At 52.9% G+C, this 140,227-nt stretch overlaps 4 protein-coding genes across 5 annotated transcripts; 3 read left to right on the plus strand and 1 right to left on the minus strand.

The window, feature by feature from the left end:
- Nucleotides 1–11,107: 11,107 nt before the first annotated feature.
- Nucleotides 11,108–15,078, plus strand: Tmem109 (transmembrane protein 109). Its single transcript, XM_076844666.2, has 3 exons — nt 11,108–11,352; nt 12,447–12,549; nt 13,533–15,078. Exons 1-3 carry the CDS (start codon nt 11,116–11,118, stop codon nt 13,922–13,924), a joined length of 732 nt encoding a protein of 243 aa, XP_076700781.1. The 5' UTR covers nt 11,108–11,115; the 3' UTR covers nt 13,925–15,078.
- A 1,013-nt stretch (nt 15,079–16,091) lies between these two features.
- Tmem132a (transmembrane protein 132A) lies at nt 16,092–27,747 on the plus strand. Of its 2 annotated transcripts, none has more exons than XM_076847303.2 (11): nt 16,092–16,321; nt 18,703–18,917; nt 19,143–19,361; nt 20,103–20,434; nt 21,775–21,924; nt 22,988–23,183; nt 23,273–23,416; nt 24,176–24,378; nt 25,084–25,360; nt 25,739–25,930; nt 26,350–27,746. In XM_076847303.2, exons 1-11 carry the CDS (start codon nt 16,234–16,236, stop codon nt 27,388–27,390), a joined length of 3,057 nt encoding a protein of 1,018 aa, XP_076703418.2. In that variant the 5' UTR covers nt 16,092–16,233; the 3' UTR covers nt 27,391–27,746. The 2 variants fall into 2 exon arrangements, with proteins under 2 accessions (XP_076703418.2, XP_076703417.2); XM_076847302.2 differs by having other exon boundaries at nt 16,160–16,321; nt 22,985–23,183; nt 26,350–27,747.
- Slc15a3 (solute carrier family 15 member 3) lies at nt 27,578–40,121 on the minus strand. Its single transcript, XM_076847304.2, has 8 exons — nt 38,934–40,121; nt 35,680–35,969; nt 33,698–33,845; nt 32,215–32,325; nt 31,349–31,517; nt 29,347–29,505; nt 28,335–28,490; nt 27,578–27,879 (listed from the first exon to the last, which is right to left on the minus strand). The coding sequence occupies exons 1-8, from the start codon at nt 39,489–39,491 to the stop codon at nt 27,725–27,727; spliced, it is 1,746 nt and encodes a 581-aa protein (XP_076703419.2). The 5' UTR covers nt 39,492–40,121; the 3' UTR covers nt 27,578–27,724.
- A 14,568-nt stretch (nt 40,122–54,689) lies between these two features.
- Cd6 (CD6 molecule) lies at nt 54,690–90,846 on the plus strand. The gene is made up of 13 exons (XM_076844667.2): nt 54,690–54,751; nt 79,779–79,847; nt 80,769–81,119; nt 81,574–81,885; nt 82,396–82,698; nt 83,884–83,949; nt 85,667–85,807; nt 86,155–86,253; nt 87,260–87,382; nt 88,752–88,823; nt 89,029–89,283; nt 89,555–89,662; nt 90,039–90,846. Exons 1-13 carry the CDS (start codon nt 54,703–54,705, stop codon nt 90,101–90,103), a joined length of 2,013 nt encoding a protein of 670 aa, XP_076700782.2. The 5' UTR covers nt 54,690–54,702; the 3' UTR covers nt 90,104–90,846.
- Nucleotides 90,847–140,227: the final 49,381 nt, after the last annotated feature.

Below are 140,227 nucleotides of genomic sequence, written 5' to 3' on the forward strand. Positions count from 1 at the left end.
GTCTGTCTCTGAGGGGGTGACATTTTGGTGATATCTAAATGAGGGGAAAGAGTCAGTCTTGAGACCACAATAAGGGGAAGTGCTTCTGATAGAGGAAATGTGCCCAAGGTCTTGTACTACCAGGCTCATGCCAGCCCTTCAGCCTCACCTCACCTCCTCTTCAGCCCCAGTATTGGGACTGAACCCAGCGGTGCTCTACTCCCGAGCTACATTCCCAGCCATATTTATTTCTCCTTTTTATTTCAAGACAGGGTCCCACTAAATTGCCCAAGCTGGCCTTGAACTTGCAAGCCTCCTGCCTCAGGATTCCAAGCTGCTGAGAATACAAGCATTTGCCACCATGCCCGGCTCACTCTGGCTTTTCAATTCCTGGAGCACGCCTGCTCTCGCAGGTACACCTTCATCACCCTCCCCCGCCAACCCCTCTAATGTTAACTTCAGTCCCACCTTAGGTGTCACTTCTCCTGCAGTCCCTGGCTTGAATGGGCTGAGGTTTTAGTCTCAGACTCTTCTTGACTGAGGTTTAATCTCCACAGCACCCTGTCATTCTTCTCCAAGCCACTATGAATAGCTGTTGTTGTTTAATTATTTACTTACAAGTAACTGTTTAGTATCTGGGTTCTCTGCTAGATTGTGAATTTCATGATTCAGAAACCATAGTTGTTCTGTTACTCTTGCTCTCAGAGTCCAGTAGTATCACACAGAACCTGGCACAGAGCAGGAACTTCTAACTCTTGTGGGTTGAGTGACAGGCTGCCTGACAGGCCAGACACCTCAAGTATTTGATGGTGGTGGAAAATAAAATGAATCTGTTCAGACGGGACCTTGAACCTCAGGTGGTTACACTTGAATGGCCTGGCAACAGAATAGCATTTGAGCTAGGGGATGATAAACACATTTCTACATTTCTAGAAGTTTCCTCAGCGTGTTGCAAACTTGGTCCTCAGTGCAACAGTGGTGAGGGGTGGGACCACTGGGAGGTGATAGGGTCATGAGAACACTGTCCTCAGGATCAGTGGGTTAGTGGGTTAATGGGTTATGGAGGGAATTATTTTGTTATAAAAGCTCCCTTTCTCTGGCACATTTGTTCTCTCTTGTCATATGATGCCTTCTGCTATGTTATGAGGTTGCCCTCGCCAGACACCAAAGCCATGTTCTTGGACTTCCCAATCTTCAGAACTGTGAGCTATGTAGACTTCTCCTCTATAAATTACCCTGTATTCAGCAATAGAAGACAAAGGGAGAAATTGGACATGATAGCCCATAACTGTTATCACAGCCTCTGTGGAGGCTGAGGGGGGAGGATTGCAAGTTCAAGGCCAGGCTGGGCAATTTAGTGATACTCTGTCTCAGAATAAAACAAAAAGGGCTGGGAATTTAACTTAAAGGAAGAGTACTTGAGTAGCATTTGCAAAGCCCTAGGTTCAATCAATTATCCAGGACACGGGAGGAAAGGAAGAAAGGAAAGATGGATGGAAGGAAGAAGGAAGATAAAATAGATTAAGATACTCAGCAATTAATTATTGGCACTGTGTGCCAGGAAGACCCTGTACTTGAGCAAAACCAGAGGTGTCCCTACTCTGGGAAACTTATGGCTGTGAAAGTGAATAGGATAAAGGGAGCCCCTTTCAAGGCCTTTCAGTTTCAAAGGCCAGTCAGTCTGCAAATAGAAAGGATTCGGGTATAGGAAAGAGAGGGGGAAAAAAAAGACTTTCTCTATTCCTCTGAAGTCTGATAATTGAATTACGAAATAAACTGATAGTAGACAAAATTGTAGAAGAAAAGCCTTTTTAATTAGAAACATATGCACTGGAGGCCCACAAAATACAAGACTCTGACTCCAAAAGGGTCAATGGCTGAAGCTTTTATAGCATCCTGAGCTAAAGGGATAGGGGCTTAGGGTTGAGGGGGAAGGTGGTCATGAGAGGTGAGAGGGTTGGGGAGGAATCGCATGGTAGAGTGTTGTTCTGGCTGTCTCAGGGCAGTCCTCAGAAGAACAAGTAATAGTCTAAAACAAAGTCTGCCTCCTTCCCTGTGAGTTGATCTTCCATGGTTGATGTGATGCCCAGCAGGGGACTCATGACAACTTAGTTCCTTCTGGAGGGTCTATCTTTAGACAGAAAAGGGAACTTCGGAGAAAGCCCCTTCCTGCTTTTGGTGGTGGCGGCAGGGAGAAGGAGCGAGAGACGGGAGGGCCGGGAGAAGGCCAGTGAGACCTGGGCTCTGAGGCTGCCTTGAGGTCTTGTAATCATCTTTAATTTAGAGCACCCAGCTTGCCAAAGTCCATACTTGGGGGTGTTTTTCTTTCCTTTTGTTAGAAATATCAGAGTGCTGCAAGAAATCAGGCATGGGCTCAAAAGTTACTTGGCAAGGCAAACTTTACCTCTTTAGAAGGGTGTGCTACCAAACAAAGTCTGGCAAGCAAACATACTTAGGTGGGCCCTTCACCTGTTTTGATCCCTAACTCAGCACTACCCCTTGCTCTGATAGGAGGAGCTTGGGGTTACAATCTATGCCATTGGCTAATTTTACAACTGGGGAGGGCAAAGGAAAGGGCTGGAGTTTAAATGGCTATGATTGGATCTTACACCCCGATTATTGCTACATTCTGAAGGATATGGAATAACAACCCCTAGGGAGAAAGAAGGCAAACAATGGGCTCTTGGCTCTGGACTTCCATCCCAGTAACAATGGGTTTCGAACTTTTGCAACTCTTTTCCTGATTTAGACTTTGAACCTATACAACTAGTTCCCTGACTGCCCAAGTCTCTAATGATTAAGTCACACTAAACGATCTGCTATGATTATCTCTTATTCAAACCTATAGAAAACAGACCCCTCTTGCAACCAGTTGCCATTTTCTCCCCTGAAAATGTGCCATTCTCCACTGCTTAATAAAGACAGCTTGATGATCTTTTGAGGTCTGCTCCTTTCTTGGTTATTTTTATTTATTTATTTTTTTAGTACCAGGGATTGAACTCAGGGGCACTTGACCACTGAGCCACATCCGCAGCCCTATTTTTTGTATTTTATTTAGAGACAGGGTCTCACTGAGTTGTTTAGTGCCCTGTTTTTTGCTGAGGCTGGCTTTGAACTCACGATCCTCTTATCTCAGCCTTCTGAACCGCTAGGATTATAGGCGTGCACCACCGTGCCTGGTCCTTTTGGTTATTTTTGCTTACAAATTCTATATTCTGAAAATGGATCTTTGGACTTTCTATTTCCTGCCCCCCCCCCTTCTCTTTCTCTCTCTCTCTCTCTCTGGTAGTACCAGGAATTGAATCTAGGATCTCTTTCATGCTAGGCAAGCATTCTATAACTAAGCTACATCCCCAGCCTGAGATGGCATTTTTCTGAGTCCCAACACGGGTAGCTGACTGTGGAGTCCACAAGGAGCTTTGAGAGGAGGGATACATGTGTGTAGGTATTAGTGGGTCCCTGAGAAAGGAGCTCTATGCTTTCCTCCTCCAGGCCAAGGCTGTGGTGGCTGCTTCAGAAATATGGGGACACACTGGCCAAAAACCCAGAAGAGGCTCTATTGCCCAGGAAGATTCAGTGGGCACCTATATGGATGAGTGACAAAGGATTAGACAGGACAGTGAGATTCTCAAAAGTTGCCAACTTGGGCTGGGGTTGTAGCTCAGTAGTAGAGCATTTGCCTAGAATGTGTGAAGCACTGGGTTCCATCCTCAGCAACACTTAAAAATAAATTAAAAAGGTATTGGGTCCATCTGCAATTAAAAAAGTATTTCAAAAAACGTTGCCAACTAAAATACAGGCATTGAAAAATAAAATACAATACAGAAACTGAGGGTTAGATGAACTTCCCTCTATCTGTTAAAGGCTCAGTGGTAAAGTACACAAAGTATCAAAAATAAATAAATAAAAAGACTTAGCAGCCCAAAAGGCGTGTACACCTCAAGATCAAGGGTGGAGAGAACCCTGAAATGCTGGATATATTTTCTACCACCCGGATGCAACCAGAAATTGGAATCAAAACCAACCTCACAAGCAAATACGAAGTCTAGACTGTTGGGAAGTTGAAGGGTGAGGTTCAGAATTCTAGCAGAGCGTTTGGGGAAGAAAGATTCTTAGCTGAGAGGCAGGAAGTAATCAGGGCTCAGACGAAGATGGATGAGTTTGCGAAACATCTGAAGGAAAGAAATGACTGGTGCCAGGTTAGGAGCCACTGAGTGTGTAGTCTGGGGAGAAAACAGAACTGGGAGGTGATTCAAGGGCTGGGAGGAAGGAAGAGTTAGAGAAACGGGTTTTAACATCAAAGAGGAGCAGGCCGGAGGTGGTTCTAGGAAACATTCTGACAATCTGGGAAATGCTCATTGTGTTAACTTCACTGAAACTGTATCCCTACTTCGGTGTTTTTAAGACCTTAAAGTTCTTTAAAGACAAGCAACGGAGGCCCAGAGAAACGAAGCGACCTGACCAGTATCTCAAAGCAAGCAAGGGGTCACCTGTCTCCATCTCTGGTCATCCCCCTCGAATGCTGCCTCTGTGGTAGAAATGGGTGTGGGGCTTGGGTTCTCTTCTCTAAAATTCTAAGCAAACATTCGGGAGCCATCTGCACATCTGCGGTGTAGATCTGCTCTCTTGGTAGAGCGGATGCGACTCCCCAGCGTTTGTGCCTCTAACCTGTCCTCTGACACCTTCCCTTTGTGCCTTTTTAGCGCGGAAAGTTTCTCAAAAGACCAGGCTCCCGCGTTCGGACTACATTTCCCACAAAGGCCCAGGAGGGGGCATTTGGAGCCCAAGTTAAGGCCGAGCAGCTGCCGAGGTGGATCAGCTTGCACTCCACCTCCAAAACCCACTCCGCAGCCCACGTAGAGTCACTCTTTTTCCCCTTTCCTGCCTGAGACTTCCGTTCCCACATCCAACATCCGATCCCATTCTTCTCTAGGTGGGAAGGCTTGGCGGGCGGGTTGGGGGGGGGAGGGGGGATAAGAACGCTGCAGGTAGGGCGCATGCGCTTAAGGCGCCCTCTCCGGCAGCGAGACGGGCCTCGTCTCCGGACGCCTCCCGCCCTGCGCATGCGCAGACGATAAACCACCGCCCGGGAGTTGAGGCGCGGTTTTGGTGGCGCGTTTTAGCAAAGTCGCACGTGAAGGATAGCGGTGGCTGGAGCCCGGTGAGTGCGAGCCGAGAGATCAGGGTTGAGGGGTAGCACGCAGGACCGGGAAGCGGCGGCCAGGCAGGCGGGATCCGGGCGGAACCGCGAGGCCTGCCAGTCCGAGTGGGGAGGGGTCGGACGTCCTGCGGCGGACGAAGCTTACTGGGGACCCGGATCCTCGTTGCTATGCAACCGGGGGCGTCGTTACTAGGTAACCTCGGAGGCGTGCATTTCCCAGGAGCAGAGTTCGAGCAGTACTCTGAGGTCTGGTGGGGACAGTGCGGCTACCGGACTGGGCAGTGCAGCCAGTGCTGAGCTCGACACCCCGACCCTCACTCCATGGCCCGGCCTCCCGCGGCCTTGGTTCGGGCCCCTAAGTGTGCCCCGAGCTCCTGGGCCACGTCACATCCCTTGCCCCCACGCCACCGTGAAGCACTTGGCAAGGGGACGCGCTGTTTGAAATAGCACATGCTACTGACACCCTGTCTCCCTGAGGCTGGGCCCTGGGGAGTGCGCGGCGCGGCCGGGAAGCTGCCCCTTTGTCGTTGCCCTGCCTCCAAACAGTTGCTGGGTGGCAGCTGTCAGGGATTTAGCGGGGGGGGGGGGGGCTGCCCCCAGGGGGGGGCTGCCCCCAACCTGCCTGGGCGCTGACTTCTTTCTCCTCCTCCGTGCTGTCTTCGCCGCTTTTAGCATCTTTCTTTCAACTCAGCTGTGCTTTTCCGATGACCACTATATTTGGATCAACTGTTGAAATAGCCTCCCTCTCCCTACCTCTTCATGTCTTACCCTCCCCACTTCTTGGCTGGCCCCTGATATTCGCTTAACAAGCCTTTCTTAGTCATCGTTCTGTGCTAAGCACTGGGGATTCCAAGAAAAGTTAGATGTCAAGCCTGACTGGGAGGTGCTTGGAGGCTGGTGGCTACATACTGCGCAATGCTACAACATAGTGGGTGTTATATTGGCAGTTGGTGCCCTGCAACATTGTATAGCTTTGACAAAGTGCTTGCAGAAACGTCTTAACTCCTTGCAACAACTCTTAACCTGGTTTTACCCTGCTTTACATTTGAGGAGACTGAAACCTGATAGGTTAAGTAACAGGCATAAAGGTACTGGCTTCTTGTCTGTGGCAGAATTGAGCCTGGGATAGAAATCTCAGGTCCTTTGTACATTGTTACACTTTGGGGGCTTTGCCTGGAGTAGGTGTTTTTTTCCCCCTCAGCTGCTGATCATTTGTGGCAACTATCTGGTTGTGCATCAGGAATCCCTGGGGAGCTTTAAAAGCAAAAGGCTGGGCTCTTCTTTGGGAGAGTCTGGGTGAGTAGCTTTGGGTGGGGCAGACATCCTCACTTAACTGGCTTCCCAGGCAGTTCTGATGGGCAATGAGAGGTGCGAACAGCTGCACCAGAGGGGCAGCCATGAGCAGTGATGGGCCAGTGGCTGCCGTCAGAGGGCAGTACAGTACACCTTCCTGCCCTGCAGTGACTAAAGCATGAAAGGAATAGGCGAAGAGGAAGGAGCCCGTTGCCAGGGGTTGTGTGAACCGCCCCACCCTACCCCTGTAGCAAGCCACAGCTGAACATGTAGTGCTCTCTCACTGCCATGATAAGTAAAGCAGTTTCCTCAGCCCAGCTGGGTTCTCCTGGCCCTGCCTGAGCCATATTGCAGGTGCCTGTCTTGAACTGTTTTCTCACAATAACTCCTGGCGTAAGGCCACATAAGCCCCACAGGTGGGTCATCTCCTGGTGTGTGATCTCCTTGAGGAATTCTGTATGTCGTCTCACTTTGAGTTTGTTGATACTTGGCAGAACCTCGAGTTCCTTGTGGGCAGGGATGGTGTCTTACCCAGAAGTGTGGAGGCATGGGACAAGTGAAAGGGAAAGGCTGACGTTCTGATTTCTGGAATAAAGTCCCTGTTCTGTTGTGTGATCTTGGATAGTCACTTGACATCTCTAAGCCATACTTATCTGAGTAAAATGACTTAGAAGCTTGTTGTAAAAGATAAATAAGGTAGTAAAGTCACAGCACTTTATAAATTAAAAGTATTGCACAAAATTTGTGTGTGTGTATGTGTGTGTATGTGTGAGAGAGAGAGTGAAATATTATCTATTGCCGAGTGCCTTTGTTTGTCTGAAGTAAGACAAGCTTCCACCTGTCAGAGCAGTCTGGACTGCTCCAGTTCTTGATTACCAAACCTTCTTTCTTTATTAAAAGTATTTGATTGGGCCACATTGAGGAAGCATAATGGTAGTGGGTAGGTTTAATCTGGAAGAATTGAGAAGGAATCCTGTTAGAGAAAACAGTTTTAAGAAATGGAGCATCCAGTCATCTGTACCCATTGTCTCCAAATGGTATACTCCAGAATCCTGCTAGATTTGGCTCCTGGTATACTTCAAAAGGTCGCCCAGCAGGGCAATGCTGGCCTCATTTTGGAGAGTTTATTTCAAGGTCCCCCAGACTGGGGCAGACGGCCACTTGGAAGTTGAGGCCAGCACACAACCGCACCAGGCTGCTATGAGAGGAAGTGCTCATATCACCCTGACCTTCTAGGGAGTAGGAGATGACATCTGACTCCTCTTGGTGGAGGTCCTTGGATATAGGATCCAACCCAAGATAGCAACGTTGCTCTTTAAGTCCCCAACATGGTTGTGACCCAGATAGCTCAGGAACTGGCCCATGCCTTCCTCATCCCGACCACTGGCTGGCAGGAACCATCTGGTTCTTGATTTGTGCCAAAAAAGAGTAGAAGAAGGCTTTCCCAGCCCAAGGCCTTTTGTTATGAACTGCATGTTTTGCAGCCCTGCTTGACCCTACAGGCCTCTGGAGGGAGTTGGGGCAGCTGTTTCTGAGCCAGAAGCTACCCAGAATGTAATATTTTTAGAAGGCTTTTTTTGGAGCCTTCTCCTTCCCACTAAGCAAGAGTGGGAAGGACACCTTTCTCTTCCCTCTCCATCTGATGGCTCCAGATTTTTGGCCAACTCCCTTGGTAACTGCAAATACTTCCAAACCTGGCTGCTGCTGCCCTCCCGGCTCGTCTAAGCCTCTGATCATCAGGTCTGAATCACGGAAACTCCCTGGAGCTACAGGTTCGTTTGTGACCTTGGAGGAGAGCCAGGGGGTTGACTGTGCTGTTTGACATTTCTCAAACACGGTGGCAAAGAGAGGTTGGACCTATAAACATTTTCCTTGGCTGATCCTCACCTGTTTCAATAAGTCAGCACTTGTTGAGTCCTCATTTGTCTATGCATAGCAATATCCTACAGACAGAGCACAAAGCACAGAGTCCTTAATTGAAATTTCACTGAGATAATTGGTGGATGCCAAGTTTATTTTAGCTCATGTCTTTCTAAATCACTTCTGAGATTCAAGTTGGAGATAGTAGATCAGGGTGGTCATGTGAGGGGTCCAGAGTCAGAGGCACTGGGATTCACATCCTGGCTTGACCACTTATCTTCACTGGGGGGATAATAATAATACCTACTGATAGGCAGTTGTGAGATTAAATGAGATAAAGTGGCGCATGGCAAAACCAGCTAAATTCGAGCTGCTTAATAATAATAATATCTCCCCTTAAAGGTTGCTCTTTAAGCCTCTGCCTGTTTGGGGTGCAAGGAGTTGAGATCATTCTGTGTCAGCAGTTGTGATATTTTAGTTATTTTATACCTATATCTATCCTCCACACATACACACACACATATATATTTTGGTTCTCATCTACATTTCCCAGCTCAGAGTTCCTGTAGCATTTATAATTTCCTAAGTAACACGAGCAATAACAGTATCTTTTGTTAAAATAGTTGGCTTTTTGGCCTTGCTTCCTGCAACATCTGCAGAAGATGAAAGTGAAAGACAGTTTTTTGTTATATAACAAACCCTTTTGAACACATCTGAGTTTCTGCTAATGAGACAATTTGGGGCAAATTCCCTAGATAGCCAGAGGTTAGGAGTCTAATTGCTGTGGGAATCAGCCATGTACTCTGAGAATTGGAACTCACAGCCCCCAACCTTTGTGGGGAAGAATGCTAAGGACTGAGTTGATGGTCATTGGTCAATGACATCATTGGCACGGCCGATCATGTCTACGTAATGAAAATTCTATGGAAGCCCATAAAGGACAGGGTTTGGAGAGCTTCCTGCTAGTCACACATGGAGACTGCTGGAGGGTGGTGCACCCTTGGAGAGGACATGGAAGAGCCGTGCTCCTTCTCCCACACCCGGCCCCGTCCATCTTTTCATCTGATGTTCATCAGTATCCTTTGTAATATTCCTATGGTAAACCAGCAAACCTAAGCATCACCTGAATGCTGAGAGTTACTCCTGAGGAGGGGGTTTTGGGAAACCTGATTTACCTGAAGCACAGGTAAAGCAACCTGGGGCTTGTGATTGGTATCTGGAGTTGTTACTGGACCAGGTCTGGCTGCTCACCACTCGAGAAAGCCACTACTTGGGAAACAAGAGCTGGTGGGGAGGAAATCAGGTTTGTTGAAGGGCCAACCCTGAGAACATGCAGGGTCTGCGGTCCTCAATTCCATCTTGGGGAACTCGGGTATGCGAGAGGGCTTTCATTGAAAAGGGAGGAGGTGTGGGGCAATAGGCAGAAAGGCTGTGTGCTGAGTGGTGTCTCCCTGATGTGCCCCCACCTGTGCTGAAACGTCCTCATGGACCCCGACCTCTGGGGCTAGTTCCTGTAGCCAGTCTCATTAGTTTTCCACAAGTTCAGCACCACAGCAGTTTACATTCTGTGTGAGTTGATGCACAGAATTAAAGAGTAAGGAGGGGAGTTACATAATCTGATGTAATCTGAGGATCACCAGATGTTCTGGGTTCTGAAAATCTAAAGAAAGATTATTTAGCAGGCAACATCTAAATCCTGTAGGTGTAGCTTCTCTTTAGAATGGGCAAAGGACAACACACGAAGGAGTGGCCAGTGTTCCAGAGTGAGGAGGCAGTCTTGGGACTGAGCCCTCGGCCTGTGGGATGTGATGCTACTGTCTCCAGATGGACAGCCAGAAATGACTTGATTTAGAGGCCATCCACTTGGTGTCCACTGCCATCCACTTGGTGTCCACTTGCTTGGTGTTTGGGTAAAAATCACCCACATGGGTAATCATAAAATCCTTCTACATTGATTTTGAGTGAGAATATGGTAGGAACCGTTTTGTTTTCCCATATCCTCAGCTTGGCTCTCAGCTGTGTAGATGCAGACAATGACATACCCAGACAATGACATCAGAACCTCTGGGCTTGGGACATCAGTACTTTGTGACATTTCCAGGTGATTCCATTGAGCAGCCTTGGTTGGAATCACTGTAGCTCCCAGTGAATGTGGAGTTTGGAAGCAGAAACCTGAGTTCAAATTCTGGCCTTTCTGCTTCTTAGCCCAGTGATCTTCGACAAGGGCTTAGCTTTGTTCTCAGTCTTAGTCTCACCTTCTCTGTACTAAGAGGGGCCATGAGGATGATGGCCACCTTTCATGAAAGGTCCTGCAGAGCCGGTGGCACATGTGGACTTATTCTTGTTTGAGTCCATACTTGAGCACTTCTCTGTACGTCATCATATGGTGGCAAATCCTACTATCTGCAGTTTTAAAGTTGTTTTTAGTATCAGCTTTTGTAGATATGAGCTTTTGGGGACAAAGCCTTGAAGTCTTACAATTCTTTTATGCCTGTAGCACCTAAGACCCAGAGACAGGCCTTTGGATTTTTAGAACTGGAATAAGCCTTAAAGAAAGCCTTCGGTCGGGCATTGAAAGCTTGCCGACTTATTCGTATACAGGTGGTAAAGAATGCACCGGAGAACCCATGACTCATCAGTTGTGCCCAGCTTAAGTTGCAAATCCCTGTTCTTCCCTTCTCAACGAACAACTCCTTCTGGCTCTAGTTGGGGTGCTTGCAGGGGTGGGGAGGATGTTGGGGCAGATCAGAGCTGGGACAGTGGGTGTGTCTAGCAGGTCTGACCCTCATGTCACCCTGTGCTCTCTCCTGGCAGGCCCCACCATGGCAGGTTCAGGCAGCAGTCCTCTCTGGGGCAGATATCTGTTGAAAGCCATGTCGCTGGTCCTAGTGGTCCTACTCCTTCTCTACTCGGCATCCTCCCAGTCCCACCGAGACTTCGCACCACCAGGTCAGCAGAAGAAGGAGCCCTCAGCTGACCTCTTGACCCAGATAGGCCGATCTCTGCGGGGGACACTGGATTCCTGGGTGGGGCCAGAGACGATGCATGTGGTTTCGGAGGTAAGGAGGGTAGGCCCTGTTATGGCTCTGAAGAGAAAAGACATTCTTCATGGCCACATCATCTTGGTGCCAGATCCTCTCTGTGTCATGATCCCTGGGCAGAGCCCCAAATTCCACACAAACCACCAGACCTTTTGCTTCCTCATTGATTTCTACACTAGGGCCTTTTAGCCCCATCCCTGGTTCCTGCCCTCTCTTTTCCAGAAAAGCTGGGAAATGTGGTTAACTAGAGTCTGACTTTGGTCTAAATGTGACCTAGAGTCTCAGACTGGCAAAATATCCAGATTTGAGTCCATTCCTCACTCGCAGAAGTGCAGGGTGGCTGGTTCGAGGCAGAAGCCAGGCCTGTTTTTTCCTACCCATTCGTGTCCCACAAATGGCATCGCACACTTCTGATAGGTCACACTGAGGGACTGAGACAGTTAAAATAAAATCTGTAATATAGTCTAGCTAAGAGACTCTTTCATTAAAACATCCTTGCCTTTTACACATCTTTTTTTTTTAATCTTTACTTTTTGGTACCAAGGATTGAACCCAGGGGTACTTAACCACTGAGCCACATCCCCAGCCCTTTTTATGTTTTATTTAGAGACAGGATCTCACTGGATTGCTTAGGACCTCATTAAGTTGCTGAGGCTGGCTTTGAACTTAGGATCCTCCTGCCTCAATCTTCCAAGTTGCTGGGGTTACAGGTGTGTACCACCACGCCCAGCCTACAAGTGTTTTTCCATATACCTTCATGACTCCTAGGAGGCTCGGAGAACTCCAGTTTTATAAAGTAACTACTAGAGGGATTCAGTGCTCCCCCAACCATTCACACACATGTCCTCCTCCTCCTACCTCCAAAGCATCCAGCAAATCAGTTGAATTAGGTTGCAGAGGTCCTGGTTTCCAGGTCAGGATGGAAGAATGGTCCCTTGTCCATTCCCATACACTGGGAGGTGGGTGTGGAAAGGCCCCTCTGCAGGCCCATTGCCACTGGCTGAGAAACAGGGCAGAACCCTCCTGCAGGCCTTGCCTGGGCCCTGGCGAGCAGGCTTGGAGGAGAGGAGCCCGTTCATTGTGACTCATCTCTCCTTGTGCTCTTCCCACAGACTCTGACACAGATGGTGTGGGCCTTCTCGTCAGCCATCTCCGTGGCCTTCTTTGCCCTGTCTGGGATCGCTGCGCAGCTGCTGAATGCCTTGGGGATGGACGGTGAGTGGCGGAGAACTGGTTAGTCTGCTAGAGCTTCGCAGGGACCTTCCTGCTGGTGAGAGTTTGTCTCCTCAGGGTCTAGACATTTCCCCAGCTGTTTGACACTTCCCAGCACAAGAGCAGACCAGTGACCACCACCACCACCACATGCCAGGTGTACAGTTAACAGCTCAGTGAGGCAGGCAGAATTGTCCCAAACAAACAAAACTGAGACCTTGGTGTGGTGTCAGCTGCCTGTAACCCAGCAACTCGGGAGGCTGAGGCAGGAGGATCACAAGTTCAAGGCCAGCCTCAGCAACTTAGTGAGACTCTGTCTCAAAATAAAATAAAAATGGGGCCAGGGTGTAGCTCAGTGGTAGAGGGCTTCTGGATTCATTTTCCAGTACCGAAAAATGGATGGATGGATAAATAGATAGAGAATAAATAACTAAATATAAATTTAAAAAAACAGAATAAATGAAATTGAGGCTTAAAAAGGGAAGTGGTCTACTTAGGGTCCCACAGCCAGTAAGAAATAGCTGAGATTCAAACCCATGTCTCTTTGAGCCTGTGAGAATGGATTACTCCTGAGCCAGGTATGAAAGAATATACCTGTGATCCCAGCAATTGGGGAGGCTGAGTCAGGAGGATTGCAAGTTCAAGTCCAGTCTGGGCAACTTAGTGATACCCTGTCTCAAAATAAAAAAAATAAAAAGGGGTAGGAATGTAGCTTAGTGATAGAGTGCTTGCATAACATGTGTGAGGCCCTGGGTTCAACTCCCAGTACTGAAAAAAAAAAAAAAAACCAGAAAAGAGAGAATAGATTATTTATTTGCATGAATAATGCGTCACTCACCGCCTATCCCCAAGGCATTCATGAATAGATTATTCATTTGAGGATGAGGGAGGGGAACTAAGGTCCTCAGAGGCCTGGCCCCCTGTCCTTATCCCTTATTGCCCTTACCACTTCATCAGGTGGCTGATTCTGTGACTCTTCCTTGCAGGTGACCGCCTTACCCAGGTCCTGAAGCTCAGCCCTGGCCAGGTCCAGACCTTCCTGCTGTGGGGAGCAGGAGCCCTGGTCACCTACTGGCTGCTGTCTCTGCTCCTCGGTTTGCTCCTGGCCCTGCTGGGGCGCATCCTGGGGGGCCTGAAGGTGGTGATCTTCCTGGCTGGCTTTGTGGCCCTGGTGAGATCGGTGCCTGACCCCTCCACCCGGGCCCTGCTACTCCTGGCCCTGCTGACTCTCTACGCCTTGCTGAGCCGGCTCACTGGCACCCGGGCTTCGGGGGCCCAACTGGAAGCCAAGGTGCGAGGGCTGGAGCGCCAGGTGGAAGAGCTGCGATGGCGACAGAGGCGAGCAGCCAAGGGGCCCCGGAGTGTGGAAGAAGAGTGACAAGGATGTCCCATGGAGCCACCTTTCCCATACCAAAGAGCTGAGCTGCTTCTGGGTTGCAGGCCCTCTTCGCAGCCCCTGCCCTTTCCTGCCCCGTCTGAACCTTCAGAATCTTTATCCCTGCCCTGGCCAAGCTGAGAGAGGAGGACCATCCCCACTGTCCTCTGTCCACTGAGGCTCTCTATCCAGGCTTGGCTCTGAATCCTCTCTCTGCTCCCAGTCTGTCTCAGGCTGATGGAGGGTTGGAGGCCTCCCTCTGGCTTGGCATCTGCTCTCCGCCTACACTGCTGCTGATGGTCCCCTGTGACTTACCTCGCTCCCCTCTGCTTTTGCCTGGCTTCCCCAAAAAGCTCTGGCTTTTGGACCTACGCCACTCCTCCTTGGCCAAGCACCCAGCTCCCTTCCTTTTCCTCTTCCTCCAGCCCTGTGCTCACTAAACCTTGGTCCCTGGAGGCTCGTTCCTGTCCTCACTGCCCAGCAGTGGGAAGAGGGAGGGGAAGCGGGGTCCTCAGAGGCCTGTGGGGCTGGGGAAATGATGGACCCTAAGTCTGTTACAAGTGCCTTAATCCTAGCCAGCAGGGCCCTCTGCTCACCTGCTGCCATACCAGGTAGGAGTGTGCTGTGACTGCTTTGTGTCCAGAAGAGAGCAGTCCCTCAGAATCTTGATTCCTCCTCAGCCAAGCAAGAGATGACTGCTTCTTCACAGACTTGTGTCCACCCGTGGGGCCCTGTCAGATGCTCTGTAGAGATTTCAGAAGCCCTGAGGAGGCAGGAGGACCCACTTCCTTGTCTGCACAGTGGCAGGAAGTTCTGTACTGTTTTCCCTCCGCTCCTGCCACCAGGAGCAGTTGCTGGTCAGTGTTTGCCCTCCCCCATGCTCTGCAGAGACATGGTGGGCCCGCTGCTGACCCCTCTCCACCAGCGCACTTGCTCTTGGTAGATAGGGGTCACTTCTTCCTTTGAGGCCCTGGTGGAGTAGGTGTCCTCTGCTAGGCCTGGCACATGATGTGAAGAGTCGCGCCCAGTTCTCACTATCGACCTTTGATGTGGAATCACGGCTGCAGTGATATATATTTTTATCAGCGCTTGGTTGGTTTTAAATAAACTGCACGCTATTTTATTATCTTGTTCTGAATAAAATGTATTTACTCAAAGTCTGGATTGCTTTGATGTCTTCTTCTGCTGCCAAACCCCTTTCTGTGGTGCCTGTCAGCTTTCTTGACTTCTCCCTCTACGGGCAGTGAGAAGCTCTTGGAAGGGAGGAAAATTTCAAAACAGAAACAGCAGGTGGGTACCAGGTACCTTTCCCTCCAGGGGTGTGAGGCAGGAGGAGAGCTTGCCCCCTTGCAAAGCCCCCAGGAGCTGGCCAGCAGGGCTGGAACGGTGTGCATGTGGGCTGGGGGGAAGTGCAGCTTCCTCATGGTGTGCTGGGAAGTCTGGAGGACACTCGGGTGACCCCCTTCTTCCTTACCGGACTGAGGAGTTCCTTGAGCAAGGTTCTCACTGGGTCCCTAGGTGAATCTGTTTGGAGGACCCAGCTATGTTTTTTGGTCTGGTTTTGCTTGTTCTCTTTTTATTCTGCCCAGGGGATGCTATTGAGCAGCCAGACCGCCTGGTCTGGACTTATTCCAACACCACCTGGTAGGCAAGGCTGGGCAGGACCCCTCAGGCAGACCTCCCCCTTTGGGACTCTCCCCGGGGTGAGGCAGGGCATGAACCTGAAGCAGCCAGTGCCTGGATTCTTCCCTCGGTGGTGGCCCAGGGCTCTGTCAGGGCGGGCCCAGGTAGTTGTCATCTGGCCCCTTTGGCCCCCTCTCCTTTTCTGCCCCTGCAGCTCTGTTCCCATATGTCTCTGAATTCCGGTTCTGATTGAGACCGGCTGGTGCCTTTACAGGTGAGATGCCTACGGGGTGGGCGGAGGTAGAGGAAGCTCCTCAGGAGCTCCCGAGAGGGGGCCTAAGAGAACACACCTTGTGCCTTCTGGCAGAGGCGATCGGTCTCCTGGGAAGTGGCCTTCTCGACTTCGGACGCGGGGGCGCTCTGGGGTTCGGGATCCGCGGGGCACTAGGACCCGGCGGGGCGGCGGGGGCAGTCCATGTGCTGCGCTGGGCTCCCTCCCTCCGCGCGGCTCCCGCTCCATTGTCTGGGAACTGCAGCCGCGGGCGGGCGGGCGAGCGGGCGGGCTGCAGCCGGGACCCAGCCGGCCAGTGCGGCCGGCGCCGAGCGGGCGCGGGAGATGCCGGGCCGGACCGCGGCCACCTGAGCCGGCCGCCTCGTCCCCGCCTTCGGTGGGCAGGAGGTGCGCCCCGATGGCTGGGCGCACGGCAGCAGCCCCCCGGGGGCCCTACGGTCCCTGGCTCTGCCTCCTGGTGGCCCTCGCCCTGGACGTCGTGAGAGGTCAGCGGGAGGGGAGGGGCGGGGCGGGGCGAGGGGCGGCCGAGCCGAGGCCGGGCGCGGGTGATGCCGGCGAGCAGGGGACCCTCGGGTCCTCGGCGAGCCCCAGAGCGCGGTCGCCGCGCAGCGTGCCCTGGGCTGGAGAGGTCCTGCCCCAGGAACCCGCCCCTGTGGCTTTCTTCACCTTACACCACTCGGCAACTCCTTCCTGACCCGCGACCTGCCTGGTCCTCACCCCACTGGTCCCCGCACCATCTGGGAGCGTCCCCTCCAGCCCCGGAATCTAATCCGGTGCCCCTTCCCGGGAAGCGTCGGGGTCTCAGTACTCACCAGTCTGCAATCCTAGGAGCACCACTTGTGGTTTCCAGTCTCCTGCCTCCACCATGAACCTCCCCGACCCCCGACCCTGAATGGAAATCAGCCCCTTTGCCAGAGACCTAACCCTGCGAAATATGCCGCGCCCGGTCCCTGCCCCAAGGAGCTCTCTGACCTTGGAGTTGCCAGGGATGGCCCCATTCTGGCCTTCCTGAGCCTTCTTGGGGGTACCCACCATTGGGGGAAGGGACAGCAGCTCTCCTGTGCCTGGGCTGGGGGTCGGACTGTTCTTGGCATGGGCTGGGCAGAGAAGCCGTAACTGCGAGGTGAAGGGTACCGTCGGGGAGTGGGGGACAGTGAGCATGCTCTACCCGCCCTCCCCCACCGAGAGCGCCAGTCCGTGGGAGTGCGTCCGCAGAGCATCTTATAATTATGGAGGCAGTGGAGTGGGAGGTGGGCCAGAGTCCGAGAGCCACCCCCAGGGAGCAATAGATAGTCACCTGTTATTCTTAGGGGGCAGGGGTGGGGACTCCAGGGAGCCAGGAGGAGCATCTCTTGCAGGGAAGGGCCAGGAAGAAGGTTCCAATGAAGCTGTCCCCCACCCCCAGTCCAGCTATGGGTCTCAGAGGGAGCTGGCTCTGGGGCTGCTTTCAACCACCTGCTTCCCTCCCTGAGGGACCCAGTGGGAGCCCTAATGACCCCTCGCACAGGGAGAGGAGGAAAGCTTTGTCACATCCATTATTCACCAGCAGTAATCCCACTTCCAAACAGCACTCTGCAATTGACAAAGCACTCTCCTGTCCCCAGGGTCGCTAAATGTTCTTACCCATTCTATAGGTCAGGAAACTGAGGCTCCAGGCCGTAAATGATTGGCCCAAGTCATGGAGGCAGAGTGAGGGCTTAAAGTCAGGGCTGCAGGCTCCCAGGAAGGGGGAATTCCAGAATGATAAGTCAATGCCCACCAGTGATGACAGGAAGATAACTAATTCAGAAGAGGCCATCAGGCCTGCAACAGAGACTGGCGGGAAGGCAGATATCCAAGGAGGGTTTTTTGGCTCTGAAGGAGGGAGGCGCCACTAATAGAGGAGTAGTGAAGCCCTCAGGACAGGCTGCTGCTGTGGAGAGTGCAGAGGTGGCAGAAATGCCACCACCGTAGCCTAGCCTGGGCTCAGTTTCCAGCTGTGAGAACATAGGTGGGGATCTTAGCCTCTCTGCCTCATTTTCTAAATCCACAAAATCAGCTTCAGAGTAATAGAACCTGATTCACAGAGTTATTATGGAAACTGAAAGAGCTCATTCATGTAAATTGCTCAAAAAAAGTACCTGTGTATGGTTAGTGTTCAAAAAAATGTTCATCATCTTTAGCAGTACAGACAAATATGGGCTTAGTGGTCCTTTGTCTTCTGGTGATTGAATATTCCATCTCCCTGGGTTCAAACTTTCCACCCTGCCCCTAGGGCACACAAGTGGCTTCACTGACCTCTGTGGCACTTCCCTGTCCCCAATCCTACTCTTACACTCTCAGACCCAGATGGGACAGAGAAGAAGGCGCAAGCTTGGAAAGATGTGTGGGTTGCCATGGTAACAATGTAGGGCAGGATTGCTGAGTCCAGCCAAGGACCCAGGGACAGAGAAAGTGTGTCTGTTTTTACCAAGCTCACCTGGGCACCAGCGTCTACCACCTGGGCCCCATGTGGGGAGGGTCATACCCCAGAAATGCCCTGGTGGAAGAAGCAGGTAGGTAGGGGCAAGAACAAGGAGGAGGAGACTGAGAAGGGGAAATGGAGAGAGGACGTCCAGGTCTGTGGAAAGTAGAGGAAGGAATGACTGGGAAGCTCCATCCAGGCGGGAATCTTGACCCCGGTTTTGTTACCCGCTGTCTGTGTGAGGGTCTTGGAGCTCCAGTTACCTCATCTGAGAAATGGAAAGATTCCCCCACATCCTGGGGCCATGGGACATTTGGCCCATTCCTTCCTCCGCCATTCACCGCCAGGGTGTCCCCGGGGAGTTCAGTTCAGCCCCTGCCAGTTCTGGAGCGGTCTCCATCTCTACCCCTCATTCCTCCTTAGTGGACTGTGACCAGGACTCTCTGGACCCCACCTACCTGCCAGCAGCCCTGGAGCTCCTCGATGCCCCTGAGCACTTTCGCGTGCAGCAGGTTGGCCACTATCCACCCGCCAACTCCTCTCTGGGCTCCCGTTCTGAGACCTTTCTGCTCCTGCAGCCCTGGCCCAGGGCTCAGCCGCTTCTCCGGGCCTCCTACCCGCCTTTTGCCACTCAACAGGTAAGGAGGGGCCACAGGAACTTCCAGGCTCACAGGGCTCAGAGTCTGAGGTCTGCTGCGTGGCTCAGGGGCTCTCCCCAGCCTCACCTGTGCTCCAGATGAAGAACCTGAGCCCCGTAGCGGTTCTCTCCTGCCAGGCTGGGATTAGAAGCCTGACATCTCAGCATCCCAGATCTCGCCCACCTCCGCCTCCTGCTCTGTTGAACCTTCCCATTCTTCCTCCAGGTAGTCCCTCCTCGGGTCACTGAGCCCCACCATCGGCCAGTCCCGTGGGACGTACGGGCTGTATCAGTGGAAATGGCTGTGACTCCAGCAGAGCCCCATGCGCGCGTCCTCTTCCACCTAAAGGGACAAGATTGGCCACCAGGGCCCAGCAGCCTGCCCTGTGCCAGGCTGCATGCCACTCACCCTGCAGGCACTGCCCACCGGGCATGCCGCTTCCAGGTGAGTAGGCTGGCCCTGCTGCTTGCTGTGCCAGCCTGCAGGTGGCCCCTAGGGTGGAACGGAAAAGGCTGAGCACATCTGGGCAGGTCGTGGGCCACCTGACTCCATTCCTTTTCTACTAGCTCTCAGTCCTGTGAAGGGGTTATTTGGGGCTCCTTAAGGAGTTCAGGTCATGTGTGTGATTTTGAGCAAGTCACTTAATCTCTCTGAGACTTAGTTTCTGCATCTGTAAAATGAGGTAATAATTCCCACTTCCTATGGAGTTGGAGCAAAGAATAAAGGAGACAATGTAGGAGTCACTTGTGGCGATGTCATAAGGCGCTACACTGAAACCCTCAGCATGTGCTTGCATTATTGTTTTTGTGATTTTTATTTCGGCTATTTTGGAGCCTGGAGCAGGAACCCAGTGGAGAGAGGTCCTCCTCAGGCTTTCGGATTCTGAGAAGAGACCTGAGTTGTCTCTAGTGAGGGTGGTCCCGGTGGGTGGTCCTGGGGCACTGGGATTGGCTCACTTTGGAATGAGACTGTTCCCAAAAGCAGAAGTCTGACCTGCACGTGGGTGTGTTCTGAGACGTAGACCTGGTGTCCAGCTCCAGCAGGTTCCTAGTTTGCTGTCACCTAGGATGCGTCCCTGGCCCTGCCTTACATGTTATCCTCCAGTTCTGTTTTTTTCCTGCTGTGGTGATAAGATTCTTCCCTCCACCCTGCCCTGGGCCAACCATAGCTACTTTGCCTTCGCAGCCATTGCTGGGCGCCTGCGTGGTGGAGCTGGAGTTCCCCTCGCACTGGTTCTCCCAGGGCTCCACCACCCGGGCACAGCTGGCCTACACGCTGGAGCCTGCAGCTGAGGGCCCTGGGGGCTGTGGCCCCGGCAGGGAGGAGGACCCTGGGGAGCAGGCCCTCCCAGTGGGTGATGTGGAGCTGCGCCCTGCGGACCCTCCACAGTACCAGGAGGTGCCTCTGGATGAGGCAGTGACTCTGCGGGTGCCTGATGTGCCAGTGCGGCCCGGCCAGCTCTTCAGTGCCACCCTCCTGCTTCGGCACAACTTCACAGCCAGCCTCCTGACTCTGCGGTGAGCAGGGGGCCCCTGGGGACGGTGGTGGGTGGGAACCTCTGCGGGAACACTGAGCGGCTATATACTGTTCTTGGAACCTTTGATGGAAACCTTGGCCTCTGCAAGACATGGGACCCTCAAATCCTCTTCAGGCAAAGAGCTACAGGCTCCTGTGATGGGCACAACCCTAATTTTGGAATTAGAAGTAGGAAGCATCTCCATTCCCTGGCACCTCCCTGAGACCCCCTGGTCCAGTGAGGCCAGCATTGCCTGTGTTCTGGGGCAGCTCCAGGGTTCATGGAAGGAAGACAGGAAAGGCTTTGGACCTGGAAGCACAGCACCTAGGGCTGCTCTGTAGTTCTGATGCTTCCCTGGGGGTATCTGCCCAGTTCTGTTCATGTGCAGGGCCTCCCTGCCGGCCAGGCTTGCTCAGGGCCCTGGCCTTTGGACAGAGCCTGCCCTTTCTTATAGAAGTTTCCATTCTTATGTCCTTTTCTGCAGGGAGATTCCCCCAGTGAAGCCCCCCACCCCCACACACACACCCCAAATGCAGCTGACATGGACTTGGAGTGTGACTTGCCAATTCCCCATGCATCTGCCCCCCTGTCTCTCACACCCTTCTGTGCTCACTCACACCCTTCTGTGCTCACTCACAACTCACTGAACAGATCTTTCTCCAACAATTACACTATGCCCAGTCCTGTGTCTCCACTCTGGAGGTACAAAGAGGTACAAGGCCCAGCCCCCATTTGGCCCAAAGGGGCTCCAGCGGTAGGGAAGGGAGCTGGATGGGTGTGAACTAGATGGGAAGGCACCAGGTGTGTCATTCATGCACGGATGGAGGATGAAGTGTTGTGGGTGGAGTAAGGGAAATTCATCCACCACTGGAAGAGCTTTCCAAACGAAATGGTATTTGAATTGCCGGAGGCTTTAAAGACTGAGCAGATGAGGCCAGAAAGGGTGGTGCAGGCTGAAGTACGGCCTGAGCCAAGGCCTGCAGTCGTTCATATGCACTGTGTACCTGGGGGTGAAGAAGTTTGGGAGTGACTAAAGCAGAGAGTGAAGGGGGGGATGTCACAGCCCTAGGCAGGCTGGACCAGAGCCCGGAGGGGCTCGAATGCCAGGCTGAGATTGAGCCCATAGGCAATGGCAGTCATAAGTGGTCTCGGAGTGGGGAGAGTGTTCTGGTTTCCCACGATCAGCGGAGCTCCTCTGGGAAGGATGGCGAAGAGAAGATGAAGTCTGGAGCCAGGAGACCAGGCAGGAGGCTGATGTCCTTAGCTTCTTGTCTTCCCCACTGTATCCAGTTGTCAGTTCAGCCCTCACCTTGACAAACCAGACCTCTAACCTCTCACCAGGATCAAGGTGAAGAAGGGGCTACACGTGACAGCTGCCCGCCCAGCCCAGCCCACCCTCTGGACTGCCAAGCTGGACCGCTTCAAGGGCTCTAAGCACCACACCACGCTGATCACCTGTCACCGCACTGGGACCACAGGACCAGACTTCAGGTGGGCAGTTCCCCTCCCCTAGGGGCAGAGAGGGAGAGCTAGCCGTAGAGTGCTAGTGGGTAGACTTGGGAGCCCAAGGGAGGAGGGCTGCGTGCCCCCTCTGTACCCTCGCGTGAGCAGGCACAAGAACAAAGTGATAAGGAAGCGGCACAAGCAGCAGTGTAGTGTCGTTCATTCATGCATTTGGCAGGATTCATGCAGACCCAGCCACAGGCCGGGTCTAACTGCTCTCTGCGAGACAACCTATCCTGCCATCCAGGGACAGCCTTCTCAGCCACTATCCACCCTCCAACCTCACCACATGGGCCCCTTTCTCTGGGCCATTAACATTCCCAAGAAAAGCCTAGCTGGAATTCTTAACATCTTATCCATGCCCGGACCCTAGCTGGGTCAAGGCCATGGGCTTTGTAGACCCTGTTGGAATCCTGCTTCTGACACCTTTTGGAAAAGGGGACCCCAAGAGAACAGCTCTTCCAGAAACCTCATGGATAAGCCAGTTCACATCCTCCGATCCTAGCCTCTGTTTCTTTGCTTGTAAAATAAGGGTAATAATCATCGCTTAGGTTTTGTGAAAATAAAAGATGGCATAACATAGCAAGCACCCAGGACAACTCCTGGAACACGGGTGTTTGATTCAGAAGGGCCGTGAGGGTTATGAAGCAAAGGGTTTAGTGTTTACTGTCTGGTCCTGGGACTTGGAAGTGCAGTCCCTCCTTGTTGAAACTCATCAGGTACTTTATACCACCCAATGGCTATGGGAAGCTGAGGTCCAAGTGGAGGGGACAGGAAGGCAGGGGAGGCAGCAGGCATTCTGGGAGCTGGTTAAACAGCTGTATGGATCCTGAGAGGCCTAGAGTGGACAAGAACTTGGGCTCTGTAGCAAGGATGCTTGGCTTTGATCCCAGCCCCACCACTTTTTGCTATGTGATCTTAGGTGAGTTACATAACTTCTCCACCTCAGTTTCCTCATCTGTCAAAGAGGGATACTCATCGTACACGCCTCATGAGTACAGGAAGTACCTGGCAGCTAGCAAGCACTCTGTTCCTCTCTTCTGGCTAGTAGCCCCCTTGAACTGTCCGAATTCCTGTGGGTGGACTTTATGGTGGAGAACGGCACTGGCGGAGGTGTGGCGGTCACTCGCCCCGTCACATGGCAGCTGGAGTACCCAGGCCAGGCCCCTGAAGCTGAGAAGGACAAAATGGTTTGGGAAATCCTGGTGTCAGAGCGGGACATAAGAGCCCTCGTCCCACTGGCCAAGGTAAGGTGGCCTCTGTCTGTACCCAGCAAGGCTAGGAGCCAATCCTGGAAACTGAGGGGCCTGGGGCTGAGCAACTTCTGCACCCCCAGACTGAGGAGCTGGTGAATACGGCACCGCTGAGTGGAGCGCCCCAACGTGTCCCCGTGCGCCTAGTCACTGTGGACAGCGGAGGAGCCCTGGTGGAGGTGACAGAGCACATCGGCTGTGAGTCGGCCAACACACAGGTCCTGCAGGTGAGTGGCAGGTGCCCACCTGTGTGAGTATACATTTTTGCGGGCACCAACATGCACACACTACTTACCTCTTTCCCCACTGGGACCCCAAGAGAACAGCTCTTCCAGAAACCTCATGCGTGGAACCACGGCTTCAAGATTTTTCTCCCGACCACCTTTCCCTAGAGTGAAGTGGGAGCTATGTGACCTCAACCTTAGTCACTTTTATGTCCATCAAGACACTAGTAACGGGCGGCACTGGTAGAGCTGAGAGCGTGCCCTTTGGGATCAGGAAGTTTTCGTTTTAGACCCATTTTTTGTTATCAACTGTCTGTGTGATCATAGGCAGATCTCTTAACCTCTCTTGGGTGGGACTGCTTCACCCTTCCACCTCTGCCCACCTAACTGAAGCTGGTGGCCTGGTAGCTCCAGCATCAAGGTCAGAGGCCAGCACTAATCAAGGGCCAAAGCTGTGAATTCAAACCCCTCTCCGCCAGGAGCAGGTCTCTGTTGTATCCAAATAGCCAGTTTCTCCAGTTGAGCCCCCAGAGAGCTCAAGGAATGGCCCAGTTCCTCTCAAGAGGAATGGATCTTGGAGGGAGAGCAAAATCTTCATAAGCTAAGCACCGTGGCGCAACCAACAAGCTCATAGGAACATGCATTGGGGTGAAATACAGAACTGCCTTTCGTTTTCATGGTCTGGGGTCAGGGATGCGCTGTCTGGCCCACACTTGTTATTTATTCTTCTTAGCCTACCTTCCTGCCTCTGCCCTTCCCCAGGTATCTGAGGCCTGCGATGCTGTCTTGGTGGCTGGCAAAGAGAGCCGGGGTGCCAGGGGCGTGCGCGTGGACTTCTGGTGGCGTCGGCTGCGGGCCTCCCTGCGGCTGACAGTGTGGGCCCCCTTGCTGCCCCTGCGCATTGAGCTGACTGATACCACCCTAGAGCAGATCCGCGGCTGGAGAGTCCCGGGCCCGACCGAAGGGTGAGTGTGGGCCTGCAGAAGCCAACTGGCCTTGGTGAAATCCTGCTGAGACCGAGTGGGCAGGGCCTAAGCTGGGTTCCAACACTGCTCGTTGCTAGCATCTCCTTCCGCCCATCCTGCCCTAGACTTGAGCTCTGACCACTTTATTTGAAATCAGACCACCCTCCACACTTCTCGGCTGCCTCGCTTCCCCCTATAGTGCCCATCACTTCCTCATCTGCTCGGGGACATACTGATTCGCCACTCCTTCCACACTTTGCCCCGGGGGTTCACTGCTGTATCCTGGAAGACTAAGATGGCTAATATGGAATAGCCTGTGGAGGTGGTGTCTCCAGAACCCTCTGGAACCTAGCTCCCAGGTCTTGCAGAAAGAACGCCCCCGAGGTCCACACGCATATTAGCCTCCACGTTCGTTGTTCCAACTGGGAGCCAAAGGCAGGTGAAAGCGACTGGTTAGACAGGGACACGCACCCATCAGGAACCCTGCTGGGGCACCTGCCGCGTTTGCCGACAGGAGCTGAGCACCATCGGAGCCTTTTTTCTTTCCTTTTTCTGCTGGGGACTGAACTCAGGGCCTTGGGCATCATCCACACCCTCTTTATGCGCAGAGGCCAGCTCTGGGTCAGGAGTCGGGAGCTGGGAGCCTGGGAGGCAGGGAGGCGGGTCTTCGGTGGGCGGGGTCCACCCTGACGCCCCACCCCTCAGGGCGCCGGAGTCGGAGGCTGCAGCGGCGGAGGAGGCCGAGCGGCGAGCTCGCGGCTGCCGCCTGCAGTACCAGCGCGCAGGCGTGCGCTTCCTGGTGCCTTTCGTGGCCCATCCGCTGGACGGTGGCCGCCGCCTTACTCACCTGCTCGGCCCCGACTGGCTGCTGGACGTGACTCACCTCGTGGCGCCACACGCCCGCGTGCAGGACCCGCGTGTAGCCTCGCTGGAGGGCGGCCGCATCCTAGTGGGCCGGGAGCCCGGTGTCACCTCCATCGAGGTGAGCCAGCAAGGGATGCTGCAGAGCAGACCCCCTCAGAAAGGTGTGGGTGTTCACCCGAGGCCCACAGCAGGTGTGAAGAGTGTGGGAGGCGCCCGGCTGCGCCTGGGGAGAGGCGGTGGGCAGTCGATGCAGGAGCGCAGTGGGATTGAGTGAGAATGGGGTGACCATGCCGTGGAAGTTCTTTAGGTCTAAGAACCGTGGGGGCCAGGTCTCCACTGTCCCCTCGGTGTGGGACTGGGGTCTGGATACTTACACGGCCTAGAAGTTGGGGTGTTGAGCAGAGCAATCTGTGAGCATTCTGGCAGCGGAAATCGGATCCCTTTGGCTGGGGGCTGTGTAGGAGGTCCCCCTTCTCCAGCTCCTTCCCACCCACAGGTGCGATCCCCGCTGTCCGACTCCATCCTGGGGGAGCAGGCGCTGGCTGTGACGGAGGACAAGGTCTCGGTGCTGGAGCTGCGGGTGCAGCCAGTGATGGGCATCTCCCTGGCCCTGAGCCGTGGCACTGCCCACCCTGGAGAGGTCACTGCCACATGCTGGGCACAGTCAGCACTTCCTGCCCCAAAGCAGGTGATGGCTGGGAGTCAGGGGGACGAGGCGAAAACCTACAGGCAGGGACTCATGGCCGAGGAGGATGGGAGGGAGAGAGCCCTGGTACCTCGACCCCTTACCTTAGGGATTTCAGAACAAGGACTGGCTTCCCCAGGAGGTACTGAGCTCTGCAGCTGGAAGCCATCAAGCTGTGGCTGGCTGGAGTGTGGCAGTGGGAGGTTGATTAGATGGCTCTGAGGACCCTCCCAAGGACAGAGACTCTGGGGCTGAGTGGCAGACAGGTGATTGACACACGTCCCCTCTCTCCCTGTGTTTTGTCTATCTGCCTGTGTCTCTGTTCTCTCTGATCTCCGTGTGGCCTGTCTCTGTGGGAGTGGTCTCTGTGTGCATGCATGCCTGCCCTCGCGTGTCTCTGCCTGTGTCTGTGTGCCCTACAGGAGGTGGCCCTCTCCCTATGGCTGTCCTTTTCTGACCACACGTTGGCCCCCGCTGAGCTCTATGACCGCCATGACCTGGGCCTGTCCGTCTCAACTGAGGAGCCTGGTGCAGTTGTGCCAGCCGAGGAGCAGAGTGCCCAGCTCGGGGTGGTGGTGAGTGGGGCAAGCGCAGAGGGGCTGCCCCTGCACGTGGCTCTGCATCCACCGGAGCCCTGCCGCCGGGGCCGCCACCGTGTGCCCCTGGCCTCTGGCACTGCCTGGCTGGGGCTGCCCCCTGCGCCCACACCAGCCCCTGCCCTCCCATCCAGCCCTGCCCGAAGCCCGCCAGCCACAGAGGCCAGCATGGGGGGTGAACGGCAGGCAGCAGGCAGTGGCGGGGGCAGCGTCATTGTGAGGGGCAAGTTTGAGCGGGTGGAGGAAGAGGCTGGAAAGGAGGACACCAAGGCTAGGGAGGAGGAGGAGGAGGAGGAAGAGATGGTCCCTGCCCCTCAGCGGGTCACCGACCTAGAGCTGGGCATGTACGCCCTGCTGGGAATCTTCTGTCTGGCCATCCTCATCTTCCTAGTCAATGGTGTGGTCTTCGTGCTGCGATACCAGCGCAAAGAGCCCCCAGACAGCGCCACTGATCCTGCCTCCCCCCAGCCTCACAACTGGGTCTGGCTGGGCACTGACCAGGAGGAACTGAGCCGCCAGCTGGACCTGCGGTCCCCTGGCCCACCCAAGGGGGAGGGGGGCTGCCCCTGTGAAAGTGGGGCCGGAGGGGAGGCCCCAACCCTGGCCCCTGGCTCCCCGGGGGGCACCACCAGCTCCTCAAGCACCCTGACCCGCAAGGAAGCTGGGGGACGGCGGAAGCGAGTAGAGTTTGTGACGTTTGCGCCAGTGCCCCCTGCCCCGCTGCCTGAGGAGCCTGTAGGGGCCCCGGCTGTGCAGTCCATCCTGGTGGCAGGCGAGGAGGACATCCGCTGGGTGTGTGAGGACATGGGGCTCAAGGACCCCGAGGAGCTTCGTAACTACATGGAGAGGATCCGGGGCAGCTCCTGACCCTTCTCTGTCCCGCCAGGCCCAGCGTCGTCAGCCACCAGCTCAGGCAGCAGGGGTGGGTGGGGGTCCAACCAAGCCGCTTGCCTGTCCCTCTTGCTCCTTCTCTGGTGCTTGTTGATCCAAGTCCCCTGCCTGGTCCCCTGCGAGGACTCCCACCCTTCTCCCTGCCCCTTGTCATGGACCATGGTTGTGAGGAAGGGCTTATGCCCCTTATTTATGGGAACCATTTCATTCTAATGTTGGGTACAGAATAAACTGAGAAGGAAACCGCCACGCGGGGACTGCTGTGCCGCCGTCTGTCCTTGGGGAGAAGTGCGGGCTTGGTGGGCCGGGCTCAGCCCCTGTCCCTGCTGGAACCGTTTTGGACGGATAGGCCCTGTCGTGCTCTCTCGAAGCGACGAGCGATCCAGATGAACAGGGTGGCCGTGACAGCCTGAATACCAGCCAGCAGGAAGAAGTAGCGGTCCATCTGGCAGTTGTTGATGTTCCCTGAGGAAGGAGGGGTTGGCATTTGTCAGGAAGGGCTCCTTGTCTTGCATCCGCTCCCTGCCATGTCCCCGCCCCTGGGCTGGCAGCTAAGGTAAAGCGGGCAGTGGGTGCGATCCAGGGACCCTGGTAGAGAGCCCTCCAGGTCTGGCTCTCTCAGTGTCCCCTGGGGAGGCCCTGATTTCCCTCTGAGAAAAGTAACTGGCCGGAAAGAGAGAGTTCCAGAAGCCCAGAGGAGCCTCGCAGGGCCACTAAGTTCGATGCTTCCTTCTGAACAGCTGGAGAAACCCAGGCCCACAGCGAGGCCACGTTGTGGGGGACTGGTCATGTTTGGGCTACAGCCCATTTCCCCCAGCGCCAGCCCCCGGTCCATTCTGCCTGGCATCAAAGCCCACAGCAGTCACGGCTTCCTTCCCGCCCCTCCGTCCACCCCCTGCCGGGGAGACCTCCAGACTCACCAAAGTCCTCAGGGCAGTACATCCAGCCCCCTGGCAAGGACAGTAGTGCCACTAGGCTGGAGCCCAACAGGGAGCCCACCCCGGACAGGCAGAAGAAGATGCCCATGATGGCGCCCTGCATGGAGCGCGGGGCCTCCGAGTAGGCAAACTCCAGGCCTGTGGGGAGGAGAGGGAGGGGCTGAGGAGGAGCTCTGAGCACCTGCTGGGCCACCTGCCCCTCCCACCAGCCTCTGTGGCTGTGATGGCGCTGGAGCCCCGGGGCCACCCTCCCATCTGCTCTGCTCATCACCATCTGGCTGGTCACCTCCTTGCTGACCCCCTGCCCTGGACGCTGCACACTGCCCCAAGAGCTCTGGCACCCGTCCTGCCCCTCCTATTTTAGGGATGGCACCCCCAGATAGCGCCATCTGCATCCTCGACTCCCTGCCTTTGTCATTCCCTCTGCCTGTGAGGTCCTTCCTCCCACCTGCTGCATGCTGCCCGCCCTCCCCCACGCTACAGCACGGTCAGGGTTTATGATTCTCATGCATGTCCCCCACCCCAGCCTGAGTGAGCTCACAGGGCTGGCTTTATCTCTGTGTCCCACCCCACTCCTAGCAGAGGAGCCCACCCCAGGCTTGCGGCTCCAGCTCCCCGCCCAGTGCTTGTGAGAGAGAGAGGCGCGCATAATAGGGCAGGGTGGTGTGGGCAGGCCCCTTCAAAGCCCCCTTCTGCTCAGGGGCTTTGACATTGAGGTTCAGAATTGAAAGGGAAAAGGGAGACCGCCCAAGGCAGAGGGGATAACAACTGCAAACCTAGAAGGTGGGGGACATGGCCCTGGGCGACATGTGGAAAGTGGGTATAGGAAGTGCCTTTTCACCTCCAAATTCCCAGGGCCTATCACAGTGGCTGGCTCCAAGCCACTGCCTTCCTCAGTTCGGAAGTCCTGGGGCTATGCCCAAGGGCCCCAGCGTGGAAGCATCAAAGGGCAGAGTCCAGCACAGGTGCAGGGCAGGGGAGGGGACTCAGGTACCTGAGATGCTGGCAAAAATCTCACTGATCCCAATGAGCAGGTACTGAGGGATCTGCCACCAGATGGACAGTGGGGCTGCGTAGTACAGGTCCTTTCCAATCAGCTGGGACACCGTCTCATTGTGGTAGATGTACTGTAAGCGCTCCATCTCAAGGACTCCTGGTGGGGGAGCAGAAGGAGAGTCCAGCCAGGCCCACCCCAAGCCCACCCACAGCAGACTTCAGTGTGTGATGGGTGCTATTACATAACCAGTGATTGGTTAACTGGCCTGGAGGATGAGGAAGATGTGAGTTCGGACTCCTCTTTTTGCCTTGGCTGGCGGGAAGCTCAGAGCTAGATTTGTATTTGGCAGCAATTACTGTCGCTTTTCAAGAGCCTGGGATGGCATTCTTGCAAATGAAGAAAGTGAAACTTGGGTTGAGCAACCACCCCAGAATCACACAGCTGATAAGTAATCAGGGTTGGATCTGAGCTCCAGTATATCTGGTTTCAAAGCTGGCCTACTTTTCACAGTGTCACATGACTTCTCGATTGCAATGTTAAGTATTATGGGAGTGTTTCTAACCTGGCTTTTAAGTTTGTTTAATCTCTTTCCCTTCCTTGCCTGGAGGACAGCTGTCCTCTAGTGGAACAAACGCTGAACAAGGAGTTAGGGGACATGGGTTCCAATCCTGGCCCTGCCACTGACTTGCTATATGACCTTGGACAGATCACTTAACCTCTCTGCGACTCAGTTCGCTTGTGCGAGAAGCAGGAGTAAAATTCCCAGGGTCACTAGGAGGATGGAATAGGAGAGAAAGCATTAAAGCACATAGCCAAAAATGAATCTAGCTTGATTTTCATATTTTCAACATAATACTGTTTATTGAGCTTCAGTTTCTTCAGCTTCAACTTGGGATCCAGTCACATTATAGGTGCTACGCAGACTCCACCGCCTCTAATCCTCACCACACCCGACTATGAAGGCAGAGCCTGGCCCCGCTCCAGGTCTGAATGCATTCCTATCCCTGCTTAGAAGGTGCAGCTTGGAGATGTGAGGTAACTTCAGGATCACAGAGCTCCTAGGTGAAAGGCTTCGGGTTGAGCAACAGCTTGAAGCCTTCCTCACCTGAGCCCTTTCAGGTTTATTTTTACATTTTATTGATTGGTTGGTTGATTTTTTATGGTGTTGGGGATCAAACCCAGGATCTCACATGTCTGGTAGGCAAGTGCTCTCCTACCCTGGAGTTTTACACACACACACACACACACACACACACACACACACACAGGCTTTAAATGCTTTTGAAATGGAAGAAGGAAGAGGATTTCTTTTTTTTTTTTAAGTCCTGATTTGTCGCCAAGAGGCAGTGAGTGCATCTTTGAAAAATCTACTCCAACCCACTCTCCACCCCACCTTTTTTTTTTTTTTTTTTTTTTTTTTTTTTTTTTGCAGCACTGGGGATTGAACACAGGGGCACTGTACACACTAAGCTATATCCACAGCCCTTTTGATTTTGAGACAGTCTTGCTAAGTTGCCAAGGCTGGTCTCCTTGAACTTGTGATCCTTTGCCTCAGCCTCCTGAGTTGCTGGGGTTGCAGGTATGCACCACTACACCCTGTGCATTATCCAGACAAGTGGAAAAAAGGAGGAGGAGGAGGAGGAGGAGAGGGAGGGGGGAGCAGGAGGAGAAGAGGGGGAGGAAGAAAAGGAGGAGGGGGGAGGATCATCATCATCATCATCATCATCATCATCCCTGCCTTCAAGGAGCCTACATCCCACTGGGGAAATAGTCGCTCTTCTCTCTGCCTGAGTTTACTCATCTGTCAAAATGAGAGAGGCAGATCAATGAGCAGGGTCTCTTTCAGCTTGACCTCCTGGGAGGCCACGGCTGACACCTGTGTGTGGGTGTGTTGGGGGGCACGTGGCCTGGGCCACAGCTTCAGCATGGTGGGGCAGCCCCTCCACCCACACCTCAGACAGACGAAGGCTGGATCTCAGCCCCATGCCCCTCCACATACCTGCTACAATGACGGAGGTGAAACCAAAGAACATCCCCAGAGCCATCTTCTGCAGAGCCGAGGGAAGCAGCCCCCGCCGCAGCAGCAAAGGGTCAATCAAGTGATCCTTCAGAGGGACGAGAATCAGCACCACCACCACGTTGGCCAGCAGGAGCCAGGCTTCTGGGAACTGGGCAGGAGGCAGCATGAGGGGCAGGCTAGCAGCGCAGAAGGACTCCGGGCTGGACTCCTCAGACCTCAGCTTCAGAAGGTCTCTGAGTAACCCAGGACCAGCCCCCTGCCCCCTCCAGAGCTCAAACTCCTAGCTGTGTAACTAGGGGGCGGATTAGATCAGGGACGGCAAATGGGTTCCTCCTGTGTCCTATCAATTGGTCACGGCTGCTTAGCACATTCATGGGCTCCTCATGAAAACACGTCATGACTGGTTAGTGTTGTCTGCCACAGTCGAGGAAAGGGAGTATAATGACAAATATGTCATTTATCTGTCAGCTCTGAAAACCTTTGATTTTGAGTCTCTGCAATGCCAAGGAACTGACTTAGGAAGTTCTGGTGGAAGGCAGAGGCCCAGGTGTCCCAGGGTCCCAGAGACAGAGGGGACAGGGCAGAGTTGCAGGGAGACCTATCTGGGCTCGGTCTGAGGGTGTGACAGGGACAGTGAGGCCTGCTTCAGAGCCACAGCATGGAGCAGTGAAGCTGACCGGAGCAGGATGCCTGGGCTGTGGCACAGGGTCACCCACCCTCCAGGTGCTTCCCTGTATCCAGAGGGCGCCCTGCAGCTGGAGGAGGGAGGGCTAAGGGGCTTCCTTTCCCTTCTAGAGGCCGCTCCTGCTGCCTGAACCGGGGGCTGAACACGTGCCTTGCCTCACCCTGTAGCCGCCGCTGCTGCTGCTCAGAGCCGGGGAGCTGTTGGCAGGGTGGGCTGGGAATATGTTGGGGATGTGGAGGTGGAGGCCTTGCAGGACGTAGGTGGACTGCATCTGTCAAGAGAGGCCGAGGGGACGCTGGTGTGGAGCTCCTGGCTCCAGGCCCAGTGGGCTCCCAGGTGCTCCCAGGGAGGCCATTCCTCTGCAGCAGCACAGGGCAGCTGAGCAGCTGTCCGCTCCCCCAGCATCAGGGAGAAGGTCACCCCCATCCCTTCCTTCTTGAGAGCCAGGTTATCTGGCCAGTCCAGTACTTGCAGCCTTATCCCCAAGCCAGGGAACAACTGGTCCTGCTCAGAGTTGTGTCTCCAGGGAGCAGCCCAGAGTGGGGCTGGATAAATGTTTGTGGAAATAGGGAAGATGACATGGCTGACCCCTCAGCAGGTTCTCCTCTGGCACCGAAGGCAAGCAGAGTCCCGCAGACTGACGTGCACAGGAACTGCATAGGCACTGCCAACCCCAGAATGGCGCTGGACATAGCTGCAGGCGCGGCCCAGCACCCCGCCTCCTGCCACACCAGGCATTGTCTCTAGCTGCTATGAACCAAGAGGTCCAGGGGACTCCCCAGGAGGGGCGGGTGCAGGGGAGGACTCAGGGTGCTCAGGGTAGCAGCTGATTACTAACCAACAGGACAACTGGTATGACTGAAAAAGGCCATGGACACCCTCCCCGTGTCCCTGATCTCATCATGGACACTCGCTGCGCCTCCCCTAAGTAGCAGGCTGGACTTGCATGACCCTGTCTTATGGGTTCCAATGAAGAGGCTATGGGGGCAATGACCCTATGGTCTGGGGATCAGGGGCTGGTTAGGCTGCTGTCCAAACACACACACACACACACACACACACACACACACACACACACACCCTTGGAAGCGGCATGATGGTTGGGAGGCAGCAGCTCTCAAATCTGATCGCCAAGTCATCGGAGAAGCTTATTAAACAAGGTACTCCCCCCATACACAATTCTGTAGTCTGGGGTGGGGCTTGGGAACATGTGCTTTTTAAAAAGCTCTACAGGAGATTCTAGGGTGCAACTAGGCAAGGAACCACAGTGGTCATGTGCTTGACTCCCGAGCCTACCCTCAACCTGCAGTGGGGCTTTGGCAACCAACACACCCTCCCTGCCACCCACGCCCAGTTGGAGATCTGAATGCACGGAGCTAAAGAGCTGCTGGTCTGAGCCGCCCAGGGCACACGCGGGGCCCTGGAGCCCAGAAGGGTGGGGCATCCGAGTCAAGGAGCTGGGCCTCCTGCAATCACCTGGGGTGGGGCTTTAATCACTGGGATGGTACCGTATCCGGTCCATAGCAGCTGGTGCATAGCAGCAACTCATTTTGCTCTGGCCCTTCCTGCAGGCCCTGGGCTTCTAAGATGACCAATGAGGACCTGGGGAGTCAGGGCCCCAGATCAAAAGGCAGAGTGCCCACCTGGAAGTACACCATCCAGTAGGGCACCAGGGTCACCATTACGGGTAAGATCTTCATCAGCACCTGAAAGTTGGCAATGTCCTCTTCATGAGAAGGACCAGGCTGGGGATATCTGTGGTCAGGCAGCAGGTGGGCACCTTGAGCATCTCTGTGGGCCACAAGGACAGAAGATAAAATGGCAGCCATCATCATTCTCATTACCACGGCCACCGCTTTCACCTCCTCCACTATTCCCTAACAACCTTAGATCACCACTCACCACAGCCGTCACCTCAGCAGTCACCCCCTCGCCCCTCCATTCCCCTGTGGACATCGTCTTCACCACCAGCACAAGACCAGTGTCCTTACCATCATCACTGCCACTGAAACCATCTCTCCACCCAGGTTTCATTTCTATCACTGTCACTTGTTTTCAGTGTTGGCACCACCACTGTTAATATTACCACTATTGTCTCTTTAGTAGCGAAGGTGGCCAATCATGTCACCCTCCATCTGTGGCCCCTTTGGGGCCAGAGGCGTGGCAAGCAGACTCTTAAGGGACTTTCTGGCTCACAGCATTGATTTGTCACAGGAACCAGGGAAGTCCCAAGACTCAGTGGCTGTCATGGATTTGACACCCAAATTCCCCTGTTGCCATCCCCCAGGTCTATCCTCAAGAATGGGCTCAAGGGGGACTTAATAGCCCATCCTACGTGACAAGGGGTGGGAGTAGGGGCAGGAGTGAGGGAGCATCATTAGAAGCCTGGATAGATCCACACCCTGTACCCTTTGTCCTTTCCCCTTTGTCCTAAAAATTTCTGATTTCTTCTTGCCCCAAAGTCTTATAGCATCCTTTGAGATTCCCAAGGGGACACTACCAGTGTCTCCAAAAGTGGAGATGCGTATCAGTAATGCAATGCCACTCCTCCAACAGCTGGTTCTGTCCCCTGCCACTGATTCCAGACCAGCCTGTGACACTTTGACCAACAGAGCAAGGCAGAGTGAGGCCCTGGGACAGCCAAACCCTCCAGGGCCTTAGGAAGACCCCAGAGCGTCCACTTCCTGCCCTCTGGAGCATTCATTCTTGGAATACTCCCTCTTGCAACCTGGACCCCATGCTCTGAGGAGCTCAAGCCACAAGACGGGGCCACATGAAGGGGAACTGAAGCTCCAGTGGCAGTCCCAGCTGAGTTCCCAGCCCACGGTCATCATCAACTGCCAGCCACATAAATGAGTCACCTTGGATGAGCCCTTTCAAGTCCCCAAATGACTGTGGCCCTGGTGACGTCAAACTTCCCTGTGGAGCTCGGTCACCCACAGAATTATGAGAGGGGGTGAAAAGGTTGTTGTTTAGGCCAGTGAGCTGTGAGGTGGTTTGTTAGGCAACGACAGATAACCAAACAACCAGACTCTTGGCACCTGGTGACTACAGTCACGGAACCTCTAGCAGTACAACAGGCTGCGGGGGACAAGCTCTTGACTTTTCCGTCTAGTTCTCACTGACAGGAGCTGTAACGGGCTCCGAGGTCTGCACACCCATGTGCTTAGCATAAGCAGTCAATTAAGGTAGGAAGGAGAGGGCAAAAGGAAGCCACTGGGCATGTGCAAAACCCTGCAGAACTTCCCTCCCTTGGATGTCAGCCAATGCGGGGGTCGGGGGCGAGGTTGGCTGATTGAAGACGGTTGGACTTAATAACCGGGCAGCGTTGCCAGTGTTGTCTTCGCCGCAGGGACCAACACCCTTGTCCCCACCTGCATCACCAACATCACTGTCAAGACCAGGACCATCCTCACAGGTTCCCCAGTTAGAAGGTCACCGATCATACCAATGTCACCACCACCACCTTGACCTTCACTGCCAGCCTCAGTCATGGTGGGTAGCTCTGGCCCCCTGCAGGGCATGTCATCATAAAAGGCCGTTTGCTGAACCTGAACCAGAATGTCTGTCAGTTAGGCCACACCTCCCCAGAAGGGGACCTCCTTTCCCAGACGTCCCTTCTTACCTGGCAGCATGTCGGTGCCACAGCCAGGGGCAGCAGTTCTGGAGGGCAAGCTTAAGCATGGAGGACACTTGGCTGCCCATGGGGGGCTTGGAGATAAAGACAGGGGAGGCAAAGAGGAAGATGAAGAAGGCCAGGCCCACACAGCCCACGGGGATGCTGTAGCCCACCAGGAAGCTGATGTTCTGCTGGACGAAGGACCCGACCAGCAGCGAGAACACGGCCCCCAGGTTGATGGTCCAATAAAGCCAGTTGAAGAATCGGCGGGTGGCATCACGGCCAAGATCCATCACCTGCCAGCCAGCCAGGGGTAAGAGAGGGGTCAGGGAGATCCAGGGGCACTGTCTGTCCCTGTGCCCCTCTCTCCCCCAGGGGCAATTCCTGGGTCAGTGGGTGGGCACTTCCTAATCTCTGATCACTACGCACATGCTCAATTAAATATTTGTTGAAACAGTGAGTAAATCTTTCTTTTGGGAGCCACTTGTTTGATTGGAACATTTTGGCACAGCTGTTTTTACATGCCCATGACACACATTGCCTTTTTTATTGTCACTAAGTAGTGCACCCAACAGATGTCACTTCATTCACTTCTGGTTGATTTATCCCTTTGTCTTTGAGAAACCTACGCTAAGCGTTACTTTTATAATCAGAAAAAAGCCAATAAAGATCTCAGTTGTGTTCCACACGATTAAATATGATGTATGCATATTACTAAAAGAATAGTTCAAAAAAATGAGAATTTCCTCATCACTTTGGAGGTGCAGAGACTGTTTTGTGGCCCATCCCTGTGCCCACCTAGCCTCTGTTTTATACCCAATCAAACAAGATTGGTATAATCAGGGAAGGTGGAGGGGGTCTTTGGACATGGCCCCAAGAGCAGGTTCTGACCAGGTAAAAATATTTTTTTTTCAGGGCCACAAGCAAGGGTGGGTGGGCAGGAAATCCAAATCTATGCAGATTTAGATCAATCTGCAACAGTTAGGCCCAGGCCTGCTTCCGGTCTGCTGGCTTGGATCAGTGACACTGGCTGTCCTGTCCTACCTGCTAGAACCTGGTCCCAGATTCTGATTCAGCGGGTCTGGGACATGGCCTAGCAACTGCATTTCTCAAAACCAGTGAAGACTGGGGTCATTTCTCAGGATAAATGATTCTCCACTTTGTTAAACCACCCACCCATTCAAACACCACCACCCTAGTCTCAGAATCCTGTACTGTCCTTTTACCCAGGGGACACATATTTCTACTAGCTAAGAAGATTGTGTCAAGCTATACTTTCTGTACTTGCAATTGGAAAAAGATAAATATTTTGCTCCCTGTCTAAATGCAGAATTATAATCCATACAGATGTGCTTAAAATTGCATTTCCCTGGAGATTCCAAGGGGACTTCCTAGTGATGGGGAGGGAGGGGCAAGGTAACTCATTAGAATCTTTGCTCTGGACTTTCAAGTGGAAAATTAAGTAAGTCCCTTTACGAGCAGCCACTTCCATTTATTAATTGGAAATAAATGAATATGACAATTGTAACTCTAAGGGGAAGACCAGACAGCCCATTCAGGATATAAGTGAGTTCTTCCAGAATGAGCAGACAGTTTGTCGAGAATGATGGATGGCCTTTCTGAAATCAGCAAGTGTGTTCAATGCAGCTCCTGGGTATAGCTGTCTGCCAGATGGTGCCAGCCCTTCCCACCCCAGGTCTCCTGACTGACTGTTCCCCTGAATCCTGAAGCTGCCTCCTCAGTGCTCCGTTGCACCCACTCCTGTCAGCCCATCCATCTCTACATTGAGGCAGAACCATTTGTAATCCGTGATGTCCATCCTCTCCTCACCAGAGTTTCTGCCCTGTCTTGGGTTCGGATCTTAGTTCTATGCCAGCCTTCCAGTCCAGCCTCCTTCTGCTCAAAGTTCATGCTCAGTAAGTATGGGGATGCACAGGAACCACTGTCCCTATGGATGCCATGGGAGGTGCTATTCAGTGGCCTGGCCCCTGGGGGACCAAATTCTGCCACTAGGATAAAGGAGACGATGGGCACTGGATGTCTGAGGTCTTTGGCGGTCAAGGGGCCAGGGAATGGGTTAAGGGTAGCTGGGGGTAGGTGGGTAGTGGGATGTCAACAAAAGATCAGAATTAAGGGAAGATGGGAAGTTCTTATTCACAGGTGTTGGGGCTTTGAGTCTGAAGAAGGGGAAGAGGGACAGGGATACCCAGAGGGCACCAAGTGTCCCATCATCAAAGGAATCTAAATGGGTTATACAAGTGACTCCTTTGCAAGGACACCAGACATGGTGCTGGGCGCTGGATTGTGGATGCCGGCTGGATAAAATGATTCATTTTTAAAATGTCCCCTTTGTAAATGCAATTAAAGAATACTTGAAACACTAGAGTCAAGAGGGGTGGGGAGCGCAATTAGCCCAGTGGCCTGATCACACTGCTGTTGAAATCTGTTTCCAGGTCCCCCCTATGGCTGACACCTGGTGTTTTCACGTGGCTGTTCGCAGTCTGTCTCTGTGGCTCTGCGTGCTGCCCCTGCTCGTTCACACTGTACGTGTTGTTTTAACAATACCCCACATTAGTTCAAATTATCATCTCAGGTCCTACTGAGCAGAGCTATCAAAATATGGCCATGTTTTAAAGCACTTACTCATTTAGCAAATAGTTATTGAATTTCTCTTACACGCCACACTCTGTCCAAGGAAGAATGAAGAAAGGCTCAGAGATTGAGATACATGCCCAACTGTCCCCTGCGGCTGAGGGGCAGAACTGGGATCTGAACAAGTCAGCCTGACAGTCTCTGGCACTGTTGACAGGAAAAGCCTGGCTGGTCCCTGCCCCAGTGCCCAGATCCCTAGAACACAGAGATGGGGCTCACAGTGGGGCCTGAGGTCCAGCTGCCCATGTCCTGCTTCTTGATCTGCTCTTTATGTCATCTTTCATAAGCTGATTAAACCCTGAGGTCTGAGTCCTTATCTGTAAAATGGGCATGATAATACTACCTACCTCCTGGGTAGTTAAGAGGGTTGAGGTTTAGCTTGGGGCCTGGGACATGGCTCAAAGAAGGCCAACTGTGGTCATTCCTATTGTTGTCATTGATCTTCCATGGCCAGCATCCCCTCTTCTTTCAAATAAGGAAGCTGGCCCAGAAAGGAGAAGTGGTACGTCTGAGGTCACACTAGCCTCCTGGCTACGGTCTCAGCCCCCACGGAGTTGCTATTCTTCAATCCCCTGGGCTTCCCGTTGGTGGGCCTTCCTGCCACTCACCTGGTCGCCCCCGAAAGAGGTGAGGCTGCTCCTCACGGAGCTGGCAGCCAGGGCGAGCAGCAGCAGTGTGGCGTAGAGGGTGGGCGCGCAGTAGGGGCTGGGCAGGGCGTGCTGGCAGTCGGAAGAGGGGCAGGAGGGTCCCAGCGGCCACTCGGGCATCTCTCCGCAGAAGGAGCTGCGGCCATCTGGGATGGAGGTGGCGAGCAGCAGGCACGAGGCGGCCAGGTAGAGCAGCAGGCTGATGGTGACGACGCGGTGGCGGCCCAGGTACACGTCCGCCAGCCAGCCTCCCACGGGCGCCAGCAGGTAGGAGGCGCCCAGGAAGACGAGCGCGGCGAGCGACGCCTGCTGGCCCGCCCAGTTGAAGTTTCCGCTGTTGAGGTACAGCACGAGGTTGGCGGCGACGCCGAAGAAAGCGGCGCGCTCCAGCATCGCCACCAGCAGCACCGCTGTCGTCGCCGCCCGCCGCCACCGTCGGGGACCCCGCGCGCCGCGCGCCAGCAGCGGCCGGCGCTCCCCGGGGCTGCGGGACTGCTCCACGGCGCGCGGCCCGGGCATCCTGGGCGCCCCGCCTGGGCCCTGGGCCTCGCCCTCCTTTCTAGCCCTCTAACCCCACTTCCCCGTCCTGCCTTCCTCTCTACCCCTCCGCTCACTCCTCCACCTCCTCCTCCCTTCTCCCCTTCCCACTCCCAGCTCCTCCTCGCTCTGCTGTCCTCCCGGGGTCTCCCTGGGCCCTGTCCTCTCCTTCCTGCACCCTGACCCGGTCTCCCCTTCCTTTCAGCCCTTCCTCTCCACCTCGCTGCCCCTCCCCCTCTTTCCTGCTGGTCTCCCCGGTTGGCTGCTCTTTCTTAACTGTGGTCCCCTCCCCCTATGACACCTGGGCCTCACTGCCCTCCCACGGGTCCAGCTGCCCCTGTGGGCACCTCCACGCTCTTGTCCCCAGACTGCCTTCCCTTCTCTCCCAGTCCCTTCTGACTCTCCCTCCAGCTCAGCCTCTGTCCCCCTCTCTGCTTCTTAAGAAATTCTGGGCTTCCCTCCTTCCCCTTTCTCAAAACGCAGCTAGCTGCGTTTGTCACATGGTATTTAGGAGAAATGAAAGCTTGGGTCACAAGGCCCCTGCCCACCCAGCTTTCTAAAAATCTCCTCTGCCTATGACCCTCACCCCACCTCGGCTAGCCTCCCCAGAGTCTGGAGGGCTACTTTCTGTCTTTCACTTTCGTTTCTCAACAGGATTCCACTTGTGCTGCATCCCCTTCCAATCAGAATCCAAGGCTGGACTGATGGACCTGGACAGGCTATCCCGTGGCGCTTGGTCCACCCACCCACTTCAGAGCCGCAGAGACTGAGCCCCACGAGGAGATGGGGAAAGGAGTGAGCCATGGCCAGGTTCCTGGCAACAGAAGGCAGGGTAAACCTCTGCCCCTGGGTCCTGGGTGACAGGGGAAGCTCTGGCCGTGCAATTCAGATTGTGCAAATGCTCTTCTGAGGAAGGAAGTGGGGACACCTTCCAGCAGCCAATAACTCCATACAGTACCCACAAGTGAGTCGAGATTGAAAAGGGCACTGAGCTCAGACTCAGTCACAGTGAGTCCCCTACTTAAAGCCCTCCTCCCGATTTCTGAGAGCAAGAACCAGTCCCCATTCTGACCTACAAACCCAGCAGGATCTGATACCTCCTCTGACTTCATCTCTGCTTCGAGTTCAGGGAATCCAGCCTACTGACCTTTCTGATTCTTCCCCAAACCGGCTTCCTTCCTACCTCTGAGACTACACCTTTGCTTCCTCTCTGCCAGAAAGACTCTTCCTCTAGATTTCTGCATGGCTGCCTTTTTCTCTTTATTTGAATTTCAACCCTTATTAAATGATCTCTCTCAATAGGCACCTCTCCTGATCATCTTAGTGAGCAACTGGCTTCTCAGCATCCTCTCTGTCACCTTGTCCTGTTATAATGTCTTCAGAGCACATACAACTTGTTCAGTCACTGGTGTAGTCTCTTCTCCAGCAGAATGTCCTCTCCACTGGGTCAAGGACCTTATCTAACCTTTAGTTGTCTCACTCCCAGTGACTTCCCAGAGTCAGCTTGGCAAAATAGCAGATGCTCAACAAGTACTGGGTGAATAAATGAATGGGAATGAAGAATGTCCCAAGGCAAGATTTGTAAGAATAATATCAGGAAATCTAAACGTTAACGTGAACCTTGCCAAAGCTGAACATATCACCAAAAAGCATATATATATATATATATATATATATATATATACATAAACACACACACACATATATATACACACACACTATATATACACACACTCTCTCTCTCTCCCTATATATATATATATATATACTATATATATTATAGATACAGACATATGCATCTATATGCATTTTATATGATACATATGTATGTATATAATATAATTTTTGGTGATCTTTATGTATCATATAATATATGATCATATATATATATCATTTTTGGTGATCTATATATGTGTATATATTATATCTGATAAAGCCAAGCTGTGGTGGATGATACAAACCCTTGGAGGTATAAGACTGAGGAGTGGTGGCAAGAAAGCAGGGCTCTCTTCTAAATTCTGCTTGTCACTGCAGTCAGGAACAGTGCGCTTTGGACCAGGCAGGGGAGAGAAGAGGGTGCCTCTATGAGCCGTCTCTATCTCTCCTTGGAGGAAGCTCAGGATCCCCAGTCACAGGGGTGTGGGGACAAAGAGCAGGTCATATCAGACCCAGCTCCTACGTGTCTTGGCAAGGTCCCTAGATTGGCAGAGGTGACCAGGACCCCCTCGGAGTGCTGAGCCTTACAAGGGAGAGTCCTGGCTTGCTCTCGGTGATCTTCAGGGGGTGGTGGAGGAGGGAAAGGCTTCTAACCACAGTGTGGTCTGCAGACAAGAAAGCAGCAGAGAAAAGCGTGGAGCAGTTTCTTCCTTTGCACCTGGACTCCATGCACAGACAGGGAGGCGCGAGTTGCCTCTGACTGATAGGGGAAGTAGTGTCTGCGGGTAACTGATTGTCACTTGGAGCATGAGTGACATCATTAGCAGCTAGGGCAGGGACTCCTAGTACAGCGGAGCTGGAGAGCTCATGGCCGCAGGCATGACCCACAGACCCGTGTGGTTCGGTCCAGGTAGGGTTCAGCCCCAGACTGTCAAGTTTTCATTGTTGCATTTGTCATTATTTAAGGATGCTGATCCATAATATGCTGGGGGGTGGGGATAGGAGGATTCAGTTAACTCTAGATAGAGCAAAGGGGAAAGGAGAGAGAGGGGATGGAAGGGGGCACAGGGGTAGGAAAGACGGTGGCATGCTATGGTCATCATTACCCTAAGTATGAGTATGAAGGATGTGACTCTACTTTGTGTACAACCAGAGATATGAAAAAATTGTGCTCTACATGTGTAATATGGATTGTAATGCATCCTGTTGTCATCTATAACAATTTAAAATTAAAAAAAATAATGTACAAAGTTATTAATTCAGTATCTCCTTCAGATGTCAAAATGAAAATTCAGGCGTTCGGCCACCTGAAGCTGCAGAGGCCCTGACAGAGCCAGGCCTGCTACAGGCAGCCAACAGGCAGCCGCCCCCGAGTGCTGGCAAGGTGAGGTGGGCTGCAGGGGGCTTGGTTGGAGGCTGCTGGCCCTGGGCTGCTTCACCTGCGCTTCTCTCCCAGCTGCCTTTGAGTGTGAGAAACACGTAGGCTGCACTGAGGAGGGATGGCCTGGGGCTAGAGGTAGAAGTGGCTTCTCCAGTCTCCCACTTCCTACTGATGACACTCTGCCAGGTCAGGGAGAGAGTTGTCAGATTTAGGGAAGTTCAAAAGTGGGATTTACATAACCTCTCGGGCTGTAGCCCCACCTTCTAGAACCCAGCGTGATTACTTTATGTGGTTGAAAAGAATGGAATGATGAAGCCCAGATCTAACTTGCAGTTTCTAGGTGCAGCTTTTGAGAAATGCCCCAGTACTGCTGAGCTCCACTGCCTGCAGCTCATATAGCCACAGGAAGCATCGAATGTACATAGCCTCATTGGGACTCTGTAGGATGACCATGATGTGGCCCTTGCAGTGGGCTGGGCTGTCTGCCAAGGTCTGCCACACATGCAGAACAATCAGAATTTCTTTTAGACCTGGACAACCTACTCCCTGTACCTGTAGCGGGGATGCTGGGCTGGAGAACAGGTGGAAAGCAAACACCTGAGCCACCCAGGTACAGTATAATATCCATGGAGGAAGGACCGGCAGGACAGAGGGAAGGAGACCGACAGTCCCAGGGACTTCCTGGATTGCTGACTGTGTCAGTTTCTTACACTAGGAGTGGCCCAATCCAACACCCTGTTTATGCCACAGATGGTCAGTGCCAACATGTCCCACAGTGCAGCAGGTGAACCGGGAACTGTACTTTACCTGCAGCTCACTGTCCAGGTAGCACTCTCATTCTCATGGGAAGCAGGCAGCTGCACAGGAATGCCACCATCTGGTTGCACTGTGGCAGGACCAGGTGGAGGTGTGGCTGCTCTATTCCATTCCCATGACCACCAGGACAGGCAGGTGCTTTTCAAGGAGCAGAAGCCGGAGTAAATGAGCAGCACATTCGCAGGGCCACAGCTGAGGATGGGACATTGACTGTGGCCTGCACTGTGGAAGACGGCAGTAGAGGAGGACTCCTCAGATTGTCCTCCTTGTCCCCTTGGCACCCAGGAGTGAGGCTAGCCATGAACTGAGAGTAAGTGGGTGGCGACATTTCATCAGTTGTATTAGCTTTCCATCACGATGACAAAGTACCTGAGAAAATGAACTTTGTGTGAGTCTGTGGTAGTGCGGGTTGAACTTGGGGCCTTGTGCATACTAGGCAAGTGATCTATCGCTGAGCTACAGCCCAGCCCTTTCTATTTTTTGTGTTGAGATAGGGTGTTGCTAAGTTGCTGAGGCTGACCTTGAACTTGTGATCCTCCTCTCTCAGCCTCCCCAGGAGCTGGGATAACCGGCCTGTGCCACTGTGTGCCTGGCTTAATAAATCAACTTTTAAGGGGGAAAGGCTTATACCGAGGTGTCAGTTCATGGTCCCTTAAACCCATTGCTTTGGGGCCTGTGGCAAGGTCATACCTCATGGTTAGGGGCACTGGGGGAGCAAGATGCCCACTTCACGGCAGCCAGGATGAAAGGAGAGACACAGGAAGGGGCAGGAGTGCCAATATCCCCTTCAAGGGCATGTCCCCATTTACTCAACTGCCACCAGGGCCCACTGCTTAAAGGTTTCATCACCTTCCTGTAGCCCCACAGACTAGGGACCAAGCCTTCCACATTTGGGAGACATACAACGTCCAGAATATGACACCAATGACAGTTGTTTCTTATTATATCCTTTTAGTAAATTTTCACTCTCACCAGCCTTTTACAAAACCGATTGGCTGTGATATTTGTTCTCTATTGCAGGTATCCCCAAGGGGCCTGTCCCCAAGTTCCACTGATGTCGCTTGGCAACTGTGTTCCCCCCACACACACCTGTTCTTCTCTCTCAACCCGCAGCACCCACCATGTTCAGGCAGCCTGGACCTCACTGTAGTAGCACCTTCCGATTCATGTTCAGCACTGAGGCCAGAAAGCTTGAAAACCACAGGGCCCCTTCCTGTTTTCTGGATGGGTCCATACTCCTTTGTCCAACCTAGAGGGTCTGCCAGGATTTAACCCCTTCTGTGCCAACTCCCAAGCTGCATCCTGTGCTCTCTCTCCTGCCTGCCACCCCCACTCTGCCCCCTGCTCAGCTTCCAGCTCTCTTTCACCTGGAACTTGGCACATGCTGCTCTTCCACTACTCATCAGTACTGACCCCTGAGAGCTTGATTCAGATGCTCTCTCTTCTGAGAAGTCTCCTTTGATTTCCAGGGTTGGATGCAGGTCCCCTGCATGACTCCTAACTGCCTGCTGACTTCCCTGTTTCTTCCAGGGCACTCTTATTTATTTATTTTTGGTACCAGTAACTCAGCAGCACTTAACCACTGAGCTTCATCCCAGCCCCTCTTTTATACAATTGTTTGTTTTTTTTTTTAATATTTATTTTTTAGTTTTCAGCGGACACAACATCTTTGTTTGTATGTGGTGCTGAGGATCGAACCCGGGCCGCACACATGCCAGGCGAGCGCACTACCGCTTGAGCCACATCCCCAGCCCCTACAATTGTTAATTTTGAGACAGGGACTCGCTGAGTTGCTTAGGGCCTTGCTAAGTGGCTGAGGCTGGCTTTGAACTTGTGCTCCTCCTGCCTCAGCCTGCAGAGCTGCTGGGAGTACAGGCGTGCACCACTGCACCTGGCGTATTAGAGACTTCCTGAGGACAGGGGTTGTATTTTCTTTGTCTCTGTGCTCCATTGCCTGGCACCAGACCTGGCTCACAGGAGATACATCCTCTTCCGGAGAACAAGCTCTAGAGTTGGATCACCTGAGAAAGGGTCCAGTTTTGACATCTTAAGAGTAACTTAGCCTCTTCAGTTTCTTTACCTTAGCACAAGGGCCTTGGGACACACTTAAGATCCAAACTCGCTGAGTGTGCTGGTGCAGGCTTATAATCCCAGCGACTCAGGAGGCTGAGGCAGGAGGACCACATATTCAAGACCAGCCTCAGCAGCTTAGCAAGACCCTGCCTTAAAATAAAAAATAGAAAGGGATGGGGATGTAGCTCAGTGGTAAAGTACCCCTGAGTTCAGGTTCAGTCACCAGTATCCCCCAACACAACACACAAATCCAAACTGTACCCCCCCACACACGCATACAGCCTCAATTTTGACAACTGAAAAAGTCACATTATCAAATGTCCCCTAGTGGCAAAATCTCCCTAGTTGAGGACAGCTGGTATAAACAAATATGGTGAAGCCCCCACTCCCACCCCATCCCAAATAGACGTCCACATCCTAGCCCTGGAGCCTGCGAAGGCTACCTTATACTGAAAAGATCCTGTTACAGTGAAGGATCCTGGGAGCAGGAGCTTATCCTGGGCCATCTGGGTGGCCCACCCCTGCCATCACAAGGGTCCTTGTAAGAGAAAGTCAGAGGGGGATTCGACAGACCCAGGCGGGAGAGGAGTCTTGGGGGCCACAGGTGGGGGATGCCAAAAACCTGCGGCCACAAGAAGGTGGAAGAAACGAGGGACGTTCTCCTCCAGAGACTCGGTCTGGATTTCAGGCTCTGGCCTCCAGCACGGGGACAGAATAAACTTCGGTTTTTTAGGTCATTAAGTTTGAGGCAATTTGTTACACTCACCTACAAACAAATCCAGGGGGGAAGAACACACCATCCAGGGATGTGGCGTCACCATCGAAAGTCCTAATCCAACACTGGATTCCCATGGGGGACTTAGGGAAACGCCTTTGACGGGGATGAGGGTGGCCCCGTGGGCAGATCACACGAAGCGGGAGGGGTGAATACACACTTTGGCCAACAGGCCCCAGCGCCCAGAAATGACAGGGCAGCTCGACACGGACGCAGTAGACGGATCTGAACACAGTCCTCCTCTCGGGGCCCTTGGACTCAACCGAAAAGGGCCAGGATGATGTGGTTTAGCTTGGGAATTTTTTTTCCAGTGTGAATTCAGGGTGCACCAACGTTATTTGGGGCCACCCGAGGCCACACCGAGACAATGGCTATCAAGGGGTGTGATCCTGGTGATGTTTTTCCCTCTCCTAATTTTCCACAGTTGCTCTACTGTGGTTCGGAGGACTTGGTTATTACCGGAAGGTCAAATCTAGCACAGGGGCCATCCCTCTGCTGGACCCCAGGCTGCTGGGGTCCTACACGGATTATCAGATTCAGCAGGCACCCACTTAAAGATTCAATGGGGCGTGGTCGGGAGAGAGAGGGCCTTGGAGGCCAACACCTGGGAGGGCACTGACCCTGGGTTGCCCCTCGAACAGGACCTGTGTGTCTCAGGGCAGGAACTAGCAGATTCCAGGTGCCCACTTTCATCTCTGACCACCGGGGCTCTTCCCTGGGAACCAGCAGTTCTCAAAGTGGGTCCTGAAGAGACCTGAGTCCCTTTCAAGGGTCCATGAGGTCAAAATTATTTTCATAATGGTACTAAGACATCATTGGCCCTTTTCACTGATATGATTTGCCTGGCTCAAAAGCAGTGGCGGGCAAAGCTGCTGGTAGCCTGGCATGCATGAATCAGAGCTGTACTCGTAGCCGTTGGATTCTTCACCCCCGTGCACTCAGAATAAAAATGGGGTGGGGGATTGCTGCTCTTACTTGAGAATGTCCTCAATTAAGCAGTGAAATATGTTACCATTATTAAATCCACAACTCTTGGGTACGCATCTTTTTAATATTCTGTGCCACGAGATGCAGAGCAGGCATAAAGCATTTCAGAATATCGCAGCTTGACGGCTGCCTCTGGGAAAAGCACTTTATTTGCTGTTCTTTGATTTCCCAGCTGCACTGGCTGCACTGCTCTCACGGAAAACCATATTTACTTGAAATCGTGGTTATTCAGACTTAAGGATTTGGCAGACATTTTTTTTTTTTTTTTTTTTTGAAAATGAATAAAGTGAGCTCATCCCTTCAAGGAAAACAACTGACAGCGTTTGTTGCCAATGATGAAATTGGAGCTTTTAAATGAATTTAAGTTTTAGGAGACTCTGCCACCATGGTATTGACAGCTTCCCCAATGCTTCATGTCTTTTTTGATGGTTTCAGACATGATATCAGTGAATGGGTTTCTTGATATTTTGTAGTGAAATATGTCAACATTTGCAAGATCTGCGTGCCTCTGTGAACCAGTGTGTTCCAAAATGACCAATGCACCTTCTTACAAAATCCATTCAAAGTGCAAGATAGGCCAATAGATTTTAATTTAATGGTATATAAAGGCTACGGAAGCCTGGCTCAGTGGTGCATGTCTGTCATCTCAGCGACTGGGGAGATGGAGGCAAGAGGATCCCAAGTTCAAGGCCAGTCTGGCAACATAGCCAGGCCCTGTCTCAAAATAAAATAGAAAGCACTGGGGATGTGGCTCCGTGGTAGGGCAGTTATCTAGCATGGGTGAGGTTTTTGGTTCCATCCCCAGTAATAGAAAAAATAAAGGTCATTGACCTGATGTCAGATTTCCCATTGCAACTACCCTTCAGGAAGGATCACTTGTCGAGTTTGGTTGTAGCCAGGGAAGAATATCTACAATCAGCTTTTGAAAGCCATTAAGATATTCCTCCTTTTACTCGCTGCATATGGTGAGCGCAGATTTTTTCCCAAACACTTTAACTAAAACAACATATTTCAACAGATTGAATAAAGAAGCAGATAACGAGAAACCAGATGCTTTCTATAAAGCCAGACATTCAAGAGAGCTGTAAAAATGTAAAAGAACGCCACTAGTCCTAATAAATTTTGGCAGGGGTTGTTTCTTTCTTCTTTCTTTCTTTTTTTTTTGTGGTGCTGGAGATTGAACCCAGGGCCTTGAGCATGCTAGGCAAGCCCCTGCCACTGAGCTACCTCCCCAGATATTTTTAAAATAATTAAGTAAACATTTTGCACTTCTCAGTTTTAATCTCTAATATGATAAATACCATATTTATCATATTAGATTTATCATATTAGTGGATAAATGATCCACTAAGTGCCAGTTCTTTGGAGTCCTTAATGATCTTTGAGAATATAAAGGGTCTTGTGATTAAAAAGTCTGGGGATTGTTACCCCTATATGCCAAAAAGTGGAAGGTAAACCCCATGATGATGTACAGCTGCCTTATTGGGGGAATTTTAGGGGTCAAATGACCTTGGGCATGCTGGGACGTTGCCTTAGGGTGAAGAATAAGCTCCTGCACCTCGCATCCCTTACCTCTAATCACAAGTCACAGCACGTAGTAGGTGACATGGTTTGAATGTGTCCCTCAAAAGTCAATGTACTGGAGACCGGATCTCCAAAGTCACATGTTCATGGAATTTGGGAGATAATGAGGGTTAGAAGAGGTCATAAAGGCAAAGCCCCACGATGGCATGCATCAATAGCTTCACAAGAGGAGGAGGGACCGAGCCGCATGCTCGTTCTCTCTTACCATTTGACACTCTCCATATGCTATAAAGTAACAAGCAGCCCCTCACCGGATGTCAGCACTGTGCTCTTGGACTTCCTGATCTCCAGAAGTGTGAGCTACATAAACCTCTATTCTTTATCAGTTACTTAGTCTGTGGTATTCAATGATAGCGACAGAAAACCAAGAGAGTGGGCCTCTTTGGATTTTAGGGTATATGCCATTTGTCGTGTGCCTTGATCGGTGGCCTAGAGCAAGAGAAGGCTCTGCAACAAGTGCAGGAAGTGGTACCAGCTGTTGTGCTGTGTATCAGGCCCACAAGGGCCAATCATGCCAGAGACACTTAGATGGATAAGGACGCTTACAGAGTCTCTGGAATCTTCCAGTGGAAGAAATTTGCAGCAAAAACCTCTGGGGTACTGAACCAAAACCCTGAATACTGCAGCAGGGAACCATGGGTCACTTGAAGTCACTTCCCAGGTCCTACTTGTCCCCGACAAACTGTGCCTGATGAAGAGTCGCCAATGACTAGGAGACCTGAGGACCCCTTGTGAGCTGGGTATTGTCACACACCAGGTCATGAGGTCTGGATGGAGGAGCAGCAGCATCCGCAGCTCAGGCACACACAGGCCCAGGAGGCACAGATGGTGGATGGCCCCTGGCTCTATTGCAATCCGGTTTTCCTTTTAACCCACACCCATGTCCTCAAGGGAGCTCCCTGGTGGAGGAGGGAAGGCTCAGAGGTGGTTCAGAGATGAGCAACACCAGTCATGAACAGAAGCAGTTGGAGCCTCACGCAGTGGTGACTCTGTCAGACAACGAGGGGACCTTCTCATGGTGGGCAGATGCGAGACAGCTTTGGTCCTCGCTGTGTTGGGAAGGATGAGTGGCTTGAGGCTTGGATATACAGGGACTCCTGGGCAGGGGCCCAGAAGGAGCAGGACAAGAGGGTCAGAGACCGGGACATCTGGGTAGAGGCAGAGGGCAGGGGTGTGGGTGTGTCACAGAGCATGCTGTGTCACCTGTTCATGCCCAGCAGAGGCGTTCTCCACAAGGGCCTAGGATGACCGCGCAGACAGGTGCCCTTCCTGTGGATATGGGCAGCTTCTCTTCTCTGGCCACACCAGTGCAGGTGCAGTGTGGGGCAGGAATGGACTCCACAGGTGGGGCCGGAGGTTCCGAGAATGATTCCGTGAGTCCCAGAGGGAGTGCTGTTGGCCCATGGCTATGGATCTCAAAGAGACCTGCTTTTTATCGACTTTTGTCCTTTACCTACTTTCTGTCTCTTGTACCTCATTTCTGTTCCCTGGGATCATTCCCAAATCACCTATCTGTGATCCAGCCCTTGTCCCAGGACTGATTTGAGGGGGAGGCCAGCCTAGGATACCACTTTATTTAAAAGCAACCCCTCCCCAGCATCTAACCCTATTTATCCAGCTCTAATTCTTTTCTCCGTGCAATTTGCTTATTATGGCTACTGCTGATTACAAAATGCTCCCCGTAAAACATAAGTCCTGTGAGAATAGAAATACTTGTGTGTTGGTCCACGTGGCCTCCCCAGCATCTAGAACACATGATAAAGGTGCATCAGATGCCTGAGTGAGGGGCTGGGGTTGTGGCTCCGAGGTAGAGCGCTCACCTACCATGCATGAGGCACTGAGTTCGATCCTCAGCACCACATAAAAATAAAATAAAGATATAAAAAAATGCCTGAGTGATTAGAACCCATGTGTGTACACTTAGGTGCTGAATTCTTTGACCCTGGTAGAAAACTCTTGGGTAGGAGCTCAGGGGTCCTGGTGGGGAATACATTTCTAAATTCAGAGCCCAGCCCTAGTCGACAGGATGCTCCACGGACACGATCTATTTAGAGGAGTGAGGGAGAAATTCCAGGCACTGTGTTTGGAAGAAGAGGAGACGCTCACCAAGTATTAGTAGCATTAATGTGCCACACGGAGGGACGTGCAGTTCAAGGACGTCTCTTTCCGGTTAGAGACTCAAGTTTCTCTCTGATTCCTTTTGCTGGGCCAGGGTCAGGAGAGAGTTACAGTCTAATGAAAACTGCCTGGGTTCCCCAAGGATGGAGAGCCACCAGGAGTCCCCTGCAAACTGAGATCAAAAGATCTGGGTTCCAAGAGTTATAAATAAAAATGAGCCCATTGATTTGGGTATCCAGCTGGGTACATCTTCCAGCCTCCTGTTCAAAGCTTCATGTCCATGAAACACGGGCGGCTTGGGGTGCACCCTGTCATTCCAGCTCCAGCAGCACCCACACCCTGCTGTCCTGCCAGGAGCACCTTTCCAGCACCCTGCACCCACCTCCACCTGCTGAAACCACCATCCTTCCGTTAGTCCTGTTCTTCCTATTTCATTTTTACTTTTGTGGTCCTCTTTTGGTTTATAACAGGCTCTCTCCCTCATTCCACTTCATTGCTCTATCCTCTTAACACATGCATTGTACTTAACAAAGTGGTCATGATTTTGAAATGAGGTGACCCCAAAAGTTCATGTGTAAGAATTTTCAGAGGTGACATGATTGGGTTATAAGAACATGAACTTCACCACTGGATTAATCCACTGTTGGGAATGGTAGTGATTGTAGACTACTACTGGTAGGGAGTGGTTGGAAGAAGTAGGTCACTGAGGGTGGAACTTTGGGGGAGCAACTCTCTCTCTGCTTCCTGTGGCCATGTGCTGAGCTGCTTTCCTCTGCCACACCCTTCCGCCATGATGCTCTGCCTCACCTTGGGCCCAGAACCATGGACTTGGTCGATCATGGACTGACCAAGCCTCTGAAACCATGAGTCAAAATAAAAATTTTCCTCCTTTAAGTTGTTCTTGACAGGTCTTTTGGTCACAGCGATAAAAAAACTGGCTAAAACAAAAGTCAAAAGGTGGGTCAACGTTTTCCCTCCCACCAAATAATACAGCTTCCTAACTCTGATCACGCCTTCCGGGTTCACTGGCTCTGGTTTTCTGGTTCTTTAGTTTTACCTGTGTTTCCCCCACTAACTCTATAAATTAGGCATTATTATAATTGTTTAGTACACTTCATGCTTATTTAATCTATCTCTCTAATTATATATTTCTTTGCCACCATTCCTACGTGAAACTTAGATTTTCTTTCTGGGATTATTTTCCTTGTTCTCGAAGAACACCTTCCAGAGTTCCCCGAGGCCAGGGTCTGTGGAGTTGTAAATGCTCTCCGTTTTTATCCGAAAAGGAATCTGTCTTGTCTGTTTTATGTTGTTACAAGATAAACGCCACACACTGGGTCAAAAGAACTCTACTTCTTACAGTGGTGGAGGCTGGGAAGTCTGTCGCCGCGCTGGAATCTGCTGCCTGACCACATGGCAGAGGGCACCATGTGATGAGATGCAAGAGCACAGGAGTGTGCAACCTGGGGTCTCCCTTCCTCTTCTTATAAAGCCACCAATCCCATCATGGGGGACCCGCCCTCCAGGCTTCCTCTAACACTAATTATGTCCCAAAGTCCACCCCCCGCCCCAACACCATTGACATATGAACATGAACTTTGGCAGAAGCATCCACACCATAGCAAAATCTTTTCGGTCTCGTTCTTGGAAGATACTCCAGGTTGACAGCTATTTTCTCTTAGTACTTTGAGATATTTAGAGACTGTCTTCTGGCCTTGGTTGTGGATTCTGAGGAGCTAACTGCCGTTCTGCTTCACAGTTCATCCATATTCTCCCTCGTGAGCCCCGGTTTGGCTACTCCAAGTGCTTGGTGTACATTTCTTGTTATTCATCGTGTTTGGGTTGGGGAGCTTCCACAACAGGCACTGAGATCCCTCCTCCAGACCCATTTGTGGGTCAGTGGGTGGTCAGGAGCACTCTGGGTTGATGGTCCCTTGTCTTTCACTGGGTCAATGTTGAGCTAGACTGGCTACTGTCATCTCATCAGGAGGAGCTTTCTTTCCAAGTTCACCCACTGTGGGTACTGGGTTTGGCGCTCTTTGCTTTAGGCAGAGGGCTCAGATCTTGTTCTCCACTTGCTCCGTCCAGGCCCTTACACCACTAATGTGCTTGGCCACCTGGGATCAGCAGATGCCTCTTTCCTGCTTCTTTGGACCTGTGCCTTCTTGTCATCTTTGACCTCCGGTGACTCCCCTTCTCTGCTTGCCATCTTGGCTATGCATTTTAGAAAATGGCTTAGAAGATTTTTTATTTTTTTCCTGATGTTTTGGTCAGAAATGGGAGCCGAACCATCCTTCCCGGCCCATTTCAAATGTGCCTTCTCTCGGGTCCAGAAGACCTCGCCCTGGGCTCATCTCCACCTGGCTGGTGGTTTGGTCACTTTGTGTCTGTAAACCCTGTGCTCCTTGAGGGCAGGGAGGTGGTTCCTCTCTACCCAAGTCTCTGGAGATGAGTGGAACTGAACCCAGGAGCTGGACCTGCCTGTGCCCCAGCCTGTGCTGCCAGTGACTCTCCACTAGAGGGCAGCCTCGGCCGGGGCCAGAGGGGAATTTACCCCCACTGTGGGCGGGGCAGGGTCTTAAAGTGGGAGGGGCCTGATTCCCTGTGGCTCCAAAACCTGCCACTCAAATGTGCCCTGGGTTGCAAGCCAATGGAGTCGGAATCGTCACCATTCCACCGGTGAAGAAATGATGAAAGGGGGCCAGGGGCAGGAGGGGTGACCTGACATGGGATCCTACAGGATAGGGCCAGAAATGGGAACCAGCCCCTTTCTGAACCCCAGGTTGTTCTTGAACAACCAAATGATCTATTCCTTCATTCACTCAACATTTATTCAGCACCTACTGTATGCTCCCTTTGGAGTACAGTGGTCAATTAAACACACTTGGTCCCTGCCTCCTTCCTGTGGTGTCCGTCTGTTGGCAAACGTCCAGTTGGCCACCACTTGGCACTTCCTGGGCAGCCCTGGGCCTTCCTCTTCCAGCCCTGTGCCCCTGCTGCTCCTTCTGGCCCAGAGACCTCCCCCACGGGGCCTGTTGACATCCTGCTCTCCCTCCAGCCCAGTTCCCACGCCTGACTCCCCCAGAGACAGGCTCAATCAGTGGCTGGGGGGCAGGGAGTGTTGGGGGGAGTCAGGCCCTTCCGTGCCCTCTCGGCAGGCAGCTCCCACGTGGGCTGGGGTCCCTTCTATGCAGAGGGAGGTGGGAGACGGTCTCTCAAATCTTTGGCCATCGACATTTTTTCTGGGGTTGGCTGAGGCTTCATGACCACACCCTGCTGCTTTCCAGCCACCATGACACCCAAGAACCAGGCCACCCTTGGGATCTGACCCCATGAGAGCTGGGCTCTGTGGAATGGGTCAACAGTGGGTCACTTCTCCAGCTTGGCTTGGTTCGGCATGTGCTAAATGCCAGTGTCCCCTCTGTCACCAGGGATGAGGCATGGCCCCTTTGGTCCCTTTTGTCCCTTTCTGAGAAGACCTTGGGGGAAGTCTGTTCCTCTAGGACTCTCCGGGTTCGTGTGGGCTAGGTGGGATTATGGCACAGGCAGCTAGGGCTCCCCCACCAGCCCTTGCAACACGAGCCCGGCTTCCTGGAGACCAAAACCACAAGCAGAGCGTAGAGGCGTGAGATCTCGCAGGCTGAGTTTGGTCGCTTGTGTGTAGGAGAGAGCAGCAGAGAGAAAGGCACCAACAGGAACAGAAAGGGCAGCCCAGGAGAGACGGGCAAACAGCGTCCTCCTCCAGGCCCAGGATGGTGCTTCCCATGGACAGGCACGCGTAGCAGTCAGAGACGGCTCAAGACATGTGGCTCTTCTTGGGAATCGCTGGATGGCTGACGGCAGCCCTCTCAGGTAGCCACCCTTCTGTCACCTCTTGCCACTCCGGCTGGGTCCTACCCTCTTGGCCGCTTTCTGGTAGTCTCCTCGTGGCCCCCTTTCTGGAGCCTGTTAGCCAGACATGACCAGGAGGCCCTGGCTGGGGTGACAGCCCTGGGGCTTGGAGAGGGCCCAGGAACCCGCTCAAGGGGCTGAAATGTGGCTGGGCAGTGCTGCTGTTCAAAGAGTCCTCCTGGGAGTGAGGTGTTGAGGCACCGCGGGGCCCGGGGTCTGAGGAGGGAGACACACCTCCCACCGGTAGGCTGGGAACTCCCCCTGCCCCATTTCTTACCAGCTCACAGGAAGGAGCCTCACCTTCCAGAGAGAAAGGAACGTGATAGTCCTGTTTTCGACACTGAAGCTAAGGCTCGGGGCTCACCAGATCCTAAAACCCAAACCCAGAACTCCCAACAATCAGTCGCTGGTGGCTTTGGAACAACCTCTTGGGGCAGTTGAGGGCACAGATAAGCAGGGATGCTCTTGAGAACCACGCCTCGCCATTCTGACTGCCTCTGAGTGCCAAGGTACCCTCCCCACTTGGGCCCTGGACCAGGTGGCCCCAGAGCTGCGCTTACTAAATTCTTGGGCCCAAGGACCTGTGTGGGAGACAGTCCAAGCCAGCCAGGCAGGGGCCAGAGACGCAGGAGCTGCTGTCCTGGGGGGAAGAGGTCCACCCTGCAAAAGGGGAATCGGGTGCTTTCAGTTTGGTGTGAGGGAGACTCAGGAAGGGCCATGTCAGGCACGGGCATTGAGCTGGCTCCGGGGCTGGGAGCATGTGGGGAGCTCTGAGGGGTGGTCTCTTCTCTCAGTCTCCATCTGCAGGTGTGTGCTCCAAGCCCCCTGACGGCACACTGGTTCAAGGAAAGCCACTTTGCTCTGGGAGCTGCAAATCTGTCCGCTTTCGGCCTGCGAGGGTCAGGCCTTGGCTTTGCCTCCCTGGCTTGACCAGCATTTCCCCAGGCGGCTCCAGGCAGTCAGCTTTCTTCAGCTCTGAGCTGAGAACAGACGACGTGAGAGGCCCTCCGTCCACCTCTCCGTCAGAGCCACCTCCTCTGCCCTCGCCAGGAGGCCTAGCAGTTGGCTCAGGATTCAGTCAGGGTCAGAAAGGTCTATGGCCGACTCCACCCAGGGCTTCAGGTCAGCTCTTCCTAGCAGAATGAGCACCAGGGGCCCTCATGCTAGAGCCCATGGGCCGGCTGGTCCAGTGGGCCAAGAGAACAGGCCTGGAATACTGCCTGAAAGGGAGCTGGGACCTCAGGGGCTGGGGCAGAGCTTAGAGGGTCAGAGCTGGTCCTTCGAGCTCAGCTCCCTGCCCGTCAGTCTCTCTCGCCCTAAGAGCTGCCCGGCCCACCACATTCCCGGCACCATGCTCTCCTTGGTGTTTTTGAAACTCTGTTGATGTTCAATTGACTCACTTTTTTGTTACAAATACAGTTTAGTTTTGAAAGGAAAGATTACATCATGGTTGTAAATGGAAAACCAATATCATTTGCCATAAATAAAAGGTAAAGAGAAGCATTAAAATGAATGGCGGCAAAAAAAACATTTTGGAACCGCGGGGTTGTGGCACACACCTGTAATCCCAGCGACTCGGGAGGTTGAGGCAGGAGGATCGCAAGTTTGAGGCCAGCCTCAGCAATTTAGCAAGACCCTCTCTCAAAAGAAAATAGAAAAGTGGTTGGGGACATAGCTCAGTCGTAAAGCACCCCTGCGTTCAACCCCCTGGAACAGGGGGGAAAATCTGTTAATATTCTAGCTGAAAGTTGAAAGCATGGCCAAGGACCTTGAGTCTGAAGCTCAAGGGCACCTCCTTGTTAAAGGGGTGATATGAAGGAGGCGATGAAGACCTTGGCTCCAATTGCTTTTTTCTACTCGGCTTTTCGGAGGGCCCGAGGCTCTGAGCAGGGTGCAGCTCCCTCACTGTGATGTAATGGCATTCAGAGCTTCTCCCTGAGACTGTGCAGGGCCACACAGGGTCTGATTTTTCCTGCTGAGAAACACAGCCTGGTGGGAAGGGCTTTCTGGGCAGAAGAAAACTGCACCCCAAAGCAGGCTTGCATCCCAGCTCCAGGGCCGCCAGCCCGGGGCTGGTCTGAGCTTCCTGCTGTCTGTCCTGGTCCTCTGTGTCCTAGATCTGCATGTGGGAGCTCTGTTTGGGGCCAACCATGTTTGGGGAACGGAATCAGAGCCTCTAAAGAGAAAAGGGAAATGATGAAGGATAGGGAGGAAAAGAAACCGAGAACGAGGCCTGGGGACTTCCAGGACCTGGAGCCCAGGAGCTACGGGGTCCGAAGCCTGAGTGGGCTGCCTGGCCCTGCTGGGCCTTCAGGCTGTAGAGTCTGGCCCTCTGACCACTGGCAGACCTCCCTGCCCTGCTCCAGCTCTCCAGCCTGGGTCTCCCACGGCCCTCTCTCTGCCCAGGTGGCCTGGGTTCTGGAGTGGGCTCTGGCAGGGACTTTATGTCGTTTGGGTGACCGGGACTTTAGGGATCTAGGCCTTCTGATTTTGCTGCTGGTGCTCCCTGCAGCCCTCAGTCCAGAACCCTCCAATTCTGTGGGTCCGTTCCCTGATGTGTCAACTGGGGATGAGGGGGACAGAGAGAAGGAACTTTCACTGGGGAGGATGGGTGGGGTCGGGAGACCTGAAGCTTTGGCCCAGTCCTGCCGCTAATTCACCATGGAGACAGCTGCTGGTCTCCTCTGGACCTGTTTCCCTGTCCGTGGAAGGGGAGTGTTTGGGGCAGAACTCATGAGGGCCCGTGCAGACCCAACTCTATGAGGTGGTCACACAGACCCAGGCCCATGACTCTAATCCCATCAGTGCCGTAGGTGGCGAGGTCCTTAAGGGCTGCATTTATGTGCTGAAAAGGCAGTTTGTGGTTACTTTAAAATAACAATATTTTGGGCTGGGCCTATGGTTCAGTGGTGGAGCACTTGCCTAGCATGCACAAGGCCCTGGGATCTATCACCGGCCTCATGCAAAAGGAAAAGCAAGAAAAAAATATTTGCCTCTTATTAAAAAATTTAAGATAGGGCTGGGGATGTAGCTTATAGGTAGAGCACTTACTTATCCTGGGTGAAGCCCTGAGTTTGATCCCTGCACCACAAAAACAAACAAACAAAAAAAAAAAACAGATGGATAAAAAATAAAAATTTAAGAATCTGTTTTTTCCCCCTTAACTTGCAAATTCAGCACACAAACATCATTTTATCAATAAGCCCATTGATTTTTAACAATGATTTTCATAAAGTCTTTAATATTTGAACCAACCAAGCTGAACAGAGTAAGCGTCCTTAAATAATACATATCCTTGACATCTGCAGCTAATGAATTCCCTTAGATCTATGCTAGCCGACATGGTAGCCACTAGAAACACACTTAAAATGTGATAGTTCAAACTGAGACATGTAAAGTGTAGAATATATAGCAGATTCTGAAGGTGAATTCAAAGAAAGGATTTAATCTGTAATCATAGTTACTTGGGAGGCTGAGGCAGGAGGAGTTCAAGTTGGAGGTCAGCCTTGGTAGCGTAATAAGACTCTGTATCAAAGTAAATTTTTTTCAAAAGGGCTGAGGATATAGCTCAGCAGTAAAGTACTTGCATAGCATGCTTGAGGGGCTGGGTTCAATCCTCAGTACCAAAAAAAAAAAAAAAGTAATTTATCTCATTAATAAATTGTGAGTATGAAATGACATGTTGAAATGACAATATTTTAGATATACAGGGTTACTATAATCAAGTTTGCCTCCCTTTTTGCTTTAAACGTGGTTACTAGCAAGCTTTAAAATACACATGTCGCTTGCATTATACTTATACTGAATAACCCTGCCTTTATATTCTAAATTGCATTTATGAATTTAATGAATCCCATTTTCTTCCTTTTAATTCTTAATTTTGTGGTTCTGGGGATGGAACCCAAAACTGCTGTATGAGTGGAGTGGTAGACAAGCTCTCTACCACCTGGGGACACCCGGCTCCATGGGTCCCATTTTCTTACAGAATAGAAAACAAGGGCGGGGGGTGTAGCTCAGTGGCGGGGAGCTGGCTGAGCACGCGGGAGACCCTGGCTCCCATCCTCAGCACGGCAAAAGCAAAACGAAAAGACCTTCCCAAGAATTTCAGAGGAGGCTTTTAGTTCTTAAAAAACTGAGACGGTAAGTATTCTAATGGCACTCACAGGCATTGCGGAGTTCCCCTAAATGTTAAACTTGAAATTTGAATTGAAGTCGTCGGTGACTCCATCACATCTGTGAAAAACTCTAATGGCCACAGGTTCTAAATCCTCCCAAACACAGGACTTCAGGCCCCAACACACTGAACTTGATCCACTCAGTAAAAAAGTACAGCTCCTAGGGATTTTTGTTCACTTTCTTGTCTCCACTTTCTAAAGTCTAATCTTCCTGGGATTAAAAGCCCCCTACTAAGGAGAGATCAATTGTGAGATCAGGTGACTTGGGTTATCCCACGCAGGTTGGAATTTTCCATCTCAGTGGACTTGAGTTCAGGTCAGTTTTTTGGTTGTTTTGCCACAATTAAGATACAGTCCCCGCAGGCTGCTGCTGATGGTCATGTTGAATCCTTCGGGACAGCTCATATCCTCCCATCGGGCTGGTCCTTCGCCCCCCAACCTCTGCCTCCAAATGACACACACCTAATCCTCTACATCTGTCTGGTCGTGCTAAGGGGCTCCCCATTTGATTTGGATTCAATCAAATGCACACATTCATTTTCTTTTCGTCTTTCTTTGCGCATTCTTCCTGTTTGCAAGACTCCATCTTTGGGCTGGTGATGTGGCCCAGCGGCAGAGCATTTGACTAGCATGTGCAAGGTCCTGGTTTCAATCCCCGGCACCAAAAATAAACCAATAAATAAAAGACTAGGTGTCGCAGACGTAGCCATAATGTGGGACCAGCTTCTACATATTTGCACCTTAGTGTGGCTGTCTGGGTGCAGGTTGGTGACTGGTGAGGACAGTTGGCATGGTCATTACTGCAAGGGCCACCCAGGGTGGTGGGACTGGTGCACTGACCCAGATGGTCGCATAGGGATCTGGAACGAGCCAGATACACTGCCTCTGTGTTCAGCCATTTTCCAACAGGAATTCTACTGGGCTCTAGCTGTTGGAGTCCGAGGCTAAGGAACCAGCCTTCTCCCTGGGACAGGTAGAAACAGGCCGGTGGCCCCTACTGAGGCTTCAGGATGGGGGCTGGAGGGCCTCCGAGAGCTGCCTAATAGGAAGAGCACCCAGGTACGAGGCCACCTTCCCCCGGCCTGGACCACAGACGTGAAACCACTGACTTCACCGCCCACGCCGGGTGCTAGGCCTGCACCCTGTGGGGCTGGTGCCCCCAGCTCCTGTCTGCTCTGCCAGCCACAGTGTCCTTTGACTCTCCCCTCATCCTCTGCAGTGGTCTACCTGGCCGGGGTGTGCGGGGTCAGAGCATGGGGAGTGGCCCAGAGCGCTCTTCCCGGGGCCTCTCATTCTAACCTCCTTTACCTCACGATCCACTTAATGCTCCTTTAACTGATGCTTTGTTTTACTTTTGTTTAAGGAACTAACCAACTAATGAACTGCTGTATTTATTTTTGTGGTGCTGGGGATTGAACCCAGGAGTGCTTTTCCACTGAGCTCTGTCCCCAGCCTATTTTATTTAGTTGCTTTTTAAATTTTGAGGCAGGGTCTCACTAAGTTGCCCAGGCTGCCCTCAAACTTGTGATCCTCCTGCCTCAGCCTCCTGGATCACAGGGATGTAGGAATGGGCCTCCATGCCTGGCTTAAATGATGTTTTATAGCGTAAATACATTTATTTTTAGAAGAAACTGTATATGGCTCACTCGAAAGAAAAGCAAATGTAAAGCAGCATAATGAGGGTAATGGTGCAAACAAACTTAATGGACCCAAAACCGTGTCATTCAATCCTAGCGGATGCTTTGCTATTTTTTTTTTTTTTTTTTTTTGCTGGAACGGAGCGGTGTGGGTATGGAAAGGCATCAGAATGGCCGAAATAAAGTTAAAGGGACATTTACTTCCTCATGTAACTTAATGGCACATGTGTCTGGTTGGTGACCACCTAACCATTGTTCGTACCTTGGAGTATGTGCTTCTTGCTTTGAAAACACTGATCCAGAGGGGCTGGGCACCATGCCCCCTTACAGGATTCAGGGGGAGGCCGCCTGCCCAGCGGCCTGAGGACATTCTGGATGGAAGGGCCCCAGACCAAGCAGGCCCCAGACACCTAGCAAGCTCCTGCATTCCCCTCGTGAGCCATGAAGTTGCGGGTGCTATGCAAACCATGCTCCCCGCTTCAGCTCTGGGAAACGGAGCCCCTGCAACCTGAGGAAGAGAAGGAGCCCTGGGGGGGGGGGGGTGAGGTAGGAATGGAGTTTTGAAACTACCTCTGACCTTCCCTTGCAGGGTCATCTTAGACACGTGTCTTCTTCTCTCTGTCCCCAGTGCCTCCCTGGAAAAAAAATGGGCAAATTGAACACTAAGGATGTTGCTTAAAAATCCTTTCCCTCTAAGTATGGTCCAGGGCACCTCAGAGGCGTGGAGCAGGGCGGCTGGCTGTGAGCAGCAGAATTTAGCCCTAGGTTGGGCCCAGTATCACAACCCGAGCTGGGACCCTGGGGTCAGGCGGGCTTAGGTTTCCCGTTCTAGTCTGCATGACCCTGAGGTTGATTCCGTGCTGCACATGAGAGATAAAACTCCCAGCTCACCAAGGTGTAAAAGGCAATTTAGATAATGCTTCTGAAAAATACCCAAGCAAAATGCAGTGCTCAAAAAAAAAAAAAAAAAAATGTTAGCTTATAAATGTTGCAAGACCAGGTCAAAGAATCCCTGTGCAGAGGAACACAGGGTTTGGTAGTTAACACTATTTGCACGATGAGCTTGTTGACCCACGTGGCAAACCCATTTTATAGATGAGGAAACTGAGGTTTAGCGAGGCTTAAAAAATGTGTCCAAAATATGTAGCTGGTAAGTGCCAGAACCTGGGCTTAGTCTCCCGCAGGCAGTGCAGGGCTCCTCAGTCACAAGGGAGTGGCCTGGCTTGGGTCCAGGAGGGCTGTTCTCAGTGCTCCTCCAAATACCACTCCCACCCCCGCTGGCTGGTGACCTCCCCTCAGAGTTCAGCAGCAGCTGTGAGGGGCCTGACTCCCAGCTGAGGTCCCGGGACACCCTCCCTGAAAGGCCTCTTGGCCACAGATGAGACGGAGCCGGGCTCCCCTGCCCACCGTGGCCCCGCTTTCCTGCCAGTTGCCAAGTGGATTAGTGCCAAGAAGGAAGGCAAAGTCAAAGAGGCGCCGTGAGCCAAGGGAAAGCTTACCTGAGGGGAGGCTCTGTGCATTTATTCAGCACCTGCTGTGTGCCAGGCCCTGGGCTGGCGCTGAGATATGAAAGGTTTCCGTGGAATTCCTTCTAGTGTGACCAGGGTCAGCACAGGAATGGCAGCTTACCACCCTCACTGCAGGGACTCACCGTTCTCCAAGTCTCTCCTTGGAAGGCTCACCCTACACCGGGACTCCTCCCAAGCCAGAGTCTGTGGAGGGAAGAACGGCACCACCTTGGGTTGACTAGTTGACCCTGTACCCCGCCAAGCGGGAACTATCGCCCCCATTTAGAGAGTGGGGAAACTGAGGCTCAGAGTCATGTAGCTCATCCCCGGTGGTACCTGATGCTGAATTTAAAAGTCCATGTCTGTACATCTCCTGAATCCTCACTCCAAATCCTTTAGATTCAGGGTGTCTCAGGGAGCTGCAGTCAGGGCAGGGAGGACAGGACAGGGCTGTGTTTCAGAAAGGGGGACATTGCTGTTTCAGAGAGTATGGCATTGAGGAACAGAAGGGGTTAGTACACAGAGAGGGCAGAGAAGGGTGCCGAGAACATTCTGGGCACAAAGGCGTTTTAAAAGGAGTGCGAGCGAGAACTGGTGTGGGAGCTGATCACGCGCCAATATCGACTTCCTGGTCTTGGCCACCTGCTGTAGCCATGTAACCAGGAAGCTGGGCAATGGCTACACGGCATGTCTCTGCGCTATTTTTTGCAATTTCTTGTTATAATTCTTCTATAATTTCAAAATTAAAAGTTAAGGGAAGGAAAGGATTTCAGGCAGAAAGATTCATGTAAGCAGAAACCTGAAGGTGGGACAGCCCGTGAGGGGCTGGCTGTGGGGACTGACCATCGGCCAGCCCCTTTGATCTCAGGGGTCCTGTTGGGTGGGGGAGGCCACAATTTCCAGGGAGTGGCAGTCGAGGCTGCTCCTGACTGGTGTGTCGGGAGCATGTCGTGAGCTGACAGCCGTGAGAACACCACACACGGTGACTGACTGAGCCATGTGCACGCCCAAGATGCACACCTACCCGGGCAGTGGCAGGGACAGTGGCCTCCGGGCACAATCTGTAAATACATAAAACTGCCTTCTCGTGGGTTTATGATCAACTATCCCCATTTTACTGATTGAGTGATTGAGGCCCGGGGAGGTGAAGGGACTCTTCCTGGATTGTAGCAGATACCAGATCTCTAACTCCACCTCCATCTCCAAAGCCAATGCTCTTTCTCAGCCCTAGAAATCGGGCTCAAGATTTCTGCAGGAAAGTCCTCGCCCTGTTCTCTGGATACTTTCCACACCCCACCCACCCCCGGGTGGGCTGTCAAGGACCCGTGTAGAGCCAGCTCTGTCGCGTCCAGCCTGGGTAGCTGCGCTGAGCCTCGGCTTCCCCAGCTGGGCAGCAGTGTCAAGGGCAGTCCTCAGAGCCCAGGGGTGGGTGCAGCTCCATGAGAGGTGGGCGGTGGGGCACTTGGAGAAAGACGGGGCTTCCTGGGAAGGCTGGCCTGCTGGGAGACCCCCGGGGCCACAACAGCCAGGGCAAGAGCTCACGAGATGGGGCTGCAGAGGAAGAACCGAGAGGGGCCCAGGTTTCCACCCACAATTTCATGGGCTCCTGCGGCCCCACTGCCTTCTGCCTGAAAACCGCACCTGAGAGAAGCCATGAGGCGCCCTGCAGGGTGTTGGGTGGAGGAGGCTGAGTGGCTGGGCCGCTGGCCTTTGGATGAGCCTGGATAGGTCCCCAAATCGGGAAAGTGATTCCTGCTTTCCTCTGCAAGGGAGGGTGCCCTGGGTCTCCACCCTGTGTTTGGGCACACATTAGAAAATCCAGCCGCTACACTTCCGGCCACTCCTAACCTCCGGGGGGGACTCCAGGTGGCACCAGAAGATGCCTAGATCCCCTCTGGAGTCCCCGCTGGGCCAGATCACCACAGAGGTTAGGAGTGGGACACAGGCTGTGAAGAGAAGCCTCAGATCTGGGGGTGGCTCAGGGGAGCCCACCCGGGCACCCCACTTCCACCACGGAGGTCACCTCCTGCTCTGTCTCAGGCTGGACAGGGAGGTATAGTCACTGTCTTCAGAGCCAGAAGCAAAGCTGAGCTCTGTCCATTTTATATAAGAGCAAACTGCTGCCCAGAGACCTTAAGCCGAATGATCGGCGGCTACCGCCCTGGGACCCGGGTCGCCTACTGGCCACAGCCCACCCCCACCAGCTGCCTCTTTCTGAATGGAGTTGGGGGATAGATTTTATGCGCCTGTCAGTACATTTTTGCCGGGGTGTTCGTCAGTTCCAGAAGGGGATCCTGGGAACAGTCAGAGGTGGGTGGGGGGTGGCACATCGACTGCCAGCTGCCCACCCCCACTGTGCCGGGTGCCTTGCATCCCTTCTCCCATCCAGGGATCATGCTCTCCCAAGGAATTAAACCACTGGAGAAACGCGTGGCCCTGCCCAGATGGGCTTCTAGGAATACAGCAGCGTCCAAGCCGGAAGGAACCCAGAGAGCCAGCCGTCGGGTCCTCTCATTTGTCAGAACCGAGCTGCACGTGGGAAGGGAGGCTCCTGAGGTCCAGAGCCCCGGTGAGAAGCCGCCTCTGCAGGTCCCACCAGGCCCTCTTCCCACGCGGTACCCCACGCATGCTCAGCTCCCCACCTCCCTGCAAGGGGGCAGGGCAGACTGGGTTCAGCGTGAGCACGGGTGACCCTGGGCTCTGATGTCCCTGCTGGGTGAGGCGAGGGGTGGCCTGTACTGCAGCTCTGCCGAGCCCGGCCAGCTGCCTCAGTCCCTGGGCTCCGGCATCTTCTCCCAGGGCTTCTTAGACGGTTTATTTCAGCATGATCTCAGACTTCCTGAGACGCTGCAGGACTAACACAGCAAGTTCCAGATGCAGGCTCCGATTCTGCTTAGCGAACGCCATTTGCTTTATCCTGTCTCTATATTTTTCTCTTACCTTTTACTTTTTTCCCGGACCATTTGAGAGTAGGTTGGGGAAATAAATACTCCAATACATTTTGATTTTGTCTTTTTGCTGCTGTTTTTGTTTTTCAAGACCGAGTTGCTATTTTATCCATTCTGGTCTCCATTGAGAACTCCCATCTCAGCCTCCCAGGTAGCTGAGATCACAGGCACGCACTACCACACCCAGCAGATAATAACCTTTACGACAAAAGAAAATTCTGTTCAGTGTGCTGCATTTAATTCTCACCTCAATTCTTCTCCTTTGATCTTGAGCGCTTCCTCAGATTTTTCTTTCTCTTGGGTGACGTTGATCTTAAAGCATACGGGCCAGGTACTCTGTAAAATGTCCCTCTTCTGAGTGTGCCTGATCATTCCTCCTAACTAGTTTTAGATGACGCCTCTTTGGGAAGGAATATCACAGATGTGATGCGTGTCCTTCTCTGGGCACCGTCAGCAAGTGGGTGGTATCACTTGTCCTTTTTTGCTTGGCCTAACTGATGTCCCAGCTAAGGTGTCATCTGCTGAGGGTCTCCACTGTAAAGTTTCTCTTGGCCCCTTTTGTAATCAACACGTACCTTGTAGGTAAATTATTGGAGAATAGGTAAAGATCTTGGTGCCCTCCCCCCAGTTGTGACATTATGAATGCTCCTAACCTGAGTTGGTTCTTCTAACTATGGTCACCTGGCGGTGATGTCATTCGGCTCCATCATCCCCTCTATATTTATCTCTATTGACTGGGAATCATCCTTGGCTGGATCCTGGGTGGGAGCCAGCGGAAGGCTTGTAGGAATGAGGCCAGTAGGAGGGCTCCCGCAGGCCACCATCTTGCCCTGCCTCAGATTTTGGGGGTTGGCTCCATTCCTCTCCGCCACTATGGCCAGTTCTCATTTGTCACCTCTCTGCTATCATGTGTGGGTGCCATTTTCAGTCACAGAGGTCATGGAACAAAGCCCTAGTCTTCAAGGAGCTTATAGTTGAAGGAGGGACGTGAACAAGCCAGTAAACACATTTTTAGAGGAGCGTAATGTCAGAAAGGAAGGGGGTCGACCTGCTAGAGGGGATTTCAGAGGAATGGGAGAATGGGGGAGATGAAGTTGGAGAGGTTGGCAGGGTTGGGGGCATAGGTACTGGGGTTTAGGATTATTTCAAGGGAAAGGAGAAACCATCAGAGAGTTTTGAGCGTAGGAGTCTGTGATTCGATCCTCCCTTCGTGTGTACAAAATTACTCAACGAGTATTTTTTACATCAACACCTTTTTCAAATCTAAGTTTATTTAAATCTAGAAATCTTCCTTCGCTACCATATGTCTGGAACCAATACTACTTCAGGGAACAGGATAGACCCAAATACACACATAAAACGTGGAGAAAGAAGGCGTCCGTGCTCAGCCTGCCTGTCCAAGCCCGAGTGAGCTCTTCCTTTGTTACAAAGTGTGGGGTGTCAGGGGCTGAGCAGCCCCCCCGCCCCCCCCGCTGAGATTTTTTTTGCAGGAGTAAGGAATTGGAAAAGGCATAATTTGCTGATTGTGTGATTCAACACTATTGCATCTTGCATCTTCAACTGCCTTCTGAACCCAGGCTGGCATGGGAAATGGTTCACTAATTGGTAGAAGCAGCAGGTGGCAGAGGCCACCAGGGCTGCCTGGCGCAGGAGAAAAGCAACGTACAATCTGAGGTGGGGGGCCGGGAGGGTACCCCCGACTCCTGCAGCCAGACACCAAGGGGTCCAACCCAGTCTCTGACCATGGAGAAACTGAGCCCCTGAACAGGGGCAGGGACTTACCCCGGGTCCTAGTCAAGGCTGGCCTCAATTCTCCCGGCTCTCTGCACTCCCACCCAATTCTGGCTGAAAGTTTAGACATGATGTAAACATTAGTCATCCTTATTGTGAAAACCTTGCAGCGACCACATTAAAAGGCATGAAGAGAGAGAGGCAATCTCACCCAGCACCTTCGCCCAGCACAGTCATTCGTTCTTGGAGGAGGGAATTTTTGAAGTCCCGGGAGTGTCCCAGTCATCTCCGGGGCTCATGGCTTTGGGCTGGTTTTCGTCCACATTGGTGAGGTGGCCGTGGAAGCGTGGATTCTGGGATTTGTGTTGATTTCAGCCTCCACTGAGAACTTGGGCAAGTTCCAGGACCTCTGAGCTAAGATGGGTCCAACCCAGAGGTCAGATCCCCAGCTTCTGTGCTGTAGACGGAGCTCCTTGAAGACCCCGATGGATAATTTTTGGTCACCTGCAACCATGGGGCTCAGTTCTCAGCCACCTCATCATAACCCCGAAACTCAGCCCTGCAAAGCTTCTTTTTTTTTTTTTTTGTGGTGCTGGGAATCGAACCCAGGGCCCTGTGCATGCGAGGCGAGCACTCTACCAACTGAGCCATGTCCCCAGCCCTGGAAGCCATTTTTGGGGGCAGGCCTGGGTGTAACAGTGGGTGACTTCACTGCCACAGTCAAGTATCACAGACTGAGTGGCACAAGCAACAGGAATCTATGTTCACACAGTTCTGGAGCCTAGAAGTCCAAGACCCAGGAGTCAGCTCTGAGGGAGAACCTGCTGCAAGCCCGCCGTAGCTTCTAGAGGTTTGCCGGCAGCCCCTGGCCCGCCTTGGGTTTGCAGAAACGCCATCGAAATCTCTGCCTTCATTTTAGTACGGCTTTCTGCTATGAGTGTAGCAGAAAGGAGGACACCTATTGGATTAGGGTCCACCCTCCTGACCTCATTTTAACTTGATCACCTCTTTAAAGACCTTCAAGTAAGGTCCCATTTGAAGTACTGGGACATAAGATTCCAGCATATCTTTTCGGGGCGGGGGGACACAATTCAGTCTACGGTAGCGGGTGTGCATGTGGGTCATTTGTTACTGTAGGTTCAGGCAGAAGTGAAAAATCCCAACCCTACACCACTCAGGAGTGGCATCTCTGGATCATGATGATGGACATGTTTTCCAGAGTGACTGTACCAAGTCTGTGCCCCAGCAGTGGACCCATGGCCTGCCCTTTTACCCAGTCTCCTTGCCCATCTAGGGTGCAGAGTGTCCCCCTGTGGCCGGGCCTCCCTCGGACCACTGAGGCCAGGGACTTTCCTGTGTTTGTGGTCCTGTGGCTTCTCGTCTGCCACGTGCCTGTTCCTTCCTGGTGCCAGGTTTCCCTCTCTTTTTCCTTTTCCTTTCCAGAGGAAGCTCTCCATTAGTGCAGGCGAGGAGAGGCAGAGGAGGGGAAGTGAGGGTGACCTTTGTGGCCTTATCTCTGTGTGTGTGTGTGTGTGTGTGTGTGTGTGTGTGTGTGTGTGTGGTACTAGGGATTGAACCCAGAATGCTCTACTGAGGAACTATACTCCCAGACCTTTTTATTTTTATTTTATTTTTTGAGATAGGGTCTCCATACATTATCCAGGCTGGTCTCCAACTTGCAATCCTCCTACCTCAGCCTCCTGAGTATCGGGATTATAGGTGTGTACCACCGCATGGGGCTCTGGCCTCACACTGTAACTGAGAGGTGCTCATCCCGGATACCCCTTCAGGGGAGAGGCAGGAAACCTTTTTGGGTCACAGACTCCTTTGGGAACCCGCAGGCCAGTTTAGAGTGGTGTGGATTTCAAAAAGATGATAGCATATGGTCATTAGCCATTATGTAATGCCTCAGCAGGGCACAGGTCAGCCACTCCAATCAAATACCTTCACACTTCTGTAGCAACATGTGCATTATTCACACCACAGGGAGCAAGTCAAGGCCATGAATGTCCTCATAGGGGTCCAGGTCAGGTCCTGCCACCGAAAGTTACGGAAACACCTTCAAGTGGGGAGGCTCCAGGGCTTCCATTGCAGTAAGGGGTGGTGCAAGAGGGTTCCCAGAATTCCACTGGCCAGGCCCCTGGGTGCCTATTCCCTCTGCGACACCAGTACAGGCATTAAGAGGAAGCAGGGGATTTGAACATACACACACCTGGGTTTCCAAAGTCCACACACTTCTAACTCCATGAAACTGGCTTCTCTGCTCCCCAGGACTCCAAGTTTGGAAGCAAAGTGGCCAACCACAGGGGCAGGCTGGAGTGAGTGGAGGGGGGGAGGCTGAGTCAGACCTTCACCCCAAAACAGTGGGTGCTAGGTGCTGGAGGCTGAGATGCCCTCCCTAACCTCTTCAAAGGGTCTCAAGCACTCATCCCACTAGGGCAGAGACCAGACATTTCTCCAAGTGTCAGCTGGCCCCGGGCAGAAGGGCTACAGACTTTGCACCACAGAGAGAGGCATTGACCAAAGACACTCAGGGGCTGAGAGAGCCACAGCGCATTCCCAGCCTTAAAGTCAGGGCTTGCAGGCCTTTTCCGGGAAGCCCAGGGACCCCCTTGATGCCAGGCCAATGGTGGATCAAAGTGTGTGTGCGAGAGGCGTACAGAGAGAGAAGCCTGTTAACACCCTACCTTCCTCACTGTGGAGGGTGCATGTTAGACAGCTCAGGCTGGGCCAAGGCCTGGATGTCTACTTCTCTCCATTGCTTTTTCATCCCTGAAAACTCACCCTCTAAAAACCCCTCCAATTTGTCCCTTGTTCTTTGAAGTTAAAATTATTCTCTCCTGCCTCTGTTTTTTTCCCAGAACACTTTGTTCTCAACCCTAGGATAGCACTTATATTTGATCATCATCAACTGTAAGCACATCTGTGCCCTCCACAGGGGCATGGGCCAGGCACAGAGCTGATGGAGAGTGAGGAATCAATGGCGGATGAATGAATGGCTGAGCGTTCAGAGAAGTGAGCCCTGAAGGCTGGGAGCTCCTCAAAGGCACCTAGAAGTGACTTGCAGAGGGGAGCGTGGGGTGATGGTGATGGGACAGGGGAGAGTGTGGTTGGGATGTAGAAAGTTCTGAAGTCAAATCCTGGGTCGACTTCTTAGTAGCTGTGACCTGGGAGAGACCGTCCCATGCTGCTGAGCCTCAGTGTTCTGACCTGAAAAGCTGAGACTCCACGGGTCTCTACAGAGGACTGAGGAGTGTGCTCATATGTAACCGGGGTAGGCGGCGGCTATTCAGAGGCTACCTCCCTTCCAAGAACCCATGTTCATTTCCTGAACTTGAACCCCTGGGTCCACTTGGACCCTGAGCCACATGGATCCACATGGCCACTAGCCACTGCCAGTCCCCAGCAATTAAGGACATGTGGTGGTCACAGAGCATCAGGCTGAACATCCGCAGCTTCTCTGTGAACTTGGATTTAGTGAGAGAGGAGGTGGGTGGTGGGTGGGAGAGGGGACCTGTGGGCACAGGGGACAAGCAGGCAGCCGGGGCTGGTCCCAGTTTCCAGCCCAGGCTAAAGTGCCGCCTGTCTTAGAAGGGCCATGTTTCCTGCCAAGAAGGGATGCCGATGACTTCCGGGGGCTCCAGGGCGCCCCACCTTGAGGTGCCTTCTCTTAGAGGTTTTAGGCCACCTTGAACGGCCTCAGCCTCTCCTCCTGGAGTGGGGACAGTTTTCACACCCGGGTTTCATCCACCCAGAAACTGCTGCTCCGGCAACTCTGGGCGACTGAAGCAGGGCCCCTCCGAAAGCCAGTGGGTGGGGGCAGGCCCCCTGGGAAACCCTGCAGGCCGGTTTCAGCTCCATTCCTCCAGCCTGCAGGGCCCAGCGCGCCTCCCCAGAGGGCCATGCTCTGGGGGGTTTCATTCTCGAATTCATTCTCTTGAGTCTCTAGCCCAAAGCACCAGGCCCGTTCTCCTTCCAGCCTTTGCTCCTGCTCTGTCCTCTGCTCAGCATGCCCTTCTCCCTCCTCTCATTTGTTCAGGCCACCTACTGTCATGGGAAGGGTGAATCTGGGCAATAAACTTGGGTCTGAATCCCGGCTCTGTGGACTCCAAGCTGTGTGACCTGGAGCGGGCAGCTGAGTTTCTCCGAGCTTCTTTGTGGGTAAATGGGTTTTGAAATAGCACTTCCTCATGGGTTGTAATACGTATCAAACACAGAGGAAGTCCTTGGTAAATGTGGGGCTGCTCCCCTGCCCAGCGACACGCTCCTTGACCTTTAAGCCCTAGCCCAAAGGTCACCTTTCCTGTGATACATCCTGGACTCTGGTCAGCTCCGCCTGGTCCGAGCAGACCTCTCCCTCCTCTGGGTTCCTCCAGTACAGTAGCCGTGACTCTGTCCACAGAAACGATTCTAGTTGGCTCTTGACACTCAGACCTCCTAGGTGGACGCTGCAGGGGTGACCGGGGTCCCTCGCCTCCACCTTCCTCAGAGAGGAGCAGGCCTTGGAAATGCTGGGGAAAGTGTGGTGAGTTCTAGAGGTTTCCATCCGTAATAGGGACAGCTGGGATTTGTTGAGCACTTACCGTGCACCCTGAGGTGATGAGAGGGTGTGTTAGGGGAGCCCAGGAGACCCTCTGTCTGGGTTCAAATCCCCACTCTGCCTCTTATGAGCTCTAGAGTGCCAAAAAGTTCCTTCACCTCCTGAATCCTAAATTCTCCCATCTATAGTGGTGATAACAACCATGTTCACCTCTGAGCACTGTTAAGAGCTCTGCCATGGTTTTCCCAGCAGGGCACAAAGATCACTGGCACAGCACATCGGCATGGCTCGATTTACCAACGTTTTCCACATATGGTTGTTTTAAAAAATTATTTTTTGTTATTTTGATCACTAAAAATCATATATTCCAAATTGTCACAGAATTAAGAAAATACAGAAAGACAAGGAAAAAACTTTCCAATGATGCTTCCAATTTTGGGTGGATGGTTTTCTCCTGCAGAATCTTCTACAACTTACACTTATCATTGTCTCCAACATCCATCTAAGTAGGGGCGAGGGGAGATCTAGTTCATTCGTTTAATGGGAGAATCCAGTCTATGGTACAACACAGTGTATATTTATCTCCAACCGGTGGACTGTTGTTACCGTACTTCTAATTTTCTGCTGTTACAAACAGTGGACATCCCTGAGACTATCTTATTTTCTGGGATATATGTATACACATAAAGGTATAGTCTGGGGATTAAGGATCTTGAACTTTATTTATTATCAGCACTTTTTTTTTTTTTACTTAAAGAAATTTTTTAGTTGTTGATAGACCTTTATTTTATTTTATTTATTTATTTATTTATTTATTTATATGTGGTGCTGAGAATCGAACCCAGTGCCTCACACATGCCTGGCAAGTGTGCTACCACTGAGCCCCAGCCCCAGCCCTATCGTCAGCACTTTTTATTGCATCAGATTCTAAAGACACGGTCAACCTGTATATGGAGTTTGTGATCTGCTTTTCCACACTCTGTGCGTGGGCGAGCACATGCATCTATCTCCTTGGGCACTTATGGAGGCCCAGGAGCTGGATTTGTCTTGTGAGTTGGCATCAGTCCTATGAGGCTTTCCTAACCGTGAGGTGAAGAGATTTACCCAAGGTCACATCAGAGTAAAGAGGAAGCTGGGATTGGAACCCAGACATTTGACTCTGATCCCATGCACATTCTGCTGCCCAAGACCTGGTAGGTAGTTTTCTCCAACCGGATCTAAGGGCTCCATGCAAGACCTCCCTGTGAATAGGAGGGACCTGGACCTCCCCCTCCCCCACTCAGTGGTCTGAATTCTATGGCAGACCAAGAAGATGGGTTCCATGAAAGTCCAGAGTTTCTGCTCCTGTGGGTTTTCTTGGAGCCAAATCCTCACAGTTATCCTTTGGGATTTTGACTGAGGGACTCATGACCCTCCATATGGAGGAGTCTCATCTTAACACCTAGTAGCTGCAAAAAATAAATAAATAAATAAATAAAAATATTAAAGCACCCCCCAGGCAAGCCTTGAGGCCGAGACCAGAACCTCTTCTTTTAGAGATACTCCCGTTGCCATGGCAACTGCAGCCCACCTCTCCTCTCCAGGAACACCTGTCGCCATCTTTGCAGAGCCAGGGAAGCCAGCAGGCAGGTTGTGAGTGAGAGAGGTTCTAACAAGGCTCAGAAGAAAAATGGGGAGGGAGGAGGGAAGGTGCAGCCCTGGGGAAACTGGACTTGGTCCTTTGGAGAAGAAGGCTAAGGGGCCCTCAGAGTCATCTCGATGCCCAGGATGGAATGAATGTGGAATGAATGGCCAACTGCCCTCTCCTGTCCACTCGGACTGTACTAGAGGAAGGAAGTGTTATGGGGGATCATAACAAGAGCAACTGCCAAATCTCAAGTCCCAAGCACTTTCCATACATCATCCACAAACCCCTCAAAGCAATCCTGTGTGGCCTGCCTATGGTGCCCAGAGCCCGATCAGAGCCCAAACGCAGCTGGACTTAGAGACTTTCCCAAGGTCTCACAGGTAGTGATCCACAGAGTTGATTCCGATTGCTATTTTTTTTTTTTTTTTTTCTGTTTCCAAAGTCCCTCTTCTATGACAAAAAGAGTGTACTGAGTTTGGAGGCTGTGACACAGATGGATGGGTGCCTGGGGAAGGTGGCACCTCTTCTCCTCTCTAGATCATTCCACTTACACTTATCTCTCAAATACCCACCCCAGCTCCCAGCCCAGGGAGCAAGTTCAGCAAATGTTAATGGAATTGAATGCAGGCCAGCAACAGACTCATTTCTCAGCCTTCAAGGGGAACGTGGTGCACACGCTCTCACTTTCCCGGGCAGGCGGGGGAGTTCCAGAAATTTAACATACCCCAGAGCCTATCGTGTTGCATTGATCTTACCGTCCGCTTCTTAACGGCGGAGATTATGAGTTGTCCTTTATGTCTCCTTGGATTCGGTGGTAGAGGAGGGGCCGATTAAAACCCAGGCATGCGTGGAAGGTGACATGCAGGTGCACGTCCTCTGCTGTGTGATATGGTGGCAAAGTCTTAAAAGTCTGCCTTTCTTTGGCCTGAATGACTGAAATCCTTCAGCCCTGGGACTCAGTGAGCCTTTGCCCTCTACTTCTTTGTGTCAATCAGGTGCATAGTTTTCTTTGGGTCCCTAGGCCTTTCCTAATTATAACCGAAAAGTATAAAAACAGACAAAAATCCTGTAAAATAATACCACAACCTGTAACGACTGACTTTCCCTTTGACCCTAAAGGGAGGGAAGTAACTCCAGCCTTTCTGGGTTTGGAGACCCCCAAAGGGTATAAGCTGGTCCAGTTAATGCAGTAGGTCACACGTGTGAGCGAGAGTGACAGATCCAAAGAAGCCCCCAGCATAGCTGCAGTTTGTTAAGACAAAGCACAGTCAGCCCAACTGGATGTTCAAAGGCAGAACACGGTCATCCCTTCTGATCCAATCATGTTCCTGGTGTAAACCAGCCCAACAGTCTCCCTAATTTTAACAGAACATCATGGTTTTTCTTCCTTGTAGTTGCCTGAGTGATTGCTCGCCACTAAGCGAATCTCCAAACCCCTCCCGGCCAGGGCTCCTCCCCTACTAATTCAATGGCGCTGCTAGTTCTAGATCCTTCCAAACGGTCTGTCTCTCCAGCCTCAGAATTAAAAAGAGGGATGTTAGTGACGGAGCCAGGCGTGGGAAGGGGTGGGCGCAGCTTGTGGCTGGAGGCCAGACCTCTTGTCCCTGCTGTGAGGGGCTGTGGGACAAATGCCTCCCTGGGCCCCCTGCCCTGCGGGGAGGAAGGTCTCCTAGTGGCTGCTCATCTTTGGAGTCAGGGACCTCCCTGGTGCTTGCTGGGCAGTGTTACTGGTGCTGGGGAAAGGTGCATGATGGTTTCGAAGCTCAGGGCTGGTTGAGCACCATGGATTCAGGAGGAGTTTGGAAGATCACCTGGGGCTGTCACCACTCCCTGCCTTCCTCCCTTGGCATGGTCCACCCAAGCAGAAAACAATGTGAGTCTCCAACCCAGTGAGAGGGAGTGGTTAAGAACGAACTCTGGAACCGGACAGCCTGGGTCCAAAAAAACAAAACCAAAATGCTCTGTGCCTCAGTTTCCCCACCTGGTAGACTCACTAGGAGAATTACATTGGTTCATTCCTCTAAAGTCATCTTTAAAGGGTTTGGTGAGTAAAATGACTGTCTAAATGCCAGCTGTCATTGCTGAACGGGTCTGTGTCTTGGGGTCTCCCTTTTCCCTATCAGAACGTGGGGAGCATCACAACATCCTTCTCTTATCTGCATCTTGGACTTGGGATACCCAGTAGGTAACTGTTCCCATCAGGGTGGGTGGGAAATAGAATACTAGGCACCTCTGGTTGCCTCTCGAATGTCCAATTGTAGCTGGAAATGTTGGTGTAGCTGGCCACCCACTGCAACTTGGGGCCAAGGGCAGGCAGGTGTTTGGGGACTGCTTCCTGAACCAGCCTGAGCCAGGGCCTTGGGAGGCAGGCCAGCCAGGGTGCTCACAGCCTTTGTCTCCTTGCTGAAGACACAAAAGAACTGGTCTGCCTACTGAGATGATGGTGGTCTCCAGGTCAGCAGAGGCTGTTAATTAAATATGTTAAAGTAATAGATATGTTACTTACCCCAGTATATAAAAATATTGTCATTTCAACATGCTACCTAGAAAACAATTACTAGTGAACCATTTTTACATTTTTTTTTTTTCCTCACTCAATCTTTACAACACAGGGTGGATTTTACCAGTGAAGTACATCTCAGTTTGGACACAAGAGTTTTCATTAGCAATACTCCATCTGTATTTAGATGTTCACTTTTCTCCCACGTCATTAAGAACTGTTTATAGCCAGGCTCAGAGGCACACACCTGTAATCCCAGCAGCTCGGGAGGATCACAAGTTCAAGACCAGGCTCAGAAACTTGGCAAGGTCCTAAACAACCTGTCTCAAAATTAAAAAAATAAATAAATAACATGGGCTGGGATGTGGCGCAGTGGTTAAGCAATTCTGGGCTCAATCACTGGTACTAAAATAAGGAACTCTTTATAGTTTTCAGCAAATATTTTTAATGTGCTGTTTCCTAACCAATCCCCCAGTCACTTTTAGACAATTCTCTTGTCTCCAGGTGTGGGCTACTGTTTGGTTGCTTGTTTTGGATTTTGTTGTTTTACTATGAGAAACAACACAGCCGGAAGCTTTTGTCTCCAAAGCAAAGTGCTTCAGAGCTCTGTGCTCCCTTGTGCAGTGATTAAATGTCATCTCGTCTCACCCTCACCACAAGCCTGCAACCTGGGTACACCTCTGTGGGGGCGGGTACTGGAAATTAAACCCGGGGACCACTGAGCTCCATTCCCAGCCCTTTTTATTTTTGATTTTGAGACAAGGGTCTCACTAAATTGCTGAGGCTGGCCCCAAACTTGCAATCCTCCTGCTTCAACCTCCCAAGTGGCTAGGATCACCGGGGTGTGCCACCATGCCCGGCCTCCTGGGTACCTCTTATTGGCAGCTCACAGAGGGATGACCTGAGACTCAGAGGGTTTCAATGGTTTGCCTGAGTCATGCCAGTTAGACGGGAAAAGGCATCTCAAACCATTCCAATTCCAAAGTGTGATCTCCATGGAGGGTTATTTGGGCCATTTCTTTGGGATACGTTTCAGAAATGGAAATACTGGACCCAAAGGGCCTGGTTTGCTTTGCTGCAGCTCCTGTCGTTAAAGGCTGTTGACGCATGGACTTACAAACGCTCTCCGTGGATCTCCTCTTCTGGCAGGTGACACATGCCACACTTCCCACACTCGTTCTTTTTGTAGCTCCACCTCCGTCTTTCTATAACCTCCACTCTCCCGGCCTCCTCCCCCTGCATCCACTCGGCTACCATTTATTGTGCACCTACTTGTTTCCCAGGGCATCTAATGGTGCCACCCTCCTTTCTGGCACTCACCTTATCCCCCGTGGCTGGTGTTCCCGGGCAGTGTTCCTGTGTGGCCCCGAGACACCTGAGGAACTGGCACTGGGAAGGCCAGGGGCCTCAGCTCTTCGGTATCTACACCTCCTCTCTCCCCAAGTCCCTCCCGGGAAATCCCAGGGGCCCCGGGGGAAACAGGAGACCTCAGAGCCCCATTTCCTCCGTCTCTGGACCAGGAGGCTCTTCGGGGCTCTCACTCCTGCTGTGCCCAGTCCCTTGAGCTGCCCCTTCCCTCAGGGTCTTCCTCAGACTGCCCTCGCCCAGGGTCCCGTCCAGCTCAGGGGCTTCCGCTGGGGACTGGCTTGAAGGGCTGCTCATTCCTGGGCTTGGGGGTCCCCCAGCTCTTTTCTCCTCCTCTGCCCCTTCCTCTTCTTGGTCTGCCACTTTCTAAAACACAGGGCACAACTCAGGATGATTTCTAGGGACACGCCAGAAACTTTTAGGCAGAACAGTGCGTCGTGTGGTAATGAAAATTCAGTGATTACCCTCGTTTCATGGTTCCTTCTGATTCTATCAAAGAACTGGTCTATTTGAGGATGACGGTGTTCCATGCCACTTCTAACATGGTTTCAGTTGTGTTTGTTTTAACGCCATCTATTTTAAGCAAGCCCTCTAAAACACATCTTTATGTCTGAGTAGTATTTTTGCATGTCAGCCTGTGTAACTAATTCTACATACACGAAGCCATAGCACACGTGATTCTTCAAAGCACAGCCTTTAAAAAACTGCTTCTCTTCATCACTCTCCTCTCTGCCTCTTGCTTTCCCCACTGGACCCAACGTGAAAATCCCTCCAAGGGATCTGGGTCTGTGTCTTCCTTTATAAGAGCTGACCAGGCACCACGCTGGAAATGGACCGCGGGTTCCCCCACGGATGGATCTTCACTCCATTTCCAAATTTTTGTCGTTCAAAAACCTAATAACGAACATTTTTATGTCCAGGTATCTTAAGGCAGTAAAGCAAATCCACAGGTTTCTTTTCAAATAAATTTAATGCATTAAAAAAAAAATAGAACTAACTTGAGGTATGAAACACAGGGCCAGAAAAGACAGGTAACGGGGACAAGAAGCGCCCACCTTGCCGTGGCCCTGTGTGAAGAGGCCAGGAAGGAAGGGCAGCTCAGGGTTGCTTTTGCTTGCTGTTTCAATAGCACCGGAGAACACCAAAGCTAGGCTCATGCCTTGAGAACAGGGACCGTAAAATACCTGTGACATAAAAACCAAAATGCCTGAGTAAAAACCATTTCACTAAACTGCCTTGGAGACAGCTGACCTTGAAACTGGCAGCTGCCTGCTCTCTCTTCCCTTCAGTCAGTCAGTCAGTCAACAAACAGCACACGCTAGGGCACAGGGCTGACCCAGACCTGGGCCCTGCCCTCCTGGATTTTCTGGTCTGGAAGAACCCTTATGTGACTTAAATTATGAGAGAATGATCCTCCACACCCAGAGAGAAAAACTGAACTGAGTTAGAGTTCTAATACACACAAGGTCACACACAGCCATATCCTCTACACTAACACACAGTCCCTCCTGCTCACACATGTGGGTGTGCACACACATATACACACTGTAGCCAGCGCCACGATCTCCTGTCCCCCCCTTCCTGCACATATACAGATAATTGAAAGCTACACGGGAGCACTGGGACTGTTGCTGTGGGAACCAGAATTCTGAAATCCCAACTTGTGGGCATCTAAATCATTGCTCTGAATATTACATTCGCTGCAGAGTTGTGCTCTGAATTCTGAGCCATTTCCCCTTCAGGGTGCAGGCTGGGCAGCCAACCAGGGAGCTAGCGAGGAAGGGCAATTAAAGCCTGATTACTTCCTGTCGGGGTGATGGAGTGGCCCTGACGGCGCTCACAGGAGGGCTGTATCTGCTGGGTGTGTGCGCGTGTGTGCATGCTCATGCTCATGGGCCGTGGGTCCACGGGATGTTCTACGTGAGGCCCTGAGAGTGTGCAGTAGCATGCCCAAACCTTCTGCTTCTGCTTCTGCTTCTGGCCAGGCCCAGACTGTGGTAACAACTACAGCCCCAGATCTTCATAGCACAATAGAGCTTTATTCCTTCTCATACGAAACCTAGCCTGGGTCAACATCCCCTCCACCTCCTAGTGCATCTGGAACCCAGGGCATTCCACAGGACCTTTCGCAAGAGCTCCTTTTATAAAATAAGCTCCCTCCAAACTCCTGTATTTGAGTGCGCTACCTGCTTCTTGCTGGGACCCTGACTGATACGTGCATGACCTGAGGCCACCAAAGTAGCAAGCAACAGAACCAGCATTTGAACTGTCCCCAAGGGGCTCATCCCACTCTGGCCCAGAATGTTCTAGTTTGCAAACCTCAGGGGAGGGCTGTGGCAGGGCCCACATGCTCACAGGTGAGCCCCTGTGCATTCCCTGTTTCTCACACACTTAAGTTTGGGCCATTATGATCTGGGCAGAATGACATGTGTCCACTTCCAGGCCAATGCAGGGCAGAGGAGGTGAGCCTCCTTCATCTTGTGGGATATTAGATGCCCTGGGTCTGTGGTTCCCAGGCCAGCATGTGCCAATTAGCCTAAAGTCTGGTATGAAATTCTCAAATTCTCCAAACAAGAATGTTTTTCCTAAATCACTCCCATTTCCCAGCTTCTGCTGTAGGCCAGTATTTTCCAGATTGTCTCACTGTAGCCTCAGGATACTTTCCTAAGTGTCACTGTCAACAAACCAGGACTGGCAGAGATAGGTGAAACCACCCATCCACAGTCACACAGCCAACAGATGGGTCTGGCCTCAAAGGCCATAGCCATTCCTCCCTGCTCTGCTCCCCGCCCCCCGCCCCCCACATTTTTTAGTTGGTGCCAAGGACCACGTTCTGTCCAGAGACCTCATATAGACAGGCTCCAGAAAGTGCCACCCCCACCCCTACCCGCCATCGGGTATCTCTGCCCCCTGCTTGAGCTCACACACCAACCACGGCTGCTGCTGGTTCATTGCAGGTCTGCCGTCTCCAGGCCCTGCAGGCCAGCTCAATACCAGCAGTGCAGAAAGCAAGGCTTTGGAGGCAGGTGAGCAAACAATCTTGGGGGGGTGGGGGGAGTCCGTGGTCAGCTTGTTGAGACCAAACAGGTGGACTCTTGGGGTAGTGAAAAAGGCAAGCAGACTTTTAGATGAAGATCCCTGACTTCCAACAACACCGCTCCTTCCTGGTCCAAGGGCTGGAGTCCACCATTAGACTCACTATGAGATCTAAGATCTCCCGTGTTTGGACAGTCACCAATAAGTGGCACGCATGGGCAAGGCATGCATTTAGCACCTTTAGGGGATTTTTTTTTTTTTTGTTTCAAAAATAAGCTAAATCACTCGTGGTTGGGGTGCTGGGGTGCCCCCAGATTAGCCTTGCATTTACTTAGCACATGTTTATTAAGGGCACACTGTGTGTGGAGCACACTGGGGTACAATCCTGGGCAAAAATGGGCAGGTGGTTCCCAATGGAAGGGCTTTGGAGTGGGAGGACCAACTTTCGCTGCAGCAGTCTATCTTCCATGTGTGACCAACCCGGTGTCAGTCCTGGGGCCAACTTTAAGACAGTACCTTCAGAGTAGCCGAGGGGTCCCCTGGGAGGGGACACAAGGCCCACACTGGACCAGGGCCCTTGAACCTGAAGTTTGCCCTTCTTTGACAAAGGGTGTCCCTAGAGACAGTGGCAAAGGAGAAATGTTTGTAGGACTGGGTGTCTGGTTCTCTGTCACCTCAGGCCTAACCCTCCTAACCTCTAGAATCGCACTAGAGCCATCCTCCAGACTCTAAAGAAAACCAGAGAAGGTCAAGCTTGGAAGGGACTTGGGAGTGACCTAGCCCCGCCCCCTTTTGCAGACTGGGAGGCTGAAGCCAAGAGCCCTGGGGGAGGGGTGTTGGCCAAGGTCACTCTGGGTTAGTGTCACTGCAGCTGAATTGAAAGAGGTCCATCTTGCATCTGACACTTCCAGGGGAGCCGCTGGGGGTCCGCCTGGTGAACGGGAGCAGCCGCTGCAACGGGACAGTGGAGGTCCTGCTGGGGAAGTCCTGGCAGCCCGTGTGCGGGGCGCTGTGGGACAGCAGCGCCTCCGAAGCTGTGTGTCGCGCCCTGGGCTGCGGCGCGGCAGGGACAGCTGCCCCGCGGGTCCTTCCGACTATGGAAGTGTCTCCTGGGTCACCCACGGGGAACACCAGCCGGGCCCCCAACGTCACGCAGGCCCTAGCGCCAGCAGTCCTGTGCAGCGGCGCTGAGTGGCGGTTCTGCCGGGTGGTGGAGCGCCCGTGCAGCGGCGACGGGTGGCTGGCCCAGCTCACCTGTGCAGGTGCGTGTGCCCACCCACACCCTCGGGCCCCACTCCTCGCGCTCTCAGTCACCACCCATCGCTCCAAACACTGGACCCAGGCCTTGCTCTGGAACCCTGTGGGGAGAACCGCAGAGAGCCAAATCCGAGCAAACCCCTCCCTTGCTAGTCCTCGAAGTCACCAATTGGTCCCCCTAGGGCTCCAAATCCTAACCTGGTCTCTTGCTCTCCTTACTGGCCACCTCACACCCCTTCATTCCATAGACAGGATCCCTTAGCGCTGCGGCTCCCCTGCCCCAGATCCCTGGCCCAGACCCCTGGCCTGCAGCTCTGCCCACGGGTGGGCAGCCCGGAGTGGATTCCCAGTCCTGCCCTTTCGGTTGCAGCCCCTCTCCCCAGGCCCACGCCCCGCCCACACCCTCCGGCCCCTCCCTTCCTGACCCCGCCCCCTCCACCCAAACCCTCCCACCCCCAGAGACCCGCGATTTGCGGTTGGTGGATGGAGGTAGCCCCTGCGCTGGCCGCGTGGAGATGCTGGAGCACGGCAAATGGGGGACAGTGTGCGACGACACATGGGACCTAGATGATGCCCAAGTGGTGTGCCAGCAACTTAAATGCGGCCGGGCAGTCCAGGCCCTGCCAGGATTGCACTTCACCCCCGGCAAAGGGCCCATCCACCGAGACCAGGTGAACTGCTCAGGATCTGAGGCCTACCTGTGGGACTGCCCGGGGCTGCCAGGAGACCAGTACTGTGGCCACAAGGAAGACGCCGGCGCCGTGTGCTCAGGTCAGTGGGTCCTCAGTGGGCACATCACAGAAGGGAGTTAGTTACCCATAACACCTCGGCCTAGTGCCCAGGTTAGTGCCGGAGAGCTGGGCCCTGCTCACAGTCCAGGAGGGGAGATGGGCCCCAAACAATGCAAGGAGGAGGTGACATTAGGGTGGGACTCACCCCGGGTGAGAGCCGGTCATCTGGTTTGGAGCAGGAAGGGGGACTGCAGGCGGGGAGTCCTCTGAGGAGCTATTGGGCCGTCCAGGTGAGACTCCAGGTTCTGGTCCGGCCAGTGCTGCTTACTCACGTGCACGAGAATGGGGGACACACTTTGGGCAGCCAGGATCTAAAGTGCAGCATCAGGGGTCAGCCAGATGCGGGGCAGGTGACAGGGGACCGTGGACACAGGAGGGAGAAGACCCAGATCTGGAGGCTGGTGGGCTGCGTTCTTCCCTGCATCTGGGACCAGGAGTTTCAACCTCGAGGATCTGGACCTGACTCTGCCCCCTGCCCCTCCCCCCACAGAGCACCAGTCCTGGCGCCTGACGGGGGGCATCGACGCCTGTGAAGGGCAGGTGGAGGTGCACTTCCGAGGGGTCTGGAGCACCGTGTGTGACAGTGAGTGGTACTCCTCAGAGGCCCAGGTGCTGTGCCGGGCCTTGGGCTGTGGAACCACGGTGGAGCGACCCAAGGGCCTGCCCCACTCCCTGTCAGGCAGGATGTACTACTCATGTGAAGGAAAGGAGGCCACCCTCTCTGACTGCTCCTGGCGGTTCAACAACTCCAACCTCTGCAGTCAGTCAATGGCAGCCAGGGTCCTCTGCTCAGGTATCCTCCCCCGGCGCACCCCCTTCCGCCGCCAGATGGGCTAGGAGTACCACCTGAATCTCTGTACCTAAGGGCTTGCAGCCCAAGGGCCACAGCCTAGACGGGATCAGCAGTGGCAAACACTGGCCTGCCAGGGACCATTCCCTTACCAGGCTCAAGCAGACATCGGTAGTTAATCAGGACTTTCTTCACTGCAGATGCCCAGCTCAGTCTCAGAATCATGAATCAAATGTGTGTGAAGGCATTACTGCATGCTAAGCAGTGGTCTCCAAGGAATCGAGTTGGCTCGGGAGATGAAGCCAATTTGCCATCCCAGAGCTGGTGATCATGGGAAAAGTCACCTTAGGAGACACCAGTAATAATAGCTGCAAAAGCATCTGGGCATTGCCCAGCTCCCAGGAGCTCATTTTGGTCTAGCCTCAGACCCAATCTATGAGGTGATATTGATCATGAGTCACAGTATCATCATCTTACGTACCATAAAGTAAAACATTTGTTTTTTTTATTTATGTGAAATCAACTGTTGACATGCTGTCAAAAGGTAATAAGGCCATCTTCCAATTTCAAAGGTGTAAGTATGAAAAGTGAGATTGACACCTGAAGAAACACGGTGTTGGTACCCTGTGGAGCTCAGACACTTGATCACGGGTGTGATTCTGGCTCTGCCGTGTATCGGCCAGGAAGCTTAGAACAGTCCCTTAATCTCTGCGGCTTCAGTTTCCTGAATACGTGGGCGCTGCTAGGCCTTCCATGTGGTAGCTGGGAAATCAGATCATGTCTGTCAAGGGGCCTGGTAATCTCCGCTCCTATGTGGGCAGAGCTGCTCAATGGGAGTGCGGATTATGGTAATGAGGCTAACACAAGCATCCCATCCCCTGAGGCCCGCAATTGACTAAAGACTGAATGGAAGAGGGATTTGTGGTCTGCAGCAGATTGTACAGAAAGAAGGGATAATTCTTCCGTCAGCCCCTATTCTGACCAAAGCACCTTCCCAGGATGTAATTCATGATCCTTCTATTGCTGCGGGTGGGGGGAGGCAAGTTTCCTTAGCCATGTGTCCCGGAAGGGAACACATCCTGTTCCAGGTCACTTGTCTATCTTGTTCAGATTCTAACACAAGACCTGGCACACAGTAGGTGCTCAGTAAATGTGTTGGGTGAATGAATGAGTGGTGCTTTCTGACAGGTTCTCGAAGATTGCAGAATATCTCAACTCCTGAAGTCCCTGCTAGTGTTCAGCCAGCCACCATGGGTGAGTGCTGCTTCTCTTGGAAGCTCAGTTGCCTCTGTGGTGTGTGAGCGCGCGCGTGTGCGTGCATGAGCCTGGTGGTGGACTGGTGGTTTGTCCCCCCACCCCCAATGCACTTGCCTCTCTGGGCACTGTGCTCCCCTCCCTGACAACTAGACCACAGTTCACAGGAGTCTCCTCCCCGACCGCTGTGACCTCCTGCTGGGCTGGAGACCCCGGGGTCCTGTAGTCCTGATGCCCTCCAGTGGGGGCACTCCTGGAGCAGCCAGGTGGTAGGCTGCTGAAGGTACCAGCCAAGGTGTGGGTCAGGTTCCAGGCACTGCACCCAGTGCCCCGTCACCCTTATTTCCAGGCCTGTACTCCTCCTGGCAGCTCAATGGGAGCGGTCTCATAACCCTTGCACGGAGGAAGGAAGAAGCGAGGCTCAGAGGCTGAGTGACAGCCAGCGGTGTTGCCCGGGACTGGCACCCACAGCTCTAATGCCAGACCCAGGCTTGGTCTGTCTGCCAGCTGTGTGTAGCTTGGGGGGTACAGAGCAGACTCCTGGGGTTCAAATCCCAGCTGTGCCTCTTGCTAGCTGTGTGACATTGAGCAATTCTTAACCTCTCTGCCTCAGACCCCTTGAGTGCAGGGGGTGATAATCACAGTTCCCCTCCCCAATGCTGAATTGATTTTTACCGAGCACTAGCACAGGGCCTGCACTGGGGGAGCACTGCCAGCCATTCTTATGATCATCTAGTGCAGGCAGACAGCCCCTGGCAGCCCTGGGCTACCCCAGAGTGCCTTCCCCTCCCGCCTGGGTCCCCCTCACCGTCTCAGACACCCCAGACAGGGCTCATGGAGAGAGCAGAGGGGCACAGTCCTGCTGGAGGTCCTGGCGGTGGGCAAGGGGCACAGGAGGGAGTGAGATGCTGGGAACTGCACAGGCTACGGGGGGCACCTGCAGACCCCCAGCACTCCTGTTTCTTCCTGAGGTCAGGGTGGGGGCCACGCCTGCCCTAAAGAGCAGAGAGAGCAGCCCCCCAGGTCCATGCCCCCAGGACAGCCCTGATCCATCGGCTCATCTCCCTGAAGCCCCCCAGCCCAGCTTCCCACCCTGGCCCCCACTGCCACACAGCAGACTGACATGGGGGGAGAAGGGAGGGCAGGCCGAATCCCAGGCACAGAAGGGAGATTCAGCTTTCCTGGTGGCTTGGTCACGGCCAGGGGTGGCTCAGCCACCTCTCCGGGAAGTCAGCCTTGGTTGCCCCCACGAAGAATAAGGTGGTCCTTGTAGGGCCTCATGTCCCCAAGTTCTCTGTCCTTACCTCCATCACAGCACACGTCTCACTATGTGGGATTGGATCTCCGTTGATCTCCCTCTAGAGAGCCCTACGGAGACCTAGACAGCCTCCCGAGGCTTTTAACACTGGTGTCTTAACTGCCATCCCCGGGATTCAATGCCTGGTACGCAGTGGGTGCTCAATAATTAACTGTCTATTGAGCAAAGTCTCAAAGAGAGTGTCACCGGAGGAAAGTTTTGGGCAATAAATTCATTTAGTCAATTATTCATTAATATGCATGCATTGAGCAACTACTGTATACCAGGCACTTAAAGGGAGGAGAAAGTTAGGTGGAAAGGGAGGTGGCTCTGCTGTGGGGAAAACGGAGAGTCAGGCAGAAGGGTGGAGAGTCGCCTGGGCCGCTCCTTTCTCGCTCTGAATGGAGCCCTTATTTCTAGGGTCGTCTGTGACAGTGAAGGTGGAGGACTGGGGGTCCCGGGAGCTGACGCTCCTCGTCCCCTGCATCCTCCTGGCAGTTTTCCTCCTTGTCTCCCTAATCTGCATGGCTGTTGTCCTCTTGAGAGTTAAAGGAAAATACGGTAGGTGGCTCGCAGCAGGGCACAGCAGCCCTCAAGTGTGGCCCTCCCAGCCTTCGAGGGACCCCAGCAGGAGTGGCATGATCCAGCAATGGCCACCCAGACCCGCCCCTGGGGAGCTCCTCCTGGTGATGGGAAGGATTTTCCCAGCATACCTAGAGGAAGCGGCAGACCAGATGGGCGTGTGCGCGTGTGTGTGCGCGTGTGTGCGTGCCTGTGTACAGGTATGTGTGTGCCTCTGTACTGGTGTGTGCAGGGAGCATGAGGAGGAGGTGTCTCATGGTGACCAGAACCTGGAAGACAGAGAGGGCAAAAAATGACGTGTAGACTCTCTGCCCGCCCTCCCTCAGCCCTCCCTGTTCCAGCGAATCAGCAGCACCTTCCCACCACCATCCCAGCAGGGAGCAATAGCTATCAAGCGGTCCCCATCACCATCCCCAAAGAAGAAGGTAGGCTGTCACCCACCTGTTGGGACGGGGATGGGGGGGGGACAGGAAGGGCCGACTTTCTGGAAGGTCAGTACCACCCAGGTCTAAGCAGGACCTGGCTGGGAGGAGACCTGGGCAGGTCGAGTCCCTCTCTGGCTTGGAGGACAGATGACATTCCAGGCCAGTCCTCCTGGACTCTGGGCTTTCCAGTTCTGGATAAACGTGGGCCACGGACACTTGGGATCGTGGTTCTCAGAGGGAACCTCTGCTCTACCAATTAGCTCGTCCCTTTGTGATACTGGCGCCTCCTCAATATCCTGCCCCAGCAGCTGCCCTGCAGAGCCCCATCCAGATTCTCTGGGAACATGATTTTATTTCATATTTTCTGACTAAAGACGATCGGATCAGTTGTCTCAATTCATTGGATCAATTACCTCTTGAAAGGCTTGCACAGGAGTTTGAGTTGAATCATTTGCATTCTGAGCAGATCCGATCACCTTAATTTGGGAAGCGTTCAATGCCATGGAAAGCAATAGAAAACTCAGCCAAACATTAGGAAGATGATTTGCACGCAGTATCCATGTATTTGAGAGGAGGCTATAATAGAGCGTGGCGCACGCTGAGCCAGGGAGCCTCAAGGAATAGTACCACCTACAATTTAGAACCAGGTAGCCTGCTTCCCTGGGCAGGGGGAGAACCTCTCTGTGCCTCAGTTTCTTCAGCTATAAAGTGGGGATGATAATATCCCTATTTTACTCAGTTATTATGAAGGTTAAATGAGCTCATATTTGTACATGTTAAATATGTTAAAATAGTGCCTGGCACATGGTATTAGCTAAATTAATAAAAGCCGTTTAGTTCTCCATATTTGACATGGGGGAGGACCTTGGCAATCAGGGTGGAGGGTCCTGTACAGGATGGACCACCTGGCGCCCTTCCTGCCACCCATGCTCTGGGCACCCCCATGTCCTCCTGCCCACCGCATTGCCTGTCCTCCACCCCCGGCCCTGCTCTGTTCTCTCCCCAGTTCCCAAGCTGCCCATCCAAGCCCGGGTCCCGCCCCCCGAGGACTCCAGCTCCAGCTCCGACTCCGACTATGAGCACTATGACTTCAGCTCCCAGCCTCCCGTGGCCCTGACCACCTTCTACAGTGAGTGCAGGGCCACCTGGCCGCCTCGGGGAGAAGCCCCAGCTGATCCGGGACCTTCAACAGGCGTGGCTGGGGCAGAACCGCCCTCGTTACCCACCCGAGTGACCGTCAGTGGCCCTACGCTCAGGTTTTCAAAGTGCCTGTGACCCCGGAGGCACCAGACTCCCACCCCTGTCTCTGGCCACGAAGGGTCTCAACGCCACAACCAGGCCCTGGACACTCCCCTGAGGGGCCGTCGGTGTGAGGAGTGGGAGGTGCAGGCGGGGGACGCTGGGATGCCCCGCTGGCCTGCCTGGCCCCTCACCCTCTCTGTGACCCTCCACGGTCCTGCCTGCTCCAGCTCCTCCCCTGCCTTCTGGGATTTAGAGAAAATGGCCCCCACAGCAGGGCCAAGGTGGTGCTGGGGGTGGGTGGACCAGAGGACCCCACAGGTCTTGAAGCTTGTGAGACATGCCCAGCCAGACTCGCTTCTGCTGTTGAGCTGCGATGGGAGTTTGTCTGTGTGCAACAGAGACCCCCGTAGGACAGGGCCCTGAGAAGTGGGCGGCTTTCTAGCTGCTCTGCAGTCCCTAAGACGTCACGCCTGTCCCCACTGTCCCCTTGGCCACACTCACATGGCAGCCTACGTGAAAAGCAAGGTAGACATCGAGGAGGAGTCGCACCCTCTGTGCCCAGGCCGAGACTGGCCACCACCCGGCCAGCATGTGTCCGGACCCAGGCCAGAGGGAGAAGGCGGCAGGGGAGCAGGCAGCCAGCCCCGCCCGCCTGCTGGCTTGGCCTCCAGGGAAGGGGTGGGAGGTGCCACGTCTGGGAGCCCCAGGAACGAGTCCTCAGGACCCGGGACTCTGAGCTCAGGCACGTAGGACACACACGGAGTCCAAACCCTGTGACACTGGGACTCAAGTCAGTGGTGCTGGATTCCAGGACTGGCTCCTGGTCCTGGGTGCTTAAGACTGAGTCTCCGTCCGTCTGTCTCACTCTGAAACCTGAAGGTGTCCCAGGGCCCGTGACAGGATTCTAGCCCATGGGTTCTGCTGGGGACAGGTTCCTCCCAGGGCCCCATCAGTCCGTTTCTGGAGCCACCAGGTCCCAGGAGGACACCCAGGCTCGACTTTTCCCTAAGTGGTGGGAGGCGCAGGGCACTCGGGCCTCTGGCCAGAAGCCGCCTGTCTCGGGGCTGGCTCCGGCCCTGGACTGAGGTCAGCAGTCGGCCTGGACCAGGCCGGAGCTGGACCAGGCTGGAGCCCTGCAGGAAAGGCCGACCCCTCTCTCCCTGTGGTGTCCCCCCAGAGAACCCCAGCCTCCTCCCAGACCACGAGACAGGGAGGTGAGCCTTACCCCTCCCCACTGCCACCTCTGCTTTATGCAGATTCCCAGAGGCACCGGGTCACGGAGGAGGAGGCCCAGCAGAGCAGGTTCCAGATGCCCCCTTTAGAAGAAGGTGAGTCTGGGTGGGAGTCGTGGTGAGGTGGTGGGTGGGACGCCATCCTGGCCTCAGCCTCAGGAGCTCAGCTCGGCTTGAGACACATGGAGGGGCCCTGACTTTAACCATTCCTATAGGCAGTAAGTTCTTTCTGGAGTCTCACTTAAGGCCCTCTTAGTATGTTGCTTCCTCTTTCCTCATCATTCTCTCTCTTCCAACGCAGGGGCTGAGGAGCTGCATGTTTCCCACGTCCCAGCAGCCGTCCCCGGACACCACATTGCAGACCGTCCCTCTCTGGTCCCCCAGTTTCACCCAAGGATCAACAGTGGGTCCAGCACATCTTCTGGGGAGGATTACTGCAACAGCCCCAGCACCAAGCCACCTCCGTGGAACCCCCAGGGGTTTTCTTCAGAGAGGAGCCCCTTCCAGGAGCAGCCCCCCAACTTGGAGCTTGCGGGGTCCCAGGCAACTTTTGCAGGTAGCTGTGTGTCCCCCTGTCTTGCATCCTGTAGCCAGCCTGGCTAGAGGAAGCATAGAGTGGGAGCCCTGAGCCAGGCCAAGTTCAGGATTCCAGTTCCAGATCAGCAGCGATTTGCTGTGTTATCTTGGACAAGTGTCCTCCCCACTCTGGGCCTTCATTTCCTTACTTGTCACACTGGGCTCTTGGTACTCCCGAGGGCCTCCCAGCTCCAGCGGTTCAAGAGCTGGCTGTGTCCTGGCAGAGGGTCACTGGTCCTGTGGGTCCCCAGCAGGGCCCTCGGCTGACGACAGCTCCAGCACCTCATCTGGCGGAGAGTGGTACCAGAACTTCCAGCCGCCACCGCAGCTCCCCTCGGTGGAACAGCTCGAGTGCCCAGGTGCTGGGCAGGGGAGAGACCCTGGGAGAGGGGACGGAGAGTGACGTGGAGTGACTGAGCTGGGCGGGGCGGGCTCTGGATTCACTGGATTCATCAGCCCAAGGGGGAAAGGGAGTGGGGGGAAGAGAGGGGTGGGAAATGGCCGATCCACAGGGAGTGAGAGGCTTGTTGAGTGAGCTCCTTTTGGGGCAGGGATTCAGGCAGAAGCAGCAGGTCGGCCCCTGGGGGGAGCCTGCCTGGACCCCAGCCTCAACTAGACAGCCAAGGCTCTGCCCTCGGGGTGCAGTGAGGACGCGGGTCCAGACCTGCTCACTCCGTCCTGTGGGGCAGCAGGGCAGTGACTGGGCCTGCTGCTGACTTGAGTCCTGCCCCACAGGGACCCACAACCCCCATCGGGACTCCACCGACCAGGAGGACTACGATGACATCGGAGCTGCCTAGCCTGGGTCCAGCCGGGCTCCAGGGAGGGCCCCTCTCTGCCCTCCTGCTCCCCTCTCCCTGCCTTCCATCAATCCCGGGGGTCAAGGCCTTCCCTGGGGAGGTGGAAGGGGACACCCCAGAACCCCGCAGTCTCCGTCCACCCAGCAGACTGCCCACACGGCCCCAAACAGTAGCCCCTGATGGGGGCGGCCCCGGAGTGTGGGCTCCCTCTCAGGGTGAACAAGCAGGGCTTGGGCCATCTCCCTGCAGCTGCTGGAGGTGGTGCTGGGTGATCCTGCCTTGGGTGTCGGGGCATTGATTTCCTGAGCCTCAGGCAGCTCAGAGGTACTAAGAGTGGCAGAAAGGGCTCATCCTGATGCCACCCCGAGAGGCCCTGGACTGGGATGGCTGAGCACAGCACTGAGGAGAGGTGGGTGCCAGCCACACACATGGCTGAGCCAGGCCCTCACTCGCTGTGGTCACTGCACTGCTCCGCCAGCTGACAGCAAGCAGGATGACCATGCGTCCCACCTAAGAGCCAGGGCCCGGGGCCAGTCCTGCCCCTGAGACTACCACGGACCCAGACGGTTCGGCTGTGCCCATCCCTGGACAGCTGATCCTTATTCTGAGCTTCTTATGGTTTATGAAAACTTGGGGGCCCAGTCCCATCGGGGGAGGGGAACAGAGATGATTTCCAGGAAGGGCCCAGAGACTGCACCAAGCCCCCGGTGAACCAGAGAATATGCAGCCCAACGCTGAGAGCCACACCGTGTCCAGGCAGCCTCGAGAGGCTCAGGCCAGGCCTCTGGCGTCTTGTGCTGATTATCCTGAGATTAAACTGAAATGCTGAATGAATCCGGGACGTGGAGTGACAAGTCCTTGACCTTGGCCAGGCCCAACTATGTGCGTGTGAGCATGCGTGTGTGCGTGGGGTCGCTGCATATCAGGAGAGGCCAGCTGGGGCCTTTATCTAGGGAGTGTCCAGGGGACACCAGCAAGAACCGGAGGAAAACAGAGGGAAGGGCGGAGAAAGTGTTCTTGAACCGGCTGATGTTGTGGGCAAGAGCCCTGCTGAGTACCGGGTCTTAGGGCTGTCCCACCAAGGGCAAGGGAGCTGTCCCAGCTCTGGTCCCCCACCTCTGCCTGCTGTTGGCTTAGGGGCCACCAGGCCCCTCAGGCTCACCCCCAGTACCCCCCAGCTGCCGTGTATGGGGTGAGCTGAGCCTGCCCCAGGGTCCAGAGGCTCTGCCACCGGCAGAAGGCACACCTTCTAGGGCGACGGGCCGGTGCCCGGGAGGGCTCTCTGCGCGTGGGCGCGGCTGGCAGTGGGTGTTGGGTGCAGGCCAAGCAAGAGCAGCTGTTAACCATTTAAGCAACGAGGACGTGTGAGTGAGCTGGAAACCCTCGGTGGCCCTGCGCAGTGGAGGATGTTTGGGACACCAGTGCTGTGCTGCCGGGTTTGATGTCTGGCCAAGAGACTGCACACCGCCCAGGAGGGGTGGAGCTGGGCTGGTGGGGACAGCGGACTGCAGCCCTCTGTCCACTCAGTGGGGATGGAGGGGACAGGGCCACGGGTGCCCGCGCTGGGCAGCGGGGCGGGGCCTGCCTTCCGTTTGAGTCCCAGGGGTGGAGAGAAGGCAGGCGCTCCCCAGGGCAACCGTCACAGGATGTGGTTTCCGGTGATGGGCCCCCCTGGGCCAGCGGGGGATTCCTAGGGGAGGAGCCACGGCTGCGGTGGGCGGGGCCGGTCTCCCGCGGAGCCGGAGTGAAAGCCTGCTGTGTTAGACAACGGGTTCAATGCCCCGCTCCTGCCGGTCCTGGCTGTGTGTCCTCGGGCTAGCCACACTGCATCTCTGAGTGTCTCCTTACTGTACATTTGTCTGTAGGGGTGCACAGCAGGAGAGCGCAACTCCAGGTGGTGGAGAGGGTCGGCAGTTTGAGAATGAGTGTCCCCTGTCGTTGGTAGACCAATGACGATGAGCGAGAAATCTCCTTAGAAGGAGGAAGGGGAGGGAAAGAGAGACACGCTGAGGTTTGGAGGCGGAGGGACATGTCCAGGTCACTGAGTTAATAGCAGAGTCCCAGTTCTGCCCTGTCCCCACCCTCAGAAGGACCTCAACAACCTTCGGGTCCACTTCTCCCACCTTGCCAGAGCTGCCCGCCTGAGACACCCCCAGGCACACAGTGCCAGAGAAGGACAAACCCTGACACATGTCCCCTGCCGCTCCACTCCCTCGACAGTCTGGGGACACAGGGTGAGGCCGGGTAAGGGAACTGAGGTCCAGAGGGTGACCACAAGGCCTACGGAAGATGATGAGATAGGAATTTGGGACTAGAGGCACAGACTGAGTCTCAAAGGAAGTGCCCCCAAAGTGTTAGAATCAGGAAACACCAGGGCACCTCTGAAATGCAGAACACGCCCACAAACCGTGGCCACTCCTGAGCGGCAAGCCCTTGGCCCTGACCTTGACCCATGCCCTTAGAACATGAGGGCACCAGGCAAGTGCCAAGAAAACTGGCCACAAGCTCCGTCCGGGCTCCACTTCCAGTCCACCCTAGCAACTGTCCCTCTGTGAACCTCAACAGCCCCTGCGCGCCTCCCTCTGGACCTGGCCCACCCTCCCTGGTGGACCACCTACTTTCCTAAGGGAACCTCGGTGCCCTCGGCTGGCTGGGCTGAAGTCTCCCCTCACCTACGCCAAGAACCAGCTGTTCCCGAGTCCAGTCCCCGCCTCTCTGGGAACTCCTCCGGCCCCTCTTTGGAGACATCCCCTCTCCTGGGACAGCGATGGGCGCTGCACCCAGAAAGACCCTTCCCCATCTCCACCACCTGCTCCGGAGTGAACCAGCATGTGCCAGGCAGAGCCGGGACTGGGAAACCCAGATAAGTGGTGACCCGTAGGCTCGGACTGACACGGGGAGCTGCCGGCTGGCAGGGGAGCTGAAAAGCGAGCAGGTGGCTTTCCTGGTCCCTCAGGAGCCCCCAAGGATCAGGATGCCTCAAGAACCCCGGGGGGAGGAAACACACAGGTTCAGGTTACGTGAACCTGGCAGGTGCATCCCTGCTGTGGGAATGGGCAGTATCCCAGCTGTGAGCTCACACAGCCCTGCTGGTCCAGGGAAGCACCCGCCCGACTGGAGCTGGGGGAGGCCATCCAGAAAGGGTCACCCTGGGAGGGATGCCTGAGCTGGTCCTGCAGGCTGAACGGGCAGTAGTGACCCAAGCTGAGAGGGAGGCGTTCCAAGCCGGCGGGAGTGATGAGCTCAAGACAGCAAGAACTGAGGCTGGAGACAGTCGATTCTTATACCAACCCTGTTTTGAAAGCCCTAGAACTAAGGCTCAGAGGGCGTAAGTAAAACAACTAAGGTCGCACAGCTCAAGAGTGGCCATTGGGATTTAAAGACAGGACGTCTAACTTCAGAATCTGAGCATTGACTTTGCCTCTTCTGGTGGAGACTTGTTCCTGTCCCTGTGGCATTAGAGCCATGCTGAGGGGCCCAGCCAGAGCCCCGGCCTATCTTGGGATTTGGAGACAGCGGCCTACCAATAGCATGGCCCCCACGGTGCACTCTGGGATGTGGGTCTTGGGGACGTAGAGTCCTTCAGTACCTGGCTCTATGCTGAGCTCTGAGGGCACAGAGAGGAAGGAAACCTGGCCCTGGCCTTTGACGAGTTCACAATCTGGAGGGGACTGACGGAGATGGATGACTGCAGTATGTCACCACAGATTGGTGGTGGGGGTGACAGTGGTGACGGTGACCGGGTGGGTCGCATTTACCATGTGCCCGGCAGGCATTATGTCATGTCGTCCTCATCAGGGCACTCTGAGAAGGTATCACCTCCTCTCTTTATTATAAATAAGTCAACTGAGTCCCAGAGAAGTGAAGCAACTAGCCGGAAGCCACACAGCTTGGTGGGAAGCATCACTTTTCTACCTAGTTCAGAAACCCAAATGTGAAACACTGCACGGCATAGTGAGGGTGCATCATGGGCACGTTTAACCCACACGAGCTTCAGTCTCTGCTCAGCAGCAAAAAGGAAAGAGCCACTGAGGACACCACTCCTCCCCTGGAGCCTCCTGCCCTGTCTCTCCTCTCTCCTCGCCTGCCGTCCCTCCCTCCCTCTTTTTAAGTGGGAAATACTCCGCAGGGGCTCAAGCCTGCAACACCAAGGACCCACAGCAGGATGCTCTCGTCCTCACCCCCTCCCTACCCTTCCCTTCCCCTGCCCCCCCTCACCCCAGTAAATGCATCGGCTGATTTACAAACAGGCTTGCACACCTCTGCTGTCCCTCTTTCCTATTAAAAAAAACAGGGTTCTGTCCACACACTCAGGCTCGGAGAACTTCCTCTGGATCCTGAAGAGTAACGTCAACGTGTTCAAGGTCCACCCCATGTGCCACCCAAGCCCGTAGGACCTCCACAGCAGACGGGGCTCCACCACGTGGCACCGGAGGTTGCGCAGTCAGAGGAGAAGCCGCTGCCTGGGCAGGGTTTGTGGGGGAAGGTGTGACGAAAGGGGGGACACTGGCAGGCCATTGAAGGGTGCGCGGAGTTTGCCGGATGGAGAGTGAAGGACGTTCTCAGGGACTCTCGCGTCAACCTAGCAGCATTATGAGACAGTCCTGACATCTTTCTTCCCACACATCTCTCCTCCAGCCCGTCACTCCCAAATTCCTGGGGGACATCTATCAAGGATCCTGAGAACTGCGAGGATACCATAAACCATCTTGTGACCACCAGACCCACGCCGACCCCTCGTGCCTTCCGGGACCCTCCCCTCCCCGAGTCTCCTTTCACAGAAGAGCCGGAGTGGCCCAGGGGCTTTGGCGCTCAGGTGGCTGCGCTCTCATCCAGCATCTCCGCTTCTCTGGGTGAACCTCTGGCTCCTGACTGGCACGTCCTCAAACTCGTCTCCGTGACGTTTGTCATGGAACCCACTCATCCGGAGTTGAGGTCCCCATCTCAGGAACTCCCTCTGTGACACAGGATGGTGCTCATTGCCGGAGCCCGGGAGAAAGGGCACAGGAGAGAAGGACCCGGGCACTGGGGAGTGACCAGCAGTTTCTGGGGCAGGGGAATGACCTGGCAGGACAAAGCTCCTGTCATGAAGCAGTGTGAGGGGCAGGAGCCTGAGGAACAGAGGCCAGATTGGAGGTGGCCACGGAGCACAGGTGGCCACGGAGCACAGGTGGCCAGGACTGGGGATGAGATGAAGGACGGGTTAGTGAAGGCTCCCAGGACGCAGAGTGCAGACAGATGACTTCCCAGCATGCAGCCTCCAGCCCTGGGGGAGGGGGTGGCGGTGACATTAACAGCAGCAGCTGCCGTCCCAGTCCTCGCTGCACGTCAGATGGGGGCACAGCATGGACACTAGCCTTGTGTGATCCCATCTTACAGCTGAGGAAACGGAGGCTCGGAGTCTCCCCCTTCATCATGGAGGAAGGACCACAGCTCCTCCCGAGGGTGGGACGGGCCCACGGAGATCTTGCTCTGCCTACTGACTGCATGCCCTGCTGGGCAGCCATGTGCCCTGCCACAGGCCCTGTGGTTCCCCTGCACCCCCAGGTGCCTGGAGAGCCCCAGGAGCACTGGGGAATGGGGGGAGAGCCCAGGCCCGGGCTCCCCTTCCCCGTCCTGCTGGTACCCATCCCTGTCCCTGGAGACCTCACCTGCGAGGTACACCTGCCGCGCTCCACCCCCTCCCCATCTCCCATCTGTGGTTTCCTCTTCCTCTCAGGACTCCCTGGACAGCTCTGGGGATGGGCAGAGGAGATGGGCACCTGTGTGGCCGCACAGGGGGCCCCTCTGGGCCACCTGGCCCGCTGAGGATGGGACAGGGTCTCCAGAGCAGGGCGGCGCAGGGGAGCCCCATGAAGGGAGAGCCGAGTTCAAAACTGCCTCAGTGGAAAGTTCATCTCCCACCACATCCTTCAGCTGTTTACCAGCTCGATGGGGCTCTGCATCCTGACATGAAAAGAGGCTCACCCTCGCCATCATCATGGAGGAAGGACCAAAATAGCAACCAAGGAAGCGAGCAGAGACGGGCGGGGGAGGGAGAGGAGAGAAGGGGATCCAAGCAGACAAGGGAAAGGATGGGCAGCAGGGCCTGAGGAAGCCCTGTGTCCACCCCCACCTGTGTCCACCCTCCATGTCCACCCCCATCTGTGTCCACCCCACCTATGTCCACTCCCCATGTCCACCCCCACCTGTGTCCACCCCCCTGTGTCCACCCCCCATGTCCACTCCCACCTGTGTCCACCCCCTGTGTCCACCCCCTGGTTCCACCCCCCATGTCCACCCCCACCTGTGTCCACCCCCTGTGTCCACCCCCCATGTCCACCCCCACCTGTGTCCACCCCCCTGTGTCCACCCCCTGGTTCCACCCCCCATGTCCACCCCCACCTGTGTCACCCCCCTGTGTCCACCTCCCTGTGTCCACCCCCCGTGTCCACCCCCACCTGTGTCCACTGCCACAGGAGAAGTGGCCGCAGGGTGGGGGCGGGATGGGCAGGAGGGAGTGGGGGCGCTTTCCGGGGGAGGGAATCCAGCCCCCCAGGATGGCAGCTAGTCCTGCTCTCTCTTTCCAGGCCACCACACCTCCAGATGGCCACTCCCCTGAGTCAAAGGAGTAGGGACCTGTGCCCTGGGGCAGGGACCCTGCTGAGAAGTATTTGGTTCTGAAGGACCAGCTCAGGAGCATTCCCCTGCCTCCGAAGCCCTGCCCTGGAGCCCTGGCTGGCCTCACTGCCCACACCTTGACCCCCTTACACAGCTGGAGAAGGAAAATGACCCATGTCCACACTCGCTCAGGGCCATCCAGTTCCCTCTTCCAGAATCCATCGCCCTGACCCCGCTCCAAGCCTCCGCTCCTGGCGTCCAGGCGGGTCCAGGCGGCTCTCAACCAATAGGAGATCCTCAAATAACGGGTCAGCAGCCCCCCAACTCTCCTGAATGTCGAAGACACAGAGACTTCCTTTGCCATGTGATCATGACAGTCACCCTCCGCTCCCCAGGGCCTTAAGGTCCTGCAGCTGGCTCTGCCCTTCCTGTTTTGGCCCCTGTTCCTCCCACCTGCTCACCCTCTGGCAGGACTCTCAAGCCCTTCAGAGGGCCTGGTGCAGGATTCTCAAGCCCTGCAGCTGAGCCTGGTGCAGTGGCACACGCCTGTAATCCCAGCGACTCGGGAGGCTGAGGCAGGAGGATGGTAACCCGAAGGCCAGCCTTGGACACTTAGAGATCTTTTCTCAAAAATACAACTAAAAGGGCTTGGGCTATAACTCAGTGATCAAGTGCCCCAGGGTTCATCCCAGTACCGGAGGGTTGGGGAAGAGGGCCTTTCTGGGATCTAGAGCCAGGCAAGGCCACCCACCATGACCTCTGTCCCCAGGCCACCTGCCCTGGGGAGAGGTAGTCCAGGCCACAGTAGCCAGGTCACTGTGCTCATGTTGAGGCTCCTTGGCTGCGGGAACTCTCAAGGTGGGGGTGATGACTCTGGAGCCCTGTCTCATAATGACCCAGAGAGCCCACCCTTCCATTCCAGCTCACTGGCGTCCCCGCTTGTCCCCGCCCCCTGGACAGGCTTTCCTCTCTGTCAAGGTTATCCGGCACCTGCAGCTGGGACCTACAGGCACCACCTTGCACAAGCACATCTTCCTCCCAGGCCCCACCAGCACCCAGGGGAGAGCCCAGCACCCTCCTCTGCTGGGTGAGATGAGCCCCCACGCAGGCCTGGGACAGTCCTCGATTCATCGCCTTAGCCCTGGACCGTGTCTTCTTTTCGTTACATGGTTTTTCTTTCAATAGAGATACTGAAATAACTCGGGGTCAGCAACCCCCCAACTTGCCTGAACATCCAATTACAGTGACATTCTTTGTCACAAGATCATGACAGTCACCCTCTGCTCCCAAACTCATGGCCCCTTCTGCTGCTTTTAAAACAAAAATTCACCTTTTAAAAAAAAAACATAAATTTATTTTTAAAGGAATCTTTAGACATTTTACAAAACATCAGCATGTTCTGTTCAAACATGGTGACGGCGTCGCAAAATTCAAAGATTCAAGAACTGTTTCGGACCAAAGGAGCCAAGGAGACATGACAGCCGGGCATGGTGGCACTCATCTCCCATCCCAGAGACTCAGGTGACTGAGGCAGGAGGATCGAAAGTTCGAGGCCAGCCCGGGCAATTGAGGGAGACCCTATCTCAAAATGAAATATAAAAAGGTCTAGAGATATAACTGTGTGGTAAAGCATCCTTGGGTTTAATCCCTAGTAACACAGAAAGAGAGAGAAGGGGAGGGAGAAAGGAGGCATCTAGGAATTCTTTGTATTATGCTTAAAACTTTCTTTTTATATCTGAAATTGTATTAAAATTTAAAACCTGCTGGAGGCAGTGGGGCACACCTGTAATCCCAGTAGCTCGGGAGGCTGAGGCAGGAGGATCACAAGTTCAAAGCCAGCCTCAGCAAAAGCAAGGTGCTAAACATCTCACTGAGATTCTGTCTCTAAATAAAATACAAAATAGGCCTGGGGATGGGGCTCAGTGGTTGAGTGCCCCTGGGTTCAATACCCAGTGCCAAATAAATAAATAAAGCCAATTTAAAGGACACCTGTGTTGCTATTGCAAGTGGAATCTTCTGCTATAAATTGAAAATGATTCCAAAATAAAGCAACACTGGTGCTCTTGCTGGATACATTTGTCTGCTCAGGTCTGAGCCGAGGACTTCCCCTTCCTGGCCATATGCCAAAACAGCCGAGAGGAAGAGGAGGGAAGGTGTCCTCACCCGCACCTGGAGGATCTCCCAGCTGTCATGCGAAGACAGGCACCGAGTTAAAAAGGACATTGCTTCCCACTGTGTAGAGTCCTGTGTCCTTGAGTTCCAGAACATTGATCCCATGAAAGTTTAATGGCACCTTTAGGACCGGTTCCACTGGGACGCCCCGGTGCCAGAGGACAGGCCCCGTCCTCAGGAAGCTCACAGCCCCGCGGTCCTGGGTGGAAGGTGTCGAGGACAGGGCAGGCCCCTCGGAATCCCAGTGTTCCCAGGGCCCAGGCGTCCAGGGTGGCGGCCGCAGAGCTGGCAGGGACCCCAGGAACTGAGGCAGCGGGAGCAGCTCAGAGCTGGGAAGGAAAGAGAACATTGTCAGTGTGGGGGGATGAGCGGTAGGACCGGTCCCGCCTCTGTCCCAGGCCCCAGGAAAACCAGCCCCAGGGTCTCGGGTCCCTGGGATTCCTGCTGTCCCTGCTGCCTGCAGGCCCTTCCTCCCCAGCACAGACTGCTAATTTCTCAAAGCCACCATCCCCATCAGGAATAAAGACAGCCTGACTTGCCTGATATTTTTGTCACTCACACTCTGACGGAGGTCCTGGGACAGGAGGAGGGGGTCCCTGGAGGTGAAGAGCCATTGTCCCAACTTCTAACCCATGAGGTATGCAGGTGAATGAGACCGGTCACCTCCTGGCCAGGGCCACGCTTGTCCACTGTGGTCACTCTCGCCCCGCCCCCACCCGCTGTACCATACTGAACTCTCTGGAAGGAGCCCACGGTGCACAGGCCACCCTAAGGAGTGGGGAACTGCACTCCACCCCTTGAAGGGTAAAGCTTCTCCATAAATATTTGAAGTATTTCCTTGGGGGGGGATTTGCCTCTGTTCCTCTGTTTAATTATATATATATATATATATATATATATATATATATATATATATATATCAGCCGAGCCCAGTAGCGTTTACTTTGGACTGTAGCCCAATACATTTTATTTTATTGCCCCGTTTCTCCCGTTGCGGCCATAGTAAGCAATTCCCACTGGCCCCGTGTGACAGTCTCACATCCTATCCTCCTGGGTTTGTCTTCAGCATGTCCTCCTTATTTTCTGGCCCTGTTAAATGCTCCAAGGCTTTAATAAAGGAAGGGTTTCATTGTTGTTGTTTTTGAAACTGGGTCTCATCAAATTGCCCAGGCCGGCCTCAAACTTGTGATCCTCCTGCCTCAGCCTCCAGAGTAGCTGGGATTAGGGATCCCAGACGCGCACTGCCACACCCATCTTGAAAGGAAGGAAATTCTGACTCTTGCTGGGACGTGGATGAACCTTGAAGACCTTATCCTCAGAGAAACAGACTAGGCACAAAAGGACAAATGCTGTACAGTTCTAATTTTAGGCAAATCACAAAGACAGAAAGTAGAGTGGTGGGTGGCAGGTGCCGGTGAAGGAGGGTTGGTGCAGAGGCAGGTACCGGGAGTATGGTATAGATGGTGTGCTGCAGTAGGTGTAGATGGTCACAAAACATTAGAAATACATTTACGATCACTGAACTATATGCTTAAGAACAGGTACATTTTATGTTATATGTGTTTTACTATCATAAAAATATTGAGGAGGAAAAAAAAAAGACGCTCAGGCTCATCTGGTCCGTCCCCTGCTGCAGCCTTAGAATCAGCCCCACTTTCCCAAGGAGCGCTGCTTCCTTTAGAGGGGAATATCAGAAAATGGCACCTGGGTGCTGCCTGTGGCTGCTCCTAAGCCGTGAGTCTCCGTGAAGGTGGACACGAGTTCATACTGATGTCCCAACCCTAACCCCTGGGATCCTCCTGCCTTTTCTTTTCTTGAACTGTAACCGCCCCCCCCCCATGTCTTTTCAAAACAACCTAACTGGTGTTTCTTGAGCACCTACTACAGGTCACGTTCTCTGCTTATCTCCAGGGATGCCTGGGGTGGGGGATAAGAGGTGGTGCTGACCCCCCAGTGGCTGGCACCACCAGTAGATATTGGCTGAACAATAAACGAGGGTCTGATTTTCGCATTCCAAGGAAGGGAACTGTACAGAAACAGGAAGCAAACAGGAACATAGCTCCAGCAGGCGGGGGCTGTTGCCTCCCCACCTCACCCCAGCACCCCAAGGAGAGTCTGGCTCCTCGCAGATGCTCAATACATGCTTGAAAATGGGTCAGGCGGAGCAGTCCTCCGTTTCTCTGGGAGCACCTTTCAAACGCCTGGCGCTTTTGTTCCGCACAAGACACACCTCAAGGTCCCCTCCTGCGCTGAATCTGAATCACCCAGAATCACCCACGTCGTCGGTGCGGGTGGGAGCTGCTGCCCGTCTGCCACCCACCTTCCTAACCGTGCTTCTGTGTGCGGTTATCTAATCACACGGTCTTACTCTATGAAGGTGAGTGGAAAATGGAAACACCAAGGACTTGATTCCAACGAGAAGAGGGGGTCTCGCTGACCCAACCCAGCTTAGTCCCAGCGGAGACCCCCGAAACTGGTCCTGAGGTCCACCTTGTCACGTGGCCTGGCCTGGCCATTACAGGGCGGGTTGGGATGAGGAGCCACCAGGCAGGCACACATGCCCGCTAAGGAAAAGGCTCTGCAGCGCACGCGCAGCCTCTGAAGGTCTGGGTTAACTGTCTCTGTGGAGAAGTAGGTTTGCTCTTCCTTTGACATGTTTCTATAAATAGGCCCGCCACAGCCTGAACATCTGTGTCCCACAAAGGTTTTTAAAAGTTGTGAATGATGTCACCATCTCCCCCATTCCTGCCCCAATTTTACACAAGGAAGGGGCTCGGCCTTGGGTCCCCCCCCCCAGGCAGCCCCTCCCCACCCTGGTCCAGGACAGGCCAGTTTTCTGAGGGTCCCAGACACTACCGCTGCTTGTCCTTCTCCATGTGTCCTGAGCCAAAGGGGCCCAGATCCTCCTGGTGGACAAAAGAGCCCCTTGGGTCTGGGAGACCGAGTGACACCTCTGAATATTAGCGCCCTTTAGCGTATCACTTTTTAATCAAGCAAGATGAAAGATGAAGTGTGACCAGAAAGCCAGCCTGGGGCGGAGTCCCCAGGCAGAGTGTCTGTGCGGCCTGCTTAGAACCAACAGTTACTCCTGCATTGCCTCCAGTTTTCATTTAATTTGCAAAACATAAATCCTGCTCCTGCTCCAGCCCCTCCTCTTCCCCTTCCACCAGGCCTCTGTGGCAGCTACTGTCATTATCTATGGGGACAAGTGACAAGAGATCCAAAACTCAAACCCAGACCCGGGAAACCAGGGCCCTCGCTCTGCCACCACCCTCGGGTCTCCAGGACCAGCCTGGCACCAGGGGAGGGGGAGAGGATGGACCCTTCTCCTGATCCCCTCCAGGGCTCCGATTTTCCTCTAAGAGAGAAATGCCCACGCGAAGCCCGGAAAGCCGACCTGGGCCTTGTGCGTGCCATGACTTTATCGTCACCATCTCCGCAGCCGCCCCCTCCCCGGGGTCTGGGTCTGTGGGGCGCTGAGCACCTCCGGTCTGAGAGGCTTCCTGAGGTGGGTGGAGGGGCCACCTACACTGGCAGAGCGCGGGTGCCACCGCCCAGGACCGCGAGAGTCCAGCCCCCTCCCCGAAGCAGCAGAGGACGCAGCGCGTTTTGGATCTCTTGCCACTTGTCCCCACCAGCCTCCTCCCTTCGGTCATCAGAAGACACTGCAGAGCTGCCAAGACAGGAGGAGGGACACTGATGGTCCCAGTGCATCTGACCCTCTCACTGGAAGAGGGGCTGAGTCTCACGGCCACCTGCAAAGTCCAGGCCTGTTCCGGGCTTTGGAGATGTAGCTGATGCTCAGAGGCTGGGTGACAAGCCCCCCAGCCAGCGTGACCAGTGCCACCCCTGAGACAGAGTCCACTGTTGTCCTTCCCAAAAGTCTCAAACCGCCAACCTGGGGCCAAATTGGACCCGTGGGTGTGTTTTTGAGGCCAACTCAGTGTTTATTTCTATTTCTGGAATGAATGACCAACATTTGAAAATCAGGAGACTCGACAGAGAAGTCCAGATCCCGAAAGTGTGTGGCCTCCGTTCAGAACCAACCAGGGGCTCCTGGTGGCGCTGGCTTTGCCATTGCTGCCTCGCTGCTCAAAGCTCCCCTCACCAAGGACAGCTGGTCATACTTGACCCCTGGGAAGGCACAGCACGGAGCCTGGCCAGCGCAAGCTGGAGAGGACGGAGGGCACCCTGAACACCCAGCCCTCCCCTCCACGCTCTTGACGTGCCTCCTTCTGGCCCAAACCACACAGCACAGCCCACTGGACTGGATGGGGCCATACCGTTTCTTTCTGGGGGACCTGGAGGGCCTAGACGCTGTGGCCTGTCCCTGTCTGCCTGGAACTCACTTGGCACCTCCCGTGAGACCCTCAAGAGATGAGGTTTACAAAGACAGGGTGGTGGAGAGCAGATACGTGGCCCCGTCCTGCCGTGGAGCCTGGCTCGCTGGGTGGGCTGGCCTGAGCCCTGGGTCTGGTCCTCCCTGGGGCTTCTGGGAAGTTTGTGGAATGGGCCAGGATGAGCTTCCGGGGCACTGGCAGGTATTCTAACTAGACAGACTGACTTGCACAACCTTTGTTCCCCACAAACACTGAAACGACCAACGCTGGGAAGAGCCCCTCACCAAAATGTCCCCCTCCAAGCCACCCCACCCCTGTGCCCTACAGGTGTTGCTCCCTCCAGGGTCATTTTTAAAGACAGGTACTCCTGGCAGGTATCGATCTTAACACCTGGGTGTGAATTGCTTTCTCAGACTTCTCAAATCTTTAGAGCTGGAACAGAACTCAGAGATCATTTTTTTCTCCCCCAGATTTAGCCACGGTCAGGAGCAGAGCTCCACAATGAGGCTTCCTGAAAACATCCAGATAGCAACCATCTCAGAATTTGCTGCCCATGCCTGCTACGGTGCAACTACTCAACTCTGCCACAGAGCCATTAGGCAGGTGCTGAAATAACAAGTGTGGCTGTGTTCCAATTACATTCTAACTCTGGGCGCTAAAAGTTGAATTGCATGTAATTTGTACATGTCACAAAATATTCTTCCCCCACCCCAGTCATTTAAAAATGTAAAAACTCCTCTCAGCTCTCAGGAACTCCAGAGGGCCACAGTTTGCTTACCCCCTCCCTCCCCACCCAGTGGGATGGTTTCCAGAAAGCCACCTTGTAGGCCTTGCGCGTTTCAAAGCTGTTTTCTAAAATGTTTCATCAAAAGTGCAAAGAAGCAGGATGTGATTCATATCTCATCACCAATGTCATATTTTCAATACTGATATTTGAAAAGAAAATATACACCATCGTTTTAAATAAAACCAGTGGAATTGAACCTTGATGTCCATCACCGTTTATTAGATATTTTTGTTATTCCTTTTCCCCCTGGAACTTTTATTCTCCATACAATTTTTTTTGGGGGGGGTACCGGGGATTGAACTCAGGGGCACTCGACCACTGAGCCAATCCCCAGCCCTATTTTGTATTTTATTTAGAGACAGGGTCTCACTGAGTGACTTAGCACCTCACTGTTGCTGAGGCTGGCTTTGAACTCTAGATCCTCCTGCCTCAGCCTCTCTGACCTCTGGGATTACAGGGTACACCACCACGTCTACATTCTCCATACGATCTTATCCTGATATCTTTCCACGTCATCTTGTGCTCGTATATTTTCATGTTGCTAAGTCTTACAGTGACCTTGAATGATTCTTACATGATTCTTTGAAACCAAAATATATATAAATTAAAATGCTAAGATTTTATCTTAATTCACGGTGGCCGTAGGCTCTGACAAACTTTCCTCTTAGATTATTTGCCAACTACAATCACTGTAAGCACACAAAGCAATATAGCCCAGCGGTATTACAGATTTTGATATTATTTATTTTATCAATATACTTATATTATATTATATTATACTTATAGTAGCCACAAAAAGCTAAATTTAATTGGAAGTGTATCTCAATGTATTTAGAGTGTTTTCCCTCTCATTTAACATTTAATTGTATTATTAACTGCTGGAACAAGATAGGAATTAGCATCCTATTTTTAATTTCTATAGATATGGGTACTGAATGCATGGAACTCAGGTTTTTTTTATAGTGATTCCAAGTTCTTCAATCCTGTTGGATGCAACAACAACAACAACAACAAAATCAAAACCGTTGTTTATTTTATCTTACTCTATTTTCTGTTTATGGGGATTGAACCCCAGGCCTCACGAATGCTAGGCAGATGCTCTACCACTGAGCTACGTCCTCAGACCTACTTTTTAATTTTTAAAATGTTGAAAATAAAAACTGGAAACCATCCGACTTGCAAAATGATTTGTTCCCCGTGTCAGAGTCATCTAATTCCTCAGCACTCATGCCGAGACTTCAAACTGTCCCTTGATTGTGCCACCCAAGTTTTTCCACCCAGTAGAAGCCGGAATGGGCCAGGACGGCATCTCCTTAGTGAAGAGGGAGAAGAGCAATTGTGAAGGACACTTGAAGGTCAAGGAGTGTGAGGGGTGACCTGGGAGGAAGGAGGCCCAGAAGGAAGTCAAGGACCCAGAAGCGGATTCCCCCGAAGACCTTCCCATCTGAAGACCCCCAGCTCAGCCCAGAGGAAGGCGAGCTCGTATCCTGCCTGAGACCTAGAAGTGATCTGAATCATCTGTAAGAACAGTTCCGTGCGACACCCCCCCCCCCCCCAGACACCAGGCTCTGGCACAGCTTTCAGCAGCTTCGGGCGGTGTCCACAGGATGACCTCGCTTCCTGAGTCCCTGGAAAAGCTCAGGGCTCCCCAAAGAGTTTAGCGGTTGTTCCAGCCCATACCTGGGGAGGGGCCCCGACCTCCCTTTCGTAGAGCACTCATTTTACAAACTTCCAATCATAGATCCTCTCTTTGTCCCTGAGAGATGTACCTCGGTATCTCCTGTGACCCAGGAGCATCTTCCTCGGGGGCCTGAGAGCCATTCCTTTGACATGCAGTCCCCCGGGACACAGAAGGCCTCCCCTCCCAGTCTCTAGGGGAAGGTAGGAGCCTCACTTTGATTCCCGTCTGTTCGCTGACCGGGAGGCCCAATCACAGGGCCACTGATCACACTCGGACCCTTCCTCAGTCTCTGTCACTTTTCACTTGACTCTGCCTGAGCCCCCTCCCTGCCCCCTCGTTCTGCCCTAAGACGGCAGGTCACCTCGGTGCACTGGACTTCTTCCCTACTACAGTGGCCACCACAGAGTGACATCTGTCTTCGCTTCCCTCGACTGGGGCATGGTTTTGTCTGTCTCCGACAGTGCACAGGCCCCTTCCCCTGGCAGAACCAGTGACACATCAGTGTCCCTCCCCAGGGACCAGAATCGAGCAGACCCCTTCTCCAGGGTGCCAACAGTGGTCACAGGAGCCACCAAGAGGGCCCTGAGCTGGGCGGCCCAGCCACCGTCACTCTTGCAGAGCCCCTGCCCGCCTCCTCCCAGGCCCGCCGGCCCCTCACAGAGGATTTATCTTCCGGTGTTGTGGGGAGCCCAGTTCAGACGTCCAGGCAGGACAGAATGAGGACCTCTGAGTTCGGGAAGGGCCTCCTGTTCTGGGAGAGGAGAAGCAGGATCCTGGTGATCGGGGCCTGAGAGGATCCTTGATGATCCATGAAGATCACCAAATGCACAGGGCAGACTGCACAGTGGAGTGGGTGGGGAGGGCAAGAGGGCACTAGGTGACTTTCCTGAGGCTGCAAAGCTAGTCGAGAACCTCGTTCTCCTCCTTCTCAAGCCACCCTGCATGGCCTGACACACGGCTGACAAGGGTCAGGTAAATGTCTGCCGATTGACAGCATGACCCCAAGTCCCTCACACGGCTCAGACCCGTTCACCTTGGCAGGTCCCAGATGCCACCGCAGGAGGCCCAGGAGACTGTTCTGGGCGCGGGAAGCCAACGTGGATGTGGATGTGGTAAAGATCCAGGTTGAGACTTTCCCTTCTGAAATGGAGCAATGTCCCTCCCCCAGGGAGCTGTCTAGCTGCCTCGTGGTGGATTCTGGAAGGCCTTCCTGGGGCGTGGGGGGATAGGCAGGAACATTTAACGAAGAGGGTACCTGGGGCAGGGGCTTGGACTCTGGAGGGGTCTGGTGGCAGCTGCCTCTGAGTTAAAGAATGGGTCTTTTCAGAGACCTAAGCTCTCCATCCAAAGCCCAAGGGGGAAGGCGGCCACAGGTGCACGGCCTCAGGGGCAGGGCCAGGACCAGCCACTCCAGGAGACCCGCAGGCTGCTGGGAGGGGCTTAGACAGTTCTGCTCTACGGAGCCCCTCATCGTGTGGGGCTGAGTGTCAGTAATTGTAAAAAAGTGGAAAAACCTCCTAAAATGCAATCAGGACTGGCTGATCGGTGGTGGCACAGCCTGCGATACGCTCTGCAGAGACCCAAATGGAGCTAGACCAGCTGTCCCCAGGAGGGAGCCCAGCACGGGACCCAGTAAGGACATGGTTTAAAACAGCACGTGGCAAGACCTCGTCTAGGTAACGGTCCCCTCCCTCTCTCTCCCTCTCTCTGCCTCCCTCCCCGACCTCCGCACACACCAGGCATCTGTAGTCAGCCAAGTGTCAGGGTCAGCGTCCTCGGCGTAGGACCTGCATCAGGGCCCACACTCAGAGGGGCCTCAAGCTGCAATCTCAATTCTTTTTTTAAAAAAAGAAATGTTTATTTTTTTTAGTTGTAGTTGGACACAATATCTTTATTTTATTTATTTATTTTTATGTGGTGCTGAAGATCAAACCCAGGGCCTCACACGTGCTAGGCGAGCGCTCTACCCCTGGGCCCCGACCCCAGCCCCCTGAGCCCCAGCCCCAGCCCCAGCCCATCTCAATTCTTAATTCAGTAATTGGCCCTCTACGGAATAAATTCCCTTTTTAAAAATCAATTTTGCTGAGGTATAATTTACATGCAATAAAACCCACCCATCTTAAGTGGACAGTTGGATGAATTTTGACAAATGTGTGTGTGTGTGTGTGTGTGTGCCCATGTCACCACCACAGTCAAGACAGAGAGGGTCCCCACCACCCATAAGGCTCCTCATGCTCCCTGCAGTCAAGGTCCCACCCAGCCCAGGTGACCACCGATGGGCTCTGTCTCTAAGGTTAGTTTCACCGTTTCCAGAATGTGCTGAAATTGGAATCTCACACACACACACACACACACACACACACACACACACACTCTTGTTTCTGCCTTCCTCCCTCTGGGCGGTTTCCTGGAGTCTCCACATTGTCCTGTCTCAGTTTGTTCTCTGTCTTTGGAGAGGAGCCTGGAGACAGATCTACACTGCCATTTGTCTCTTCTCCCATCAACGAACATTTTAGAAGTTTCCAGTTCGGGGCTGTAATGAGCCATGCTGCTCTGAACTTCCACATACGCACAAATGAACATGCTTGCCTTTCTCTTACCCCTGAGCAGAAGGGCTGTGTCGTATGGTGGAGTGTGTTCAGTTGAATAAGACGCTGTCAAACGGTTTTCCCAAGTGGTCGGACCATGTGTACATACATAGCTGGTTGCATTTTTAAATACGAGGCACAATATATTTTTCTCCAACTTCTAATGCAAAAAATAGACATTCTGGACTAATGTCCCAAAAGTCTGGTAACAAGAGTTAAATAGGCATCATTTATTGTACTGCTTTCCGCTTCTAATTTACAGGTGCTTCCACCTGAGAAGGTGCTTGGAGGTTGACAAAAAATATACTGAGCACAGTGGCTGGAATGCGACTCACATCGTGTTGTTTGTTTCATTTCGTTTTGTTTTTAATGGCGCTGCGGATTGAACCCAGAGCTCACGATGCGAGCTAGTCAAGGGCTCTACCGCTGAGCTACACCCCAGGCCTCACCTAATGCTTCAAAATGAGTTTATCCTGCTTCCTGAATCATAGGGCTCTCTGATGGTAGAAAAGTGAGTGACTCATAGGGTCACCTTGATCTTTCAGGCACTTTATAATAATGGTTGCTTACTTCTCACAACAAAAGCTACAATTACTTGTATTTTTTATTATATATAAATACAAAAGGAACAAAAATACAGTTCAAAATCCTGATTATCATAAGGCCATTTTTGTGTTTGTGTGGGTTTGGTATTCCTAGTACTTTCTACCTGATGTAATTAAAAACCTGAAGTTCTTATCTACAAAAGCAGCACATTATTCTCACAGTTATTTAAAACAAAATGCTAATAATTAAAACTTTTTAAAATATAAGAGGCCCATCCCCTACACTAACCCCTCTGCTGTGAACCTCCAAATATTTCTCAGGTCTGCTCGGTCCTCATATATACATGTATTTCAACGCTGTGGACTTTTAAACACATGATTTTAAAATTTATATAGTTCTACATCCTATTTTTTTCATTTAGTACCACCTCTTTCAATATTCTTAGGGAAAAAAAGGTCTTTAATGTATACATAATATTCCACTATGTATGAGCACCTTCATTTATTAAACTATTTCTAAAATGATAAAGCATTGGATTGAGTCCATTTGTGTGTGTGAGTGTGTGTGTGTGTGTGTGTGTGTGTGTGTGTGTGTGTGTTGATGATGACAATGCTGTAATTAGAATCCTCATCAATAAAACTTGGCTGCCTCTTTGATTCCCTGCTCAGGTTAAAGTTCTAGAGCTAGAATTTCTGGGTCAAACATGTATTGTTCTAAGTTTTTTTAAAAAAAATTATTAACAAATCATCTCCAAAATATTATGACTTATCCCTTGAAGGATCAAAATTCAGTTGCACCATTCCACAATTTTTAAACTATTTTAGGGAGGAAAATTCTTTTCTAGCTGGTAATAGTGGCACACGTCTATAATTCCAGTGGCTCGGGAGGTGGAGGCAGAAGGTTGCTAATTACAAAGTCAGCCTCAGCAACTTAAGGAGACCCTGTCTTAAAATAAGAAGATAAAAAGGGCTGGGCTGGGGATGTTGCTCATTGGTAAAGTGCCCCTGGGTTCAATCTTTGGTACCAAAAAGAGAAAGCTCTTTCTTGTTGCTGAGTTAATGTGCATGCTCACGATCATTAGGGAGGCTGGGTGTTCTTTTTCTATGTTTTTGTCTTTTCCTTTAGAAACACAAGTCTTCCCATTAAGCTCTTCTCCTTCTCTTATGAAAATGTTAATCATTTAATGTATTTCTGAATCCCCAGCATTTATAACAATGCCTCAAGCGTTGCAAGCTCTCAATAAATGTTAAATGGATGAATACCCATGAGATATCCATCTCTCTTCCCATATGTTGCAAACTCGTGCTATCAAGCAGCTTACATTTTCTCATGGTGCTTTGTGATTTACAGAAACTTAAAAATCTATTTCTATTTTCGTTTTGATGCTTCCTTCATTACTTTATTGAAAATGAAATTAAATACACATCGCCTATATTATCTTCTAGTTTTGTTTTTATAAAACAATTTTTTTTTTCAGTGTTGGACGGAACCAGGGCCTCCTGTCCTCAGCCTAAAACGTTTAAATCTTAATGTCCGGAAGGGCAAGTTCCATTTCACCACTCAAATATTTTTAGGAAAATTTCTTGGTAACTTTTGTGATTTTTATCCTTTAGTTGAACTTTAAAATTACCTAAATCTGCTGGGTGCAATGGTGCACACCTATAATCCCAGCAGTTTGGGAGTACGAGGCAGGAGGACTGCAAGTTCAAGACCAGCCTGGGCGACTTAGCAAGATCCTGCCTCAACATTAAAAATAAGGGGCTGGGGTTGGGGGTGGCTCAATGGTAGTGTACCGCTGGGCTCAATCTCCAGTGCCCCAAACAAAACAAAAAAACTAATCTACCACCTCTACCACATGAGTGCCATCCAGGTTTAGGGAGAGCGTCCTGTAACCTAAATACATGGTCCAATACATGGTCTTTTTGTCAAATATGAAACGGCTACTTCTGTCCCCTGGGCTTTGCTGGGAGAGGTGGGAGAGCCACATTCAATGACGCCCACGGCACCCTGAGCTCTGCACCAGCCTGCTGATGTTCAGCCCAACAAGCTCAAAGAGGTGATTAATTTATTAATGAATATCTTGAAAAGACAGCGCCACGTTAATGAGACTGGGGTCCAATAAGTGCTCTCTCACACCTCCGACTGGAAAACCAATTGAGACTGTATTTTGAAGCAACTGGAAAATGTGTACTGAGGGTTTCAACAATGTCTGTGCCGTTTGACTAGAAGACCCCCCATTTAGGAACGGCTAAAAAAAAAATAGGGGAAAAGGCATAGGCACAAAGATGTCCTTGACTATATGAATCACAAGGGAAAACTAGACCTAGGTGTCTTACATCTCGGAAGCCTGTTTAGTCAATTCTGGAATGGACAGCAGACAGGACTCATGCAGTTTTCAGAAGCGATTCTCTCTACAGATCCTAGCAAGAGGTCCAGCAAGCTAGCCTAGAGGTGGTCAGGATACCCTGATGGTGGCATTGCATGGGATGCTTCCCCCCCACCCCAGATTTTAAGAATTGTTTTCCTCGTTTCCGACTGAACATTTATTTGCTTGATAATTTTTGAAACCTGTTTTACATGAACAATGAACATTTTTTTCAAAATCAATGTAGCTTTTTATTATAACAAATCCAGACTCATCGAAAGAGGGGGGGAAAAAAGATAAAACACTACACAGTGCACAAAACCTAAAGGTAATAGGTAAAAATAACTGACAATCTCACCCAAATCCTCCATTTTGCACAATAATAGTAGGTATGCACACCCACCCACAGAGATGTGCTTTGTTTTGCAAGTTGCTTCTTTCACTCATCAATACACCATAGACCTCCTTCCACATCAATAAAGGTCCGTCTACCCCACTCTTTTTAAATGGTATGCATTTAAGTATTTCCACAGCGCATCTCGTTGTGGGCATCCTTTGGATGCCCAGGTTGGTGGTCAGCATTGCACTTGGTCATGAGCCTGTCAGTAGGTGAGCTGCTCTGGGGGCCAGCCGGGTGCAATTGCTCACCACCACCCCCCCCCCACCCCCCCCCCACCCCCGGCCTCACTTTCTCGCTTTGTAAGAGGAGGACGCGAGGGAGGCTGAGTTAGCCCTGTGATGCCTCCAGTGGCAGCAGCCTCTGATTTCTTGAGGCGGCAGCTGATTTCTCAAGACGACCAAGTGCTTGTGTGACATTCAGAGCAAACGGCACAGCTAAGAATAAGTGTTTCTCTACAAAATGACACTGTAGCAGCCCTCAAACACCTCCCCTGCCAGCTTAAGTGGCACTCTGCGAGGCGGCTTCGGATGCCACCTGGGGTGCAGCTCTGCCTTCAGCCACGCCAGCACCCCCCCAAAATCATGGCCATATAGCCTCCAGCCTTTCTTCTGAACACAGAGAGCTGTCAGAGTTCTGTCTGTGTTTATCTTCATCTTTCATTGAAACACGCACACGCGCGCGCGCGCGCACACACACACACACACACACATCCCTTAAGCTCCGTGTTTGCTCTGAAGCAGATCTCTCAATAATCCATCTTCCTTTCACACCATGTCCCCAGAGATTGCTCAGGTGGTGGGTCCCTCCTTTGCAAAGCATTTCTGATGTTGCATGGCAGGCAGGAGAGTGGCATTTAACTGGGCACAGTGGCTCCAACCCAATAACGGCAAGAGTAAACATTAATTGAGTACATACTATGTGCCAGACACAGCTCTAAGCACATTTTTGTGCATCATTTCATTTGTGCAGACTGAGCGGTTTCTGAAGGCAGTTATGGGAAATTCTCATCAAGAATCCTAGCTCTAATCAGGAAATGAGGCTTAGAAACCAAGCTTAGAAAAGTCCAAATCTTTCTGCTACTCCAATAATTGTACCTAGTGGTTTATAAGCATCTTTCACGAGCACTAACCTAATTTGTCCCCTGCAGAACTGCTTTTATTAAACTGTCCTTTGGGGCAGACCTTCAGCATCAGGAGATTTTTTATCAGAAATGGCCCCATGAAACATGGTATTCATTGTTCAAAGAGCCAATGAGACATCTACTGTTTCAGGACAGAAGAGAGGCTCCCCAGGCTTCCAGGTTACCTCTTTGCTTAGGCCACCAGGAAGTTCAGAAGTAAACCCATGCTCTACAATCTATCAAATGGACAGATCTTTTGATGCACCAAATGCACCTCATTTTCTACCCTTGTTTCCCTATCACCCAGATTTTGGTTATTTCCCATCCTTTCCCCAAATGTACTGCTGCCTTATATCCATGGTGGAATGGGAAGGAGAATAAGTGAGAGGCAGGGCCCAGGACTGCTCTGGACGCCCAGCCTGGTGAAGGCGCCACCGGAAGAGGGAGTCCTGTTGATGGGCTGACCTAGTCACGCCCTGTTGCCGCAACTTCTCAACAACGTGCAGGTTGCCCCCCACCATCTTCTTCAACTGCTCCTCATCTCTTCTCTCCCTCAGACAGACCTGGTCTTCTTTCCCACCACGCAAAGACAACCAAGCCAGCAAACTAAAATGGACCTCGATGGGCCGTCTCCTGTGGGTCCAGAACTCTCAACTCCCAGCCTGCCAGGTTCCAAGGGAGCAGGCAAGACAGTCTCAACCACCTGGTGGCAAACACCACCTTCTCCCTGGTCCTGAAGCGGTGCCTGGCTGCCCACCCTCTGGGTCCAGACACCAGGTGCCACGGTGAGTGCTGCCTCCCCCAGACGCTCTCCCCGATTCATCTGGAGGAGGGCAGTCTCCCCTCTCCATTCCCACCTATTGCAAGCTCAGCAGGAAACCGCTTCCGGTGCCCCCCACCCACCCCACCCCGTGGCTGCTGCCCCTGGTGGAAGCCCCAGGGCTTCTGGTTCCGGTGAGGTCACTTGAAAGCTCCCGGCTCTGCTGTATGCAAATTCTCCTTTTTGACTAAGTTCAGCCAAATCTGTCATTAAGAGCTGGCCGTGACAAAGAGCCATGGGTAAACCCCAATCTCCCCAGGCCCACACCGCAAAGCAACAGATCTAAACAGGCTCCTCGATACCTCGCGCACCAACTGCACCAGTGCCCGTGACCTTGAGTAGTACACTCCGCCGCCCCCTGGGTGTCCCCCCAAGGCTGGCTCACTGTCCTCCTGGGAGTTTCCTCACCCCACCTCCCACCCCAGGGGCTGAGGCATGAGAGCACTGAGAACAGCCTCACAGGACAAGTGCCAGGCACTGCCACTGATCCCATTATCCAAGTAGCGCGTCGCCGTGTCTCGGGCGCAGTGTCAGCACAGGAGCGCCCAGCGGACCCAGTGGCGAGGCCGTCTCTCCGTTTTTAAAGCCCTGCCCGTCTATTTCCCACGCAGTCGCAGCTCGTCCTGCTCCAGGGGCTCTCTGTGAACCACCCAGACCTACGGCCCTGCGCAGAGGACGCTCCTCTTTCCTCTCAGGCCTTTGGTCTGACTTTGTTTTCCTCTTAAGTGAAGTGTCTGGTTTTTCCCTCGCTTGGCTCCTCTAAGTTCTAAAAAGGCGTAAATGAAACATCGTCACCACCAGACACCAAAGAGGAGAGAAGCCACCTGCAGCCCTGATCTGTGTCCCCTGCAAACCACTATGCCTGACCCTGGTCCCTTTCTGGTCTTACTCTGAAGCTCCTTCTCCTCAAGTGGCCTCACTGGGTTCTGCTACCTGCCAGGTCATCAGGCTCTCCCGGGCTGCTCCATCCCATCCCAGCCTGTTGGTTTTTGTTTTGTTTTTGGTTTGGTTTTTTTTTTTTTTTTTTTTTTTTTTTCTTTTTTGTACCAGGGATTGAACCCAGGGGTGCTTAACCACTGAGCCACATCCCCAGCCCTTTTTATTTTTTGTTTTGAGACAGGTCTCACTAAGTTGCTGAGGCTGGCTTTGAACTTACAATCCTCCTGCCTCAGCCTCCCGAGCCTCGGGATGACAGGCCTGTGCCATGCACCCAGCCTGCAGCCTGGGTTTTAGGTGACCATTCCATCCTGGTGCTTTTCAGCCCTGCCCTCATTTCCAAAGTGGCACACCAGTGTCCCACCCAATGTCTGCAGTGGACATTTTAAATGCATAGATCTTCCTCCTTTAAACTGAGCCCTTAAAGCCAGCACATTTAGAATTAGAAGTGCCATCACATTTTTTTGCTTGTTTAATTGTAATCTGCGGGGAAAGGGGGTTGGAGGATGCACCCCTAAATAGGACACTTGGCGTCAGGATTGTTTTGAGTGGGATGTACTTGGCCCTCTGCCCTCCCCCTTTCTATCTACAGTAGGGCCAGTATTTCCCTTTGGAAAAGCAGTATGAATTCCTCCATAAGAGGGTCACCCTTCATCACTGGAACTAAACAACTCTTGTCAACGGGGAGGCAGGGACCTGAGTCTGCACAGCGGCACTTACTATATAAGGTCATCGTCCATTAGCCCCCGTCCCATTTACTTACCTTTCACAATCTACTGGCCTGAAGCCCAGTCCCCTGCCCCTTCCCTTTCCTAGTTCTGCACTTGTCACCCTTTGCTAAAGTGGTCTACGACCCCGGGTTCTAATCCTCCTCTGGTGTCCGCTTCTTTCTCTGCAGTTCCCGTGGGCATGGAAAATAATACTTTTCTCTTGGTTATCTGTCTGATTCTCAGGTCCCAGTTGCTGAGCTGAGAGTCAGTAGAGGGTGAAGGAAAAGAATTATTTTTAATACCTCCCGTGCACAGCCATATATTGACATTGTAGAAAATACACACACATCTTAAAATTTTTCTAATTGCCCATGAACAATCTCCCTAGAGGAGAACTAGCCCACCGAGGCACTGTTTCCTCTAACTCCCGCCTCCGCCCCCCACCCATAGACACATGTAAAGCACGTGTCCACAGAACGGCAGGAAGAACAGGAGAGCAGGAGTCGCTCAGAGCCGGTGGCTAATTCTCTTCCTAGCCGTGTGACCTTGGGCACATCCTTTAACCTTCTTCAACTGTGCAATGGGCACAAAAGGGTGTACCTCACAAGGTCGTGGTGAAGATCCTATAAAAGTCAGACACAGCAAGGGTTACCTGGTGCGTGGTCAGTACCCACTCAGTGTTAACTATTTCAGTAAAAACTTTCATTTTAATCAGTAAACATTAGTAACCTACATTTTACAAATTAAAATTATAATGTATTTATACATTGTGCATTTAGAATTTGATGTTAAGAATGCAAAATACAAATTATAAGTCCGAACGCGAGGTAGCTGTGATTACCCTGCAGTTCTACATGTGTGGCTTGATGGTGGCCTGTCCCACCCTGCCAGTGTTCATCGCCATTGCAGACTGTTGTAGTGGCGTCGGCACAATCCTTGACCCGTGGAGTCTTTTAACATGCCCGCGTTTCATCTCAATGTCATGCCGACACAGTCAGAAGAGAAGCTTCATTAGGTTCCCTTTTCCAGGCCCTAAAGAAGCCTTTTGCAACCGGGTTCCCTTGGGCTTCCTTGATGTTACTCTAAAAATGGCTTCCTGTGCATTTGGGCCTTTGATTTACAATCACCAGCTAAAACGAACACGCTGTCTCTGGAGGAATCAAACAGCCTGTGTCTCCACTCTAAGCGCTTGGACAGACTGGCTTCTTCCAGACCATGCAATTACTATTTCCTGTGGACTGGGAAGGAATCCACAGAAATAAGAGTCTTGTATACCCAACAGATCCCAGCGATGCCTGGAAGAGCCAGGACCCAATCAGGCCGGGCTAGGTCCCGGTCTGATGCCCTCCCCCAACCCCAGACTATGGCTTAGGAGAGAGGCATCCTGAGACGGTGGCTCAAAGCAGCCAACGTGTGCAGGTCAAGGGCACAGGCATCCCCGCCACACCGACACTCCATGCCTGACCGAGGATCCTCCCCTGAGCTGAACATTCAGGCTGTCACATGGGCCATCCTGGGTAGTTCTGGGCAGCTCTTCAACCTGGAGCAGGGCTTCTAACCCTGGGGAGAGGACGAGAGCCTGGCTTCACCACCAGCTCCCCACCCACTTAATCATAAGGAGCCGCCCTGGGTGGTGGACCCACAGATAGGGGTCCTGCCTTGCCCCCAACTCCCCAGCCATGGCTGGAGCCTTGTACCTCAGGGGCCTCCCAGCCTGGGGGCTGGAGACTTAGGGCCATGGCTGGGGAAGGTGGGTGTCCTGGGCAGTGCTTGAACAGTGAGCCCCCAGCACCTCCAGCACAGCCTCCCCAACACTGTGGAACAGGAAACAGAAAACACAGTGTGAGTACCCCAGGCTGCTCCTTCCTGGGTCTAAATCCCCAGCACCTTTTTTAATTAACACCCAAGAGCCAGGAGTTTAGAGCGCTCTTCACTCTCCTACCGGAGGGAGCCAGGTCAAGTCCAAACCACACATCACTGTCCTCCTTCCCACGGCAGGAAATTACCCTTGCCCCTTGAGAGAGAGTGAACCGCTATTCAATTTAAATTGATTTCCACGGCTGGCTGGAGGCCGCCCCCCGGGGAAGCTGGAAATGGAGTAGAAACTCCAAAGGCAAATGGGAAAGTGGCTGTCAGGGCTTCTAGCTGAATCAAGAGCGTAAGGGGACCATGGCTTGGGTCAGGGCTGACATTTCACCAGCAAGGAACCTAAGCGGTAGAATGGGGGTAGTAATAATCCTCAGAAAAATCATCTTGAGCTGTAAAATGGCACAATAATGCAAGAAACCAGTGGCAAAACTAAAAACAACCCAAACATCCATCCACTGGGGAATGGATAAGCAAAAAAGGGTCTATCACACAGTGGAACACCCCCCGGAGAGGCAAAGGTACCCAGGGTCAGTACCTTCCACAACCTGGATGGGCCCCCCAAACATTAGGCTAAGGGAGGAAAGCCCAGCACAAAAGCCTACCTCCTGTGTGACCTACAGAAATGTTCAGAGAAGACCAACTACGCAGAAAATAGATTGGTGGCTGCCCAGGGCCACAGTAGGGATGGAGCGTGACCCCCTAAAGGAGTGTTGGAACCGTTGTAAAACTGGATTGTGAATAGGGGCTAGGGATATGGCTTAGTGGTAAAGTACTTGCCTGACTTGCCTGACACGCATGAGGCTCTGGGCTCAATCCCCATGAGAGAGAGAGAGAGAGAGAGAGAGAGACAGAGAGAGAGACAGAGAGAGAGAGAGAGAACAAAAAAGCTTGGATCGTGGTGAGTATTGTACAGCTTTGTCAACTTACTGATCATCCAATGCACAATTAAAATGAGTGAATTTTATTGTATAAAAATAATTCCACAAAGAAAGCTGTCTTTTGAAAGACCTGGCAAATAGTGTTCTTGTAAAGATCAATTCGGATCCCAGCTAGGGACCTAGCTCAGTCAGTAGAGTGCTTGCCTCGCATGCACAAGGCCCTGGGTTCAGTCTCCAGCACCACACACACACACACACACACACACACACACACACACACACACGACTAGCTGGGATCTTGCAGAGGAAAGCACTTAGAGTGCCGTGGTGGGGGCAGGCCATGGCAGAAGGTGGTATGGCTGCACCACCCACTGAGATCAATCCCAAACTGCAGCACTCACCAGCTAAGACCCTGGGCAAGTGACCTACTGCCCTAGCCTCTGCTCCTGCGTGTCCACAATGAGGACAGCACCAGTGTCAGATTCCTGGGCTGACGATGTGAGGGCTAATGAGTTAGGATGTTAAGTAACCACAACCCAAGAAACCACGGGCTCCGAAACAGGTGGGTTTCATCTTCACTATCCCTATCCCCACAGCTAGAAAAGGTCCCCAAGACCAACAGCAGGGCTGGAGACACATCCTGCTCACCAGTGTCCCTTCTGTGGCTCATGCTGTTTGTCACATTCCCTTGGGCTTCAGATTAGACTCAGTCTCTTGTCCTAAACCCACTCCCATCCAGGCTGGGAGCTGGCTCTGTCCAGCACAGAGATGGTTCCTGTTCCCCAGGTCTCTCCATGATGTGGAGAAGAAGGTGGGGTGCACAGGCCCCAGATAAGGAAGGAGGTGTCTAGGGGTCAGGAAGAGGAGACAGGTGAAGTAGTGGGGAGCCCCACCTGGCACAAAGACACATAACACTGGCTGACTGGGGTTCAGAGTTGTCTTCCTGCATTATAGTCAAAGAAATTGGGGTTCAGAGAGATGGAGCACCTTGCCTGGGTCACACAGCTGTTAGCAGCAAGCAGGGGTCTAGCCTGTTTCTGCCTAAGCCCAAGGTCAGGTGCCCAAAGGAGAAGTGGTAAATGGCGGGTCCCTCTCCTCCATACACACCCTAAGCACGGATCACCCTATGCTCCCCCCAGGGAATCTGTGAAGTGCTGGTTCCTGGGCACCACCCCAGACACACTGAACAGAACCACTACCAGGAAACAGGAACCTGCATTTTTAAAAGTGCCCACAGGTAATTCTTAAGAAGTTCGAGAATCACCATCCCCAAATAATGCCCGAAAATAGAAATGCACACAGAGAAACATCCAGATGGTCGTGAAGTTGCCTGTTCAAAGCCCCTCCTGGCTCAGAGAGCTTCTGCAGCATCTTCAGCATCCCCCTCCGGATGATTAGTAGTCAGAGTGACTAACGGGCCTGCGAATTACCATCAGATCCGGATGTAGGGCTGAGCATGGGGTGCTCTGTCTGGAACCCTGGTGCTGGGTACTGGTGAGCCCCGGGAGCTTGAATCCTCCTCGCACCTATGGTCCCCAACCCAGAATCCTGACTTGATGGATCTGGGGTGCTACCCAGGCAGGGAGATTTTGTATTGCAAGTTTCCAGAGCATCCTAAAGAAAAGGCAAGATTGGGTACCTCGGGGCCCTACGGGACATCAGGCTGGACTTCAGGCTCCTCTGCACACAGCTGCAGCTTGCCAGTGTAGACGCCTGTCCCTGACTTCCCTGGGAAGTGTCCATCAGCCCCGTGACCACGGCAGGCTCACCTGCTTCCGACTTCCTGGCCCCGGGGTTGCACCCCGACAGCCACGGCAGATCCTGGGAAAACACGTCTGAGCCAGATCCCAAAGTGCACCCCAGCCAGCCTGCTGGACCCCTCCCTGCTCTAGTGACTCAACTCCAGACCCACCTCCTCAGTGGAACAGGCACAGAAGTCCCCACCCCCGCCTGGCAAGCCCCACAGCTGGGCGGGGGCCACCAGTGTCCCGACTATGCTGGCAGAATCGGCTCGGCCTGGAAGTCACTCAGGCCAGTGACCGTCTGAGACGGTACTGGCTGCGAAGGACCTGGAATATTCTAGAATGTGACATTTCCCCACAGAGGCCTGAGGCTCTTCGATGACAATGCTCACGTCACCACTAGGGCAGTCACGTACTCAGGGCAAGCCGCGTGCGGAGAGGTGTCCACAGGTCTCAGCCCACCCGCAACCCAGGCGGTGTGTGAGGCAGCCATCGCCACCTCCATTTACAGACATGGAAACAGCCTCAGAGAGTCGGAGGAGCTAAGGGGTAAGGACAGGGCCAGCACTGAGAGTGGCCAGGCCTGGGCTTTTCTTACAAGGCTCCATTTCAGCTCTCACAGGAGGGAGGGCATAGGGCAGCCATTCACTAGCTCTGCTAGGTAGGGAGGTCCCAGGTCCAAAAGAAACTTACAGACTATTAATAATGAGGGTGGGACAGCCCTGTCCATTTAAACCATCACAGGTGAGCAGGAAGGACACAAGGCACCCAATAGGACACAAGGCACCTCTGCAGACCTGCATCTCCTCAAAGTGGGGAGGTAATGAGGACATTACCTTATATTACATTATATTACATTACCTTATATTAATGTATATTACATTATACATCTGTGGTGATGCTCCAAAAGCCTCACCTCCAAGCATCAGGTGTTGCTTTCTGACTCACAGTAACGAGCAATGCTGAGACTCGCGGACTCACTCATGGTCCAACTTGACCTTGGGCAGGTCGCTTGGCCACTCAAGACCTCAGTTCTGGTGGTGTAATGAAGGGATTTGAGATGCAAACTGACAGCACAGGGTCCACATTTGCTTTGGGTGACAAGACTTTTTTTGGCCATCGGAGTTTTGAAGCTTTTGAATTTGAGTGCCACAGCGCTGTCGTTCCCTGTTGGTTGACATAGGCAGGACACTCTGCCTGGACCCATGGGCATCTGAGTTTGCAGCCCTTGGAACAGACACATCCAAAAGAACTTCTAGTCCAGAGGGGCCGGGCGTCTTCCTAGCACTGATGAATCTTCGATTCTCTGTAGCTGCACGAGAATTTCAGAACCTCCAAGGACACCAAAACCCGAGACTTCTCAAATCCCTTATATATCACATGGTGGAAGATTTGCATAAAATCTACACTCATCTTCCATATAATTTTAATCATCTCCAGATGACTTATAATATCTAACGCAATGCAAATGCTATGCAAATAGTTTCCTACACCGTATCATTTAGGGAATCATAACAAGAAAAAAAAAAAAAGTACATGTTCAACACTGGCATGGTTTTTTTAAAAAATATTTTTGATCCACGGTTGGTCCAATCCAAGAATGTGGAACCCGTGAATACAAAGGGCCTAATTCATGTCCCAAGAAGATACAAATGGAGAGGAGCTGCTGAAATCCAGCATTAACCTGTAGACGGGGAACACTTGACCTGCATCCAAAACAAGATAATCTCCCCACACACAATACTGAAGGTTTAATCCAATAGTCAATGGGGGGCGGTGGGAACGAGTTATCGAATCAAAGATCCTCACACCTCAGGTGGGTGTTTTAGTTTTCCACAGTTGAACTAATGCCAACCTCCTTGGGTTAAACTTGAATCCTGACCACCAAACGGACAGTGGGGAAGGGAAGAGCTTCCACCTGGTCTTCCACAGACCCAGGAGACCCATGTGAGCCTGGTGGACTGAGGCCTTGGAGAGGTCCCCGGAGCTCAGAGCCCAGCCGCAAAAGGTTCTAGATCCAAGGAGTCCTCACCATTCACATCCGTTCTCCTCCTCCCACAAGGCAGAGTTCAAATGGGGTCACTCTTGATGAAGGAGAAATGCCTGCCAGCAAATCCAGCCCAGGGGTCTTCCCAGTGTGCAGCTTCTTGGAGAAGCCACCAGGTACCGACGGCAGGAGCACTGACGTTGGAGTCTGGATGGCTTGGCTCTGAAGTCCTGCCACTGCAGCTCCTACTGTAGGGGCAGTGGGACCTCGACTGAGCTCTAACCCTAGATGCTCACTCCTGGGATCCAGCAGTGGCCGACAGACAGGCTGAGAAACTCAACGACCACCCAGCCCTCACACTTCCCCTGTCTCTGTCCTAAGCAGGCATTCAGAAGGCTGGCATGCTGGACCTTTCTCTCTTTTTTTTTTTTTGGCAGGGACTGATGGTAGTTATCATCTACACAGAATGACAGTCCCAACAGTGTGAGTCTTCCCAACTCCATACAAGATAAACAAAGGTGCCATTAATTGGGCCCTAGCAGCAGGTGAAGCCAAAATTCTAAAGGAACGAGTTCTTCATTGTTCACGATGCATGATCTGGGATGGGTCTGAGGGTTACGCAATTCAGAGACCTTTTTTAAATGAATGTAAAAATACACCAATGAGATTAGATAAAGGACCTCAGAAGGGGTTGTCAGTGAGGGGCCCTGAAGGTGACCTCCAGCTTCACGGTCCATGCAACCCGACTGTCTGCACTTTGTCCCTTTAATTCTTTCCCAACCATCCCATATCACAAATGCTGGCTGACGAGGAGAATCCTGGGGGTCAGAAAGGACCTTGTCCAACCAAACTGCCCAGGAGGGACCAGATTCAGGTGCCTCGGGGCCCCATGTTTTTTGGTCATACCGTGCGTCTCTTGAAGAAATGTTGAGACGTGGGGAATCAGTACTGATGAATGGAACACAAATTTGGGGCAAGTTTCAGGTTCACCCCATCCACACCCCACCCAACTCCCACCAGAACTCCCGAAGATCATCAATATTCCGTCAGGAGCCCACCCAAAAAAAGTCCCGGGTCATAACTGTATTAGAGTCATGGAAAATGAGAAAATGGAAAAAACCTCCATCATTCCCAGAGAAGACCTGACAGGCCCCACAAAGCTCCTCCCTGTTCCCACCGAGCCGCTTCCGGCAAGCACCTGTTTGTACAACCAGCGAGAAACACACTCACACCGGGCTCAGTGTCTTACCCCGCCCCTTGCTTGGTTCCCTTATGACGACTGAGTTCGGCTGAGTTTCACAGCATCCTCAAAACGTGCCAGAGTGGGCTGCATGGGACTCTCGGGGCTCGGAGTCTATCATGACATCTCGGTTGCGACCACAGAAAGTTTTTGTCTTTTTTTTTTTTTAAACCCAGCTCTCAAAGGCAGAAGAATTAGTCAGGGCTCAGAGGTTCCGGATCGCTACTGTATGGGACCCAAACATCACTGTAAGGCCCCAGGGCTCAGCCTCCAGCCTCAGCGGGAGCAAAGAAAACTCCCGGTACTTTACCAGACGCAGAGAGCGGGCGGAATCGTCGGCGCGGCAGGTTCTTAACCTAGAGGAACAGCGCTTCATGCTTTTGAAAGTGAAAAAGACATCCAAAACAATCTTGGTGACACACCATGACTCATGTCAAGCCTGGGGGAGAGGGGCTCGGTCCCTGTCATTCATACCCGACGTGAAACCAGGCTGGGCAGTGAGCGGCTGTCAATCTCACTTCCTGGGTCCTTAGAAGCTGCTAGGAGCGATGCATGTCAATCACAGTGGAGCCCGACAAGCCCACCCGGTTGGGCTTCCAGCAGCACATCTGTGGCCTGGGTGGTAAAAATAAAATCTGGATGGAAACAGCAAGTGGTCTCAGGCCTCCAGGACACCACCTTTATCAAGGTCCATCACCTGGGAAGCCTCTTGCAGGCCAAGTTTTGTGAGGAGTTGTTTATGGAAAGAAAGACATGCACCCCACTCTCGAGGCGCATGCAGCCCCGGGAACCTGGGAGGCCAGCGGGCGATCACAGGGCACTGCGGGGCCAGGGTGGGTGGCACTCTGGAGTCCCTGAGGAGCCTAGACAGGCTTCTCCAAAGAGGTGGCAACCAAGGCTGGAAGAGTGGCGGTGATCATGGTGATGGCAGTGACAATATTAGGGTACCCGGACCCAGCACCTACAATACGCCAAGCGCCTCCAGACCTTCACTTTCATTCTCTCACACCATCTTCCGGGTCACCATCTTGCCTGAGCCAAAGAGATGGCAAATAACTGTCCCAAAGTCACATAGCTGGCCAGGGCACAACAGAACAAGCAGGTCGGCCAGAGCGCAGGAAGCGGGGCAGGGAAGGACATGGGGAGCAGAGAGCGGCCTCCCCCTCAGTCACAGCACCCGGCCAACGTGGTCATGTGTGGCCACAGAAATGCTTGTTGGTGTTTTTAAAAAATACGTAAACCAATGTTGGAAAATTGGGAGATTTCACATAAAAACCCAGAAAGGGTTGAATAAGCTGGGAATACGGAGTCTGTACTTTCCTGTGGCCTCCGCCTGCCCCAGTTCACAGCATCCCCCGCGTTCCCTGACGCCTCCCCTCACCCGCTGTCAATCAGTTCACAACCTGACCTTCCTGTGTGCACATGGTGGGCATCGTGGGGTGCAGAGCCGGGGAGCGAGGACTGAGGGCAGTGCGACTGGCGACTGGCCACATTGCTGTTTCAGAGAGCGCCCTCCAGCTGCTGTGCGGAGGAGGGACGGGGATGGGACAGGGCATAATGTGGGGGGTGGGAAGGGATGAGGAGACCCACCAGGCTCTGACCAGGTAAGGGGAGTGTAGAAAAGTTCCATGGCTAAATTCCCATGGGGGCTGGTGTCACCGGGAATTTTTGCTCCATTTGCTCCCGGGGCTCAGGATGTACTGAACAAGCAGTAGGTTTCCACATGGAAGTCTGAGGCCGCAGAGACTCTGCCGAGAAGACTTACAGAGAGCCAGACAACACGAGGAAGGTGCCCTTGGGAGTGAACCTGAAGGCACTGGAGCATTTAACGCGTGAGCCCTCTTCCTGCCCAGCAGACCAACGGCAGAGCCTCAGAAACAGCGGCCAGGATGTGTCTTGGGACAGGAGGATGAAAGAGGGCAGAGTGCTTTGTCCACTGTACAGTGACCTACCGCAGGGAGGGCCTGTTGCCATGGTGTCATTGCTGTCATTGTGGTTGTGTGTCTTTTTTGAAAACAGAGCTGGCCCCAACTCAAAGGGGCAGTTGGCAGAGGGTCAGGGCCTCCATCTTTCCTCTCTGCTTACCCAGATTCTTCCAGCTCTGACGCTGTCCCAAGACCCTTCCCAGGCTATAAAATCCAAGCTAAGGAGCTCTTTAGAAAGACCCCCCTCTTTCCTCCTTTTAAAAAGGTACCAAGAAGTGACTCTCAAATCCCACCTGGTGAGAATCTCGATGAAGTCAAGCCAAAGCCCCAGATGACAGCTAAGGAGCTCAGCCGAGGTCTAAAAGCGCCCAAGCTCGATGGCTGCCTGGCTTTGTTCAGACCAGAGATTGCAGCAGGTTCCAGTCCACCGGCCAGAACTGATGGCCCCAAGCAGTGGTTCCAGTGACAATGAACCTGAGCTGCCTCTGGACGCCTCAGAAATGCTGCCATTGATTAGTGATGCCTGTCGGGGCACAGGATGGAGTAGTGGTACGTGTGCCAGATATTTATTACTCGTGTAGACAGACATCAGGCTCCTTACTGCCTGGGACTGGGTGTCTGAGGGCACTACCACTTCATGCTACCCCACCACCCGTCTCACTTTGTTTTCTATTGAAAGCACCTTGCGTTTCCACTCAGCCAACAACAACCACGGAACAGAAAGAAAACCAAGATCCCACTTGCCTTGATGGATTCATTTCGATACAACTTCACTCAAGAGCTACCCGCTTCCTGATTTCACATTTCACCATCAAAGCCCAGCACCAGGGCAGAGCTGGGGGGGAGCAGCCTCATCGGCATTGCGCTGGGACAAGTGACAGCCTTCTGCCTGCAGAAGTCAATCTGGGATAGTAACTTTGGGACACAGCAGCCCATCCCAGCAGCCAATGGAGGGGACATTCTGAAACATCCACTGTGTGTCCCGTGCTACAATCTCAGACAGCTTTGGCAAAGATCAACCCAAACCTGAAAGACTATTAGGTCATGAGAGAAACAGTCCGTAAATCCAGGCCCTCTGTGTGGCTAGCTTCCAGCTCTGGCTGAAGGTCAAAATAGGGATGCGTTCATTCATTCATTCAACAAACTCTGTGCCCAGCTCTGCCCCTGACTCTGCAGCTACACGGACATGGCCCTGAAGTCTTCAGACTGCTTAGAGTAAAACCATTAACACAAAGCAGAATGCAGGGGCCACACAATGGAGCACAGCACAGCGAGAAGAACGATGCCTAGTGCTGTACCATAAAACCACGGGTGGCTCTCACGGGCGTCACGAGAAGCCAGAGGACCCACTCTCTGTGGTTCTAGACATCAGAAGCTCGAAAGAGGAGCTGATGCTCATCCACAGAGCCAGAGTTAGAACAGGGAGGGCTTGGTTCCTGGCCGAGGGGAAGAAGGACGGGAACAGCCCAGGGACCCTTTTGTTCTATTTCCTGAGCTGGATGGGGTTACGTGGGGGTATGTGTGTGGGTGTGCAGCTCACCAACAGCTTGTTTTTTAAGCTGTCACCACGTCTGCTCACACACCCGCTTGCAGGGCTATCGTTACCTGTGCTCCACCAGTGATGACTGGCCCAGCCAGCGTCAGTTTTGCGTGAGACGTGAGGCTGGGACCTGCCAGCCCAGGTCCATTTTCTAGTGATCACAGTGGATGGTCCTCCGCACCAGCCCAGGGAGCAAGAGTGTTGGGGGGGGACACGCAGTTTGACCTTGGACAGGCAAAGGTGTCAGCCACGTGGCATTCTGAGCTCAAAGGGAGGGTGACGAGAGCCACGGGCAGCACGGACGGTGACTGCCGGGAGCAGGAACACATGAGTCTCTGGTCGATGACAGACATGGCGGGGAGCCCTGGGCTCCAGGGTGACCTACTTCTCAGAGAGCTGGGGCTGACATTGATGGCCTCTGAGCCTCTTTCCTCCGCTCAGTGCGAGGTGGAGGGAGCCCAAAATAGCAACCCCCTCCCCAACCCACACAGACAACAGGTGACTAGAAAAGGGAGGCTGGGGGAGGGGAGGAGCGGCCTGCGGGCAGAGCGGGGTGGCCGGGCACTGGAGGTCTGGCTCTCTCTGAGGCACAGCCAAGGGCAGGGAAAGGAGGGAAAGTGACTTCACATGATCCTAGTGACAAAGCACCAGACCCTGTGTCTCTCACTGACCATGGTGACGATGTCAACATGTCCCCTGCCTGGGCCTCTCTTGGGACCCAGACCCACATCCGCCCTCTCAGCCCCTCCACTTGGCTGTCTGATGGCATCTCGAGTGTAATGTGACCAGAAGTGATATGCCAAGCGCTGCACCCCATCTCAGGACACGCCTTCTCCATCCTTCCAGGTGCTCCGGGCCAGAACCCATGACGTCACCCCAACTCCTGCTTCCCCCACGGTCCATCCAGGAATCCTGCTGGCTCAGCCTCCAGAGTGGGGTCACCTTCTGGGGCCCCAGCCACTCTCACCTCCTACCTGGGCTTCCTGCCTCTTCCAGGGTTCCCTTTGGCGTATTCCCCACACTGACGGCACAGGACCCTGCATCGCATCCTGCCATCTACCCCTCTCCATTGCTTGGGTCACTCCGACTCTCCTGTCACCCAACCCATCACACAGCTCCTGCCCTGGGCTTGCACGGGCTGCTCCTTCTGCCTGGAAAGTTCTTCCCTATCCACCTGGCTCCTCCCTCACCTTGGGCAGGAACTTCCCTGACCACCCCTGCCTCCCGGTGCCCTCCCCTGCTCTCAGCCCCTCTGCAGTATTTGTCAGTGCCTGGCACAGGCTGCTGGTTTACTTATCTGTTTATTATCTGTGTCCCCAAGTTTGGCTGTAAGAAGCATGAAGCAGGGACATCTGGGGTCTGTCTTGTTCATGGCTCTGTTTCCCCATCACCCAGAGCAGTGCTTAGAGCTATTGTTAATTTAAAAAGTGAGCCCAGGGTTAGCAGCCTCCCTCTGGGAGGTGAAGCTATTGGCTCCCCCAGCCTCTTGGTGCCCACAGTTGGGGCAGGATCGCAGGCACCCCACGTGGTCCAGCAGCGCCCGGACCTCCCTGGATCCGAGGCCCCAACGCGCCTCTGGCCTCATGGACTGTCCCTCTCCCTCACACCTGTCCTGTCTTCTTACAAGGAGCCGTGGCACCCTGGGAAGGATTACAGCGTCCTGCAGGGCCGCAGGCGGGGACACCAGGGCAAGACCCCAAGATACAAAGCACAGAAGGGGGCGAGAATGGCCCTCCTGACACCAGAGCTGGCTCTCACTCGGTTTCGCCCTGTCTCTCCTCCCGACCAGCACAGGCAGACCCCCAGCGAGGACAGTGAGCGCCGGGGAGACGATGCACAAAACCAACGTGGCCCTGGCCTCAGGGACAATGAGCCAGAGAGAGACCAGGAGACGGGGGCTGGCAGAGGGGCGTGGGCAGGAGTGGGGACTCAAGTGGGCCCCGGAAGACAGCGGCCAACTGTGATGACACAGAACCTGCTCAGAACACAGACGCAATACCCGCAGGCCTCGAGTGCGTCCTGTGACCCCGTAACCCCGAGCCCGGGAACTGACGGTAAGGCCCCCGAAGGGAGCGGCACTGAGAGAACAGTGGACACCATCTCAGTGTCCCCAGGTGGGCACAGGATTAATAAATCATGACTCGTCGAAAACCATAGGAGCACGGCCACATATCCTAACCCAGGAAGCTGCTGGGACACTGGGTATGAGCCCCTCGGGTGCCTCGGACTCAGTGTCTCTCTGTTTTGTTTTTAAAATGCATGTTTGCACAAGAAAGTGTCCAAAAAGACATAGCTCAGACGTACAGCGGAGCTTGTCTCCAGTTTGTGAGCAGAGAGGGAACGCTTTCTTGGATTCTTTTCTGTGTTCTATGAATAATTGAAGCTGGTGTGTTTCAATGTGCTTAGTAAATAAAACAGGAAAGCCGCCTCCATTTTAGAGAGATCAATACTCCCAAGGCTTCCCCAGGGCCCGTCCCTCAGATACTCTCGGCTCAGCCTGTGGAGAACAGCCTGTAGACCTCCGAGGCTAACAGCCGGGCACCTCGGCTGAGCCTCGCTGTGTGACAGATGGGGGGACCAGAGAGAAGAACCACTTCCTGCAGAGCTGGTGGTGATGTCAACTTGGGGGAGGAAAGACACCCACCCGAGGTGGGGCTCCCTTAGCAAATGTGGAGGCAACTCAGGGGGCCGCCCTGACTGGCCAGGAGTGTGGTCCCCAGTGCGGTCAGGGCTCAGCAGCACTGCCATCAGCCACGAGCCAGTGATCACCGGCCTGCACAGGGGGGTGCAGAGCCTCGCTCCGCTTCAGGGAGCTAAGCCTGAGCAGAGCAGCAAGGTCACAGGCAGTGGAGTCCCCAACTGGGGTCCAGGGCCACACTCACACAGGGGCCTCTGGATGAGACGCTGTCCTTCTCCAAGGAACATTTGGGCACAGGCCCAGCAGCCCGGGAGAAGTTTAGCAGCCCAGCAACACCAACACCACCATCCCCACCACGGGACAGCCACCCACCTGGGTAGGACAGAGCACCTGGCTTTGTATTCAGGGAGTCTAGTCTGGATCAGATGCGTGGCTCCTGCTCACTAAATGAACAGAGGAATGGATTAACAAGCCTCACACCCATAATCCCAGTGACTTGGGAGGCTGAGGCAGGAGGATCGCAAGGCCAAGTTCAAGTTCAAGGCCAGCCTCAGCAACTTAGCAAGGCCCTATGTAACTGAGTGAGATCCCGTCTCAAAAAATAAAAAGGGCGGGGGATGCGGCTCAGTGGTTGAGCACTCCTGGGTTCAAATCCTCAGCACCGAGAAAAGACACGCCTGGGTGCCCCAGCTGGGCTCCTCGGGGCTGGAGCACAGCCACGTCCCCGGGAAAGGAGCTGTTCAGAGGTGAGGAGGGAAGGACTAGGCGTGGGGTGCGAGGCCTGGTTACGGGAATGGGGCCGAGGACCCCGTGGGAAGAAGTGAGCCTCACCTGGGGCAGTCCCATAAGTAGGAGGTGACAGCGCAGGGCTCAGTTTCCTGGTTTTGTGGGCGAGGGCTCAGGATCATTCCCCATGGGCTCCCCACCTGCCCCATGAGGCCCCCAGTCAAGGCCCCTCGGGTTCAGGTTGTGTGACCTGGGATGCTCAGGCTTTCTGCGGGCCCTGGGCCTGGGCCACCAGAGGCTGATCCGAGAGCGCTGGGTGCTGGCAGGGAGATGGGCGACTCGGTGACTCAAGATGGCTTCACAGTAGGTCACGCTGCCCTGACTCTGCGCTACCGCACTGGGGCCTACGTGCATCACCACTGGTCACTGCCACTCCCAACCACACACACTGACTGTGGTCACACACACCCCAGGCGGAGGAGAGGGACGCACAGAGCTGCAGACCCCACCAGTGGCTGAAATGACAGAAAGCGCAGGTGAGCCTGCACTGGGGGGTCAGGATCCTGAAAGGAGGGCATGGGACCATCTCCCTGGGGTGTTCTCCCCGCAGGTTCCGAGAACAGAGTCCCCTCTGGGATCAGGAGCTGCGGCCCCAGAATCCACAGGCTGTGCATCACGGGAGTTTTCAAGATAAAAGTTGGGGCCTCCAAGAGGCCTGAGTCAGCAGGATGTGGTATCTGCTTGGCCCATTGTGGGGGGAGGGCAGTCCCCACTCCCCAGCTTCGGAGACCCTCACGCTACGAAGCTGGGAATCGTGGGGTGCAGCGTTGCAACTGTCCCCATAGAGGAGAGCTGTGTCCTCCACCCCCGAGGGGAAAGGGACAAACCCCACAGCTCCCAGAGCGCCTCCTGAAGTCTTCCTGGCTCTAAAGTTGCTGTGTGACCTGGGGCCAGGGCCTTCCCTCTTGGGGACTTATTTTCCTGGTCTATACAATAAAGAGTTTGGTCCTGAGGTTCCATGTGACCCTAGGAGCTGCCAGAGGCCAAACCTGAGCACATTCTAGGTATGGGAGGCAAAGAATTAGATTACTAATAGATACACGCCAAAAGCAATTCAGATACAGGCATCGCTTTTACTTTTACTTTTATTTTTTTCCTAAGTTTATTTCACTAAAATTGTTTTCTCAGTGGTCGGGGTTAAACCCAGAGCCTCACATATGCTAGGTAAGCACTCCACCAGTGAGCCACATCCCCCGTCGTTTATATTTTTTATTTTGAGACAGGTTTGCTCTAAATCACCCAGGCTGGCCTCAAACTTGTGATCCTCCTCCCTCAGCCTCCGGAGTCGCTGGATGACAGGGGTATGCTACTCTACCCCACCCCAACTGTGAGCTTTTAAAAGGCCACCAGACCTGGCCACTCATTATTCCACTAAATGTAGTAAAGAATTTTGCCACCTGCAAAATATTCCCCACGCTGTTGGCCTAGTTGACGGCTGCAGTTCCTTCCATAATATTTTTTTCCTTTTATCTGCTTTTGCCCATGAGTCTAGAACACATGCACTAAGCATCTTGGCCACAAGGTGCTTAATCTCACCTTCGGTTGAAAATCCCCCAAAGGTCTGGAGTTATGTCTTCCAATGCCTTTGCACCCCAGGGCCAGCGTGGTGCGCTAGACCCCAGAATGACTCTTACTATCACTAATGGTGCAAATACAACCCGAAGGGACCTGCAAATCCAATTCAATCTCTCCTCCTTTACCAACGGGGAAACCGAGACCCAGAGCACAATTTTTTTAGTCAAATACCAGATTTTCGGTGGGAAGGCTCAGTATTGTGAACATGTTGACTCCACTTCAAATCAATTGATGAATTCACTGAAATTTACATCTGATTGTATTTTGTCCTGTATTTTTGCTAAGTCAGAAGATTTTAGCTGCTTTGCCCCCGCCATCTCCCCCTACACACAGACTAGATAACTAACTGTGGGATGATGGACATGTTAATGTGCTTCACCACAGGGACAGTTTTACTGTCTGCATGGATCTCATGACCTCATCTTGTGTTCTTCTTGTGGGCACAATAAAATGGATTTTAAATAAATGAGTCCCATAGATGTAACAGGATGTTTCAGGGGTTTAACAAACTCGTGTTAAGTAAGTTCAACAAACTTATGTTTAAATGGATGAGAATAAGCATTGTCTGAGAAGAAAAAATGACGTCCTTCCACATGTCAGGAGTATAGTTAAAACTAAAGGCTTGAAACTGGGTAGGCCATTTTAGGAATACCTAAATTAATGAAAATACCTCATTAATGGAAAGAAAGGAAGCCAGAAACTCACATCATGTATAAGGAAATCCAAAGATGTGATGTATTTCTACTCAGCGGGGAGAATGTGGAATTTTCAAAAAGTGGTTTCAAAGCAACTACTCTCCCTTTGAAGAAAAAAAACTGAAAAGATAAAAAGTTTCAAGATGATTTAAAATAATTACACCAAGTCACATCTCACACCGTGCTCGAAAATAAAATGCAGTTGAGTCAAAGACTTCTAAGTCACAAAATAAAACAACAAAAATACTAGAAGAAAATATAGGGCCAAATGTTTATAACCTCAATGTGGAGAAGGTCTTTCTAAGCATGATATAAAAATGAAAAGTCATAAAGACCAACAAAAAGAATTTGACCATGTGAAAATTGCAAACTTATGAACTGGGAAACACATGATAAAAATAAATAGTTGCAAACCAATGGCAGCCAGAAGAGAACGCGGGCCGCATGTTCAACGGACAATGAATAAACAGCCATTCTATATAAAAAAGGTTCTATCGACCAGCCAGAAAGAAAAAAAATCAATACAGAAGAAAGGCAAAGAACAGAATGGATTTAACTAGCAAAAAAGACAAATGTCCACAAAACAGGAAAAAATATTTGATCTCCCTGATAATTACAGAACTAAAAATGTAAAACATAATTAGATACTTTAGACCTATCAGATCAGTAAAAGTTAAAAATATCAGCACCATCAGAATGAGGAGGGGGAGGTCATCAGAGCTCTCCTGCCTTGACAGGAGCAATACCAATTGGTTCGGCATTTTTTAAAAGCACCACTTAGAAATCATCTTTCAAAATTGCAAATACTCAGATGCTTAGAGCAACAACACAGATACCATCCTACCCGACGCTCCACAGGCAGGATTGTTGACTAAAGACCTGTTCTCTGTGCTTCTTTGAAACAGGGGAGCAGGCCAAGTATTGATGAAGAAGGAAAAATAAATTGGGGTAGACTATGCGGACATGACAGAGAATAACATAAATTTTCAAGCACTGATACGGAAAGTCACTCACAATTTATCAGAATATTGGGGGGGAGCAATTATATAGTCACTAATGTGATCCAATTTTTTTTTCTTTTTTGGTACTGGGGATTGAACTCAGGGGCCCTCGACCACTGATTGAGCCACATTCCCAGCCCTATTTTATATTTTATTAGAGACGGGGTCTCACTGAGTTGTTTAGCGCCCCACTAAATTGTTAAGGCTAGCTTTGAACTCACAATCCTCCTGCTTCAGCCTCCTGAGCCACAGGGATTACAGGCGTGCACCACTTTACCCAGCTTAATGTGAACCAAACTTAGGAAAATAAACAAATAAAGATTCAGACCACATTTGTAATGGTGGTACGTCTGAGGAATGGGGTTGGTGGGAAGTGGTAAAGATGAAGGAATATTGCTTTGTAAAAATTGATGTTGGGGGTTGGGGTTGTAGCTCAGTTGGTAGAGTGCTTGCCTCGCATGCGCAAGGTCCTGGGTTCAATCCCCAGCACCAAAAAAAAAAAAAAAAAAAGAAAGAAAGAAAAGAAAAAATGACATTGCGTTGGCATTCACTGAGTGTGTTTCGATGATATAGGCAATTTTGTATTGTGCTTGTAAAATTAACACCAAAGCAACCTATGCTCACTCACCCTGTGCAAAGCCATCATTATTTTTAATTTTACAAGAAGAGGAGCCTGGGTTCTATGACTTGCTGGAGAAACTTGCGCACTGTAAATGACTATGAAGGAATTCCAATCTCTGCCTGAACCGGAAGCCAGGGAGGACCCTTCCCCGTGAGAGCCTGCCTGCCTGAGCACAGAGTTTGGCCATGGGAATCACAGACTTAGAGGACCGCCACAGGGATCTGCAAGAAGCAAGCAATGGATGCGTTGTTTCTGTGCCTTCTGCCTTTAATAGTAATCAGCATTTTGATATTTTGTGAACAACATGAATAAAAAAGTAAAAGTCAAGTAGCAAGTGCTGTCATTAACTGGGAACCTCTGGGATTGTTAAGAAGCAGAAAGAGGAGAAAAGACAAGAAAAAGAAATCGACCACCAAGAGATCATGACTACTAATAATTTGGAATTTTTAAACTTTGGTATTATATTGGAGATATGATTTCATACTTTTGAAAATGACCTTGAACCAGAGTCACTTTCTTACATCATGAAAACCACGAATATCAAAATTTAGGACATATAAATTCTTCTAAATAGCAGTCCTTACCTACTATTTAATTTCACCTTGCTTGCCCAGGGCCCGTCCTGACCTACCAAGGACAACAAAGTGTCCCATATAAGATAAAATATGTATTGAAGGCACGTTCTACACCCGGCCCAGAAATGACCAAGACATCCTACCACACAGTGAGATGAATTCTGGGTGAACTGCAGGGGGGAAGGGGTTGGTGGGAATCACAGAAAGACTCAAAGTGGATCAGAGTATTTATCAAACCTCTGTGTGGGGGAGGCCTCCCCCCCCTCCAAGGCTATGGCAGAAACCACAAAAGAAAAGATCACTAGATTTGGTAATTCAGATGCTTCATGAACAACATGAATGAAAAAGTAAAGGTCAAGTAGCAATTTGGGGGAAAAAAATTGCAACAAATATTGTAAAAGATTGCTGGGCATGGTGGCTTACCCCTGTGATCCCAGGGTCTTGGGAGGCTGAGGCCAGAGGATCAAAAAAACAGCCTCAGCAATTTAGCGAGGACCTAAGCAACTTATTGAGACCTGGTCTAAAAAGGGGGGGGGGGGGGATTTGCCTGGGATGTGGCTCAGTGGTTAAACATTCCTGCATTCAATCCCTGGTACAAAAAAATGAATAAATAAATATATATATTTATTTTTAAATATATATATATATATATATATATATATATATATATATATATATATATATATATATATTTATCTCCAAGCTGGCTAGGTAGTACACTCCTGTAATCCCAGCTACTTTGGGAGGCTGAGGTAGGATTGCAAGTTCAAGTCCAGCCTGAACAATTTAGTGAGATCCTGTCTCAAAAGTAAAATAAGATAAAAAGCTGTGGATTGGTTAAGTGGTAGAGTGCTTGCTTAGCATGCATGAGGCCTTGGGTTCAATCCCCAGGACCACCAAAAGAAAAAAAAAATTAGATTAATAGCCATAATAAACAAAGAGCTTATACAAAATGATAAAAACCACCCACTGAGACCCCAATACCTAATTGGGGAGAGGCTTAGAAGTGTGCTACCCACTATCCCCTAGTCACAGTGGCTACATAGATTTAAAGTAATGTAATTTAAATTAAAAACTTTAATTAAAAGACACACAAATGGTCAAAAAAAAACGCATTTAAAAATTCAACTCCACTAAGAATTAAATAAATGCAGATTAAAACAAAGTAATATTTTATATTCATCTAATTAGGAGTAAACAGGACACTGCTAATTGAACGGCAGAGTTAGTAACCGTCTGGAAAATAATTTGGCAACAAACACGGAGAATTCCTGGGCCAGGAATTCCATTTCCAGGGATACATCCCAAAGAAATGGATAAAAATACAGAAACCGTTTTATGCAGAAACTTATTTATCTCTGAATTATTTACAAATTCAGAGAGAACTAGGCTGAAAGTCCAAGTTCAGGAAAAGTGGTTACATTCATTAAGATTAACCACTCAAAAAGATGAACGAACAATAAAAATTATGTTTTTCCAAGAAGGTTTAATGACTTGGGAAATAAGATTCCTATAAGATTAGATTCAGAACACAACAACAACTCATTCCAAGCTGAACAGGAGAAAATCAACCATAAAAAGACGAGGAGGATGTGCACACAGAAAACTGCCGAACGTCAGAACAAATATCCCTGGTGAGAGCAGCCCGAGTGTTCTTTATGCTGCTTGGTGTTCCCTGAATTTTTAACAGAGGTCACGGGTTGCATTTATATAAAATGAGGAAGGCTATTTAAAAATTCATGCAAGACATAACCCACAGGTAAGAGCAAGAGACGGGCTGGGGCTGCAAAGCCAAACCTCTGCTGCTTCCTGCCTCTCAGACTTCGGCCAGGTCAGCTCAGGCTCAGCACCTGCTTCGCCACCGGCCATGTGATAGAATTCAGAGAGACGGTGTCTGCCAAGGGCTAGTCCACCCAGCTACACGAAGACCTATGTATGTAAAAGCCACCGCTTTCCTGTTTTGTTGGCAGGGCTGGGGATTGAAGCCAGGGGTGCCCTACCACTGAGCTACACTCCCAGTCCTTTTTGTCTTTTGAGACAGGATCTTGCAAAATTGCAGAGGCTGGCCTTGATCCTGCAATCCTCCTGCCTCAGCCTCCCTAAATCACTGGGATTACAAGCAAGCACCGTGGCACCCCGGGGCTGAGAGCCACTGTTTTTCTTAACATGGAAATGTTTATGTTACACTGTTGCATGACAAACCAGGACCCAGAATCCTCTACATAAATCTGCTCTTAACTGGGGAAACACGTGCTTTTTTTAAAAGTCCAAAAGGATAAGAGGGGGCCATTTCAAACAATGAACAATGGTCACCACGAGGAAGGTGAGAATAATGAGTTTCCTTTACTTAAAGAAGCAAGAAAACATCTTCCTGTACTTTCCATATTTCCCCAAGAAGAATGCCTCCTTCACAATGAAGGAAACAATTTTTAAAGTTTTAAAAAGAAAGAACAAAATTGGAATTCACTGGTTTTGCCAAAGAGGTAAGATTAAAGTCCAGGGTGTCAGCTGACCAGTAAGAGGACCCACCTGGTGGTTAACAGTGGGACCTCTGGGCGGTAGGATTCTGGGATGATTTAAATCCACAGGTGTATGTATTTCCCAAACTTACACAGGGGTAGTGAATAGCTGCTATATTTTCTAATAAAATTTACAAAGCAATAAAGAAACAAAAACCAGGCTCCCTTCCCCTGCATCAGTGAGTAGACTGAGTGGAACAGCCACGAGTTCTGAGGGACAGGAGGCAGAGGGGGTGTCAGGACAAACACAGCCCAGGGGCCACAGTCACCCAAGATGGCCAAGATGGAGCCCACCGCGCTGGGCCCAGGCTGGGGCTGGACCAAGCAAGCCTCAGAGTCTCTCCTGCTCCCCTTGGAGTTTCCCTCCCCCCAGCTCCCCACGAACCCAGGCCCAGCCCAGCTACAAACACCTCGAGGTGACAGTGACGGTGACGGCGGCAGAGTATCTGCAGTGGGAAGCGGTGCCCTGTTATTTTTCTGACCTTATAAAACGTCTCTGAATTCTCTCAGAGCAAACCGAAAAGGAGCTTGCATCCTGCAGTTCACCTAGCTGATAGCAGATCTGTCTCTGTCACTGACAGGTTTGTTTCCTCGGAGAACCTGGGAGTGGTTGTCCCCAGCCTACCCACAGGATCTGTGAAAGCCGGACCCCATCAGGACCAGAGCTTCAAGCCCACGGGTCCCGGGTGGGTTCAAGGGACAAGCGCAGTACATCAGAGAGGGCTGCCCCCACCACAAACGCCTTCTCAGACCGGGACAGGGCCACTCTCCCCCGCCCCCGCAGGGACAGGCCAGTTTGTGTGTCCTGTTTCCCTCTCCTCCTCGCTGAGCGCCTCAGATTCCCAGGGGCCAGGTCTCTTTGTCTGGCTTTGCCATCTGAGCCCCTGAAGGTGGAATCTGGCTGTAAGAGGAGTGAGCTGTCCCCGGGGGCTGAGATAGGGACGCAGAAACACGTCATGCAAATTGGAGCAAACAGGGAAGGGGACACACAGGCACTCCGGGGTCAGCTCACAGGGCCATCACCCCTGTTTCTGTCCGCTCTGGGTGGCAGCCCAGTACACCAGCTGAGATTCCCGGGTTACAGGGTTGTGGTGAGCAGCAGATTAAATTGGTCAACACATGGAAAGTACTAGCAAGTATCAACCCACTCTGGCCCCTTTTCTGTTGTTGCCGTAGCAACAGGGAAGACCCAGGACTGGGGACTAGTTGGGAGAAGCCGCCCAGGATCCAGAATCTGAAGTTCCACACGTCACTCCAGACTGGCCACCACATGACCTTGGGGCCTCGGCCTCCCTCTCTGTGCTTGAGATTTATGTCAACCCTGGATGTGAATGAAATAAGCCCCGGCGGCCAGATCAGCCTCGTCACAGGACTGGGGGACACAGAACGGTGAGCCACTCCAACCTCTGGCAGAACAACTGATGGCACACGGAACAGAGGGATAGAGACAAAAAGCTGAAGGCAGGTCACCGGGTGGCAGTTTCCCAGGTGGGGAGCGACAGCACCGTCTGCAGCCAACCCCAGCAGACTAGCAAAACCCGAAACCACACTTCCACACGGTGCCACGACCCTGCACCAGGGACCCCGGGTCTTTGTGCACGTGTGTGCAAGGGAGGCACAGAGATCAGGAAGCTGGACGGACAGCGTGGCCTTCTCCACAGGCAGTGCGCACAGTCCCCAGGACACCGGGCAGCGGGTAGACTCTGGTGCCCAACCTGGCCCCCAGGCGGGGACCGCTCTCCTCCTAGGCAGCAGGAGACCACGTCCCAGGCCAGGGGCCGCCCTGTGAGGAAGCGGAAAGTAGCTGGAGGCCAGGCTCTCAGTGGTCTGTCTGGGCAGGGAGTCTGCCAGCTCTGGAGCTCAGGGCCTGTCACTATTGGTACCTTTCTGCTGTGTCTGGGTGGCTTCGTCCCCACTGCAGGGATTTCCAAGCCTTGGCCAGACAAAGGGCTCCCCTGCCGGGACCCAAAGGGCTTCCTCTAAGTTCATTCTCAAAAGGGATTGGCAGGTAACAGGACCCCCAGAAAGCCGCTGTCTACCCCAGGACTGTTGAGCATCTCCGAGGCTGAAAGGCTTCCCACCAGCACATGGAACCTGGCCCTCGGGCTGTGGCTGTCCCCTCCCTTCAAACCCTTCATCACAGATGGACCTGGAGCTTCTGCACAAACCATCTGGCTCTGCGGCATCTCGCCATCAGCAGAGCCTGGGGAGGAAGGAGGCTTCGTGGAATTTTCAAGTTTCCATTCAACCTCTGTGTCCAAGCGGGGAGTCAGAGGCAGAGGGGGGAGATGGAGGTGGGGAGCCAGGCCTCCACCCACAGTGGGAACCAGAAAGCGCTCGCTGAGGAGGGGGCCTGGGGAGGGCCTGGGGGGCCACTCCTGCTTCCTCCCAGCCCACCACCTTCCCAGGCCCGCCTGACTCATCCGGTGCCCTGCACAGTGGCCAGCCCCACCTTGCAGGGGCCCAGGGGACAGGCACTGAGAGTGGTCTCCACCAGGGTGGGAACCTGTCCCCACAGACAGCCCAGACCCGAGGCTTTGCTGTGGCCTCTCCCAGAGTGCCCACAGGTGGCTTAGTGCACCCAGGTGGCTTAGTGCCCACAGGTGGGTGTGCCTTCCACCCTGGTCAGCAGGGCGGTTCTGCGACAGAATTAAAGGAAGCGCATTCCGGTCAGTCCCCCCGCTGGCTCCACCTGCCTCTGAGGGTGGACCGTGTGCCGAGGGCCTTCCTTCTGGAATACCTCCCAGGGGCGGTGTATGCTCCCTGTGAGGCTGGGGGCTGCTCGCAGGTGGACCCACTTCACCTCGGTCCACCCTCCCGGGCTCCAGGGAGGTGGGGCTGCTCTCAATCCCATTTCACAGGGACACTTGCCCAGGTGGCAAGGGGCAGCGTTCTGCAGGGGACACAAAGAGGCTCTGGAGGCCACACCAACCCCCTGGCCCAGGAGGACTCTGCCGCCCAGAACCAGTCTATCTTCTGGCCCTCTGCTGACCCTCAACCCACCACCTCGCCAGGCCCAGTGCTGCAGAGGGGGGGACACGGGAGCCACAGACGCTCACCAGCCCGAGCCCCTCTGCTGTGGGCCTCAGGCCCCAAGGTCTCAGGACGGGGTGCAACCTCCCCTCGGGAACACCCAGTGCGGCCGGGGTGGGGTAGCCTCTCGGACTGAGCATCAAGGGCCCTGGGTCCCTATTGGTTTCCGCAGATGGGCCACGGCACCTCTCTGGAAACTAGGGCGACTGTTATCTACCTCCCAGGGCAGTAAGATCACACTGATTATAACAACAAGTGGACAAGTGCGGTGGAGCGGTCACTGATAATGACCCTGGTCCTGCCCTGGAGGGCCTCCCCCTGTTTTGTAAACGAAATAAAGTGAGGCTCTGAGTTTCCACTAAAAAAAAAAAAGAAAAAAAAATCAGATGTGTGCTTTAAATCGTTCACAGAAGAAAGCGCAACTCTCCAGGCGC

Source organism: Callospermophilus lateralis, chromosome 2 (assembly GCF_048772815.1).
Source record: "Callospermophilus lateralis isolate mCalLat2 chromosome 2, mCalLat2.hap1, whole genome shotgun sequence".
NCBI classification, from domain to species: Eukaryota; Metazoa; Chordata; class Mammalia; order Rodentia; family Sciuridae; genus Callospermophilus; species Callospermophilus lateralis.

What these genes read in the sequence shown, in the direction of transcription:
- Tmem109 (XM_076844666.2), top strand. Translation starts at nt 11,116, where the DNA reads ATGGCAGGTTCAGGCAGCAGTCCTCTCTGGGGCAGATATCTGTTGAAA. An exon ending in CGATGCATGTGGTTTCGGAG is followed by an intron (nt 11,353 to 12,446) that starts GTAAGGAGGGTA and finishes CTCTTCCCACAG; the next exon opens with ACTCTGACACAGATGGTGTG. An exon ending in GAATGCCTTGGGGATGGACG is followed by an intron (nt 12,550 to 13,532) that starts GTGAGTGGCGGA and finishes TCTTCCTTGCAG; the next exon opens with GTGACCGCCTTACCCAGGTC.
- Tmem132a (XM_076847302.2), top strand. Translation starts at nt 16,234, where the DNA reads ATGGCTGGGCGCACGGCAGCAGCCCCCCGGGGGCCCTACGGTCCCTGG. An exon ending in CGCCTTTTGCCACTCAACAG is followed by an intron (nt 18,918 to 19,142) that starts GTAAGGAGGGGC and finishes TTCTTCCTCCAG; the next exon opens with GTAGTCCCTCCTCGGGTCAC. An exon ending in GTCCCGGGCCCGACCGAAGG is followed by an intron (nt 24,379 to 25,083) that starts GTGAGTGTGGGC and finishes CCCACCCCTCAG; the next exon opens with GGCGCCGGAGTCGGAGGCTG.
- Slc15a3 (XM_076847304.2), bottom strand. Translation starts at nt 39,491, where the DNA reads ATGCCCGGGCCGCGCGCCGTGGAGCAGTCCCGCAGCCCCGGGGAGCGC. An exon ending in TGGCACCGACATGCTGCCAG is followed by an intron (nt 33,846 to 35,679) that starts GTAAGAAGGGAC and finishes TGTGGCCCACAG; the next exon opens with AGATGCTCAAGGTGCCCACC. An exon ending in GATTTTTGCCAGCATCTCAG is followed by an intron (nt 28,491 to 29,346) that starts GTACCTGAGTCC and finishes TCCTCCCCACAG; the next exon opens with GCCTGGAGTTTGCCTACTCG.
- Cd6 (XM_076844667.2), top strand. Translation starts at nt 54,703, where the DNA reads ATGTGGCTCTTCTTGGGAATCGCTGGATGGCTGACGGCAGCCCTCTCA. An exon ending in TGTTCAGCCAGCCACCATGG is followed by an intron (nt 83,950 to 85,666) that starts GTGAGTGCTGCT and finishes CCTTATTTCTAG; the next exon opens with GGTCGTCTGTGACAGTGAAG. An exon ending in GGAACAGCTCGAGTGCCCAG is followed by an intron (nt 89,663 to 90,038) that starts GTGCTGGGCAGG and finishes CCTGCCCCACAG; the next exon opens with GGACCCACAACCCCCATCGG.